The sequence below is a fragment of the Asterias rubens genome, chromosome 22, assembly GCF_902459465.1.
Source record: "Asterias rubens chromosome 22, eAstRub1.3, whole genome shotgun sequence".
NCBI lineage: Eukaryota > Metazoa > Echinodermata > Asteroidea > Forcipulatida > Asteriidae > Asterias > Asterias rubens.
The window spans coordinates 6,723,628-6,846,334 of NC_047083.1; the positions used below are offsets into that span (position 1 = coordinate 6,723,628).

Here is a 122,707-nt window from a genome sequence, read left to right on the forward strand (position 1 = left end):
ATTGATGATTAGGAAAGAAAATCAAAATATTTTGAAAGTGCACACCTATGCCATAACTTTTCATTGATTTGGTCACAATTTTCCCAGATAAAGTTATTTTCAGATCGTCTTCTTTTTGTCAATATCCAAACCCGTTATACTTTCAGTAAATTATCAAAAACCATGGTGGCGATTGGACTTGGGTGAAGAACACTGCATTGGCAGAGTCAACGTTACGCCTGAAGCGTTCTGCTGCAGTAAGTTGAGCCCTTTCAATAGAAACTTTGAAAACATCAAGTATGAGTCATATGATTGACGCATGATCATTAACAAAGCTATGGCAAAACACCTAACTTGCTCCTTAAAGGTTCTGGACACCTTTGGTAATTGTCAAAGACCAGTCTTCTCACTTGGTGTATCTCACCATATGCATAAAATAACAAACCTGTGAAATTTTTAACTCAAGTGGTCGTCGAAGTTGCGAGAGAATAACGGAAGAAAAAACACCCTTGTCTCATAAGCTGGGGTCTCGAATTCAATTCAAATATTTTAGTGGGAAATTACTTCTTTCTCAAAAACTACGTTACTTCAGAGGGAGCCGTTTCTCACAATGTTTATACCATCAACAGCTCTCCATTGTTCGTTACCAAGTAAGTTTTTATGCTAACAATTATTTTGAGTAATTACCACTAGTGTCCAGTGCCTTTAAGCCCGGTTCATACTTCCTGCGCATGCGACTGGAAGCGAATTTTGACGCCACATTGCTGTTTTCGCAGCGAATGGTTCTGAGGGGTTGACCCGGGCTTTATTCGCTGCGAAAATGTCAGACGTCAAAATTCGCATCGCATTCGCAGGAAGTGAGACCCGGGCTTTATACTTTAAGCTTAACTTAAGTAACAGAACAATCTTTCAGTATTATGACCATTGAGGCTAAAAATTATCTGTCTTTTGACGGCGCTCATAACCTAAATACATAAAGCGCATCTCATAGGGAACAGTGACAGAAGTAATACTGCAAGGTATCTTTAAAACAAAGAAAACTCCAACAAATATCTTTGATTTTTCAAAAAAGCTGGTGGAGGCCTAACCGTACGTGCAGGAGTCAACTTGACCCCTACTGAGAATCAGCAATGTGGCTCACCGGCAACTGCGGAACAGTTTGTTAAAGGCGTCATGGTTGGATTTATGTGTGATCCACCAGTAAAAGCCAAGTATGTCAGTTTGGATATCAATGCTAAGGGGAAGCTAGATATCACTGAGGTGACAGTGGAAGAGGAGAACGCTGATAAATGCTTGCCTGAAGGTGAGAACCGTAACATTTCAAACTTGTATAAATACTTTAATGAGTATTTTACAGAAAGGTTAATTTAAAAACATGAAAACATTCTCTAATGTGGATTTAATCTGTAAGCACTAGCCCTACATGTGTACGTAATTATTGTTCACGGGCAAATAATGGAAAGTATCAGTTTGGAAGCTCACATAATTATATCCTCACAAAAATGGATATTCAATCAAAGTGTATCCCCCTTTAACACTGTCAAAGTCGAACAAATAGCATTTGGTTATGTTATAATTGCTGCAGTCAAAATCAAACTGATGTGATGAGTTAATTTAAAGTATTAATTGAAAAACTAAATCAGAATTTATTTTAAGTGTTTATCTTATTTCAGCTCTCACAGCCTGTAAGTTCTACTTATCTTGACCAGTATTTTGACTTTACGTGTTTACTTTATTTCAGGCGTTACATCTGCCTCACCAACTAATGCAGGAGTTACCTTTACCAAGCCAAGTCCCGCACAAGGTGAGAATAAACTATACTTGGCTGGCTTGACCTATTTTGGGGTCAGTATGACCCAGATGCTGTGCAAAACTGATCCAAAATAATCTTTACCACTATCTTGACCTGAAGTGTTATCTTCATTGCAGCCATTACAGATGCCCTGTCAAATACCGCAGGACTTACCGTAACCGAGCCAAGTCCCGCCCAAGGTAAGAATAAACTATACTTAAAAGGATTGACCTATTTCTAGATGAGTATGACCCGGACTATGTTTCAAATTGATCAGACTGAGAACAATTATAATATACCCACCAGTATCTTGACTATTGTTTTTACTTTCAGCTGTTACAGATGCTCTGTCAACTACTGCAGGAGTTACCGTAACCAAGCCAAGTCCCGCATATACTTGGAGGGCCTGACTTAATATTTATTAATCAGTTTGACCCAGACTATGTGTCAAATTGTTTAGAAAACAATATAATATAATATCCACCAGTATCTTGACTACACGCGTTTACTTTATTTTAGCTGGTTCGTCTGCCTCACTATCTACTGCAGGAGTTACCGTAACCGAGCCAAGTTCCACACAAGGTGAGAACAAACTGTACTTTGAAAGCTTGACCTATTTCTTGGTCAATGATCCGGAATTTGTGTCAAACGTACCAATATAATTCACCAGTATCTTGACTACACGCGTTTACTTTATTTCAGCCGTTACATCAGCCCCACCAACTACTGCAGGAGTTACCGTAACCAAGTCAAGTCCCACACAAGGTGAGAACAAACTATACATGGACGGCCTGACCTATTTCTTTATCAGTTAGACCCGGAACCTGTAACCTGTGGCAAAAGGTTCAGAAAACAATATATATCGACCAATATTTTGACTATAAGTTTTTACTTTCAGCCGTTACAGATGCCCCACCAACTACTGCAGGAGTTACCGTAACCGAGCCAGGTCCCACACAAGGTGAGAACAAACTATACATGGACGGCCTGACCTATTTCTTTATCAGTTAGACCCGGAACCTGTAACCTGTGGCAAAAGGTTCAGAAAACAATATATATCGACCAATATTTTGACTATAAGTTTTTACTTTCAGCCGTTACAGATGCCCCACCAACTACTGCAGGAGTTACCGTAACCAAGTCAAGTCCCACACAAGGTGAGAACAAACTACACATGGAGGGCCTGACCTATTTCTTTATCAGTTAGACCCGGAACCTGTAACCTGTGGCAAAAGGTTCAGAAAACAATATATATCGACCAATATTTTGACTATAAGTTTTTACTTTCAGCCGTTACAGATGCCCCACCAACTACTGCAGGAGTTACCGTAACCGAGCCAGGTCCCACACAAGGTGAGAACAAACTATACATGGACGGCCTGACCTATTTCTTTATCAGTTAGACCCGGAACCTGTAACCTGTGGCAAAAGGTTCAGAAAACAATATATATCGACCAATATTTTGACTATAAGTTTTTACTTTCAGCCGTTACAGATGCCCCACCAACTACTGCAGGAGTTACCGTAACCAAGTCAAGTCCCACACAAGGTGAGAACAAACTACACATGGAGGGCCTGACCTATTTCTTTATCAGTTAGACCCGGAACCTGTAACCTGTGGCAAAAGGTTCAGAAAACAATATATATCGACCAATATTTTGACTATAAGTTTTTACTTTCAGCCGTTACAGATGCCCCACCAACTACTGCAGGAGTTACCGTAACCGAGCCAGGTCCCACACAAGGTGAGAACAAACTACACATGGAGGGCCTGACCTATTTCTTTATCAGTTAGACCCGGAACCTGTAACCTGTGGCAAATTGTTTAGAAAACAATATATATCGACCAATATTTTGACTATAAGTTTTTACTTTACTTATAGTCAAGATACTGATATAATTATGTATATCAGTATCTTGACTATAAGTTTTACTCTTTATTTTAGCCGGTACATCTGCCTCACCAACTACTGCAGGAGTCACCATAACCAAGTCAAGTCCCACACAAGGTCAGAATAAACTATTACTTGGAGTGCCTGACCTATTTTGGGGTCAGTATGACCCGGAGGTGGAATCAGTGCGAAACTGACCCCAAAATAATCCTCACCAGTATCTTGACTATAAGTTTTAACCTTATTTTAGGTTTTACCCGGATCCGGAGCCTGACCACTTTTTGGTTCAGTGTGACCAATAATCTGTGTTAAAGTGACCCAGAAATGGCTAAAAATAACGCAGGGTCCGACTTAAAATTCCATCCATTAACCCTCTTCCTGGGACAGCCTAAAGTTTAAAGAGTTTTGGGGCAAATCCCATCAGTAATTTGACAATAAGATTTCGGTTTATTTTTGAAGTGGCAGATGACCCAACTACTGACGAAGCAGCTGTTAAGGCAGAGAAAATACAAACAAAGAGTGAGGATAATCTTGTTACGACAGTGGATACGCCTTTGGCCACCTGTAACATAAAAGTCATCTCGAACTACAATTTACATGATTGTTGTACATTAATTGCACAATAGCTGGACGATGTACACTTCGACCGACATTTTATTTCGAACATTATTTAGTTCCCGGAAATATTATTTCATTCCCTCGAATTACTATTTCGTTCCCCAAAAATATTATTTTGCGCCCCAAAATATTATTTTGTTCCCTCGAAATTTAAATTTGTTCCCTCAAAATATTAGTTAATTTCAGCTAACTCTGCGTGAAAAGATTTTAAAAGTTTCATGATTTTTGTTTTCAGTTGTCGATTACCCCGAGTTCCTGTCAGGATACTACAACCGCATATACAAAGGTAGCTCCATTGGGAACCCCGACCCTCTATCAACTGAAGTAGCTTGGAACCTCAAGAGGTGTGCCGCACATTGCGTCGTACATGATCTGTGCTACATCTTTGACTTTTCACCGAGAACAGGCAGATGTCATCTCTATAAACTGCTCGACAAAGTTATCCCGAAACCTGACAGCGACTTCTTTATCTATGAATTGGCAAAATGTCTCTCTAAGCTATCTATTTGTAAGAACTAACAAGGGAAAAGCTAAAAAAAAATTTTTTTTTCAATCCTTAAAGCTATACAAAAACTAACGAAAATATTTCGTTGTGTGCCTGGTTAATTGGCGTTAAAGGGCGTGGCAATAATAATAATAAGCAACTGTGCTTCAATAAAACAGAATGAACGTCTGATCAGTTTTCTGACATTCGTGGGTCCTTACGGGAAGGTTAAAAACTGCATTGAATTCGGGAACGTGTTTTTTGCGGGGTTAATTCCAGCACAAAATTCTGCCGACAACTTTCTGTCACTGTGACGAAATGTGCATTGAAGAAGCGCATATTCTACAGCCTTACGCCCCTTTTCCGGGCACATGACGGTTTGATTTGAAAGATTGGTAAATTCATGTACAGTAAGACGTTTTTAATCAATTAAGGTTCCTAACTCTTTGTTTTCTCTTGAAAATAGCGATCCAGTGAAACAGTTAAAGGATTTTGTTAATCGTAGTTATCTTAAGTCTGCAGCTGTTACCGTTTACAAAAGCGACAATTTAACCGCTTAGCCCATAATACGTGTTTTTTTTTAGATTAACTATTTTTGACACAATATTATTTTTAGGACAGTAATAAAAGTCTTACTTAAAGTCTCATTGAGACACTTTTAATTGCCAAGTTATAATTTGAATATTTACACTGAAAAGAACAATTATATTTTGATAACCCTTCGTAAAAATTATCATCAGGAAGTTGTTGAAATCAGAAACTTAATCACCCTCATGCTGTGAAACCCCCAAAAGGATCTTTCTATCGTTGTCTTATTGTGCAGTGCACTTCTAAGAAGCCTTAAGCCTGCACTCTAAATAAAAGAAATCTGGGTCAGAATTTACCCGGATCAGGCGTCTCGTAGAGCTTGAGCCATTTCTGAGTCAGTAAGACCCCGAATCTTCGTCAATATTACCAACAAATGGGTCAAACCGACTCGGAATCCAACTTAAAAACCACCCTCTGTGCTAGCCCGACCCGGAAACTGGACAAGCCCTAATTGGACCCGGAATCCGAGTCAATTCTAGACTTGATTCAAGTCCCGTTCTCGTGCGAAAGGTCCCTATATTATATATCCACAGTCAAAATGAAGCTACGTTGGTCCCGAGAATGGACCCGGGCGGCACAGGTTGGGGAGTTTACTGATGTTAGGCGATGGGACTGAAAATAAAAGGACTCTCACGGGATTGGAACTTGAGTCAAGTCTAGGTCAATTATGATTCGTTTTTTTTATAGAATGTGTAATTTGTTGCCACTTTTTTTTCTGATCTGAACATAATGACTACAGTGAGAACTGGTTTTGCATAGCTAGTATTTAAATAGTCATATCAGTCAAACGTATTAGGAGCAGCACTTTTAACACTATAGTTCTGTCACTTTTGAAGTGCCACCATTTGATGTAACTTTTAAACAAATTAATTATTGTTGTGGTACTTTAACGTTGTTTACATTGACAAAGTCATTACAGTGTTTCGCGTTTTCTACGCTGTTCATAAAAAAATACCAACTGCTAGACCTTGTTTAAAAGCAGAAACAAGTTACCACTAGTGCTACTTTCTGCTTAGCATTATAGAGTATTCTTTTCTGAGCAAACAGCTTAACACGAAATTGGGCGCAAATCATATTGCAAGTAGTTTAGTAAAAAAAAAAGTATAGCTTTAAAAGTGTCATTTATAAGATATAATTGCGTTCATCATTAGTATGCAGAAATGCAGTATAAAAAACAGGCGTCTCTTTTTTGGCGCGCTTAAAGTGGGGTCCGAAAACGAACAGTTAAACAAAAAGTAATATTCAATCAAATTTTCGAATGTCAATAGAACATGAAAAAAATGTTTTTGGTGTTGTTTTGCTCGAAAAACCTATGTTAATAAGGTGTATCTATAATTTGTCCTAGGCATGATACATAAAGCCTGTCTTTGACAATAAGCCACTTCGGAGTTCCAGCTGCGCATGTCTGTTACTGCTGACAACGGACTAAGTCTATCTCCCGTGACCTTTTGACAATACCAGTTGTCAAAAGGTCACGGGAGATAGACTCAGTCCGTTGTCAGCAGTAACAGACATGCGCCACTGACATTCCGAAGTGGCTTATTACAAACTAAAAGATGTGTAGACCTAAATGGGATACTTTTGAACGCTAGGTGGCAGCAGACATACCTAGTAAATGTCCATTGTTTACGTAGGCTAGTTCTAAGCATGCGCACATTACCGAAAAATTGACTTTAACTGGTGAGTCTGCTCCCACCAACCGTGCCAAAAGACGCCCATTGAGAGAGGTATCTAGCAAATATTGATATCAAATAAAACCCACAAAAAATAACTCAAGTTATCGTCATTGTAATATTATGTTTGGGTAAACTTTTAACAAAGAAAACCACTTAATAGTTTGGCAAATTCATCTTTACTCATTTGCCCAAACCCTCACCCACCTATGTAGCGCTGCTACTTGCAATGAGGCAATCGTCGCCAGGCACAACATAGGGCCATCTTTCTGTAAAAGTCATCTTTAAAGACTTAAAGGAACGTTACAGAATTTGTAAGAAACAAAAACCGTGAAGATCACAGATTCTCTATTCTCTCGTGACCCAGCCAGATGGCCGATCGATCTCCAACTTCTACAGGTTGGTCAGTTTATGTACATTGGTGGATTACATAAAGTGTTTACACTGCCAGCAACTGTTTTGTTAGCAAAAACCAATTCTGTAATGTTCCTTTAAGTAATAATTTCCTTTTAATTTTTTTTTTAAAGAAATATTTTTTAACACCAAAATGCCTCGGAGGGACGCTTCAAAGTGGTGACGACACTTAACTTATTTGGGCTGTCGACCCAAATTAACTGCTAACAAGGGCAGACTGCCAACTACCCCTCTGGCCGAAACAGGGTTACCCCCTTCACAGTCCGTATAATGATGTAGGCGTGGGTCATCCACTAGGGGCCTAGTCTTGGCCCGAGACTATAGTGTTCGATATTGGCTAATGTACTACGCGCAAGATCAAGCACTCTAGTCTTGGGACAAGACTACTAGGAGCACGGTTCGTAGAGCAGAATGCGTTCCTTACAAACTATCACGTGCCGGCTCTAGTGCACATGACTGTTTCATTGTCGGGATTCGAACCCACACTCTGCTGTTGAAAACACAAGAGCTTGGATTTGATTAATTAGACCTTTCAGCCACGACACGCCACTCTTAAAGACACTGGACACAACCGGTAATTGCCACAGACCAGTCTTCTCACTTGGTGTATCTCAACATATGCATAAAATAACAAACCTGTGAAAATTTGAGCTCAATATTGTCGTCGAAGTTGCGAGATAATAATGAAAGAAAAAATACCCTCGTCACACAAAATTGTGTGCGTTCAGATGCTTGATTTCGAGACCTCAAAATCTAAATCTGAGGTCTCGAAATCAAATTCTTGGAAAATGACCTCTTTCTCGAAAACTACTCCACTTCAGAGGGAGCCGTTTCTCTCAATGTTTTATACTACCAACCTCTCCCCATTTAACTCATTACCAAGTAAGGTTTGGTAATAAATATTTTGAGTGATTACCAAAAGTGTCCACTGCCTTTAAGGCGAGTGTATTTTACAATGAAGACTTTCATTGTGTATGAGAAATTTAGTAAACTGTTGCAAACTCACAACCAACCAAAAGAGTATATATGTGCCGATTTTTTCACCTTCCATGCGCCGAATTGTTCACCTTCGAGAAAGAATCTGCTAGGGTTGAAACGTTGGCCAGTAACTATCTTTTGCAATCAAAATTCATCACAAAAGTGCAGATTATATTCTAATCTTTATAACCAGCTGTGGTAAGGGTTAGTAGTAACAATGCTTTCATCAGCTTATTTTCTCTCTTCTAAAAACAATTCTCTTTACCAGCCGTTCGGGAAGGTTGGGATATGTCACAACATTGTTATCAAAATGTAAAGATAATGTAATAATCAGCCATGAAATTCTGCCATCTGCTACTTTTAATTACCCTGATGAGGCAATGCAATACAATACAAAATATTGTACAATATAAAAAAAAAAAAAAAAAAAAAAAACGAACGTTAAAAGTGCCTTGAAACTTTTAAGGACAGGCAGATCTCATTGTAATTCTTCCCCCTGTGTTATGGCAACGGGGAAGGGTTTCAAGTCAATGGGCAAGATTCGATGAAATAGAGTATGATAAGATAAACTTCAAGGCAGTGGACACTATTGGTAACTACTCAAAATAATTATTAGCACAAAACCTTACTTGGTAACGAGTAATTGGGAGAGGTTGGTAGTTTAAAACATTGTGAGAAACGGCTCCCTCTGAGGTGGAGTAGTTTCCAAGAAAGAAGTAATTTTCCATTAATTTGATTTTGAGACCTCAGATTTAGAATTTGAGGTCTCAAAATCAAGCATCTGAAAGCACACAACTCCGTGTGACAAGGGTGTTTTTTTCTTTCATTATTATCTCGCAACTTTAACGACCTATTCAGCTCAAATTTTGACAGGTTTGTTATTTTATGCATATGTTGAGATACAGCAAGTGAGAAGACTGGTCTTTGACAATTACCAATAGTGGCCAGTGCCTTTAAAGACAATGCACGTTTGGTAATTACTCAAAGTATATATTAGCATAAAACCTATTTGGTAACGAGCAACGGAGAGCTGTTGGTAGTATAAAACATTGTGAGAAACCACTCAACGTAGTTTTTGAGAAAGAGGTAATTTCTCACTAAAATAAAAAAAGACTTCTGGCCTTTCATTCCTATCTGATGATTATGTTCAACAATTGTGTTTTTTTTTATGTCATCATTCTCTTGCAACCTTCAATGACCAATAATGAGTAAACATTTTCACAGGTTTGTTATATTATGCATATGATGGGATACACCAAGTGAGATGGTCTTTGGCAATTACCAAACGTGTTCAGTGCATTTAATAACATTCAGGCAAGGTACATACTATTGATTTGAAAGCGCCATAGAGTTGTAATTCTGACGGACGCAAAAACTTGGCTTTTTATACTTATTATGTTTTTCATAATAAGACTAGGGCCTCCTTAAAAAAACAAGTTTCTGTTATTATAAATACTTTCCAACGATGAAAGGGACTCTCAATACTCACGGGTCCCGTGTCCCGTTTGGCCTGACCATTTTCTGGGTCAGTTTGACCCGGTATGCGTTTCAAAATTACAAAAACAAATGGTTCAAAATGGCATCAAATCAAGGCAAAATCAAGTTTTAAAAGTCACCTTCCAGGATTCAGAATCCAGGTCATTTCTGAACCGGGAGTTTTTAGAGTTTAGTACCAGCCTTGGCAGGAAGAAATAGCGAAAACGTCGGGCGTGTACAACAGACACGACCCGTGTGTGACACACAAATTTCCAGTCCCCCCCCCAACCTGCCCACCCCGAAAAATCGCGAAAGTGCCCTAACAAAAAAAATACAAAATAGAAAGAGGAAAAATGCGTGTTTGATCTACCTCTGACAACAATGCAAATAATACGAGGATATTGGGCCCCCTGCAGCGCCCCCCTTCAATAAAAAAGCATGAGATAATGGTCTCGCCTAGATTCAGAAGTGTTCATGCAATGTTTAAAACCCTGGTTATTTATTATTAAATATCTCCTCATCACAACATTTTGTTATTAAAAACCCAGTTAGATTCCCTTATGGATTATTATTTGATATCTGGAACAAAAAGTCACAAACCCTTGACGGAGTCCCATTTGACCTACTTCCCATACAGACTTTATGTGACGAGTTAGTTAATCATAAGCCATTATCAAACTTAGACAGACAAATTTTCCAATCTTATCTTTTTAATGGGGACAATAAATAAATGAATAGTTGAATAGATGTCAGTTGAACACCGAACATTTCAAGATTAAAATTTGAGCGACAACACTGAATGTTATAATTTATCTTAAACTTGAGAGATACAAAATCCCCCTCTGCATATATATACAACAAGATCTAGCGTGAGGCAAGTCAGTCTGATTCTCGCTTGCTCGACCACTCAAGCATTGTGTCACCTGGTGAGTATTGTCTTTTTCAAATTTGTTACAATCATTATTATACGTTCATAAATACCTCAGACGGTTTCGCTTTTCCTATTGTTGGAGAGCGCGTCACGTTGGGGGTGTTTAAACGGTTGATAATGACCAGCTGGACTCTGTTTATAACCGGTTAGTCTAGGTGCAAGACGTTTCTTGTTACGGGCAATGCGGGCGCTGTCGGTGAGTTGGCCTTCGGCTCGGGCCTTTATCACACGGCAACGACCCTGCCTGTTTTTATAAAGAACTCAACGCTATACCCTTTTATTCACTTATTAAATACACTGGACACTATTGTTAATTTAGTCAAAGACCAGTCTTCTCACTTGATGTATCTCAACTTATACAAAAAAAAAAAACATTGATTGGCACAGAGGAGACCTTCGACCTCAGTACCGAGTCCACCATCTCGACATCCTTCGACTTTGAGATAGACGTTGGAGCTGGTACAACGATTGATGCTTTCGGAATTGGTGTCAGCATGTACGTCAACCTGCACTCCTCATATTCCTCCGGCTTTGAACAGAAGGAGACCAAGACCGTGACAACGACTCGGACCATAATGTGGCCATCGACCTGCCCAGCCGGGATGCAGGTCAAGCACATCATAACTAGCTCATCGGAGGAGGTCAAGATCCCGATCGTGTTCACCTTCGCGCGCGGTGATCTTCGATGGACCGAGAGGAAGATCATGGAGGCTACGATGTCAGACCTTAAGCAGGAGAAGTACGACTGCTGCCTGTGGGCTGAAGCTCACGATCTGTGCGGTACACAGGGCCTCCCATTGTGCAGCCAATAGACCCTCATCATGGTGCGGCCATCTTGTTTTACCTCACATTCAAATCAGTGCTACCAAACCGTAGCTGGAGTGAAAAACAGTATGGTTCTTGTGTGCACAATGAATGTGTTTATTCATTGCGGATACAAGAAACAATACCAAGATGGTGGCAGCTTGATAAGGTCTTTATAAGGTTTGATGCTTAAACATGGACTATAACGGATTATTGATATAGCCAATATTACTATTTTTGTACAAGAAATGTAAAATAAGGACTGATATTTTAGTAGTATTCAATAAAACCTTTTCCTTTATGCAAAAAAAAACACAAATTCGCGCGGCGTACTCCGACCCAGAAAACTCAGTTTCGGCAAAAGCCGGTGACCCACGAACCATTCATACACAGTGTGTGACGTCACACCACGTACCGAAGCTCTGTTTAAGTGTGTCAGGTCGATCGTGTGCGTGCATTTTACATGTACATTGAATGTGGAATAACATCGGACACTATAGGCTGCATTTTTTTGCCACAAAAAACAGCGAAAAAAAAATGTCCGATGGCAGCGGGTCTTGGGAAAACCACAGTATAGATGAGGAAAAGGCATTTCAGGGAGGCACTTCAGAGGAAAGTGAGGGCTCTAGCGATAAGCGGGGATCTCACTGGACGAGAGAGAAGCCGAAGACGTGTTATGAGTACATGTACATGTAGTTAACCAGCCCGGAGACGATGATCGTCAGGCCGAAGACAATGAGCCAAACCCTGATGATCGACGGCTAAAGACAGACTGGTAAGGCCACAAAACGTTTCATGAATTATACTGAATGATGCTTCGTTTGATCAGTTTATTTCTGCTCCCAAAAATAGTTAAAGGCTATCCTTGACTAAATTAAAACATGAACGAACATGATGGACAAGGTTTATTGTTTACCTCCATTCACGTTATAATACATGTACGTGAACAACACATGCACTGACTTAGGCAGTAGAAATGTGAGGGGAGGGGTAATTTTTGTCTTGCGTTTTATACTTTGTTGGCAAAATTCATACATTATCAATTTAAACTGATATTGTAGATTACCTATGTTGTTGTTTTTCTCCACCAAGTAACTGCGTGGTGGTTGACATATGTGCATCTACACAAATATCTCATAGTCATGTACATGTATGTAACTGTTACTTTGGATTATGATTGCCTTCTGGCATGGGTATAGGTTTAAAGCAATTCAGGTACACACATGCAATATTAACACTTCACCATGCAAACCACAAATCTGTTGTTAATAATTTTGTATGAATTCTTTTGTTAATAATTTTGTATGAATTCTTGTGTTAATAATTTTGTATGAATTCTTATTTTGTTTTACAGAAAACACTGCAATGTTGAATATCAGCAAGTGGTGAGCTTAGGACTATCTTGGCCGTTCAACGGCTGCCACTGACATCATGTTTGGTGGCAGCAACACGAAGGACATTTCCAAACCCTAGTGTACAGTACAGTGGAAGGATTTTCGTATCCACCAACGGATTAGGCAGCTTTGCTTTGGTTTATTTGTCTTCAGTCGTAACAATTTTCCAAGTTATAATGATCCGGAGGGAGTGAGAAATAATTTTATAAGCCATAATAATTTACGTATAAATGTACATGTATATTATTTCATTTTGTTTCTTTCAGAGGGGTGGGTGGTTCAAATTGATTAATTTAATTTGAACCACCCACTCCTCTGAAAGACACAAAATGTAAATTACTCTGGCTTATAAAATTAGGTGTGTGGTTCAAATTGCTTAATTTAGCACTTATGTGCAATAAACTTGTCCCCTGTTGTCAACAATACACTATGATTAACATGGTAACAACATTCAACTTGGTTAGCAGAAATATAAAAACAAAACAAAAAAAGAGAAGCCTACATGTACACCTCCATAATAACGACAACACTAAAACTGTATGTATTTGCAAACGACAATAGTTTATTTTTCAGTTTTAATTATCAAAATTGAAAAAAGGTTGCCTAGTGATAGCGAAATCATCTGAACATTCCGTCATCAAAAAAAGTTAACTATACAACCCTGTCAACGCCCCTCCCCCTAAAAAAGAAAACCTAAGCCATGTTATGTACCTAGTTAGCTGTGGTTCTCTTTGTAAATTGTAAATTAAGTTGTACATTAAAAGAATATAATAAAATCATTGTGTACAGACCATGTTATTCTGTTTTTAAACAAAGTTGATTGTACTACCCTGGTTACCCCCCCCCCAAAAAAAAAATATATATAAAAAATAAAATAAAAACCCACATCAATGTGTACAAGCTAGGGCCCAATTTCATGGATCTGCTTACTGTAAACAAAGAATCGACACTTGCGGAAGCAGGAAATTCTGTGCTTACATCAAGCGCATTTCACAGGTTACCAGCGAATTTTGGCTTTTGCGGGTCATAGGTGCATACTTGGTTTATACCAGGCATTCTACGCTTACAAAGCGCAGAAATTTGGCATTTGGACGTAAGCAGAGAACGGTGATCATAAGCGCAGAATTTGGTGGTGAACAGATCCATGAAACTGGGCACAGGTCATTCTTTCTTCAAACAAAGTTGAACCCACTACCTTTGAACCCCCACCCCCCCCCCCCAAAAAAAGCTGCTGCATCCTTTTCCGGCTGGTGAAGGTTGATGTCAATGACACGGGGGTTACACATCAGCTGCGGATGGAGTTGTTTTCATGTCTTGTCACCCTGCTGACAATGAACAAGTCATGCATTCTTTGCGTATCTGTTTAATGAAAAACAAAACCAAATAATCGTTATGTGGGATTTCTTGAAAATTTACAAGGCAGAAATACAATCTCGGAAGGTTTGACGTAACACCACAGACTGACAATCTCTCTTTGAGTTGGCGTAGTTTTGAAAAGAACCTTACAGAAGTTAACGCAAAACCAGAACAAAGGGAGTCCACATGCAACAAAACCAAGGGGGCAGGTTTTCTTTATGTCTGATAGAAAACATGACCTCCAACCACCCCCCTCCCCCAGATCTACACCTAGTGCAAAACTGTTCAGGTACAGATCGGGGTGGGGGTGGGGGGGTTCTTGCGATTCAACACCCCATCCCCTCCCCCCCCCCTCCACCGTGAACAGTTTTCAAAGGGGCAGCTGAAAAACTAAAAATGAAGAAATCATCTGATCCTCTGAAAATTTGCATGCATAGGCCTACTACTTACCTAAAGTGCTATTGAGAATCTTAGGTCTCCATTTCTAGTTCTGGCTAGCATGTCTCCGTCCTGCATTGTCTTCGTCCTGCATTCTCATTGTAGTGTAGAGCTGCGAGTTATTTCTGTACAAAAAAATATAAAAACAAAAAATAAATAAATAAATTAAAAAACTAGTGCTAATAAAAGAACTGGCCTTATTTTACAAATGCAAACATAGTAAACACTCCATGTAATTAACCGTGCCAAGCCAATAAACACAGCTATAGGAAAACTTCACACTAAACTTCTCTGGAATTGGTAATTCCTGAATTAGGAGAGAAAAAAATCTGAATGACCATGGATGGGCAATTATATGGATGGGAGTTTGAACATATTTCTGAGCTGTGCCTTAAAAAAAAAAGCGAACAATTCTTAGGCAGCTTTGGCAAAAACAATGTCCAGCAATCCAGTATAGACCAATATAAATACATGTCGGCGAGGCCAATAAACTGTTAACTGTAACAATCAACTTTTTAAATGGATTAATATAGTGTTCACACATGGTTGAGCATGATCATGCCAGAAAGTGTAAACCAGGGCATAAACATGCCAAAAGCACTTGGGTGGCTACATGGATTCATCACTCAACAGAGTCAATACACTATGTAGCTATTTTATGGTAGTCGGGTCAGATTCATAGCATGCACATCGTGTCATTTGACAACAAGATGATTGTTCCTTGCATGAAAAGGGTAGAGATTGTTTACTATTTTTCTTATTACAAATACATGTGCATGTATTGGGCCTGAATTAATAATGGAGATAGTTTCTCAGTAGTAGATTTTTAAAAATTATTAACAAGTACTTACCAGGCTTTTCTCCCTCTATTTTCTGTAATGCCACTTGATTATTTTGCTGTTCCACGGCCACTTGCGACCAGGGCCATCGTACCGTCGTACTCGTAGCATGCACAAGCAGCACTGGCTGGGGCCTGGTGGTAGAAGATCCCCCTGAATTCTCTCGACGTTTAGAGGTTTAAATTTCGGAATCGATCCAGGCTTCTTACACAAACTTTGAAACTTCTAGTGCATCCACAAACAACCAAATAGTCGGCAGTTGTTATAGCTGATACACTAGAAACAAAAAGCTTCGTAGCACACACGCACGCCTGGCTGTAGTGTGGATGAAAACGCATACACAACACACGGAGTAACATGGCGTAATCTTTGTTTACTCTCGTTGCTTCATGGGTGTGACGTCACCATTTTTTGACCGCGTTCATGACGTCCGCTGGTTTACAAATCCGCTTGGATTTCAGTGTTGGTTTAATAGCCGGGAACCAGTACAGGGCGGGAAATTTCAAAATCGAAGAATCGAGGTCAAATTTTTCGGTCAAATTGTAGCAAAATTATTTGGAGAAAAACATGACCACAACAATGAATTGATAGCTGAACACAACATAAACAAGTTCTGATAGTGATTTTAATGTAGGAGTACCGTTATAGTCCATGTTTAACATGCCATATTTGTTTTCGTTCAGATAATTGTCTTTAATTTTGAGTTGATCAAAAGGAAAAGTTTACTAGAGTGGGAATTGAACCTGCGACCTATGGATTAACATGCTTGCACTCCACCAACTGATGAGCTTTAGGCGGTCTCTCTGTCTTGTGAAAAATATGTTTGTTCGGGGTACCAGTCAGAAGCATAGCTTGAGACTACCTTTTCACCAGGGATCACACCCAAGTTTAAGATACAATGGGAAGCGGGTCACCAAATCGAATATTTCAAGTATCACATAATTAACCACAAATGGTAATAATTTAACGGTTGAACAAAAGAAAAAACAATATCCTTACATAAAAGTGTATCACATCAATAAAAGTGTATCACATCCTTTTTCTGACGAAAGGGAGCTTTTTGAGACTCACACTGGCGTCCTTTCCTATGTTCTCAAAGACGAAACAATTGACAATTACCAGTGAGTGGGACTCCTCCGCTATAGTCTCTCAAACGTCTCACGAAGCAGTTTCCTCTTTTCTGTTAAAGGAATTCATGTTGTCTTGTACCGGTCGAGTTGGTCTTTGAGGCATATGTTTGGAAAGATGTTTTAAAAGTAGAATACAATGATCCACAAATTTGCCTCGAAATGCGTGGTTTTCCTTTTACCTCGTCGACTAACACGGTCGGCCATTTATGTAAAAATTGCCGATCGTGTTAGTTCGCAAGGCAAAAGGAAAACCACACAATATTTCGAGGCAAATTTGTGTGGATCATTGTATTCTACTTTTAAAACATTTTTCAATCCATATGCAATTTATAACAAACGGTTTAAATGCTTTTTTGACCAACTCGTCCGATCCAAGGCAATATGTTCCTTTAACGTTCAGTTTCTGGGGAAATGGTTATCTACAGAGACCTTAATTAATTTGAAGTATTTTGATCACTGTACTTCATTGTACTTCACAAGCCGAACTGAAAACGGAAAATGTGTATTCGAAATCTCACCGACAATGAATGAACAAGAATAAAAAGCAATGTTTCGAAATGCTGAGTCATTTTCCCCAGTGTAATAACATGATTATTAACAACCATCTTGGTTCATTAGCGACCTTTCGATTTTCGGGACGGTAGCACACAGGACGGTAAACAATTCTAAGCGTGTTTTGTGCCTGGGAAGATGAGGCTACAATAACGTGTGCCGTCCCGAAATCGAAAGACGGAGGACGCTATGTTAACGCATGGAGTTCGCATGGAGATGCAATACAAGTACACTTGTATAGAGGGTACTCTAGACATGTTTGGTTGGTTGCGCCCATGTGAGAAAGAAGGTATATGTACAACACGTCCATTAATGCTTAGTGGCCTCATCTTTTCTGGGGAAAAAAATACGCTATAAGAGATTACTTATTGTATATAATAGAGATCAGTGTAAGGGAGCAGGAAAATCGATCGACGTATGCGCCAAACTGAAGTAGTCTCCATCGTGTAGAGATTGGGAACGCTATTTTGGTGAAACAACGTCCGGTCTGTACGACAGTGGAGTGATGTCCTTTGTGGGGGGGGGGGGGGGGCTAATCGTCCTTACTTGCAGCTAGAGCTGAATTGCGATGGACGCTGCTACAACGTGTCCGAGAAGCAGGCATGCAAGGGCGCATTCAGCTGCCAGCCACATCAACCCATTATGACCACAGAGCACAGCCAAGATCGAAAGTGTTTTATTTTTTCCTGAAGGAGAATTTGACTCACAGTCAAGAATTTGACTCACATAAATGGCCGACTGTGTTAGTCGATGAGGTAAAAAGAAAACCAAACAATTTTGAGGCATATTTGTGTACATCATTGTATTCTACTTTTACATCTTTCTAACCATATTAATTTTATAAAAAAATGGTTACAAAGGCTTTTTAAATACCCACTCGGCCGATCCAAGGCAACGTGTTCCTTTAAAATCTTAAGCACTGACATGATTCAAGTTTGAAAAGTGGGCAATTTAAATATAATATATAAAAAATCCTTAGATGCTTACTTCACTCATGAAAAAAAAGGTTACTATAGATTTCTTCATTACTTTACTAGGCAACATGTACATGTTGGTATCAACACGCCAGTCTACTAGCAGACATATCCATCGACACTATGCCGCCCCTTCTTGCTGAGGCGACCACACCCCTCAATGACGGGTTACTGATTTGTAGTTATTCAAGCAGCCGTGCCTACAACATGTCAACCCTTAGCCAGATTCCAGTTATAACTGTTTATCAGCCCCGTTTTTCAAGATGAAACAGTACATCGTCTCTAAAGAGGGTGTGTGGTGAGGACAACATGTAGTTTGTCATACACCTTGGGGACGTCACCAGATGACTTTTAACAAAGTCTTTGGTCATTGATTTGAAGATAGTTGCTGCTGGAAAACTCTCCGAGAGGCAGAAGTCGAAGCCCCTGAAATTGCGGAATCGATCTTGAAGGTATTCTATGTCTCTGTACCCAACATGCTCAACAAGTCCACATGTCTTGAACTGAAACCAAACCTATTGTCAGTCCACTAATAGGAGAGATGTGTAACCTTGATATGAACTAATACCGATGCTGCCCAATCATTGAATTGACACAGGAGGATGTAGAAGCTCCATTGTAGCAGGGGCACAGGTCAGTCTTCCCAAAAGTGCATCCTCTCTTAGCAAGCATGTATGTTGCATATCGCTAACCAGCTCCCTGCTCTCTTCTAGTCCCAAGCCAAAGACGCACCAAAGTACTGTCATATCAAGCCCTCTGCATCATCCTGCCCTCGTTTCTTCGGTCATCTCAGAATACACAATGCTGATGTTTCTCTCTGCCCCAACGTTGCATCCAGGGAGGGGGTTCACCAACCTAAAACCTAGCCAGTTGTCTCACCAACGTCTCACCAACATCAGTTGCTCAAGTCTCACCCTTAGTAGGCCTCACACATCACCATATCACAAACTGGCAGATCGTCAACACCATAAGGACACTCAACTCAGTCAACCCGACATTCTTATCAGTTTTGAGGAAGTCTCTCTCTTCACCAACATACCTACGAGAGAAGCACATCATCGCCAAAAAACACTTAAAGCTGATCCCACAATGACTGACCGTACAAGCCTCACTCTTCAAGAAGTCGCCGATATTCTCATCACCCGCGTTTTGTCATCAAGCTTCCGATTGAGGGACCGGTTGTACGAGCAAACCTTTGGGACCGCTACGAGATCCCTCTAGCCACGGTCCTGGTGAATTTGTTCATGGAAGAACTTGAACTATCGAGAACAAAGATCTTCGCACATCAGACAAGCCTCCCACCAGAATGACCATCACGCAAGCTCCAACGTGATCTTCAGTCAAGCTCAAGTCAAGACTTTCCACAGATTACCCAACTTGATTCATGCAGCACTTCTTACACTCAAGGAAAAGCAAGACACCCAAGACAAGACTGCTTTTTACTGCACTCACTGCCTATATGGGAAAGTATGCACCGGGGAGGCTGGTCACATATTATCTACATATATCTAGAATCAATGAGCATCAATCACATGGCATACATAAGCAGCCATCTATAGCATTCACAAGAAGAAGATCATCTCATCGACTGGAAGTCAAGATTATTGCTTGCAACACAGTTCCAAAAACACTCCATTGTCTTCATAAATGACATTTGCAGCAGCAGCTGACCACTATACTGATACACACCAGCGCAAACGAATCCAGCCAGCAAACAACTCCAGAGCATCAACTAACAACAATCAACAACTTGGATACTTGGATACTTTCTGCCCAAATGTGCTTTACTTTGCTTTACCTGCAATACCACTAGCAGTCTAGCGTTCCCCGAAGATTAGCAGAGTATGCTGTTCCACAGGTCGAGAACACACCGACTCGTTTCGGAGCCAAGCCCTTTTCACACTACTCTATTCCCCGGGGTTTGCCCCCTGGGATTAACGACCGGCCTTTTCACACTCTGGTTGCTTTTTCCTCAGTCTGCCCTAGTCTGTCTACCGCTGCAAATGGGCAAACCTTGGTGAAAAGCCACCCTAGGTTCTCCAGTTGCTCTGGAGCAGGGATAAGCCGTAAAATCCTGACGTATTCTTGAAACATGCAACCGGAACCACATGGAATACAGTGTGAAAGTGATATGGGGTCATATCAGGAGCAAGTCCCGGGGCATCCTGGGGCTGTTTCACACAGGGATAAGATATACAGTGTGAAAGGGCCAAAGGGCTATACACACTGTTGTACCCTAAATTTTACTGTTTACTGTTATTCATTATCAATGCATTGTTTAACGCACAAGCAGGAGAGCCTGTGATGATGCTTTAAGCGAAGGCCTAAAGGTGACAACATTTTCAATTGCTAGTTTCTTTTTGATATCTTTGATTTAGTACTTAGCAACAATGTTTGGATTCCATGAAGGCTTAAGGTGTAAAATACCATTGCTCTCCTGGAATAAACACTTCTTTTCAGTATAAGAATTAATGAGTTCTGTGAAAGTGAAACCTGTGTTCACAGGCAGTCTTCTATGTGTACTCGGATGGTTGCTATGGTAAATATATGTTAATAAGCAACTAAATATTTATTTTTTTGTTTTGTATAACAATTATGACAGCCTTGAAAATTATTTTACCCATTAATTATTCTCTTCTTCAGACCAAGAGGCAATGTGAAAAAGAAGCAACATTCTAACAAACAGTGGATAGACTATTTTTTGTTCTGTTTATCCATTCCCTAGCAAAAAAACGATTGTTTATTTTGTTTTCTGGTTACACTTATAGTATTGTTTTGTCTCCTGATGACACTGACTGTCTTTTAAACATGTCCACTCATAGTTCTGATGTTCTGGAACATGGGATAAAGCTATCTGGGTGCACTAGGGAGGCTTAAAAGCGCCGTCGCTAGGGTAAATGAGTTACCTAGCAACTGTTGCTAAGGAAAATGCATTTTTCAATGGCTCCACCCCTAAAAATAATCAGTATTGGTTGAAGAATACTTGTGCCAAGTTTCATGCTTTTATCACTTTCTGAGCAATTCTTACAGTATTTTGCACCAATCGCCTAGACTATCTGATTGAGTAAATACACGTAACAATCGGCATGTACCAGCATAAGAAACTGCCAGGCAAATGTCTTGCAAGATTTTGAAGTTGGTAATAACTTCTTGTGTATTTCTGAACATCCATCTTATCATTTGAGGATGCAATAACGAGAATAATTTTAATTGCTCTCCCTAATTCTGTCCGTTTTACTCAAAAAGGAAAATATCTTTCATCCTCAATGGCTTTAGTATTATAGTATATTTTTGGTAGGTGAGCACGTGAGTGTGCATTGTAAAGGCTACCAAGCATGAGGTCCAGGGGGCCGCTCAAGGGCCCCAGTTATTATTGGCATAAAATGGATGCTATCTAGCTTTTCTGTAGTCATCTTTTGAGCAGAGCAGATGTTTGAATTAATTGTGTGGGTTTTTTGTCTTCACTTTTCCTCTCTTCTTTCAGAAATCAGAGAAAAAGGCATATCATCAAACTTATCATGAATTTGGTCCGAGACTCACTTAAAAGTACACAAATGCAACTGTATAGCATCTCTCTATCTCTCTCTCTTTAATATAAAATATTTGTACGCAACATAGTCTTTGTGTCTAGTTGCATTTAAAAGCACAAAAAAAAGAGCTAGATATAATAATAATAATAATAATAATAATAATAATAATAATAGTGGCTTCTAGCGCTCAGGTCCGTCATGCAGTGACGCTCATGGCGCTTCAACATTATTACCCCTGGTCACTGGGCCTTAAATCATTCCTTAAACCATCTGATTCTCAACTCCCTGGGTAGTATACAGCCTGTGCCGCCAAATATGTAGCGCATCAAAGCTAATCCGTCACAAGAACCAACTCTGCCCTCACAGGTACCCATTTACCCCTGGGTGGAGAGAAGCAATTATTAATAGTTAAGTGTCTTGTCAGTGTCACAAGTGTCTTAACCAGGATTCGAACCCACACTCTGTTGAACCGAGTCACCACAGCTTGAATTCGGTCCTCTTATCCGCTCAGCCACGACACCCCTATTTGTTCGCACTTCTACACTTAGTGGATAAAAATATTGCACGTAATATTGATACAAAAAATTTGTACTATAAATGACATCGTGTTATTAGACCATTTTATTAAATGTGGTCTACAACCAAATTACACACATTACGCATTAGGTATTACACTTGAATTAACCGCTTTCGTACAATTTAAATTGTGCAGAATAAATCACTTCAAACATAGTCCATTTTTTAAGCTGAAAGACAAATGGGACCAACACATTGTACAGTCTAAATGTACCTGCAGAAGATATCAAAACAGGCAACAGCAGGACAGCGAAAACTTCCATGGGGATCAGAACCTCAAACTTGTATGACAAACTCCCCTCTACTGGACAATGGATCATTTCCAACAAGCATAGTGATTGTAGGATTACATGGGTTGTACCACTGTTTGTAGGAAAGATACCATTTCCTTGACGACCTCGTCTGGGTAGACGTAGTGCACCATATGTGTTCCTTTTTCAAACAGTACTGATCTCTTGGTTGCCCCATCTATTGAGGAAGAAAATAATTTTCACTATAACACAAGTAGTTTGAAATGAAAAAGAAATAACAATAACAATAATGTATTTATATAGCGCATTTTCCATGTACATTCAAGATAGAGAAGTACCAGGTGCAAAGGCTAGTCTTGGTGCAAGGTTGGTTACTGTCCATAAAAAAATTATTTCGCAGTGCGCTGCAAACTCAAACAGTAGAGGGCAGTAGATTACTATTGTAAATCCACTTCTCAGGTAAAAGCAGTTGTAGCATGTAAGTTTTTGGAAGTGTTCCATCGCAAAAAAAAAATCAGTCGTCAGTGACATTACACAATAGGCAAGTCAGCTTTTTGAAATGACGTGAATTGAAAATTTACTAAAACATTTCACAGATTTTCCATCATTATTTTGCATTTAACAACAAATGTGAATAAATGAGAGTCAAACAATATTGGCTTGTTCTTAAACAGCTGTTTAAAACCTTGCAGGGTCATAGGTATGCAATAAAGGACCTGCCTCGTCTCTAGTATCACACATTCATGACCCTGCCTCTTTCAGTCTGTGACATGCTCTGATTCAAAGAGTTGCTAATCATGCTTAAAAATGTGCAATCATCAGCTCCTTCGAAGGAGGTATAAATGACGGTACCCATTAAGCTGAATCAAACCAGATAAACATCATTCTTTATAAAACCATTTCATCAAGGGAAAGCTCCATTAAAGAGTTTCTGAGTGCGGCCACAAAAACTTCGATATTATACATCCTATACACCGAGTGGGTGTGTTAACATTGAATTACTCAGGTTATTAGATTGGATGAATTTTAGCAGTTAATCTGCCTGGGGCAGTCAGAAGCCCTACTGGTTTTTGCATGATCCAATTAAGTCTACCGTTTGGAAAAGAAATTACATGGAGATACAAGGTGCGAGTTGCTAGACAAGAAGGATGTATTTTTGCAAAACACTTTATAGTAAATCATCCCTCTAAAGAAGAGTAACAAGCCCAGGCTGGACTCCAGACACACATCTTATTGCTTGGTCCCTTAAGATTTGATCAGTTCTTGGTTGCTTAAAAAAAAAAAAAATAGGCCTACCTTTGGACTTTTCCATTTTTATGCCTTCTTTATCATAATGGAGGGTGTCATTAAGATTCATCCCTAGCCTCTGAATGGTATCTTCCAAGACAGGTCGCTCGACAAAGTTGTCATTACGACTGTAAATGCAGATTGCCGGTAGGTTAATCTCTGCTAGTCTGGACACATTGGAAATAAACTGTAAATGGAAAAAATACAGATGGAGTTGTCCAATTACAAGAGATTGGAGTTGACGAACAGACCACTGTACTGTTACACTATGCCCCTAGCAGTGATCCAGCAATGGCACAACACAAGTAAAGTAGTTAGAGTAGTGTACAAAAGTCATCCACAAACAAAATTCACAAATTGTTGACTTGTGTGCATCTTGTAAATGGGTTTCAAGTTAATGTTTAAAAGTGATTAGGGGTTGAAGAAAGGAAAATTTACTAGAGTGAGAATTGAAGCATGCTAAAGCCTGGTTCATACTTCCTGCCAATGGGAATGCAAAGCGAATTTGACGTGAATTTGACGTCACAACCCTGTTTTTGCAGCGAATGTTTCGCAAAAGTTGAGCACAGTTCAACTGCTGCGAATAATTGTTCTTTGTCAATCTCAAAATTGGAATAAGCATTATCCTAGTCGGTATCCCTCATTGTTTTACAAAACAGGGAAGATAGAATTAGCTGTTTCACATTAAATACCAACCCAGGTTATAACAGAGCCTTTAAAAATGACTGCTAGGGTCAAAACAGCAGGTCAGTAAAACCAAAAACGAATATTCTTTATCCCCGATGCAAATTTAACATTTTAAATCATTGCAGTACCCACAGCTAAAAAATAATAATAATAATAAAAATAATAATAATAATAATAAGACTTGTAATGCGCACATATCCACCCTGCTGGGTGTTCAAGGCGCAGTAAAACCAAAAACAAAACAAAAACAAAACACAACACAAAGAAAAACAGACACAACAAAATTAGTCATTGAAAACCTGTGACATAAGATAAGTTTTGAGAAGAGACTTGAATTTTGCAGTACAAAGACAAGATCGAAGATTAAGTGGTAGAGAGTTCCAGATGCGTAGGATTGGAACTGCCTCTAGCTACGTGTAATGGGCGATCTCGGTGGTCTAATTGGTATGACACAGCTCTAGAATTCCAAAGGTCGTGGGTTTCGAATCCCACCCCCAAGTAATATGCCTGTGATGTTTTTCACAGTATGTACAGTGCTTACACTCATTGGTGTATATGGGTAAATGAACATTCTTTGTCCTCGATGCAAATTTAACATCTATTAAATAAGAATAACTTCTCTACCTCTTTGAAGTTAAGCTGGGAACCTTCATAGAAAGAGAATACTTCTGAATCTCGTGTCAGCCCTCTAAGACCTGCCGAAGACACAATACCAGATGCCAATCTCCTGATTGCTGGACCAATAAGGGGAATCTGAATGCCAAAGTATAGCACTACACCAAGAAAATAGAAAAGCCAGTAAGGACTGAACAGCCTGAAATGAAACAGACAAGATCTTTATTTAATACACTGGACACCTCAATGGCAATTGTCAAAGACCAGTCTCTGCTCTAGAATTGCAAAGGTCGTGGGTTCAAATCCCACCCGAGTAATATGCCTGTGATTTTTTTCACAGAACTTGGGGTAAGTACTGAGAATACATTAGTAACTCACATCGGTGTATATGGGTGAGAAAACAAAATCATAAGCATAAAATAACAAACCTGTGAAAATTTGGGCTCAATCGGTCATCGAAGTTGCGAGAAAATGATGAAAGAAATGATTGGATGAATTTGTGTGCTTTCAAATGCGAATAAAAGACTTCTAGCTAGAAGTCTTATATTATTTTAGTGAGAAATTACCTCTTTCTCAAAAACTACATTACTTTAGAGGAAGTCGTTTCCCACAATGCTTTATACTATCAACATCTCTACAATGCTTGTAACCAAGTCAGTTTTTAAGTTAATATTTGTTTTGAGTAATTACCAAACGTGTACCTTCCCTTTAAAGGCAGTGAACACTATTGGTAATTACTCAAAATAGTTATCAGCATAAAACTGCACTTGGTAACAAGTAATGGGGAGAGGTTGATAGTATAAAACATTGTGAGAAACAGCTCCCTCTGAAGTGACGTAGTTTTCGAGAAAGAACTAAGTTTCCTCTGAAGTGACGTAGTTTTCGAGAAAGAACTAAGTTTCCACGAATTTGATTTCGAGACCTCAAGTTTAGAATTTGAGGTATCAAAATCAAGCATCTAAAAGCACACAACTTCGTGTGACAAGGGTGTTTTTTTCTATCATTGTTCTCTCGCAACTCCGACAACCAATTGAGCTCAAATTTTTACAGTTTTTTTTTTTGTGCATATGTTGAGATACACCAAGTGAAAAGACTGGATTTTGACAATTACCAATAGTGTCCAGTGTCTTTAACATCTATTATGATTGGTCTTTGCCATAAATTCTGGTCCAATAAAACTGTTGAGCTTCAAGCCCTGAAGTCTTGTGAATTTTCCCCACCAGTTTGAGTCCTGAGGAAGGAAGGTAGCCTTTAAGAAGGTTGAGAAGTTTCCTTACTTGTGAGGCCTCGCACCAGCAGATGATAACAGACATATCGACTTAATACTGCCCTCTTGTTCTGGGTCAGCAGCGAGCTGACAAGTCACATGACCTCCCATGGAATGACCTGCCACCATGGCAATACTGTTTTAAAAAAAAATGAAATATTGAAACAAGTTTAGAAGATATTACAAAGTGCAATGACCCATTCTGAACTAAAGTAATAGTCCCAATTCTTTAAAATTTCATAAAATCAAAGCAAATCAAATTTCTCCAAAAGACGTTCAGGGCATACTAACCGAAACGCCAAGTTGAAACCGACGGTTCTTTTCAAAACCACCCCAACCCATTTAGAGAAAGTCATTACATGGTGTTACCGCAAACCTTTCTATATCGTATTTCCACCATGCGAAGTTTCAAATCCTACCAAATCAAATTTGTCAACACAACAGCCCATTGAAAATTGGTACCAGTATACATGATGAAGAGGCAATGTCACACTTTGATGTGATTCAAAAAATATTAACTATAAAGTGTAACAGCAATAACAAAACCAGAGGAGAGGGATTTACCTTTTGACGCCTAGTTTTGACAGAAGTTCCTTGATGACTACAGCTTTGTGCTCAGTAGTGTGGTTATAGACACCATCCGGGTCCAACTCTGTTAACCCCATACCTACGTGCGGAACATCACAAGCAAAGAAACTGATGAAGTTTAAGTCGAGCACACATTTTCTGAGAACAATGGATTTACTTGGTGAGTCTGCTGCCACCTAAATGTCCCACAAAAGCCTCCCATTGACTCCATACAAACCCAATTCAAAAGATATTGTCAGCAATTGGTCTTGGTTGGAAAAGTTGAAAGTGATGCCAGCACAAGTTGCTTTTTGCGCAAAAGCTGAAATAAAATTGCTGGACAAACCTGACAAAGGAAGAGCTAAAACCGTTCCTTCATGCACACAATGATTAACACACAGTACATAAATATCAAAAATATTAATATCAAAGTCTTGTATAGCACAAGGGAAAAGTTTCCGTATGGCGCCACCACTTTTTCATTCGATATAAAATAATATAGGAACTTATTTACCTGATTGATATATCCCTTTTTGTAAAAATGAGTGAAAAAGTGGTGGCGCCATACGGAAAGATCCCCAGCACAAGTATCTACCAAACATGTCCAACACTGTTGAGAATTCTGTGTTATTACAATAAATTGAATCTGCACAATGGTCTAAACACCTGGGCCCAACTTCATGGCTCTGCTTACCGTAAGCACATAATCGGTGCTTACGGAAGCAGGGAATTCTGTGCTTACGCCAAGCGGAATTCACAGGTTAGCGCACTCCACGTTCTTCGCTTACAAGGCTAGCGCAAAACTTTGGCACTTGTATGTAAGCGAAAAACGTGATCATAAGCGCAGAATTCAGCAGTCAGCAGAGCCATGAAATTGGGCCCTGCTCCTTACACTACCATAGGCAATGTTTCAAATTCTCATAATGTAGCTGTGTGGGCGTCAACGCATAAGCCACAGAGTGCCCCGGTGGGACTCGAACCAGGGGCCCGAAGGTTGAAGGCGAGGAAAGACTACACCAACCCAACTGCCAAATTAGTTTGGAATTGACTCCCAAAATGGTGGACATGGTAGGTGCACATTGTGCGGAAAAGGGTTCCTCCTTATATGCAAGGGGGTCAATCAGTCAATAGCCAGAGGGATTTTGTTCTGTAAGGATTAAGCCTGGTTCATACTTCCTGCGAATGGCAATGAGATACGAATTTTGACATCGCAAATTCGCAACGAATAATTCGCAACAGTTGACTTCTGTTCAACTCTTGTGAAACATTTGTTGCGAAAACAGTCGTGTGTGTCTGTCAAAATTTGTATCACATTCGCATTCACAGGAAGTATGAACCAAGCTTTAGGCGTTGTCAATAACAATGTCATACCTGGCAAGTTTGGTAAAATGACCCTGTATCCGTGTGATGTAAGACCATGTACGAGATGCCTGTAGGATTTATGAGTGGCTGGTGCACCATGTATACATAGGATAACCGGCCCACTCTTGTCACCTTCGTCTGCGTAAACTACCTGTTCAGAATAAAAACATGTACCCATTTACCCCTGGGTGGAGAGAAGCAAAAGTGTTTTGCTCAGTATTGAGAATTGAAGAATTCTAATCCTTATGCAAATAAGTGAGCCCTTTGAAATTAAAACAGTACAATATTTGTAGGCTTTTTTCAATTCAATTCAATTTCAATTCTGGTCCAGTTAACCTTTTCTGCTAATAAAAGGCCTAAGTCTTATGGATTTTTCCCCAAAAAGTCAAGCCCCATTTCATAGCTGTACTTAGCCTTTTGTCAAGGCCTTCGTGGCTTGGACAGCTCTGAGAGCCGCGGTCCCAAGCGACCCGAAAGGGAGACCACACAAGCGAGTGGCGAAGCAACAAGGGCTTTTTCCAACTTGTTTGCGGTTTCTTTCATGTATATGTTTCTTTAAATCTTGACTTTTGGTACGGGGGTCAGCAGGTCAGCATACATTTTAATGCAAGTTTCATACACTACGAATAATTCATCAACAAAACCGCGAAACAAGTTGGAAAAGGCCCTCTAGGCTTCGCCACTCGCGTGTGTGGTCTCCCGTTCAAGTCGCTTGGGACTGCGGCTCTATGAAGCTGTCCAAGCCACGAGGGCCTTGGCAAAAGGCTAAGCTGTACCTTAAATCTAGTTCCCAGTGCTTGTACTTCCTCATTGTGGATTGTAAAGTTGTAGGCAGGCTTGTTGGTGCTGCCATCTCTTTTATTCGCACTGTTTGAATCACCCATGTCCCTCACAATCTGCAACCGAAAATAAACACAAAGGGGTGTTACAACTTTTTTTTTACAAGGCGGTGCGTCGCGCTGTCCGTACATTGCCCGCCGTTCACTAACAATATGGCGCGCATGCATCGCAGCACTGCCTTGTAACACCCCTTTCACAGAATGGTTTAGTCCAACAACAAAATAAACAGTAACAGTTGCAAAACGATGCGACAAGTTCAAAATATAAACCTGGGAATTCGCTCCGGGATCTGGTAAGTTTTTGTTCTTTTTCTTCAGAAATATTTTCTCAATGGAGTTTTGCGTGTTCATTAGCGATGAGCATTAAGTTCGTGCCCTGTACTGTAGAATTTGTGTCATGATTTTTGAAAATGGGGCCAATCTGGTGACTGTCTGACTCTGTGAAAATTATGGACAAGTTTCCGTATGGCGCCACCACTTTTTCATTCGATATGAAATAATATAGTATCTAATTTACCTCAATGAGATATCCCTTTTTGTCAAAATGAGTGAAAAGGTGGTGGCGTAATTTTTCTGAGCAAATGCTTACCTTATACAGTTTGTGAACGATGTAAAACGAACGGAAAGAAATATTAACTTGTTCTCTTTCTCTTAAATAGTCTTACTCTATAATCGTCGACTTTTTGACGTTTTCAACTCGCCTTGAAAATGTGTGCTTACTGGGCGAGCGCCCTCAAGTGTTGATCTAAAACTAATTACACTCATTACTAAATTCACTGAGTTCAAAGAGCCACGGACGCGGTTGTTCAGCCTATAATAAGTGGGGCAGCCGCACGGGTTAATGTGAAAATACTGTTTACGCAAGATGTTCATGTTTAAAGTCGTGTTTACTTATTATCGGACGTTTATGGCAGTAAATTTGCAGAAATGTAAAGTTAAATCACATATTCAATAATACAATATTGTAAATTCTGCGAAGGCACTGTGGCCGACCTTTGCAGACGACATGACGTCACACCCACTCTGATTTTGGCGCTAAACTTTTGTGACTCGCGCGCCCTCTACATTTCCCTCATAACTTTTTTATCTTTTTCTTCTTTTTTCTACACATTGTTAACACACAACACAACAACGCATAATCTTTTTTCAGAAGCAATTTTGTTGTTTCGTCCAGTTATGGTTTCAAAGTAACGGCGTATTTACCGGATATTCCTCTACGTTCACCATTTTGTACGGCATCGTTTCTTTCAGCTGAATTTCTGATTTTCTGGAGAGAATTTGTCACAACAAAGTCTTTTTTTTCGAGTTTCACGGCCTGCTCGTTTATTTCGCTTTCGCAAAGCAGGGTAAAGCAATTATGACTGCAACGGCACAGCGGGTCAGGGAAAAGCAAAAGACTGGCGAGGTAAGTTGAGCTAACTTTTATCATTCACCACCATCCATAGGCATGTGTTGACGATTAGAAAATATAGTAAGCCCATCTTACACTTACACTTACAGGCTACATTTTTGTTTGAAAAAAGATGCAGTCCAGACTCCAAAGCAGAAGGCTTGTTTTATTTTTATTTTTTTAGTCAGTTTTTAATCAATGACTAGGCCTAGCTAGGCGCCTATAGTATTATTATAGACCTTTCTTTTGCAACGTCACAGCCCGAGTTTTTGCCAACCCAGATTGGAAAACTATGGAAAGCCGTAAGTGCAAATTAAGAAAACATCGCTATTTTTTGTACAATGTAACCAAATTTGTTGATTTTGTTAAAAACAAAACAAATAATTATGAGAGGTATTTTATTTTATTGAAAGTTTGCAGAAAATGCTGAATTTGGTTAAAACATCTGTTTTTAAGATTTAGTGTTTTACTAATAATATTAGGCCAACCATGCCAACCAAGGCGGTTTGTTTATCAACAAAAGAAAGGTCTATAGTTTATAAAGCCTAGCAAGGGGCTTTAGGGCCTACCTAGAAATGCTAGACGTGCATGACATGCTATTGCTACACTAGTCGTGACATGTTGTAAATTGTTTTAAAATTAATCAAGGCCCTCTACCATCATGACCATGTCCACTCTACAACTAGGCCTATACCTAACTTGATTCAAATGTTTAGTTTACTTTATGGAGGTGGGTTTTTTTTTGGTTAGGCCTATCAATTCATGTTGACTGTTGTCCAGACTATATTATTTTATCTTCCAGTATGCACTAATCCACCAATCAGAAGATCGAACTACGCCTACGGGGGATAAAAACATTACTACGAGTACGACCTCTGATTTATATCCTACTTCCTCTGTTTTTATTACACTGTGCGTATCGTAGCGTCATACGTTATCGACCCTCATATGTTTTCGGTCCCAAACTTTGATTCCCGTTTACCACGAGATTGTGCAAGCTGCACCGGCGACAGAAGCTATGCAGTTTACTCATAGTCTGTATTTTCATCAGATCAGACTCAATCATGCTGCGAAAAAAGTTTCCTGTCGTTGGTTATGCTCAAACATTTATAAAATGATTGATTTTTGGTACTAATCACTAGTACATTATTATGCCAACATTCAAATGAGTCAAAGAAACATCATCCAACCTCAAATGTTCAAAACAAAATTACTATCTGCTAGATTGAGTTTCATTCTGCTTTAGTCACTAGATGGATCATGTGAGGTCCTATTTGGGATTCTATGGTGTGCCAATATGGGGAAAATATTAAAATATTTTAAGTGAAAATTACCCAAATTTTTTTTGTTGGATTTACTGAATACTGTAATAAATTCCGATATAAGCGTAATAAATATTAAGTCTACATTAAAGAGAAAAATATCATAGATTGGTTTCTTAACTCCTGAAACCAAACATTACTGGTCTGAAATGGTGGAAAATGGATTGTTATGAAGTGTGTGTGTTTCAAGGGGGGGGGGGGGGGGGGGGTGTTTTACTTTCATGCCTTACGATATCTCTGGATTCTAAATATAGTAGCCAAAATGCCTTTGGACAAAAATGTAATTAAATTTGTTAAGTAGTAATTGAATAATTTTTTTGATTTATTTTGCACGCCATATATCCTCTGCTTACCAGTTTTCATGCTATTATGCCTTTTTCTTTGAATTGGAAAAAAAATAATGATGCCATATATCAACCGATGCCCTAATTATCTTCATTTGTTAATATTAAGTATGCAAACATGTATTAAAACTTGATGAACATTGAAATGTTCAAACCACACACCGATCTTCGATGACTTCAACTGGCCCCATTTGTTTCGAGTTTTTCCAGTTTTCACGGCAAACGAGAAAGTATGGTTTCCCGGTGAAGCCATACATGGAAGAAACATCTGCAGTGACTACAAGTGTTCTTTGAGACTCTGTGTATGACTGTATAGCCAGCAGTTGCCTTCATTTTATTCAAAATATTTTTTTATAATAAATTTTTTAAATTACCATGGAAACTTGCAAAAAATAATATAAAAAGTGTGAATAATTACTGGCTTCGAAATCTAATTTTTATTTATTTTTTTTATATTTTTTTTCTTAATATTTATAATAAAGCGTATAAATAAACAGTGATAATTGAATCAACAAGCTGATGTTTAAATTTTAATATTAATAATAGTATTGATAATGAGGGTTACAAAATAAAAATCTCCAAAAATATTAGAAAATGATATAAGGCACATGGCTTCTTTAAGCCTCGGTATTTTTTTTCCAGAATGCTCAGCAAAATATTCAGTCACATGATTTGATCATCGTGAATTGTGAATTGAAATAGTGTTTGATGAAACATTTTCGGTGGGCAAATATTTTCATATGGCCTCAACATTATGACATATTTTTGTACCTTGTAGAAATGCCTAAAATACCAAACTTTTTGCATTTACGAGAGCAAATAACCAGTGGAGCCTTACATGTTCCTAAGTTTTGGTCAAGGGAGAGGAGACTCTTTGCTTGGCAAATAAAACCACACAATATCTATCTACGGACTGTTTACATCGCGCACAGAGAGGTAAAAGATTTGCCACGATTTTAGGGACACCTTGAAAACAGGACCTCCTACGATACTAGCTTCTGAATATTCAATAAAATACCAACCAATGAAAGGTGTGAAAACATGTGACGTTGCTCCAATGTCGTGCATGCACAAGCACTGTTAATGGCGGACTGTCTCTCGCAATGTAAAACCAAAACTTGAAAAATTTCAACACACCATGAAGTGTAAGTGTTAATGTTAAAAAATTGGATAGATGATTTGAAGAAAAAAAAATTAGTTTTTGATTGTGAACAATTTTCCTGTTATCCTACTGAAAACACATGACACTAGGATATTGTGAAATATAATTTTGTCACGCTCCGTATACGGACAGTGCAAAAATTACATTCTCAACTTTGTCCGCGTGAAATAACACTCTGCAATTTTAAATTTTGCATGTTGCAAGTGAGACTGGAAGATCTGGCCGAGTTGGATATGGGCGCAGACGCGCTGTATTTTTTTTGTATTTCATGAGTGCGCGTGTGATAACTTATAATACGGAGATCCCAGCTAGTAGTATTAACCAGTTAACGAGTACCGTTTATTACTGGTTTACCATGTTTATGTTTACATTTATTTACATTTACGTTGGTTTACTCACGTCAGCAGGATCCATAAGTTTGGACGAAAAGCTAAGGCCAACTTTTAAGTTTTAGTAAGTTCCAGTAGCAAGTAGGCCTAGGTGGAACTAGAACTTAGAAGTCAAAAAGCAATTAGCTGGTGGCTGACAATTCACTTCACTGGGAAACAAAATGCATGACATATGCCAGATTGCGGGCTCTGTTCACAAATGGCTCAAAAGATTAATAATAATAATAAGATGAACCATTTTTATAGAGCGCATATCACAATCACGAAAAGTCCCTCTGCGCTAAGAGATGAAAACACAAGAGAAGCAAGGGTTAATAGATTGGCTCAAGATGGGCCATGATTGGCTCACGAGCCAAGACTGGCTCAATTGACTGAGCTTGACCATGTTGATGACTGAGCCAGTCTTGGCTCAATGTGAGCATGGTTAGCCAATCATCGTAGCCCATCTTGTTGGGCCAATCTTGTGAGCCATTTTGTGAACAGGGAGTCGGCATTTTGTTATCAAATTGTTTTTTACTGTGTGAGCCAGTTTTTTTCCAGTGTTGTTCATGATAAGCCCTATATGCTATTGTCTGATTGTATTTGTAATTTTCAATTTCTAGGTAGCGGCCTTAGCATGGTTGCTTTAAGAGAAGACTGAATTTATCATATGTATCTTTTTTAATTCTACCAGCCCACCAAGAACAAGATGCATTATAATTTCATGTCCTTTTTTTATTTTGTGCATTTATAATTTTAGTGGTCGTCTATCTTCCCAACGGAGCAGCTTTCTGAGACACAGTCTGCGTTGTTTGTCAAGAAGCTTTTAGCTGTTGCAGTATCTAATGTCATGTACTTGAGAACCATCTTTCCTGAGCATGCTTTTGGGGACAGATGCTTAGAAGGTGAGCTAATATTATAATTACTATAAATTACTTCATCAGGCACTTGATTTGTCAGGTTTTTTCAATCAATGGTCTCCCAGCACCATAAGATTTTCTTCAAAGAGGCAAACTTGCAAGGATAAGTCCAACTTTTTCATACGTTTTGCCCCAAATTTGAAACAAATCACAAGGGTTAAGTCCACTCTACACTGGACAGCAGGCTCAAGGCCAGGGCCCAATTTCTTCGAGCCGCACAAATTTGCCTTAGCTAAAAAAATCCTTGCTTAGTAAAATGAGATTACCACTCAATTGTTATTCTTACATAGTAAACAGCAGCTAAATATCAGTCACAATTGCAATGTATGGCATGGAATTTTGGCCTGTTTTGTGTGTAAAACAAGCAAGCTGTTTTCGTGCTGAGCAAATTTTGTGCTTAAGCAGCTCTATGAAATTGGGCCCTGTTTTGTTTCGGTGCCAGGCTAGTAAACTTTTGACAGACGAGACTGGCAGTGGAAGTCTTGTGCTTTCCATTGTCATCTTTTGTGCTGTATGTTTATTATGCCCTTTTTTGCCCTTTTTCCTGGATTTTCTGGGACTTTTTCAGATATGCCTTTTGTCAACAGCTATATTTTAAACTTTTGTGCTCTCCTGAACATCCCACTGTCGTTAACTTAAATTTTTAAATTTGTTTTTGATGTGTTTACGTACATGTGAATGTTTTACCAAACAAATATTATTAATAATATCATTTGAAGAATAATACCTCACTGTGTATTAGTGTAACAATGTTTATACTATCAAAAGCTCTCCATTGCTCATAGGCCTGCCAAGTAAGTTTTTATGCAAACAATTATTTTGAGTAACTATCAAAATTGATTTTAAGAAAGTTGCTCCACTCATTGCAGACTTGCATCTTAAGATTCTTAAAGATGACAGTGCTTGCCCAGGTGCCTGTCAGGTGATCAAGTGGGTCAAAGGATGCTTTGATGCGCTGGACAAAAAATATGTAAGTGATAAACATAACTTCATTAGTTAAGCACAGGTTTAACATTTTACAGGCATGCAACTCTTCCGCGGTTTTTTTTTAGCCCAATATATGCCTGGCATTTACTGTGTACAACTACAATCATGTAAAATAAGTCTAGTACATGCTAAAAATGCACCTAAGAGCATAATAAACCTCAACATTTTCTAGGGTACCATTGTGGGTATCATGTCCCGTGGCGTTTCGGCTGCCTCGCTCCGCACTTGCGTTGTGCCTTTGAAAATTGTCCTCTTTTTTTTTCAACGAGCAGTTGCATGCCTGATTTTAACAGAGAGTATACTCTTTGTACGGTGGGCTGTGCAGGGCAGGAGTGGCAGGAAATTCTGTTCCCCCATATGGCAAACTGTGTGCCCTCTTTTGAATCATCCTTCTCCAGCCCATGTTAGCTTCCCATATGGGGGACCGAATCTCCGGCAGACAGAATTCCTTGGGACACAGGCCTGCCCTGCAGCCGATTTCACGAACACTAGGATTGATCCTAACTCGAGTTAGGACGAGTAACCCGTCCTAACTTAGGATGGGTTCAACGTGTCCTACGTATTTGGATACGGAACTGACCCAGTCTTAAGTCCTAAGATTAATCCTAAGTTAGGAAGAGTTAGTTTGCCAGCACCCTCAGCAAAATACTGTGCTGCCCAGCACAAATTTCCCCAAGATTGCACAACTTTGGCACTGATGACCACATATCTAAACATGATACATATTTTAATGATTTTAAAGTTTTTGTGATGTATTTTGTAAGTTTTAAGTATTTTTGTTTAATGAATCCAACCGTATGTGGTTGCAAATAAATGTACATTACCTTTTACCTGGTGAACCTTTGTACCAATTGGTGAACTAAAGTGGATTTGGAGCACACCACTAAAATTGGTCTAGCTATAATAATAATATCGAAGTCTTATATAGCGCACGTATCTACCAAACAAGGTACTCAAGGCGCTGAGTATATACAAACTTTCTGAAAGATAGGTTATTGCAGTGATGAATTCTGAGACCCAATTATTTAGCACCTTATAAGGGCTTACAAGGTGCTACGGCGCATTAAGCAGCCACAACCAGGAACACCGGGGCGAACCCCTTCTCTTTTCGATAAGTGCACTGGGTTCTTTTACATGCGTTACACAACACATGGGACCAACGGCTTTACGTCCCATTCGAAGGACGAAGCAATGGTTAAGTGTCTTGCTCAAGGACACAGTGTCACGGCTGGGGATTCGAACCCACACTCTGCTGATCAGAAACACAAGAGTTTGAATTCGGTGCTCTTAACCGCTCGGCCACGCCACAACCTATACTGCTCTTCATTGTTCATAGGAAACATTTGGAAAAGGTTCAAGGCCAAGCATTAGTCAGCCAAGACAAATTCTTAACCTGTGCTAAGAAAAATTTGTATGAAACCAGGTACACCATTCTCCTTCATAGTGGCCCAGTGGTCAAACGCCAACTAAGATGTATAAGGACCAGTCCCCCCCCCCCAAAAAAAAAAAAAAAAATGGCTAGTTCATTGCTTCCAGGAGAAACCTTCATCAACTAAATGCACTGATTAATTATAAATGATGTCAAATTTTAGTCCCATCAATATAAACCACACTGAAGGATAATCCTAACATTTGATTTGCGGAAGAATCTAACGGCCTAGTGACAAACTAACGTCCGCTGGCTAGTGCAGTCACTGAATTAAGGACAAATTCTGTATAACTTTGCCTGTTAACGATACATGCATAGGGCTTTAAGCAAATTTGTGTAAAGTGCAACTATCATAAGCTGCATGGAATTTGGGTATGGCCATGTTTGATACTAGCTTTAAAAAAACTTATCGAATTTTCTAACTGAGTAAGAGTTCAATGTCAGACGTGCCATGTTCCTAAAAATATTTGAAATAACATATAATTTATTACATTTTCACTCTCCTTTATATAGCTTCGAACCTTGACGATTGGGGTAAGTAATGCTAATTCATTAGCCGTATTTTCTTCAAGCATGTAAAGGACAAGTTAGTTAACTACGAATAACAACAAGATACTATCTTGAAGATAGTATCTTCAAAGGTTTCTTTGAAAACAGATCAATATCTCAAGCTAAAATATTGTTCGCTTGTAAATGTTAGCCTTTTTAACTACTGTCGTGTACAAGCCTGTATGCTTCGTTTTTGAATGGGCAAGGGCACCAAGGCATTTTCTCTTTGGCAAAGGGCACCCTATGAGGAAATTGTAAATTTCTTCTGGAGCATTTCAAGGGCACCAAGGCAAATGGCCAGGGGCAACGTTGCCTTCGTGAAGTATCAGGCCTGCGCGTAGTTTTTTTAATTGAATTGAAAGTCTACTTGTGCTTTAAAAGCTGTATGATATATAGAGTGTAAAATTTACTAAGCTCTCTACCCGTGACAATAATACTTCAAGGAGGCAACAGAAAGCATTGCCAATTATGACCCCTGGACATTGCCTTGGTGCCCCTAATTGCAATGCTCCAGTCACGCTGACTTTTTCCCTTCTATTAAAGACACTGGACACTATTGGTAATTGTAAAAGACAAGTCTTCTCACTTGGTGTATCTCAACATATGCATAAAATAACAAACCTGTGAAATTTTGAGCTCAATTGGTCATCGAAGTTGCGAGATAGTAATGAAAGAAAAAACACCCTTGTCCCACGAAGTTGTGTGCTTTCAGATGCCTGATTTCGAGACCTCAAATTCTAAACTTGAGGTCTCGAAATCAAATTCATGGAAAACTACTTCTTTCTCGAAAACTTTGTCACTTTAAAGGGAGCCGTTTCTCACAATGTTTTATACTATCAACCACTCCTCGTTACCATGTCAGGTTTTATGCTTATAATTATTTTGAGCAATTACCAATAGTGTCCACTGTCTTTAAGGTTCACTTACTGAGAAAAAAAATTCCTGTAAAGCTTACTGAAAAGTTTCATGCCTGGTAACCAACCATACTTTGGTCTTTACTATTAAAAACCTGTTTAACACATTTCCATTCTTTGTTTTTATAACAGATTTATGTGGATCCAAATGAGCCTGATGTAAGTTTTAGAAAAGATTCAGTTTTTCTCTCACAACCATTTTGAAATAAACATACATTATTTTGTAGAGAATTTCTCTACTTGCCAAATATTTTTTGGTTGAAAAAAGAAAAGTTTACTTGAGTGGGACTAAATAAACGAGCCAGCTCTCTATGATTAAACGAGGTGTATTTAGCCTTGAATGTTGATGCCCTCCCCATTTTATCAATATCTTTTTTTCAACCCCAAACTATTAAAAAATACATAGATGTTTCAGTTTGCCTTGTAGTTTATTACTTGATTTGCCAATATGAAATAATATGCCAAATAATTTCATTACATACAAGTTAACATAGTGTGGCTTGGTGCTTTCTTTGCTTTGTGTGACACATTTTACAATAAGGGATGTTTATTTTGTATTCATAAATACCTCAGACAGTTTCGCTATTCCTATTGGTGGAGAGTGCGTCACGTGGGTGGGTATAAACCTTTGTTTATGACCAGTAAAAAGTGTTGAAACATGGGCGTGACACGCGAGCTTGCACCTGTTCTTATAAGACAGTTTCTTCATTCCTATTGGTCGAGAGCAACGGCTGAAACAGTTGTGCCACTTCATGCGATACACGCGACGCGCACAGCATGCCCTTATAAGGAGTTGTTTACCCGAGGGCGGCGGAGGGCTTTACCATTTCATAGCAGGAGGGGTGTTGTGTTGAAAGAAATCATTGAACAATTTTTTGCATTTATTTACCTTTTGACCAAAAAGTGTTGATGTTTTTGACCGAAAAGGTATTTATGAATGGGAATCAAAGTGTGTTGAATCACCTCTTCACCACACATTGATTCCCTTATTGTAATTCAATATTATGGATATTAAACTTCACTATGATTTGACATTATTTTATTTCAGAAAATCATTGAGTCTTACACATTTAAATTTTCCTATGAGGGCTGTGGAATCACCATATACAGGTAGGTCAGGAAATTCAGTGTAAAACATACTACAAGAGAAGGCAGGCTTGAGGTTTTTTTTTTGGGGGGGGGATGAATCCATAAGACACAAGAGCAATTGTATCTCAGATCTTTTACTGGACCAGTTTTTCAAAAGACCAGAATCACATTGAAAAAAGGACCATAACCAAAAGAGAAAGACAATTTGAACAGGTGAACAGCTTTTTAAAATAATCTAAATTAAAGGAACTGGACACTATTGGTAATTGTCAAAGACCAGTCTTCTCACTTGGTGTATCTCAACATACATTGTACTCAACCAGTTTGCTTCGGGATTAAGAATCCTTTTCCCTTTAGTTTTTTGCACTCAATAATAATAAATTACAAAAATCTGCAGCAACTGTTTTGTTAGCAAAAACGAATTCTCAAAAACTGTAAGTTTAAAGGCAGTGGACACTATTGGTAATTGTCAAAGACTAGCCTTCACAGTTGGTGTATCTCAATATATGCATAAAATAACAAAACCTGTTAAAATTTTAGCTCAATTGGTCGTCGAAGTTGCGAGATAATAATGAAAGGAAAAAACCCTTGTCATACGAAGTTGTGTGCTTTCAGATGGTTGATTTCGAGACCTCAAATTCTAAATCTGAGGTCTCAAAATCAAATTCGGAGAAAATTACTTCTTTCTCAAAAACTGCGTTACTTCAGACGGAGCCGTTTCTCAAAATGTTTTACACTATCAACAGCTCTCCATCGCTTGTTACCAAGTAAGATTTTATGCTAATAATTATTTTGAGTAATGACCAATAGTGTCCACTGCCTTTTAAGAGAAGATGTCTTGTGGAGACATGTAAGTGAACTTTGATACAAAAATACTTAATTGAAAAATTTACTGCTGGACTTAGATTTACTGGCCCGGTGCTAAAATTACTGGCCTACGGTCCAGTGTTAACTTCAAGCCCGCGCCTCCCCCCCACCACCACTACGAACAAAATCTAATTGTAAAGTCTGGTGGTGGTTTTTTGTGTGTGTTTTTTAAACCAGGCAGTGTTCTAGGCTATTTTATTAGGAGTAATACACGGTGGATGAGGATACTGTTTTGAGCCAGCAGAATACTTTACAATACTTGTGCAGTCTTCTTTTCAGAGTAATTTACTTTTGTTTGATCAAATCTCTCATGCACAACGTACACTTTGTTTTCTAGAAATGACAAGAAGCTTGCCTCAGCAACTACTGAAGCGGAGACTAAGAAGGCAACCACTCGTCTTCTCCGTACCATTGTGGTCCTGACACAGAGTCTGAAATCACTGCCTGATGATGTCATTCTAACCATGAAGCTACTGTATTACGATGATGGTAATTTCATTTCTCCCTCTCACATGCCTGGACTTTCATCTTTATGGGTGCTGCGTTTGATTAGCTTCCCTGTGTCGACCCCGCAGTGCTCACTCAGGTGAGCCCCTGACAAAAGCTAAATCGAACGATCACTCACCCTCTCGTGGTGACATCATGCACCTTGGGCTAACCCCATGTGACCCACTCCACAAGCAGCCCTGGCACTTTGGGCTGACCTGGGTGAGCCCCTGGAATGATGCTCAAGCTATGTACCGGGGGCAGACCGGGTCGACCCAGGGAAGCTATAATCAAACGCACCCTTAGAGGCCATCTTCATTTTGCGATTAGAAAATCTTAATATCTATGAGAATTTGTTTATACATGTAAGTAGCTCCAAGGCCAAAACGAGGGGCAGCAGAGGTCATGGTCTCCAAATAGTTCCAGACCTTCTGTCACGTCTGTAGACAGTATTGATACAGGCCTGGAATAACATGAAGGCCATCCTCTTGTGTCATTGCTATATGACCTTGGTGCCCCTTCAAAAAATTCCCATAGATTTAAAGACCTTCCAATGGAAGTGTCCTTTGCAAAATGGAAACGGCCTTGCTGCCTCAAAATGGAATTCAAGACCTTAGATTTTAAACAAAATTATGTTCACAAGTTGTCTATGAGGCTGGTAAAGTTTTGTTTCTAATCTGTTGAGAATGAATACTTGCTCGTGAAACAAATAAGATAAATCTGCTCTTAATGTTTGTTCAATTGAAAACAGTTCCCAGGGAAAAGACTGTTCCCTGGGAGTATTATCACGGTGTGAAAAGGTAAACCGAATTCTTTCAGGAAAGGGACACGGAACATAACTACCTCTTCTCATCTAGAGGGCATCCTATTCATCAAATGATGTCAAGTGCAGAAGGTCTATTCACTACTCGGTATCAGCATTCAGTGCACAAAACATTTTGAGCCTAAACCTTTTGCTATACCCGATATCTTGACAAAATCATTATTATTATTTTTTTTTAATGTAGGTCACCCAACATCAACCCAAATCAACGGCCATTATAGGGGCACATTGCCACCTTCTCCTGGGGCTCAAACCAACTGTTACCCCCCCCCCCTTACAGTCTGCAAGGATGTAAGAATGGATATCACCCAATAACAAAGACTATGACATTTGAAGGCTACTGCAGATGAATAAGTGTAGTATAAACAACTAATTTAGACTTCTTTTTTTTTCTTTTCTTTTTTCAGTGACTCCAGCTGATTATGAACCTCCTGGTTTCCAAGCGTCAGAGTCTGATGCTTTTTATTTTGAAGAGGAGCCCATGAATGTCAAGATTGGAGATGTGTCAACTGTAAGTACTTACACTAGTGTGTTTCACTGAAAGTACTTAGTACTTACACTAGTGTGTTTTATGTAAAGCATTTGGGTAGGCATTTTAATTAAGAACATTGGAAGAGCATTATTTCTTGTAATCCATAATCAATAAGAACAGGGATTGTTCCTGAATCTTCAGAAAGTTCCCTGAAAACAAACAAATCATTCAAATATATTCTGATGAACAAAATATCAAAGCCTCCCTGATTATGGCAACTTTTCCCTTTAATGTTATTTTAAATATTACCCTAATTGTTGAACAAACACGCCCTGATTACACAATGCAAATGTTGGCAGCTCTGTAATAGGTCCTAACTACATTTCCGTGTAAATAACAAACAGTAGATTAAAGACACTGGACACTAGTGGTAATTGTCTCAAAGACCAGTCTTCTCACTTGGTGTATCTCAACATATGCATAAAATAACAAACCTGTGAAAATTTGAGCTCAATCAGTCGTCAAAGTTGCTAGATAATAATGAAATAAAAAAAATATATTGTCACACGAAGTTATGTGCGTTTAGATGGTTGATTTCGAGACCTCAAATTCTAAATCTGAGGTCTCGAAATCAAAATCGTGGAAAATTACTTCTTTCTCGAAAACTATGGCACTTCAGACGGAGCCGTATCTCACAATGTTTTATACCATCAACCTCTCCCCATTACTCGTCACCAAGTAAGGTTTTATGCTAATAATTATTTTTTACCAATTACCAATAGTGTCCACTGCCTTTAAGTGCACAAATTGGTTTTTACCTTTACGCCAAACCTTTTAAATATCAAAAGCTGTTGAAATGACACGCGGGGAATTTTTTGAGCTGATCAGTTGATTTCCTTATTTTAAGTTTCTTATTAGCTGTGCAGTTGAAATTGAAAACACAGTACAAAGTCGCAGCACCTGGGATTACCCTAGCCCGGCATGCCATAACTATCAAGAGTGCTCCGGACTTGTGTTCAAGACATCGCCAATAAAATTTGTGTGTTCACATTCTGAATATGAAAAAGAGTCTGCTTCTCATCTGGCAATTACTCAAAATTATTACAAATTTATCCCATTATTTGAAATTGTTTTAAAAAGTTACTGTGATATGGAATTTTATGTGCGAGTTCTCATCGGTTCTAAATGAAGCTACATTTCACATTACTGTTGCATCTTACTTTACAAATAAATGTTATTTTTTTCTGATTTATGTCCATGGCTGCTCATCAACACTACTACAGTCATTCCACACGTGAGTAACTTATTATTTTTCTCATATCTTGACAATGACCAACTGGAGCTGTTTATAACCGGCTGGCTTCCGCATGTGAGGCGCGCAAGCTAACGTACGCCAATATTATCACACGGAACGCAATTCATAGCTATTAGTAACGGAGCGTAATTTAAGTGCGCGCACGCATTCACACAACCCACGGGCATCAAACAGATTCTTCACAAAGTTTGTGAAAAAAATATTTCAAACCTCAAATTTTCAATTGTTTTTTTTTTTTTTTTTTTTTTAACAACAGGTCATTCATGAATGGGAATAAAAGAGTAGTGACTCGTTCTTAAACGTCTGTTTAAAACCTTGCAGGGTCATTGCCGTGCGATAAAGACCCTCCCCTTCGGCTCGGCCTTTATCACACGGCAATGACCCTGCCGGTTTTAAACGGCCGTTAAGAACTCGTCGCTACCCTTTTATTCCCTTATTTAAGAAGTCACTGCATTTTCTTTCTTGTGAAGTGTCAAGCTCCGCATCAAGACTGATCGCAAACAGTTTGAACTGAAAGACAATGAAAAAGACGAAGAAGATGACATTGCTATGGAAACTGACAAGCAGGATGTGGTCAGTAACAATGCATTGGATGAGGAGGGTGACGAGGAAGACTGTAATAAGTCAGAGGTAAGAAAATCAGATTCTCAAAATGTAATATTCTTAAAGGTTTTGGGTACTTTTACGACTCAAAACGCAAAAGTCCAAAATAATGGTGGTACAAAGCTCCCCTTAAAATATTACTTGCTGAAGTTCTGTAGTTTTTGAGAAACAGGTTTTAAAAACTTCACGAAAAGTTTGTTAACATGTGCAAGAGATTTATGTGAATCTCTTGACATTGCCCTGTGATTTTCACTTTTTTTTCTCTCAAAATCTTGGTGACAACTATGAAGATGAAACTTCTTCAGGTAAATTATATTAATATAGACCACAAGGGAAACTGACTGGGTAAATTTGAAATGATTTTTGGGGTTGAACAAAGAATTGACTAGAGTAAAATTCAAGCCAACACCGGCACGTTTCCTTAGGTCGTTGGTTCGAATCCCACTCTAGTCAATTCTTTGTTCAACCCCAAAAATCGTAAATTATATTACAACTATCTTTCTTCACAGCGAGTAGGGATCCATGTCATGGTCAAAAGCTTGATCTACAAAAGAGATCAAAACCCTTTAAAGGCACTGAACATGTCTGGTAGTTACTCAAAATATAGCTTAGCATAAAAACTTACTTGGTAACAAGCAACAGAGAGCTATTGATAGTATAAAACACGGTGAGAAACGACTCCCTTTGAAGTATAGCTAAGTTTTTGAGAAAGAGGTAATTTCTCACTAAAATACTTGAATAGATTGCAGCTCTAGAAGCACACACATTCTGCAACAAGGGTGTTTTTTCTTTTTTTATACATACGATGGGATACACCAAGTGAGAATACAAGTCTTTGACAATTACCAAACGTGTCAGGGCCTTAATAAAACCTAAAAAGTCTGTTTCTTTTTTAGTCGGCACCCATTTAGGTCAGCCCTTTTATTCAAAACAATGTCTCCAATTTGTTTTAATATCATATACCATGTATATTTATGTTGAAACTCAAAACTGGATGGGGTTAAGTAAATTAGTCTATTCCATTTAAACACTTAATACTTCTAAACTGTCTTAAGCAAAATGCCCTACAGACCACTAAAGAAAATCCACCTGTCCAAGAAAAAGATGCAAGTTCTGGGAGAAGACAGCAGCAAGGGGAGTCGGAGGATTGCAGTGATGTTCCAATGAACAGTCCACATCGTCCTGGTAAGAATTATTATTTATTCATTTGGAAATAAAGGTTGCACTGCTCAAATTTCAGGTTTATTTGTTCCACAGTAAAACATAACAAATGTAAATTAAAAAATGGAGACAGTTATTACTGTGTCAGTTTGCCTTGTGGTTTGAAATTTGAAATTATAGAGATGAGAATAAAGTGAATGTGATAGAGCAACGGGATCTATTACAAAGAAGCAAAGCTTGCTGTATTATAATAAAACCTAGGTTTAAACAATCGCTGCTTATACACAGTCCACACTGTGGAGTTTGCTCTGTCACTTCATCTTTGCTTAACTGCCCAATGTGATCGTTCACTATTTCAAAAATGAAAAGTACAAACAATGAGATCTGAGTTGTAATTTATTTTTGTGAAAATATTTTGGGAGATTTGAACCAGGATCTCTGAACAATTTCACTTGATAAGGCTCTACCAAGTTAGCTATTAACACAATTGGTGGTAAAGCGCTGACATGTTAATCTGTAGGTATCGGTACTTGATTCAAATCCTGATCTAGTAAATTTGTCTTTGTTCAATACCGAGTTATTAAAATTTACCAAGCAGTAATAAACTTCATATTTCGTGCATCTCCAAGCTAATTCCCATCATTATTGGTAATATTGTCAAAGACCAGTCTTCTCACTTGGTGTATCTCAACACATGCTTTAAATAACAAACCTGTGAAAATTTGACCTCAATCGGTCATCGAAGTTGTACATAATAATGAAAGAAAAAACACCCTTGTCACACGAAGTTGTGTGTTTTTGCATCTGAGGTCTCAAAATCAAATTCGCAAAAAATTACTTCTTTCTCGAAAACTATGTTACTTCAGAGGGAGCCGTTTCTCACAATGTTTTATACTTTCAACCTCTCCCCATTACTCACTACCAAGTAAGGTGTTATGCTAAAAATTATTTTTAGTAATTACCAATAGTGTCCACTGCCTTTAAGCAGCATGTTACATCGGGGTTCAGCTTTCTCCAGAAGACGATCAGAAGATATATCGGAACGTCAAGTTAAAACCAACGGTTCTTTTCAGAACCAGCCAACTCATTTAGAGATTATCATTACATGGTGTTACCGCAAACCTTACTATATCGTTTTCCACCATGCAAAGTTTCAAATCCTGCTTAACTTGATATTTGTTGAAATGTTGTTCTAATAGCAAAAGAGGATGGGGCGTCGACCCCTGCTTCATCCATCAACATGCCACTCATGAATGAAGAGATAGAGGAAAATACTGTAAGATGCCCTTGTGAATGTAATGAGGTAAGATCAAACACAACAACCAAGGACCCCATAATTTTAAACAAATAAATAAAATAAAAAGTTGGGCTGTATGATCACTACTGTTGCAATGAGCAGGCATAAAAATATTCTTATTTTAGTTTAAAACAATAAAAATAAAAACCTGTACACAAACAATACCTATTACAAAAACAGTTTTGAACAATTAAATATTTATGTTTTTGAAAGAGAGAAGCACTGTCAAAAGCTCACCATACTATGGTTACCATACTAAAAGCAAAACAAAAAGTTAATTGCAAATAGTTAATTCCTGCTTTGGATAAACTTTATGCTGCACGTGTTCAGAAGAAATCTAGATCTATTATTTCAGATGAATTTCACCCTGCGAATAGTTTGTTTGAATTAATGAGATCAGGTAAGCGATATAGAGCGATCAGAGCTGACTCCAACCGTACTCGCAATAGTTTTTATCCCAGTGCAATAAGGTTACTTAACGATTAATTCTTTTTAATTTGTTTTGGGGGTTTGCAATTTTGTTCTGTTATTGTCTCTCTCGTCATATTGTGCGCATACTGTTTATTTGTTCGTTATTGTATGCCTATGTGGTTTTAGGGTTTTCTGTATTTTTGTAATTTTGGTATTTGTTGATATTTTTAGACTCGCAAGCCGAAGTGAATTTCACTGTATATGTATTTATATGTGTGACAATAAACAATTGAATTGAATTGAATTGAATTGCCTAACATTTTGAATAGTCTTTCCCGGAGGCTAAATGATGACAACAACACACATTAACACATTACACACAAACGCATTCAATTGGACAGGAATGAAAAGAGAAGGAGGCACAAAGCTTACAGAAAGCAAGAAATGAACCGGAATTTACCAAAAGGCGTTATTTCTCTATTCAGGATGATGGCTTAATGATTTGCTGTGAGGAGTGCAGGATGTGGCAACATGCTGTGTGCTTTGCTATCATATCTGAGGACAATGCCCCAAAGAAGCACATTTGTGACCAGTGCAGCAAGGTATTTGTAAAACTCGTAAACTCATTTATAGTTTGGTGGAAATTTTCACGCTCTTTGGTCATTCTTGATGCAGCAATGGTTTGTTTTTAATAGTGATTAGAGTGTGCTTAACTCTTTGGTGCCTGTTTTTTTTTACATTTTATTTGTTTATTATTAAATTAAAATTACCTGCCTCTTTCCTATCTGCTATAGGCTCTAGCCAATAATACTTGCCAAGATATAGCTGTAGCGCAAATAAAAGGTGTACCATTCTATTTAGCCCCATTACTCAACCAATATTACATGTGTTGAACTTCCCTCTAGCAGGGCACTGCATTTTTCTCTGGGAAGGGCACTCTGAGGAAAATTAACATTTGTGTTGGAGCTTTTAAAAGGGCACAACAGCAAAACCACAGGGCACCACAGGAATTGCAATGGGTACCATGGGTTGACTCAAGGCCGCACATTGCATACATGGAAATAATGACCACACGCATTGTGCAGGACTTGGAAGTACACGCAGGCCACAGAGGCCTTTCCTTCCGTTAGCTTTTGGTCTTGGTGCCCCTGCAAAAGTTTCCCAGTGACTTTAAGATTTTCAAAGGGAATTGCCCTTTGCAAAATAGAAATGGCCTTGCCCTTTCATCATTTCTCCTTTAAATCGATAACACCTTGTAGCACCATGTAAACCCTTACAAGGTGCTATATAATTGGGTCTCAGAATCCATCACTGCAATAACCTATCTTTCTGAAATTTTGTACATACTCAGCGCCTTGTTGAGTACCTTGTTGGTAGATACGTGCGCTATATATAAGACTTCGATATTATTGTGTGGAATCTCTCCTAGATTGTACCTCACTCAGTCAAGGCCACAGACCCCTACCTGATGACCCTAACGCCTGTCATGCTGCAAGCAACCTGTCTCTGGCGCCGCACTTTGCTCGCTGCACTAGAGGTAACCCGCATACAGATCCCAGTGTTTTCCCGTCGTCTTGGGGTTGAGATAACCGTTGCTCATGGACTCATCAATCGTCTTGAGAAGGAAGGATATTGCCATAGTGCTAACAAAGGGAAGAGGTTAGTAGAGATAATTCCTTTGGCATAGCCTTGCATTTGAGGCCATCTTGTCCTCGGACTAAAGCTGCCTTGGTGCCAAAAGTGTGTTTAGGGCGGTATACTCAGTACTTTTCTGAGTTTTGTGAAGAAAAATCTCAGCCGATTACTCGGGTGGGATTCAAACCCACGACCTTTGCAATAGAGGAATGAATAAATGATCCTTTTTTAAAAAACTTTAAAAATGCACTTTCCTTAAAAATGCAGACTTGGCAAAGTTGTGAATAGGGAGAAACTTCAGTCCGAAGGTCTCAAGAAATACTTTGAGAAGAAGACCAAAGGAGAAGAAACTTCATCCAAGAAAGCCGAGCAACGAAAACTCAATCAGAGCGCCTTGAGAGAGGAAAAGTCAGACAAGCAAAAGCTAAAACCGTCTCAGGTAAAGCCAAACATAATAACATTGTGGCTAGATTTCAGTCCTATAATTAGGAATAAAAATCCAGAGCCTAACTTTTGATCGGCACTTACGCCATGGAAGATATGTGGTTTTTACTAATGTCTTCATTGAATGTATGATAAGCTGACGAAAAGCTCCTAGAATACAGTTTTCAATGACAGTATTTGCTGAGCTGCTTTTTTTTTAAATTGCTAGTATTGTTATTCTTTCTATTCAATCACAGGACTTTTAGTTGTACATTACTATTAGACATTCATTCATTCAGTTGATGCGGAGCATCAGATGATGGCCCTCAAAACAGTTACCTGCTAATCTCAGCCTTCTTGCCCTAGTCTTGGTGCTAACTCTCGGTAGTCCACCGTAGAGCTCCAGGCATATTAGACATAAATTTTGTTTAGCTGGATGGTCTCCTTAAAGGCACTGTAATTGTCAAAGACACAGTGTTGGTGTATCCCATCATAACAATAAAATAACAAGCCTGTGAAAATTTGGGCTCAATGGTCATCGAAGCTGCGAGAAAATGATGAAAGAAAAAACACCCTTGTTCGTCGAATTTGTGTGCTTTCAGATAGGAATAAAAGACTTCAAGCTAGAAGTCTATTAATATTTTAGTGAGAAATTACCTCTTTTCTCAAAAACTACGTTACTTCAGAGGGAGTTGTTTCCCACAATGTTTTATACTATCAACAGCTCTTCAATGCTCACTACCAAGTCAGTTTTTAAGTTAATATTTGTTTTAGTAATTACCAAACGTGTACCTTCCCTTCAAAGGGAGTCTTTTGAAAAGGGTGGCATCATACTTACTAGTTAAATTTCCATTGTTTCATAGTTCTGAGCTTGCGCACATTTTCGAGAACAATGGATTCACCTGGTTTGCTGCCACCTATCATTCACCAAAAGTCTACCATGTACCCAGCTGGAATCACTGACGCTAGTCCATTCATAGTCTTTCCAGTACTACTGCTTTCAATAAATTTTGATATTTTTGTTCAAGAGATTATAAGGTACAATTTCCCTAAATCATTACTTTTAATGCCCTCATTTGTTAGATTGACAAGCTAGCCGAGCAGACTGCTGATTTGAACGTCTCTGGACGCAAGCTCCGATCAAAGCAACCTCCTTCCAAGGAATCCTCTTCTTCGTCTCTGAAACCATCTAAGCCGAGTGAACCAATCAAAGAAGGAAAGAAAACACAGAAGAGAGCAGTGTCTATAAACGATGATGTAAGAATATACTAAAGACTCATTAATACAGAAATACCTGACTGTTTTATATACTAAAGACTCATTAATACAGAAATACCTGACTGTTTTATATACTAAAGACTCATTAATACAGAAATACCTGACTGTTTTATATACTAAAGACTCATTAATACAGAAATACCTGACTGTTTTATATACTAAAGACTCATTAATACAGAAATACCTGACTGTTTTATATACTAAAGACTCATTAATACAGAAATACCTGACTGTTTTATATACTAAAGACTCATTAATACAGAAATACCTGACTGTTTTATATCACTTTACATTGGAACATCATCTTGAGTTTGGCTTCTTTGTTGTATATTCTGTAGGTATGTATGTATGTATGTAAGAATACTAACAGAGCTTTTCAAAGTTTGTTTGACACTTTAGCAGACATTGTTGTTTCTCATCAGGAGTGTTCAGGATTTTAAGATTTTCTCAACGCCTCCGTGGGCTTTCAGATTTTGTTGAAAGAAGGGAAGCACACCAAATGGAGGAATAAATAAATGTGTCCATTTTGTATATTGTGGCCAAAGCAGGGCCCTGGGTCTACCCCGCGGTGCTCACTCGGGTGAGCCACTGACAAGAGCTAATCGAACGATCACTCACCCTCTCATGGTGACGGCATGCACCTCGGGCCAGCACCCAAGTGACCCACTCCACAAGCAGGGCACTGGGGGCTGACCCGGGTGAGCCCCTGGACTGACGTCAAAGCTATTCGAACACACCGGGGGCAGACCGAGGTCGACCCAGGGAAGCTAAATGAACACACCCTATATAAGCACAAAAAGTATCTAAGCGCAACATGCAGACTTGGATGTACAAACAACTCTTATGAATTTACCCTATTAATTAAAAATTCATTAATTAATTGAATTCACAGTGTTGAATTTATATTTTTGTCAGTGTTATTACTGTGGCAATTGACATAAACAATAGGAATTCAGGGTCTTTAACAAAAGTATTTTGTGTGCAATTTCACGATTCATGTGCAATAAAGTTTGAGTCAGTATTAAAGCCATTGGACCCTTTCGGTAAACAGTATTGTACAAGGCCCACACTTCGTGTATCACAACTTCTATATCAAATAACAAACCTGTGAAAATTTGGGCTTAATCGGTCATCGGAGTTGGGAGAAAATAACGGGAAAACCCACCCTTGTATCCGCGCGTTTCGCCGTGTCATGACATGTGTTTAAAATAAATCCGTAATTCTTGTTACCGAGAATTGATATTGTTTTACTGTTTTCTCAAAAAGTAAAGCATTTCATGGAATAATATTTCAAGAGAAGTCTTTCATCACGACCTTCTGTAAACCCTGTAAGTTATTTGTAAATCTGTGATTTTTTTTTTTTCTGTACCGAAAGGGTCCAATGGCTTTAAACGACTAGAAACTTGTTTTGTTTTTTACTTTCATTACTCTGTTGTTTGTTTTTTATTTATAAAATATTGCTACTTTCCTCACACTATTTGACCTCACTTTTTCTCCCACAGAGTTATGAGTTTGAGTTAGCAAGCAGCCAAGACCCAGAGTATCATCAGCAAGCTGTGCGTAGCAGCAAAAGACACAAGTCTAGCATCGTTACAAGAACTGTGTTGGTTTGAGTGCAGCAGGTAAACAAACAACAAGGGTTATTTTGATTTTATTTTTATTTTATTAAACTTAACACTGGCATAAAAATATAAATAAACAAGACGATACATAAAGAAACAATGAATCAAAATAGCTTTAAAATACCAAGCCAGTGAGTGGCGAGGAGGAACAGGTGACCGGAACCTCTACAAAGCCGTCCTGCCACAAAGAATGTTCCCTGAAACCCACCCAACAGTTAAAAACCACCCATCCCACTGTAATAGCAGCTGTCTGTAGAATAAAGCTTTTTGAAAACCATTTCACTTTGACACAATGTGGTTATGGGAAAAAATACCAGTTTTTATATACTTTTGGTAATTGTCAGAGACCAGTATCCACACTTGGTGTATCCCAACATTTGCATTAAACAACAAACCTGTAAAGAAGTTGCAAGAAAATAATGGAAGAAGAGATATAGTTGCATAGAATTGTTTGCTTTGTCATAATTAGGGGTGAAAATTACCTCTTTCTTTAAAACTTCATTACTTCATCAACAGCTCTACAGTATACCAAGTAATTTTTATGGACATTGATTTTTTTTAAATTACCAAAGGTATGCTCTCCCTTTAAAGACTCTGGACACTGTTGGTAATTGTCAAAGACTAGTCTTCACAGTTGGTGCATCTGAACATATGCATAAAATAACAAACCTGTGAAAATTTGAGCTCAATTGGTCTTTGAAGTTGTGAGATATTAATGAAAGAAAAAAACACCCTCGTCGCACAAAGTTGTGTGCTTTCAGATGTTTGATTTCGAGACCTCAAATTCTAAATCGGAGGTCTCTAAATCAAATTTGTGGAAAATTGCTTCTTTTTCAAAAACTACGTCACTTCAGAGGGAGCTGTTTCTCACAATGTTTTATACTATCAACCTCTCCCCATTACTCATAATCAAGAAAGGTTTTATGATAATAATTATTTTGAGTAATTACCTATAGTGTCCACTGCCTTTAAGTCAAATAAGTAAAAGTATGAGAATGTATTAACCAACCAATAACACACTCAAAATCAGAGTGCAGCTTGAAAGAAGTTGAGACAACTCAACTGTTCTCTGTAACAAAAGTTATTTCATGAAGTAAATATGTTTTAAGAAGTAACAAGCAACACATTATGTTATAAAGTTTACAGAATTGTTTTTTCAATTGTCATGGTTGCACTTGCTTGCCATTCCGTTTAATTATGTGAAACTATTTCTTGTATCAAAATGTGTTTACTAAAAGCATTTCGGTTATATACTTGTTTTTTAAGAGTTGTTATCAGTTGGTTTAAAGATATCAAAGTAAGTTTGGCAGTTATAAAGAGTCTTGTTGATAGAATTCACTAAATAAAATATTAACAGGGGCCAATTTCATAGGGCTGCTTAAGCAACAAATTTGCTTAAGCACGAAAACAGCTCGCTTATTGTCACATGTTACTAGCAAAAATATTCATGCCATATACATTGCTTGTGACTGGTATTTAGCTGTTGTTAACTTATTAGCATAACAATTGAGTGGAATCTTGGCCGATAATCTGATTTTACTAAGCAAGGATAATTTTGCTTAAGCAAGATTTTGTGCTTAAGCAGCTCTATGAAATTAGACCCATGTAGTAAGTTACATTTGACTAACTGCGTTTTGAGTACAGCTCAATACTTGCCATTATGTTGAATTATTTATGAGTATAATTTTCTGCTGTACATATGTTTTGATCGAGTTAAGATTTACTATTATACATTGTATTTATTAGGAAACTTCCAAAGAATTATTTATTGTTGTTGTCAGGGAAACTAGAGAATTTAATTATTTAAATTAACTAATTGATAAAATAGTATAATATATTATATGTTATGTAAAACTATTGTTATTCTGTGCAGTTCTCTGTTTGAAGTGCATGGGTTTGTGCCTGAGAAATTTGCATTGTTCATAAAAACTTATGTTATCATTTAATTCTGGACATGTTTTGATGGGATTTTCTAAGCAGTTTTGATCTTAGGTCCGTTTATTGTGTTTTCTGTCACAAATTAATTGGCATTTGTTTTCTATAAGCAAAACAAAAAAATCACATAGAAAAGTTTTGTGTGAATTTATTTCAAAGACGGAATTGATTTGCAATGCTGGTAAGCACACATGGTTGTTGGTAAGCACACATGGTTGTTGGTAAGCACACATGGTTATTTTCAGTCAAGAAGCTATTAGTCAACACCCAGCCGTGGTAGTAGGGACGTGTATTCACGAGACCAACCTAGGCTAGTCAAAACCTAAAACGCTGTTTGATTTTTAAACAATTGTTTTATTTGTTTGCAAGTACAGTTCAATAGAAGGTGAACCCATACTTATAACAGGCGTGATGTTCTTCCTTAAGTCTTCTTTTTCTTTTTTGTTGCAATTTTTTGCAAATTTTTTTGCATCTGAAACTATTCTGATATTACTTTTAATAAATTTGATTGGGTCACATCAATTGTTGTCTAATTTTTTAAGATTGTTCTTTTCATATAGTATCTCACTCAAAGGTGTTTCAAGTAACAAGAAGTACAGGGAGTCTTACTGATAATACAACAGTTATTAAAATTTATGTTAAAATGGTTTGGTAAATTACTTTAATGTCGGGTATAAGGCAGTGGGCCAACTATTATCTTCGTTGAAATTATATATTCTTGTTAATGAATGTATTTATGAATCATATTGTTTTATATTTGTGAGGCAATCTTAATGTACCACCTTTAATTAAAATGTTGTCAAAGAAAAAAAAACCACAGTGTTCTTGCTTTTAATTCACGTATACAGATTGTATCGGTAAACTATGGTTTGAGCAGCATAAACAATCCACCCCTTCCACTTATACAGATTGTATCGGTAAACTATGGTTTGAGCAGCATAAACAATCCACCCCTTCCACTTATACAGATTGTATCGGTAAACTATGGTTTGAGCAGCATAAACAATCCACCCCTTCCACTTATACAGATTGTATCGGTAAACTATGGTTTGAGCAGCATAAACAATCCACCCCTTCCACTTATACAGATTGTATCGGTAAACTATGGTTTGAGCAGCATAAACAATCCACCCCTTCCACTTATACAGATTGTATCGGTAAACTATGGTTTGAGCAGCATAAACAATCCACCCCTTCCACTTATACAGATTGTATCGGTAAACTATGGTTTGAGCAGCATAAACAATCCACCCCTTCCACTTATACAGATTGTATCGGTAAACTATGGTTTGAGCAGCATAAACAATCCACCCCTTCCACTTATACAGATTGTATCGGTAAACTATGGTTTGAGCAGCATAAACAATCCACCCCTTCCACTTATACAGATTGTATCGGTAAACTATGGTTTGAGCAGCATAAACAATCCACCCCTTCCACTTATACAGATTGTATCGGTAAACTATGGTTTGAGCAGCATAAACAATCCACCCCTTCCACTTATACAGATTGTATCGGTAAACTATGGTTTGAGCAGCATAAACAATCCACCCCTTCCACTTTTCGGCTGAGTTTGAGCAACGAGCGATTAACAATTATACCCCCCCCCCAATTACTTAAAACAAATATTAACTTAAAAACTGACTTGGTATAACCATGGAGGATAACGAACATTGGAGAGCTGTTGATAGTATAAAACACTGTGGGAAACGGCTCCCTCTGAAGTATCATAGATTTTGAGAAAGAGTTAATTTCTCACTGAAATAATAAAAGACTTCTAGCTATAGAAGTCTTGTATTCCTATTTATAAGCACACAAATTCGTCCAACGAGGGTGTTCTTTGTCTCATTGTTTTCTCGCAACTTCGATGGCTCAGATTTTAACAGGCTTGTTATTTTATGCTTATGTTGCATGGGGTACACCAAGTGAGAAGACTGGTCTTTGACAATTACCAATAGTGTACCTTCCCTTTATCACTTGAAAACAACCTCAAGAAGAGTTGCTACATTGTAATATTACCCCCAGAAGAGAAAACGAAAACCTGTTCATTCTTTCGGTGTATTTTTATGCACGGTTTCTCTTGTGGGTAAAATTTTAACTAATTAGTGATTTTTGCTGGAATTTTGAGCGAATGTTTTCAGACCGAACTCGCACGCCACCGAAGCACCGATCATTGTTAGTCCCGTTTCTATAGTAACATAATCGATTGAATACTTATTTTAAACAAACGCACGACGCGAGTAAAAAAAATTGTATTATCAACGCAAGTCGATATCGACGAAATTAATACTCGGCGAACGATTAATTATGACAGCCTTCATGTTGATTTTCTAAATCCGTAATAACAACCATCCAAAGCCATAATTTGCAATCGGCCTTCGTGTAACGTCCCAATGTTAAAGGCAGGGGACACTATTGGTAATTGTCAAAGACTAGCCTTCACAGTTGGTGTTTCTCAACATATGGATAAAATAAGTAACCTGTGAAAATTTGAGCTCAATCGGTCAACGAAGTTGCGAGATAATTATGAAAGAAGGAGCCGTTTCTCACAATGTTTTATACCATCAACCTCTCCCCATTACTCGTCACCAAGAAAGGTTTTATGCTAATAATTATTTTGAGTAATTACCAATAGTGTCCACTGCCTTTAAAGGGAAAGTTGACAACAACAAAATTATGTGAGCAAAAATTACCCGCATTCTCTATAGTTTTCAGTAAACACATCATATACCGTCCTAAGAAAATACAGAGATAAGCTGTTTTGCCATAAAAACGTAATGCAAATGTATATAACATCTCCATCTTTCAGCATCAACTCAAGACACACCTGTTCACACTTGCTTTCCCTAACACTTGAGAATTCCCTCCTTTCCATCTTGACCGGCGCCTTTGAATGGTTTTATACCAGATTTAGTGCGCCTTATAAACGCTGTGTTATTATTGTGTGTTATTATTAATATGTATTTATCACATCCTTTCATAACATGTCTTTGAAACTTTGAAATCGAAATAAGCTCAGTGAATCCAGAGATGTGAGTCTTCTGACGCTATAGTTCCTCAACCTCGACTTTAAAGTCACCTGGAAGTGGTATTCTGTCAAAATAAAGCTTTTGTCACTAAAATATGTGTTTTGATGAGTGGAATATGAATGAACAATATTATCTAAGGTTAAACAAAATTAGTTTCCATGTTATTAACGAATTTGAAAATTCTTCGACTTCCCCTCTATCTGAAAAAATGTTGGGAACATGGCGTCATGTTTTGGAAAAGAACTTTCCTCTTCATGTCAAAATGTGTAGTGTATTCCGGATTCTCGAAGCACGACGGCTCGAAGTGTTTGCCGCACAGCGCTGGTAAAGACGTCGGACCGGACCACTCTGCAAACTGACCCCATCTTTAGTTGTTTTGCTGCATCCAGCAGCAATAATATACTTACTCGATATTGCCGGAAAAATGCAATAAAAATACTTTTTCGAAACGTAAAAAAACTCACGACTAGGACTTGAATGTACTTGCATGTACGTGTGTTCGATCGAGGCAAAGTCTACCTCAATTGACATCACAAAAGGGGTAGGCGGAGTCACCCCACACAATTTTTTTTTAACATATCGTTAATAACAGTTACTCAAAAAGTTATTTTATTGTCAGAAACATAATACTCTTCGTTTGAAGAAAAAAAACCTTACATTTCCAGGTGACTTTAAACGGAAATATCCGTCTGGAGGATTGAAGGCTACATGAACTATAAAGGGCAAGTGTACAACATTGATAAGAGTGAAAATAGTTGTTTGTGAATGTTCACAGATTTTGCACATAACTATATCATGGTATGCCTATTCCATTCATTCATTTTAAATTCGGATCGGACATAGTTAAGTATAAGAAAGCCCCATATTATCCGGATTAAGACAAAACTTGGAGAGAGAAAAAACTGCCATAGAATCTGTGTCAGACCCAACGATGATCATGGTGGAAAAATTCGCTTTAAGTTTTTGCTTGGAATTCAATTTTAGAAATGAGTAAAACAATTAGTTTTGGTCTCGCGTATACGTCAAAAATTTATAAAACCGGATGTTTGAAAATAGTGAAAACATAATTGGGTTATCGCTGCTTTTAACTCAAAGACTGGTGACTGGTGACATGTGCTAACAATTTCAGGTATGCCTTCTTTTTTTGGGTCGCATAAAGTGTGAATACCAATGTTGTTATTTTGATTTTTAAATCAAAAGCCGTTCAGATTAAAACTCTTCGCATTTTTGCCTTGTATTTACAAACTGTAAAACCTGTACCTCTCTTTTGAATTAAAGGAACACGTTGCCTTGGATCGGACGAGTTGGTCTATAAAAAGCGTTTGAAACCGTTGTTATGAAATGCATATGGTTAGAAAGATGTTTTAAAAGCAGAATATAATGATCCACACAAATATCACGCAAAGTTGCAGTTTTCCTTTTACGTCGCAAACTAACACGGTCGGCCATTTATGGGAGTCAAAGATTTGACTCCCATAAATGGCCGACCGTGTTTATGGGAGTCAAAAATTTGACTCCCATAAATGGCCGACCGTGTTAGTCGACGAGGTAAAAAGAAAACCACGCAATTTCGAGGCATATTTGTGTAGATCATTGTTTTCTACTTTTACAACATCTTTCTATCCATATGCATTTTATAACAATCAGTTACAGAACGCTTTTCAAAGACCAACTCGACCGATCCAAGGCAACGTGTTCCTTTAATAAGGGGGCGTGTCGAGTGATTATATTTCCTTCTCTCTAAATGTAAAAGAGTGAAAAACACCACTCTTTACGATTCGAGCTGTCCTTCATATGGCTGTTCAAAAAGAGTGGTGGTTATTTCACTCTTTTTGAGTGGTTTCACTCCGGGACAGAATGAAAAATCACTCAAAAAATGCAAACTTCAATCTAAAAGAGTGGTAGACCACTCGAAAAAGAGTTGTCCTTCATATGGCTCTTTAAAAGAGTGCTTTTTCACTATTTTACACTAAGAGGGTTGAAATCGATTATCTGCTGGACCATGAGGATGTGGGTGAAGTAGTCGAAGATGATGTGAGCTCAAAATGCAGGGTGCCGTTTTGGCGGCTGTAACCAATAAGTGTTTAACCAATGGCCAAGTCAACCGAAACAGTTATCATGGTTACGACCGCGAAAACGCACCCCATTATTATCTCTGGTGTATTTCAGGAGCCTCGATCGAAGTGTGACGTCAGATGTTCAGGCAACAGTTGTAGGCTACTTACTTTACAACACGCGGTGCGTATATCGATATCGGGCTTTATTATAGGCTGAATGAAACTCAACTCACATTCTGCGTTTTCCAAGCCATAGAAAAGACAGTGTGAGCAAGAAAAGAATTTCTTCGTTTTTTAGAGCCGAGTATCGGGTTATAGTTGTGAAACTGGAGACACTAAAACCAGCATACCTGATGTGTGACCTGCCTGCTACACAACCATTCTAAAAATCTAGGCTTACGTGAACTTCAATGTTAGTGACATTTTGCTTGTTTTGAACATAAACAGGGATTTGAAACTGTGCATGGTGGAAGCAACATAGTCCAGCATTCTCCTGAAGACGATCAGAGCATTTAACGAAACGTTGGGTCGTTAACCATCAGGTCTTTTCAGAACCAACACTACTATACGCAAAAGAGATTAACACGGTGTCACCGCAATTAGTTGAACAGAAACATTGTTCTTTTATCAAGCAAGAACAGATTGCCTGAAAAAAGTTTCGACAACTTGCATAAAATGGCAGCTCGCTCTGGTTCCATGCATCCACGAAATACTGTTTTCATTTGCGCTCTTTCGGTTTTCCTTGGCATTGATGCAATGTGTCCACCGCCAGAAACTAACTGGATCGAATTTGGTTCATCTTGTTACAACTTCGCCGTGAGCGTTCAAAATTGGGCGGAGGCAAAAGCTTTCTGCCAAGATCGTGGGGCGCAACTGTTGGTGATCGAATCGCCGGAAGAAAATGATTTCATCACTGAAGAAATGGCAAAGCAATCCAAGTACAGAGTTTGGATTGGCTGTCGATATGACGACACTGGTGATAGATGGCTCTGTTATTCTGATGATGTCAAGGAAATGACCTACAGTGTTTGGGCACAGGGAGCAGATCCACGTGCAACCAATATGTGCACCGTTAGATATACCGGCGAGGAATGGTATGGTATAAAGTGCGATGTTGACGCCAAAAGCCTATTCACAGTGTGCGAGTCCACAGGCATTGCTGGTGGTGTTCCTCTCACAGCTCCCCGCTCCATGACCTGCCTCGTAATGGGTGATAATGGCCGCCCTACCACTAACTAGACATTATTTTGGACAACACAAAACAGGACCTGGATGCTAAGCTGCCGGACACTGGCGTCGATTTCACAAAGAACATATAGGACTAGGAGATATTGGGGTCCTAAGTTAGGACGAGTAACTCGTCCTCTAACTCGAGAGAAGACTAGTCTTAACTCTCTTGTGAAATCCACTCCTGGCTCAGTATTGGAGTGGAGTAATAAACTGGAGTAGTGAAATGGAGTAGGCCTAAGGAACGAAATCTGAAGAAATGCTGCATTTTTATCAAAAGGAAAAACTGAAACATTTTCTTTACTCCGCTTCGTGCAGCCTGGTACTAGTAGTTTCCCGAGTTCAGAATATCATAGTTCAAAGTTCGTTCGAAGTGCTCATTTGGGTATTCATCTCCATTAACATTCTGGGTCCAGCTCCGGATTATCCAGTTCACTCGTTCATAAAAACCCGTCATCCACTGACTCCCAACTCCACTCTATAGTGACGCAAATGTTTCGCCTCTCCTACTTCATCATCCCAGGACCACATTAGTTCTGTTAGTGTTGGCTGAAAGTCCCACGTGATTTCTCATGTCAGGGGCGTCTAATAATTCACTCTCGGAAATTAATGGTCGGGTGGATAAGGGCCATCTATAATAATTGAAAATGAACCAAAACTGTACAAGAACAAGGTCGCCAGAAGTCTGCTCCCGAACCTCCGATTATCTACTCCACGGCAGTAAAATAAAGCAAGACAGTTCCCTAAAAACAACTCTACCTGGCAAGTAGATACACACATGGTGTTACCGCAAACCAAATATACAAGGTCGCCAAAGTTAAGGGATGTTATCGGTACGCTTTCAAATAAAACAATGACAAATTATCAAAATTGCAACTCTCTGCTTTTGGATCAACAATTCCTTTAGACTAAAAAATGCTTTTACAAAGTGCTTTATATCTAATGAAACACACTACTACAATCCAATGCGTTTCCTCCGTAAACATAGTTAAAAGTAACTTACAATTTGTCGAGCTCAGTTCTCATCCGTGCCTCACCAGATCTAAACGTATGTGCTGTAGCATCCCAAGCAGAACTCTAAAAGCATAGGCCCAACTTCCCACACATCGCCCCACTCACTTCAGAACCATGGTACTCTGCACATCAACTCACTTTCTCCCCTTCATATACACAACTACCACTATCTACACTCAAGCATACCAGTGAAATTCTCCAGACATTCCTGAGGGCCAACGCCCCAAGGAAACAAACGATCGACCCTAACAAAAAGAACTGTCTTGCGTTATTATAACTACCGCCGAGTAGATTTTTCGGATTTTCGTGAAACTTCTAAGTTCTTTTGGCCTAATCCGAAAAATCTACTCCGCGGTAGTATAATATAAAGCCTGACAGTTCTCCAAAGAACATGCAAAATCTACCTGGCAAGAAAAAACACCCATTTGGAGTTAGCGCACACCAAATATAAATTGATACCTCACCATGCAATGCCTCAAATCTCGTAGTGTGATAAAACTCTCATAGACAACTACGTTTAAAGAAACACGTTGCCTTGGATCGGACGAGTTGGTCTATGAAAAGCGTTTGAAACAGTTTGTTGTAAAATACATATGGTTAGAAAGATGTTTTGAAAGTAGAATATAATGATCCACACAAATATCACTCAACATTGTACGGTTTTCATTTTACGTCGCGAACTAACACGGTCGGCCATTTATGGGAGTCAAATGTTATAAATGGCCGACCGTGTTTGTCGACGAGGTAAAACGAAAACCACGCAACTTCGAGGCATATTGTGTAGATCATTGTGTTCTACTTTTACAACATCTTTCTAACCATATGCATTTTATAACAAACTGTTTCAAACGCTTTTTTACAGAAAGCTTTTCAAAGACCAACTCGACCGATCCAGGGCAACGTGTTCATTTAACTTTAGTATTCGAAGAAGCAGAACCGAGCACACGTACATCTCAACACAGTAAGAACCAACATCATGGTCCCGGAAGTTTGAAGCGCTAAACTTGCATGCACCAAAACAACATTGGCAAGAACTGGAAAATACTGGTAATTAATATTCAAACATTATTTAATTGGCGCATTTGAAGTATATCTACATCTCAACTTTATATTTACACCAAAATAAACAAAAAATGTATACACTAAACTTACAAGTCTTAGAAATTACGGCACAAACATAAAAAAACCAAATCTATTAAAAATATATATATTATTACTTGAGAAACAATAATGGCATACAGTGGTAACAAGTTTTTTAAGTATAAGCCCTTTCGTTTGCGGTACCCCTTTTTGTCAACAACTTTGTTTGGGGTGCCAGTCAGAAGCCATTCAACCTTAAACTGCCATAGCTAGGGATTACACCCAAGTGTACGATACAACCCGGAAATGGCAGCAGAGGTATCACCTTAAAGGCACTGTACACGTTTGGTAATTGTCAAAGACCAGTGTTCTCACTTGGTGTATCCCATCGTTAGCATAAAATTACAAGCCTGTGAAAATTTGGGCTCAATTGGTCATCGAAGTTGCGAGAAAATGATGAAAGAAAAAACACCCTTGTTGGACGAATTTGTATGTTGTCAGATAGGAATAAAAGACTTCTAGCTAGAAGTCTTTTATTATTTTAGAGAGAAATTACCTCTTTCTCAAAAACTACAATACTTATGAGGGAGTCGTTTCCCACAATGTTTATACTATCAACAGCTCTCCAATGCTCGTTACTAAGTCAGTTTTTAAGTTAATACTTGTTTTGAGTAATCTCCAAACATATACCTTTAAGGGGATGCAGATTTGTGTTTGAAGAAATATCAAGATTTTAACCTGAAAGGGAAACTGAATTGGTAAAAGGAAAAGGAAAAAAAGTTGTTATTTATTGGCTACCTAGAGACTTGAAGACAAAAGAATAAAACGGTCTTCACAGCAGAACAGTGGCATGTTTCAACAAGGAATGTTTGTGGGAAGATAAAAAGATGGGGACAACGGAAAGACAAGAAAGAAGTTTCCACAGGAATTTAAAAACTGGAATGTGTATTTAATATTAATATTATCTAGTTCTTATAAAGCGCGTTTTCAATAGCATATCAATGCACTTTATATTAGTGCCCTGGTCATTGGGCCAATAACATTCCTGTAATTTTGAAGAATGGTTATTACAAGCGCAGCATTCAGCGGTAAGCAGTGCCATGTAGTGTTTTTGTAGTTTTGTAGCTATAATAACTACTGCAATTTCTGTAGATCAGTATGTCATCGTTCTTTTAAGAACACCATAATCAAATAGAGAGATTTTGTTCATGAACATGGTGCATACCTGTCAAAATTTTCAAACCTCAAAGATAGGACCACTAATTTTATGAGACCACCACGGACAGTGTCGCACAGAGTCATGCGAGTAAAGCTTGGTTCATACTTCCCATACAAATGTTGTCATCACAGCGCTGTTTTCGCTGTGAATAATTCGCCGCAAGAGTTGAGCACAATTCAACTGATGCGAATTATTTGTTACGAATTTGTGGCGCCAAAATTTGTATCGTATTTGCATTCGCAGAAAGTATGCACCGGGCTTAAAGCTAATAACATGAACATTGTTGATATTTAAAACAATGTACACAAATAACTGTGTCCAGTAACAAATCTCTACTGTCGCAAGACAGAACTTTTTTATTTTGTTCATTGCTGTCTTTTGTCTGAAATAGTAATTTTCGTGCGGCCTTCAATCTCAAAATTGGCATGTATGCATGGTGTCACCACAAACCTAACTTGCTTTATTTCAAATTCTACTTTTACTTTAAAAAAAACCCTACTGTTTTACAAGGTTTATTTCTTCAAATATTTAAACAATATATTGCCACAAGCCAATGCATTAAATTCAATATTTACATTCAGCCTTTTTTTTAATAAAATGGACACAAAGCAGAGTACTACGATCAAATATGTGTCCAAGGGGGCCATTCAGAATACTCAATGTTAAACAGAATTATTTGTTTTCAAATTTGTGTGGATTGGTCTTAAAAAATTGAAAATCAGTTTTCATTTTAAAAATGGAAGATTATCATTGCCAAACGAAAAAGAACAACTACTAAGCTTGCCAAGATCGCCAATTTAATATCTGATTAAACTACAAAGTTGTTTGGTTTGTTTAAGCCAGAAAAAGCAATTGAAAACTACTGATGTTCGAGAAATTTGACTTAAAATATCTGGTTCATTCATTTGAGGCATTACTTTTATTAGTTAAATAGTTACAAATTGACACTGGGGTGGGTGGGTCAAAACAATTTCAAGAGCAAACCATTATTTTTTTTGAATTTACTTTTCTGAATGGCCCTTAAACTCAGGAATACATCTCAGAAAGTCAGAGTCCTGGTTCAAAACAGATGCTTAAAGAGAAATAGTCTGTTCCCCGCCCATGAAGTCAGGGTGTATGTCCAAGACGGACAAAGCATAATACACTCAATGGTCTGGTTTCTGAATAATCTCTTTCCATTACCATCATGAAGTCAAGGTGTATGTCCAAGACGGACACAGCATAATACACTCAATAGTCTGGTTTCTGAATCATCTCTTTCCATTACCACCATGAAGTCAGGGTGTATGTCCAAGATGGCCACAGCATATTACCCTCAATGGTCTGGTTTCTGAATGGGGTGTATGTCCAAGATGAACACAGCATAATACACTCAATGGTCTGGTTTCTCTGATTCTGTTGCGTGGGCAGTTAGCGCCAATGCGGGGGGACCAAAAGGATCAACCTAATGAGAAGGGAGAAAGAAAAAATGCATTTTTACAATATGCAGACTCTCTACCAACTTGGCCCTGGCGGCCTTACACTTTCGTATTGTACTACAGTGACGCCCTGGATATCAGGGTCTATTTCTGGGGCGGAAAATTTTCAAAGTTTCATAACTCAAATCTTACCTGCAAGAAGCCACTAATTTCAACAGATTCACATTCCATGGCAGCACATATTTTTTTGCGGTGGGTTTTGGTCGTCATATATTCTTCACAAATCCATCATTTTCGTGAATTAATGCAGCTCCCAACGTTAAAAAAATTCCCGTTTTGATCGTATTCTTTCAGTCTGTCGTGCATACGCAAGATGCACAACGCGCATATGTTGCGTTGCATTTGCGTGTTAACGCTGTGCAGTCAAGATACGGTGACCAAGAATTCATGCGCCTTGCATCTTGTGTCTTGCACGCGAATGTATACGCGTACGCACGGCAGCAGACAACACTGTGAAAAAACGATCAGAACAGGAATTTTTTAACGTTGGGAGCTGCATTATTTCACGAAAATGAAGGATTTGGGAGGAATATATGACGACCAAAACCCACTGCAGAAAAATGTATGCTGCCATGGAATGTGAATCTGTTGAAATAAGTGGCTTCCTGCAGGTAAGATTTGAGTTATGAAGCTTTGAAAATTTTCCGCCACAGGAACGGGCCTTAATAGTTAGGACTCTGTATCTGTGTACAGCACAGAGGAAGAGTCCTATATAGGGTGCTCTAACAACTGAGCTATCTATTCCTTTGTTGGTGGTCTCCTCTTTCGTCTATATCTTTGTTTGAGGTGCCAGTCAGAAGCCATACCACTGTTGACTGCAATGTAGCCAGAGATCACACCCAAGTTTACGATACAACTTGGGAAGCGGCAGCCAGGGAATCACCATAAGGGGATGCACTTATGGTTTTGTCGCTTACCGTGACTGCTGGGTGTTTGTTTGACGTCACTGTGATCTCAGTCGCTTGGGGTCCGTCCTTCTTCCTCGCTCGAGACCAGTTTGCCTTGACTTCAACTTGGGAGCGACTCCCTGTGAATGACACAAATTAATAAATTCAGTCATGCAAAAATCTACCATGGTTTACTTTTTCATTCCAGAAACATTTATTTCGACATGAATAAGCACTTTAGAAAACAAAACAATTGTTACAGGAAAATTACAAAGTGCAGGCATCCCACAAGAAACTGAAGCTTATAAATGGAATGTTTCACCGATGGAACTAGTTTGTCCGCTTCAAACACAGAGGGGGGGGGGGCAATATCGACTGTCCACTCGAGATACACCATGCTGTTTTTGTCAGCTAACCAAAGAGAGACCACTTGTCTGAGTCTGAGGAGAAACTGTGGATAAGGCGCCTCCAGACTACTCAACTCCATGGTCTGAGATTTTCCAATTTGTTCTTCAGAACATGAAAAGATTGGTTTATATTCGGAGAACCATCTGCAGAATCTGGAGAGGGTGAATGGACCAGTGAGACTTTGTCTCTTAATCATGAATACGTATGAGGAGTAGTGAAAGGAACTGGTAATAAAACATCCTTTTCATCTGGCAACTAACACCTGTTATCTCAATATGATTCCTTTTCCAAACGTGTATGGGGAATAGTGATACAAACTGCTAATAAAACATCCTTTTCATCTGGCAAATTACACCTGTACCCTCAATGTGATTCCTTTTCTGATCAGATTAACTGCTCATCTTTTAACTGCTCAACCTTACCCCAACTCCCCCCCCCCCCACCACTAAGCAATGTGTGATGTTGCAATAAGAGTCACTTGGTGAACAGGATGTATACGTTCCATGTTTTTATGGCCAAACTAGAAAATACTTGAACCAGACATGCAACTTTCTAATTGCAAAAAAGGAGGAAATGGCCGATCAAACTTTAGTACAGTGTTTTTCAGTTTTCTAGGGCACTGTTTTGAAAAGGAAAAGAGGAAATCAGCTGATCAGCTAAAAAGTTGAATGCCTGTTGAATAGCTTTCCCGTAATAAGGGGGGGGGGGTAAAGTGACAGAGTTTAAAAACAACTACGTGTAGTTCAGCTTGGGCGATACTATGATGTTATCGAATATCGCGATACTAATTTGGAAGCGATTTTGATATCGGATCGATTTGGTTTTAATCGAAATATCGATATATCGCGATATCGATTAAGTATCGCAATATCGTGATGTATTTCCTAGCTGAGCATCTTGCACCCCATAGGTTTGGAGTAAACCCAGAAAAATAGGTCATTAGAACACCTCTCTTATGCTATGACTGTCTCTTCTACAACTTTCACTGGGAGTTTGAAGACTGATGATGTCAAAATTTAATTAACCGCGATTATATCGAATATCGCGATTTATTGTCGGCAAAATATCGTGAATAAAATAAATCGATATCGCCCAAGCTTACATGTAGGTGTAGTTCTAACCTTTTGATCCCTTATAATGATCTCCGTACGACACACACACCAGCTGATCTCGTTTGATCTCCTCGAACGTTGTCAGTTTTCGTCCGTCCGGGGTGAAGAGTTGCCCGGCCGTTTTGCGAAGGTCTAATCTGTTTGTACCATCCTGCAGGATCTCTGGTATGGATGAACCCCATACGTAGGTCCACTTATCTGGTGGATCTCCATTCTTGTAGGCCTTCACACGTTTCTGAAAAAAATGATCACGATAACATTCATTTGTTTCCTTTGTATTGTATTGTATTAACTTTATTAAAAGGCAGTGGACACTATTGGTAATTACTCAAAGTATTTATTAGCACAAAACCTTTCTTGGTAGAGAGTAATGGGGAGAGGTTGATAGTATAAAACATTGTGAGAAATGTAATTTTCCATGAATTTGATTTCGAGACCTCAGATTTAGAATTTGAGGTCTCGAAATCAAGCATCTGAAAGCACGCAACTACGTGTGACAAGGGTGGTCGTTTTTCTTTCATTATTATCTTGCAACTTCGCTGAGTGATTGAGCTCAAATTTCAACAGGTTTGTTATTTTATGCATATGTTGAGAAACACCAACTGTGAAGACTATAGTCTTTGACAATTGCCAATAGTGTCCAGTGTCTTAAAAGAAAGAATGCGGGGGACTTCTCAGTTCTGAAAAGAACTGTCCTGCTTTTTAACCAATACCTGGGCGGAAGGTAGAAAATCAGCCGGGACCACTACCTCAACTTTTACCTTCCGTCGATTTATTTTTGCAATAGCCTTCAGTATTTATTTCTGTATCAACTAAATTTTGCTTTTGTCATTACCTCACATCTCTATCAACTTTTACTTCTCTTTTGTTTTCATCTCAAAGCGCATAGAGACTTCTCTGTGATTGTGATATCGCTCTACAAAAATGGTTCATTATTTTTATTATTATTAGTTAAAAAGCAGGACAGTTCTTTTCAGAACAGAGAAGTCTCCTGAGATCTCCTGAAAATCTACTCCGCGGTAGTAGAATATTCTCTAAAGAACAAACTCTACCTTAGTAAATACACACATGGTGTTACTGCAAACCAAATATACATTGATACCTCACCATGCAACGCCTCAAGTCCTATATCAATTACCATGTTAGGCTGGCTGTAGAGTTTCTTACTGCCATCCACTACAGACTTAGTGCTGTGATTGGACTGCTGCTTCTGCTGACCTTTGACCTCTTGGAGGTGATTCTCAAGCTGGTGGACGGTCAAGGATTTCCGAACTTCCCCGATGCTGGGTTGGGTCCAGCCACCCTCTACCATGACCGGCGCCTCTGGGCTGAAGGTGCTGATGTATTGGGGGCCTTCCATTCCATGGGTCCTTCGCCCTAAATAAACAATAAAAAGCAGACCTTGAACTTAAAGGGTCTGGGAACCTTTTGTAAAACAAAACACAATGTCGTCAGATTTACATTAAAGGCAGTGGACACTATTGGTAATCACTCAAAATAATTATTGGCATAAAACCTTTCTTGGTGACGAGTAATGGGGAGAGGCTGATGGTATAAAACATTGTGAGAAACGGCTCCCTCTGAAGTGCCATAGTTTCGAGAAAGAAGTAATTTTCCACGAATTTGATTTTGAGACCTCGGATTTAGAACTTGAGGTCTCGAAATCTAAACGCACACAACTTCGTGCAACAAGGGTGTTTTCTTCTTTCATTATTATCTCACAACTTTGATGACCGACTGAACTCAAATTTTCACAGGTTTGTTATTTTATGCAACTGTGAAGGCTAGTCTTTGACAATTACCAATAGTGTCCACTGCCTTTAAACTTACAGTTTTTGAGAATTTGTTTTTGCTAACAAAACAGTTGCTGCAGATTTTTGTAATTTATAATTATTGAGTGCAAAAAACTAAAGGGAAAAGGATTCTTAATCCCTAAGCAAACTGGTTGAGCAAATCTAAAGTGATCTGAAAGTGTTGCTGTGTCATGGCCGAGTGGATAAGAACACAAAACTCAAACTTTTGTGTTTCTGATCAGCAGAGTGTGGGTTCCAGTCCCGGTCGTGACGCTTGTGTCCTTAAAGGGAAGGTACACGTTTGGTAATTGTCAAAGACCAGTATTCTCACTTAGTGTATCCAAACATGCATAAAATAACAAACCTGTGAAAATTTGGACTCAATTGGTTATCGAATTTGCGAGAAATAATGAGAGAAAAAAAACCCTTGTTGGACGAATTTGTGTGCTTTCAGATAGGAATAAAAGACTTCTGGCTAGAAGTCTTTCATTATTTTAGTGAGAAATTACCTCTTTCTCAAAATCTATGCTACTTCAGAGGGAGCTGTTTTTCACAATGTTTTATACTATCAACAGCTCTCCAATGCTCATTACCAAGTCAGTTTTTAAGTTAATATTTGTTTTGAGTAATTACCAAACGTGCACCTTCCCTTTAAGCAGGACACTTAACCATAATTGCTGTATTCTTTGGATGGGACGCTTAGCCTTGCTTCGCGTCAGCGCCCTGTACTGGATATCCACCATATGGAGTTTGCACAGTAGCTATCAGATACAGAACCCGTAGGTCCCGTGTGTTGTATAATGCACATGAAAAAAAAGTGCACTTATCGTAAAGAGAAGGGGGTTTGCCCTAGTGATCCTAGTTTGATTGGCTTTATATTGCCCACAGCACCTTGTAAACCATTACATGGTGCTAGGTAAAGAAATAGATTTCAGAACCCAGTGCACTTATCAAAAAGAGAAGGGGGTTTGCCCCGGTGTTCCTGGTTCGATTGGCTGCATTTTGCCGCGTCACACCCTGTAAACCATTACTTGGTGCTAGGTAAAGGAATGGGTCTTATGCTCCACATACCTTGTTATGTTGTACAACGCGGTTTAGTCTGTTTTTATTTAGTCTATCACATTGTATGTTATGAAATGATATGATTTGTTGTATGAATGGAAATAAATAAAACAAACAAACAAACAAGGACAAAATACTGAGCGCTCTGATACGCCCCTTGGGGGTGTGAAAAAGCACTTTATAAGAAGAACCTACTATTATTATTTATACCTTGCATTTGTCTTAAGATGTGCTTTTCTTTCTCAAGTTCAAGAACGACTCCTGCTCTCTCCTCTCTCTGCTGCAGCAAAAGTTTCCGTCTGTAATCAACATCTGAAAAAGATTGTAAAAGGTTATGGATTGGTAAATACAAAATTGAATGACCATAACAATTTACTTGGTGAGAAGCAGTGCAGTGTTGATCTGAATAAATAAAAACTTGGGTATTTTTAAATTGAGGAGTTTTATTTTATTTCAATTCATTGATTCTTGTTGTGAAGCCAAGGACTCTCAGAAAAGCAAACTTAATGACTGTACTCGCCAAGACACCAAATGGAGAAAAGACGAGGAAGAAAGTTTCAGTTTTAGATGTGGAAGGAAAAACTCCAGAGAATTATTCCAGGGTAAAACCTACGCAGTTAGGTAGGGACTGAAACCGCAATCCACATAGTGCCCCGGTGAGATTCGAACCGGGGTCCCAGAGGTGGGAGGCAAGAAAAGATACCCACTACGCTAACCTGGGGCCTTTCTCAAACCTCAACTTGGGCTTCAGCTCAGGGTCCGTCTGCTGATTCACGCTGCTCAAAAATGTACAGGCTAAAGGCCGAGCCTCGTTTCCACTGGCATACGCAGCGTGCAGAGCCCAAGTCGGAGACGGAACCCAAGCCGAGGTTTGAGAAAGCCCCTCTGACTACCCAAAGAAGTGAGTAAGTGTTGTGGCCGAGCAGTTAAGAGCACCGAATTCAAACTCTGGTGTTTCTAATCAGCAGAATGTTGTGTTTTTAAGCAAGACACTTAACCATTGCTTCGTCCTTCGGATGGGACGTAAAGCCATTGGTCCCATGTGTTGTGTAACGCATGTAAAAGAACTCTGTGCACTTATCGAAAAGAGAAGGGGTACCCCCCGGTGTTCCTGGCTGTGGCTGCTGTATGCACCGTAGCACCTTGTAAACCCTTATAAGGTGCTAAGTAATTGGGTCTCAGAATTCATCACTGCAATAACCTTTCTGAAAGTTTATATATACTCAGCGCCTTGAGTACCTTGTTTGGTAGATACGTGCGCTATATAAGACTCCGATATTATTACCCTGTTCTGTTGCCCTAACACATAGAAAATAAAAACTACTTACGTTCTGGTCGTGCAAACTGCTCTCCACATGACACCCATACCTCGACTGGGATTCGAAGCACTGATGACGTCTTCAAGTCCAAGCTCTCCTTTCGCTTCTCCCCATTTTTTTCCTTCTTTTCTCCATCTACCACAAAAACAAGGATGCATATTGACAAGGTTTGGTTCTGGTAATGGTGTGTCTTTGGGCAAGACAAACCCAAATTACTATCATACAGGGCCCAAACTTGATGGCTCTGCTCACTGTATTGTAAGCTAAGAATCAGCACTTATGGTAGCAGGAAAGTCGCGCTTACAGGAAGCACGTTTCACAGGTAAGCAGGGAAGTTTTGCTTGTGCACCTGCATACTCCACGATACTAGGCTTTCTACGCTTACAAAGCTAGTGCAGAAATTCAGCGCTTGCACTGTAAGCGGAGAATGCTGATCGTAAGCGTAGAATTCGGTGGTATGCAGAGCCATGAAAATGAGCACAGATGAGGAACGTTCAGCCGTGGGTCCTACAAGTTGTGTGAATGCATATAAAAGGAGCAGTGACACTTTAATATCGTGACAGAGGAAGGGCTTGCCCATGTGTTTCTTTCAGGTAATACTGTATGTTACAGCACTAGGAGTGTCACTGGGTGATTAATATGCGCGGTAGGGTGTCGCGGCCGAGCGGATAATAGCACCGAACTCAAGCTCTGGTGACTCTGTTCAGCAGAGTGTGGGTTCGGGAGTCGTGACACTTGTGTGTCCTTGAGCAAGACACTTAACTACATGCTTCTCTCCACCCAGTGGTAAATGGGTACCTGTGAGGGCAGAGATGGTTTTTGTGATTGATTTAGCCGAGTAGCACGAGGCTGTATACTCAGTGAGCTGAGATGGTTTAAGGAATTAATTAAGGCACAGTAACCTGAGGTAATAATGTTAGAAGTGCTTTGATACACCCTTTAGCTATTTAAACACTGGCTATTATTATTATTATTTAAAAAAAGGAGCCACTATTACTCAGCACTCCCTCGTCAACTTACCTTGCTGATCATTTATATCCATACCAGAGAGCCATACTCATCACTACTCATCACTACTCGTCACTACTCATCACTACTCAGCACTCCCTCGTCAACTTACCTTGCTGATCACTTATATCCATACCAGAGAGCCATACTCATCACTACTCATCACTACTCATCACTACGCATCACTACTCGTCACTACTCATCACTACTCAGCACTCCCTCGTCAACTTACCTTGCTGATCACTTATATCCATACCAGAGAGCCATTCTCATCACTACTCATCACTACTCATCACTACTCAGCACTCCCTCGTCAACTTACCTTGCTGATCACTTATATCCATACCAGAGAGCCATTCTCATCACTACTCATCACTACTCATCACTACTTGTCACTACGCATCACTACTCGTCACTACTCAGCACTACTCAGCACTCCCTCGTCAACTTACCTTGCTGATCATTTATATCCATACCAGAGAGCCCATAGCATGCAAGGTTCCAGTGAATCAGATCAGACACTGTTAGAATCAATGTTCCATCCTGGGTGTAGATCCGTCTCCCTGCTGTCGACAGCTGAAGGTGATACGTACACTGATCTAAAAACTGAAATCCAAAAAGCATGAGTCAATTACAAGGCTGAACATCATCAAACATTACACCAAGCTTATCAACTGAAATCATGGTAGCTAATGCAAACATTGGGTCTGTAAGACCAGAGCCCAATTTCATGGCTATGCTTACCGTCGAATTCCGCGCTTACGATCACGATTCCCCACTTACGTGCAAGCACCGAATTTCTGCGCTACCCTTGAAGCGTAGAATGCCTAGTAACAGTGAGTACGCAAACGCAGAAGCAAAAATTTGTCGCTAACCTGTGAATTACTCTTGCCGTAAGCACAGAATTCCATGCTTCCATAAACGCTGATTTTGTGCTTACGGTAAGCAGGGTAATTGGGTAATTTGGTAACCTGGGTAATTCAGGGCTCTTCATGCTTACCGTAAGCAAAGAATCGGCACTTGCAGGAAATTCCGCACTTACCATCAAGCGTATTTCATGGGTTAGCAAGGAATTTTGGCTTGTGCGCGTGCGTACTCCATGTTACTAGGCATTCTTCGCTTCCACAGCTAGCACAGAAATTTGGCGTTTGCCCTGCAAGCGGAGAGGAGAATGGTGATCGTAAGCAAATAATTCGGTGGTACATATAAGCAGAGCCATGAAATCGGGCCCAGCATGCTTATCATATGAAATCATTGCAACCAATGAAATCATTGGGCCTGTAAGACCAGTGCACGATTAAAGACTGGGGACCAGACTAAGTTACACCTTACCCCTCTAACAGTGGATCCAACCATCAGGACACCTTCCGTAGTTCTCCCGTCCCCATTCCGATGAGCCAGGATCCGGACAGTCTGGACATGTTGGTAAGCGGATATCTCCCTGGCAATAATCCGAGCACTGGACATCTGCCTAAGACGCTTCAGCTCTTTGTCATATTGACTTAGGCTATTTGAAGCTTCGAATGTGGACAGGTCAACCTGGAAAATGTTGCAGGGGGACGAAAGTTTTAAGATATGCTTCAAAGAATGTTGTTTGATTTGAAATGTTTTTTTAAAAACAAAGACCATCGCAGCCAAAGGCTGAATTGCAGTCAAACTACAAAGCAATAACAAATATATAAAAAATTGTAGCTTTTTATATACATTTTAGCACTCATATCCGTCACTCAGTGGCGCTCATGACGCTTCAACATTAACTTCTTTCCTGCGTCCAAACGGCTTTACATCCTATCCGAAACATAAAGCAATACTTTTTTCTTTTTTTTTCTTTTTTTTTTATGCAAGTCGCCTGACTTACAAGGCCTAAAGGCCACTTCAAGGTGTGGGCTACAATTATTTATGTCCAGAGGCCGTTGCCACCTACTCCTAGGGCTGAAACAGGGTTACCCCTTTCACAGTCCACACGAATGTAGACTTGGGTATCTTCAATTCGAAGCCTAGCCGGTAGAGCAGAAAGCACTACCTCCCAAATTTTATGTAGCAAGTGTCACGACCGGGATCCGAACCCACACCCTGCTGATCAAACACCAGTGCTTGAATCCAGTGCTCTTAAGCACTCGGCCATGACACTGCCACTGCCAACTGGTTGTGTCTTGCCTACAGGCACTGCATGTATACACTATTTGGTAATTACTCAAAATAATTGTTAGCATAAAAACTATTTGATAACGAGTAATGGAGAGCTGTTGATAGTATAAAACATTGTGAGAAACGGCCTCCTCTAAAGTAACGTAGTTTTTGAGAAAGAAGTATTTTCTAATTCTACCAACCGAGGAACCTAGCCCTATGTTGGGGTCCCGTCAGTCAGTTTCCCTTGTGGGTTATTATTTGATACTTCTAAAATGAGTGGTTTAGATTATCAAATTCAAGTTTGGATGGTCGAGTTATCAAATTCAAGTTTGGATGGTCGAGTCATCAGAGTGTGGCACTCTGATGACTCGACCATCCAAACACTGAATTTGATAATCTAAACCACTCATTTTAGAAGTATCAAATAATAACCCACAAGGGAAACTGACTGACGGGACCCCAACATAGGGCTAGGTTCCTCGGTTGCTTTATTATAATTGCTTCTCTTCACCCCTGTGGATAAATGGGTAGAGGTTGATATAGTGTTTGAATAAGCCGTCTGAGCACCATGGAAGCTCGGGGTTGTATACTCCCCAGGGAGCTGAGAAAGATTATAGGAATGCTATTGGCTCAATGACCAGGGCACTAATGTAAAGCGCATTGATATGATTATTGTGCTAAGCACTAGTTATTATAATTATTATTAAGTAGGATTTAAAACTTTGCACGGTGTACGTATAACTAAGAGAGGTTTGTGGTAACACCATTATATCTCTTTTTGAGTAGTGTTGGTTCTTTAGGAGGCATTAACCACCAGGTCTATTTAGAACCAACACTACTCACAAAGAGATATTCACGTTGTGCTACAGCAAACCTCTCTTAATTTTTATTGTTGATTATTAAAAGGTGTTACCTTTCCACTCAAGCACTGGAAACAGCCGATCATTTTAACCCCTCGCTGGGGTGCCAGTCCAACGGCGCAGATAAACTCTGTGTTTTTCTCCAGTTTGCGTAGTCTGGTATTTGCCCTCATGGATCGAGCGCAGGCCGCACAAACCATAACAGGCTCAGATGACTTGACACCCATCACAACAAAACCCTGAAAAATAAAAGAAATAAAATTAACAATCTCTACATTCTGAACACAATCTCGCATATACATATGGGGTGTCATGGCCGAGCAGATAAGATAGAGCACCGAAACTCAAGCTCTGGTGTTTCTTAGCAGAGTGTGGGTTCAAGTGCCGGTCGTGACACTTGCGTCCCCGTGAGGGCAGAGATGGTTCTTGTGATTGGTTCAGCTGAGTAGAACATTATTTGTTGCACAAGGTTGTATACTCCCCAGTGAGCTGAGATGGTTTAAGGAATGAATTAAATGGTCAAGTGACTAGGGGTAATAATGTAGGAAGCGCTCTTGAGACACCCACATTATTATTACAATGTACTATTATCATTTTGAACTATCGATGCGCCTTATTCAATATTGGTTGAGTTCATAGTGATGATCACTGCGTAAAATCTTACATTTATAATTCCTTTATTTTAAATGGTGTGTGAAGCTTTGCATGGTGTGGAGAATAACAGAAACTATAAATATTAATATGAATAGTAAACTTGCGGTTACAACGATGGGTAAAATATCTTTTGAAGGAGTGGTGGCTCTGAAAAGAGCCAGTTTGGTCTCGACGTTTCGAACAGTATTCTCTGCTCGTCTTCACGAGACCAATGCTGTACACAGTACTAATAGCATGCACATAACAATCAAGTCGTCATTGTGTGTTACTGTGTAATACGCTGTTAGATTTTGCGAACAGGGGGCGTACATCATCACAGAATAGATGGACTGCACATGACGTCATTGACCACCATCGTTGATGCATGCAGGGCTATCGCTGGCTGAGAGTTGTGCGCAGCGCGTACATGCGTGCACTTTTCCTTTGTTTATCATCAAATATGGCGGTCGATCCATCTATTAAACTCACTCAGTGAAATGTGGTTTTTCTAGTTTACTCGACATCACCTTGCAAAAAGGAATAGTCCAGATCTTACCTCCTGATACATTCTGCGACAATTCGCGCACATGCATTCAATATTTGTCTAATACCGGGTGTCTCAATAAAACTATACACTTTTGAAATGGCTGCTCAATAAACAATATATGATTCTGGGGTAAAAGGTTCATATGTATGAATAGCTTATGGACCCAACTTTCATACGACACCAAAAAGTCCAAAAATAATTTATGCTTAGGTGAGCCCTGTTCACTTTTGTAAAAGGTATGAAAATTAGGCTGCGCAGGAATTAGCATTCCAGTCTGTGAGAGGCAACAAAATTTGGAGCTCACAAAATTCAATCCAAGATGTCGGCTACTTATTGCTCAGTGAGCAGTGCTCACCCAAGCATAAATTATTTTCAGACTTTTCGATGTCATATGAAAGTTGAGACCATTAGCTATCCATACATCTAAACCTTTTCCCCCAGAATCATATATTTTGTTTTCGGCAGCTATTTCAAAAGTGTATAGTTTTTTTGAGACACACAGTACAGAATATCTGTACTTACCGCCTGATCCACTGGTGTTTCTCCACATACAGCAAATGTACAAACATTGGCCTTGTTTGCTGCTGTTACCTCTGAAACACACACAAACAAAGCAAGGTACTTCAAACCAAAACATTTATTTTCCGAAACAAGGCAATTTATCTCTAGATAAGTTGCAATAGACACCAACTTTACGGGCAAATTGCATTTTGGCTTGCAGGCGTGTCAAGAGCTGAGTTTATTAATGTAACCATGCTGTTTATCAGGCAACGAGTTTTGTAAAAATATGTGCTCGCGCTGCACACCGTTCTTGCGCAAAACGCATGACTGTGTGTTCCAAATTGCCGTAAAGATGGCCGATTTACGCCACCTGGGAACTATCTAAAGTACCCCCTCGTCTTGCTGGCCTGATGTAGAAGACAGGTCTTCTTTTTCTTTGTGTTGGTAACACCTCTTCTCTTATTGGACTGTCGTGGCTGGGCAGATAAAGCACCAGACTCAAGCTCTGGTGTTTCTGATCAGCACAGCGTGGGTTCGAGTCCCGGTCATGACACTGATGTCCTTATGCAAGACACTTATTCATTAATGCTGCGTCCTTCAGATGGAATGTTAAGCTGTTGGTTCTACATGTATGTGTTGTTTAATGAATGTAAAAGAACCCAGAGCAATATAATTAAGGAGTGAAGGGCTTGGCCCCAGTGTTCCTGGTTTGATTGGCAGCATATTGCGCCACAGTACCTTGTAACCAGTACACGGTGCTATGTAAAGGTCTCTTACCTCAAAAACATAGCCCCACAAACCTTGCAGAAAAATACTGAATGCTGAAGCGCCTTGAGTGTCACTGAGTGACGGATCCAAGCCCTACGTATGAACCCACTATTATTATTAATATTAACATCAACCAACCTTTGTCTCTGACGTCGGCTGAGAAAGCATCCATAAAACCAGTCTCCTTCTCAAAGGACCATTTCTGATTTGCCGTTCCGTATTTCTCTATCCGTTGGTGCTGCAGCGAGACAGGCTGGTTGTAGAAACTGCTGCAGGTGGTGCCATCATCGTCTGACTTGAGGCCGGGCATCTGGACACCAAGGACGAGTTCGGGATTGGCCTTGGAGCGAATAAACCTGGGGTGGATGGGAGATGAGGAAAGTTCGTTCTAAAACAAACACCTTTTGTAGTATTGTGTGGCTGAGTGGTTAAGAGCTCCGGACTCAAGCTCTGGAGTTTCTGATCGGGGCCAAATTTCATGGCTCTGCTTACCGATGAATTCTGCGCTTATTATCACCATTCACCATTCAAGCTCCAAATTTCTGCACTAGCTGTGTAAGCGTAGAATGACTACATTGAGTACACACGCGCACAAGCCAAAATTCCCTTCTAACCCATAAAGTATGCTTGTTGTAGGCGCGGAAATCCCTGCTTTTTTAAGTGCTGATTCTTTGCTTATGCTAAGCAGAGCCTTGAAGTTGGGCCCAGAAGAGTGTGGGATTGAATCCTGGTCGTTGCACTTGTGTTCTTGAGCCAAGACACTTTGCTTTGTTCTTTGAATTGGACATTAAAGACACTAGACACTATTGGTAATTGTCAAAGACCAGTCTTCTCACTCGGTTTATCTCAACATATGCATAAAATAACAAATTTGTGAAAATATGAGCTCAATCGGTCTTCGAAGTTGCGAGATAATTATGAAAGAAAAAACACTCTTGTCACATGAAGTTGTGTGCTTACAGATGCTTGATTTCGAGACCTCAAATTCAAAATCTGAGGTCTCAAAATCAGATTCGTGGAAAATTACTTCTTTCTCGAAAACTACGTCACTTCAGAGGGAGCTGTTTCGCACAATGTGTTATACTATCAACCTCTCCCCATTACTCGTCACCAAGTAAGGTTTTATGATAATAATTTTTTTGAGTAATTACTAATAGTGTCCACTGCCTTTAAAGCCATTACCGTAATTTTCGGATTATAAACCGCGGTTTATATGTTGATTTTGACATTTTTTTGAACTCCTGCGGTTTATTCTCCGGGCGGCTTGTAAGCCGACGTATAAATATTTAAGAGAAAAACGGCATTTTTAAAAAGAAAGATCGTTTGTAAAATATTCTAAATAATGTTTTTTTTTTCTTAAACGAGAACAAAAACCTGCCTGTGTGATGACAAAAACCTGTTGAAAATCCCACCACAATTGTATTCCATGTTTCCTTTGTAAAACGTTTAACAGCCACCCTCAGCTAGCTAGCTCCCCCCGCTCAGCGCAACTCGGGATAGACTAGACTGGTGCCCGTCTATTTATCCTAGCGATCTCTACATGCTGGCTTCAGACATTCAAGCTATACTCGTGTCTCGGCGAAATAGACTCGTCCCCTGTCTATTTTTCCCACGATCTTTATATACTGACGTCAGACATCCGCTACACTCGTGCCAGCCAGCGGTTTCTTCAGCTCAACCACGCACACCGCAACAGCAGAATGGTGAATGGACGTACGCAAAGAGCTATGCCGCTCCGGGGGATCAAACAAAACGTTTCCAAACTGCCTTGATTGTTGAGTCCAGAAACATTGGGAATTTTATTTCCAGGCGGCGCAAATGCGAGGGCGTAGCGCAACCCGTCAGCGAACATCGCTCAGTACGGTGCAGCCAACATCTGTTGTGCAATCTCGAGATTGAGCAGCGCAATTAACAGATTGCTAGCTTTACGAACTCGCATGTGTGTACATGTGCTTAATGTGCACGCTGCATGATACATTACTGCATACACACACGCTACGTCCGTCCGCCCGTCCGTCGTTGCAATAATCTGTTGTGTGGATCCTCGTTGTGGGACTACAATAAAAGGGAGGGAGAAACACCGGCCAACCCCCCAAAAAAAAACCAAAAAGAATGCTATCCTATAATAGATCATTTCAATTACGATCAATAGTGTAAACTTTAATACATTTCCACTTTAATTACGATGCAACTCCACATTGCGGCCAACTATACAAGACTGAGTGATGTGCCGCCCGCCTGTCACTGCACATCGCCACACGGGGACCGCAAACAAGCACGGCCCCTATGTGTTCACGCATGCGGTGATTGGCCGTTTGATGATTGGCCGTTGTTGATTGGCCGGTGATAGTTCCATTCATAAAATCTTGGCTAGACTTCGGACGGATCGAGTAGAGCGGCTGCCCATTGTACAACGGGGAGCTTGAACGTCTGACCCACGCTTTGAGGCTCGGGGCCAAGTCTAATCAAACGTGAACAACTTTTGTCAACAGAGGGCGATGCGATGCAGGGCAAAGTTCAACTATTTCTCGGTGTGCGTTGTAGACCGATCTTTGATTCACGGAGATTGTTGCCAAAGAAGTTCACAAAACATATGGTCAACACAACCGATCATCAAATCGCAAATTCTTGAAAAGGGTTGTTGATGGAAACAAAATATAACTCAGGACTGATAGTGTGAGATAAAAAATCACCCGTAACGCGGCAGGTTTGCGTACTTCACTTCCGTGTTTTGAGGTTAGTTTTTTCATGTCTTTTTTTTTATTTTGATCGCGGTTTATACGCCGCGCGGCATATACGCCGACATCTAAATATTTTTTGTATATTTTGAGGAAGTGCGGTTTATACGCCGCGCGGTTTATAATCCGAAAATTACGGTATACACTTTCCGTACAGAAAAAAAGAAAAAAGTTCACAGATTTACAAATAATTTACAGGGTTTATAGAAGGTAATATTGAAAGACTTCTCTTGAAATATTGTTCCATGAAATGCTTTCCTTTTTGAGAAAACAGTAAAACAATATCAACTCTCGATAGCGAAATTTACGGATTTATTTTAAACACATGTCATGACACGGCGAAACATGCGGAAACAAGAGTGGGTTTTCCCACTATTTTCTCCCGACTCCGATGACCGATTGAGCCTAAATTTTCACAGGTTTGTTATTTTATATATAAGTTGTGATACACGAAGTGTGGGACTTGGACAATACTGTTTACCAAAAGTGTATAATGGCTTTAAGCCAAAGGTCCTACGTACTAGGTTTGGTAGGGCATATAAAAAGACCAAGACCTCAAATTCTAAATCTGAGGTCTCAAAATCAAATTCATGGAAAATTACTTCTTTCTCGAAAACTACGTCACTTTAGAGGGAGCTGTTTCGCACAATGTGTTATACTATCAACCTCTCCCCATTACTCGTCACCAAGTAAGGTTTTATGATAATAACTATTTTGAGTAATTACCAATAGTGTCCACTGCCTTTAAGCCAAAGGTCCTATGTAATAGGATTGGTAGTGCATATAAAAAGACCATGAACACTATTGAACAGTTGGGGTTAACCTGGAGGTTGGTGGTTCAAGTTACGCACCCGTCAATTTTTCTTTGTTCAAACCCCAAATATATTTTAATAGCCAAAGCTTTGTGAATACCAAGCTTTGTGGTTGCATGTACCCGCTTGTTTAAAGCAACCGCACAACATCGATGAGCAGTATTGTCCAAAGGCCCTAACTTCGTATATCACAACTAATATATAAAATAACAAACCTGAGAAAATTAAGGCTCAATCGGCCATCAGAGTCGGGAGAAAATAACGGGAAAACCCACCCTTGTTTTTGACATTTCGCCGTGTCATGACATATGTTTAAAATAAGTCTGTTATTCTCGATATGTCGAGAATTGATAATTGTTTTAATGTTTTCTCAAAAAGTAAAGCATTTCATGGAATAATATTTCAATGGAAGTCTTTCACCATTACCTTCTGTAAGCCCTGTAAGTTATTTGTAAATCTGTGAACTTTTATTTGTTATTATGTTCAGAAAGTGTCCAATGGCTTTAAGGTCCATTGTTTACAGAACTTCCCTGATACAAGAGATGAGTTTCTAAGCTCCAGACTTACCCCTGAGTGTCGGCATCCCATCTCATCGTTGGATCTTCAGGATTCTTCTTACACAATACCACCCTAGAGAGTTCAATCTCTGGCTGCTCCAAGCCAACAACGAGGTACGGCGCCGACTTGACGGCCAAGAAACCATCTTCAAATACAAAGCGTTGATGGGCTAGGTGGTTGCTTCGTGGACTTTTAGGCTGCTTGGGCCTAAAGGGGGAAACAATTTGAAAAATTCAACATTTGGAAATCATGATTCAGCCCTTGAATTTCGTTCTTGAAGGGGCACAGCAAGTTTCTTCACAAATTTGTGTGTTTTTCTTTCCTTGTTCTCTTGAAACTTAGATGACAAATTGAGTCAAAGTTTTCACAGATTTGTTATTTTATGCATATAATGGGATACACAAAGTTGAGGGTCACCTGGTCAAATTTTTTTATGGGAGATTGCCCAATATCACAAGGCTGGAAGCCCACTTCACTTCAAAGTGAGGTCTACACTTAACTGATTTAGCCTGTCAACCCAAATCAACTGTCACCAGGGGAACGTTGCCACCTACTCCTGGGGCTGACACAGGGTTACCCACTTCACAGTCCGTAAAGATGTAGGCATGGGTATCATCTACTAAGAGCGTGGCTGTTATAAAGTAGAATGTAGTACCTTCGCAAACTTTTACAAAGCATTTATGGTTAAGCGCTTTGCCCAAGGATTCAAGTGCCATGACCAGGGCCCAATTTCATCAAGCTGGCAACCCGTAACACATTTTGGTGACTACTGTAGCAGATGAATGTTTGTAAGCATAAATGATTTCACCATGATTTCTCAAACAAGCAGAAAATTTCTAGGCGCGCATGACATTCACCATGGATTAGCTTGGTTACGAAACTCGTGTGCTTACCGAGGGTTAGCCAGCATTTACCCTTGCTTACGGTACAGCTTTATGAAATAGAAATTTTGCTAAGGGACGATCTGTAAGCACAAAACGGCTGCTTACATGCTTAATGAAATGGGAGACTTTTGAGATGCTTGGTGGCAGCAGACATACCAGGTAAAATCAATTGTTCTCAGTCATGTGCGCACGCTCAGAAATACGTAAACAATTGAAATTTACCTAGGGCCTTTCTCAAAGCTCAGCTTGGGCTCCGGCTCAGGCTCTGCGTGCTGTGTATGCAGCTTGTCTTTAACCTGCATTTCAGAGCAGCGCGTATTGCACGGATATCAGCACTCGGAGCCTGAGCCGGAGCCCAAGCTGTGGTTTGAGAAAGGCCCCTGGTAAGTCTGCTGCCACCTAGCGTCCCCAAAGTCTCCCATTGGGGCCAGGTATTAATTGAACGCACACTCTGCTGCTGACCCCAGTGCTTGGGTCTGGAAACTAGAATGCTTGGCCATGACACACCACAAAAAGGTCAAAACAATAAAATAAAAACAAAATTGTGATAAAACTGACTTTAATTTCTCAATGTCAACTTACCTGAACTTCTTGTAGAGATCTTGGTTTGTGAAAGCGGGTTCTTCCTTTGGTGACCCCTGATTGACCTCTATGACCTCATCCAGACCCACATTCAGGACACGCTCCCACGGCCATTTCAGACCCTCTGCTCGCTGCTCGGACACCATGTGGGCGCGCTCATGCGCACTGTAGTGGGATAAGCCCAATTAAAATATGTTTATTACAGGGTTTGTAAAGATACAAACACCCTCATTTACATGAACACTAGTTCTACTTCATATTAGAACAGTTGTAATTTCATATATTTACATCTAAAATGAAGTCTTATTCGAGAAAACTGTATTTGAAAACCTAAAAAAAAACACACAACAGCTGAATTTGATTGATTCAACAAAAACTGATGCTGTTTACATGCTGAAAATTGGGCACTTTTTTTTAACCATTTTACCAGACTCACACAATAGAGTCATACCAAACTTCCACGGGATTGTTGCTTCATGTATATGGCTGATCACACACAATATTAACGCTTTCTGCTTTCTGCTCTACCAATCATGTACAATACAAATAAACAATAAATAATAGTAAACTTGCAGATACCACCCCGTAATAATTCTCCTTTGATGAAGTGTTGGCTCTGATAAGAGCATGTACATGTATTATATCTTTAAAATGATGGTACACGTTTGGTAATTACTCAAAACTGACTTGGTAACAAGCATTTGAGAGCTGTTGATAGTTAAAAACATTGTGGGAAACGACTCCCTCTGAAGTAACGTAGTTTTTGAAAAATTGGTAATTTCTCACTAAAATATTAAAAGAATTTTGATCTAGGATGGAAATTGACGTACCTCAGATTAGCATAAGGATCTCCCTCAGTCTCATTTTCCTCGTCTTCTGGTTCAGGGGTCGGACCCCTTATGATGTGCTGTCTCTCTTCGGGTGTGACTGCGATTGGGTTCACCACTAGAGGGCTCCCTGCAGCTAGCTGGCCGTCAACATCCAGGACAATGTCTATAGAAAACACAAACAATTGTTTATAAGGTCTGATATTTTTAAGGCAAAATTGCAGAATTAAACAAGCAGTCACTAGAGGTTGAGCACCCAAAAATGGTTTATAAAACGTCAATGCCTTTTTTCTGCCCCACCGGTTTAATCCAGATTTAAGCTACCAAAATTCAATCTCTGATCTTGATTGTTAAATATTTTAGCTCGGTCAAAAGTGTTGTATCGTGACACCATTAGGTTTTAATCATAACAACAAAAACTGTATTTATAAAGCACCAAATGGCCAAAAGATACAAGGACTGAAGAAAAAAGGAAAACAAGACAGAACAAAGACGCTGATGACTATTTCATAATCGGGAGCGACAATGGAAAAGGCCCTGTCACCTGCAAATTTATGTGTTTTGTGTACTAGGAGGGATCTATTGTCTGATTTGCAAAGGGAATCCAAGATAGTTCTAACTGACATGAGAAACTGGCAGTTTCAGATACAGGGTCTTTATGAAAAATACAAATTTTGTTCACTCTTCCGACAAATTTGTAAGAAATCTAAGCCACACAAAATCTGAGGTACACTTACTCATGGGATTTCGTAATGCACAAAACTCTTTCATGGCGTTGACGTCTGCCGCCAGTGTCGCAAGAATCATACGTCGTTGTTGCTCCTGGCTGGATAGGTTGGGGTCACTCCACGCCTCGCCACAGGAGACGAAGGCAAGCTGATCTCGCTGTAGGTTGTCCAGATTGTGGTGTTCCTTACCGTCTTGGTCGTAGAGACGACGGGCCGCGAATGGAAGATTGAGAAGGGCTGTGCATCGATCCAAAAACTGAGACGGAGGAAATGTAAACATACATTTCAACCAAAATGTGAATTATGTTATGTCGGTTACATTTGTTTTTGGCCATTTCATGCACCATATTATAACAATAAAGTAACCATACACATTAATTTGTTACTTGTTTCTTGCAAATGGCAACACCAAAAGACAATTGCACCCTTGAGTCCTGTTTCCCACTTAAAACTCTGTGGCCGTGCAGTCTTTGTTTTTCATTTTAAACTATATTTCTCATTTAAACCGAGCGGAGCGTAAAAGAGTTAACTGTTCACCAATTCACTGTATTTTTGACCACATGAAGGCGCTCCAAAAAATAGTGTTATCACTTCCTGAGGTTTTATTCATTCATACCCAAAACAGTTATGATACAGACTGGAACACATTACCACTACAGATATCATAGCCATCACGGATAATAATACTTTTAAAGGAGCCGCTATTACCCAACTCAAAACCAACTAAAAATTACGTCAGACAGAAGTGACAGAATACCACAGATAAAACTGTGTGGACGAATCGCATATACCCCAGAAGTGATACAAATATATGATTGATTGGTTGATTCTTGGGGTGTCCTGGCCTAGCGAATAAGAGCACCGAAATCAAGCTCTGGTGCTTCTGATCAGCAGAGTGTGGGTTCGAATCCCAGTCGTGACACTTGTGTCCCTGAGCAAGACACTGAACTAAAATTCCTTCTCTCCACCCTGGGGTGAATGGGAACCTGTGAGGGCAGAGATGGTTCTTGTAATTGATTTAGCTTAGCAGCCCATATTTGTTGCACAAGCTGTATACTCCCCAGGGAGCTCAGATGGTGTAAGGAATGAATTCAATGGCCGAGGGACCAGCTGTCGATTTCATCAAACTCTTCCTTGGATTAATCTTAAGACTTAGGACGAGTTAAGCTCCATATCCATAGATGTAGGACGCATTGAATCCATCCCAAGTTAGGATAAGTTACTCGTCCTAACTCGAAATAGGATTAATCCTGTTGTTTTGTGAAATCGGCTGCAGGGGTACTAGTGTTGGGTGCGCCTTGAGATGCCCTTTTGGTATAAAAAGCGCTATCACATAAAACAATTATTAGTATTATTATTATTCATACCAGCTGGAATTCGAGAGCTTTGAGGTCATCTTTCTTGGCTTGCTTCCTCTTAGTCATCTCCTCTTCCTGTCTGTCCAGATTCTTGTCTCTAGAGAGACTCCGACGATGCGGCCGCTTTCCATTCATAGCTGTCTTATTCAAATCCCTCATCATCTGTCATCAAATCATAATAATTAGTAATAATAATAAACTATACTTTCATTTTATATTATGTCATATCATTTATTCTTGTTGTGACAAGGAAGAAGGTTTCAGTTTTAGAAACTTACACATAAATGTCCTAAAGTGCTTTACACAAGAAATCAGCAATGTTTTGAGTAAAGTGTTTCATTTGGAGTAGTTTTGATGAAGTTTTGATGAAGACTGGCAAATTGATACCCAAACCTACATTCGTATGGACTGTGAAAGGGGTAACCCTGTTTCAGCCCTAGGAGTAGGTGGCAACAGCCTCTGGAAAAAAATAATTGTAGCCCACACCTTGAAGTGGCCTTCAGGCCTTGTGTGTCAGGCGACTTGCATAAAAAATAATAAAAAATAATTAAAAATATGCCGGTGAGGAATGTGTGAATGAGCGATGGCCATATAATTTAGTTACGAATGATGTATGGATTGAGTTGAAAAGTAGAGCTGGAACAGAGGGTATGACCAATGTATGAATGAGTTCTTGGAGGTACTGGGGTGCAGATTGGATGAGTGCTTTGTATATAATATTTGACATTTATACCAAGCTAAATACTATGTTGCGAAAGCGCTGCAGTATTTATCTTGCATGTAAGCTCGGGCGATACCACGATATTATCAAATATCGCGATACTAATTTGGAAACGATTTTGATATCGGATCGATTTGGTTTTAATCGATATATCGCGATGTATCGCGATATATCGCGATATATTGCGATATCAATTAAGTATCGCAATATCGCGATGTATTTCCTAGCTGAGACATCTTGCACCCCATAGGTTTGGAGTAAAACCAGAAGAATAGGTCATTAGAACACCTCTCTTATGCTATGACTGTCTCTTCTACAACTTTCACTGGGAGTTTGAAGACTGATGATGTCAAATTTAATTAATCGCGATTATATCGAATATCGCGATACATTGTCGACGATATATCGTGATTAAAATAAAGCGATATCGCCCAAGCTTACTTGCATGGTATTCGTAGCTAGGTATTGATGTGTGAGACTAACCCCCTTTACACAGCACCATGTAATGATTTACAAGGTAATGAAGCGATATATGCAAACAATCAAACCAGGAACGGGGCGAACCCCTTCTCTTTCTGGATTCTTTTATGGGCACTACAAAACACACAGGACCAACAGCTTTACGTCCCATTCGAAGAATGAAGCATCATGGTAAGTATCTCGATTAAGGACACGGGCGTCACGACTGGGTCTCGTACCCACACTCTGCTGATCAGTATCACCAGAGTCCGATCTTTTTAAATGCTCGGCCACGACACACCGTGTCAGTGCGACCACCCACAGACCGCTAGACCGCTCGGCCCCAATAATCACTGGTGAGTTAGGCCACAATTCTTGCCGGTATTTCAAACTTACATTGGTAAGGTCCGGGCCGATGACATGGGCCATTCGCTGAACATCCTTCTCACCATTCTTCAAGACTCTCAATCTCAGTGGAACTGCTATATAAATAAGAACCAAAGAAAAAAGTTAAGTCTAGAGGTCTCCCAAGGGATTACACTTGAAATGTCTTGTACAAAACACTGCCGTATGACACAGTTAAAATGGTTGCTCAGTCTTACCTGTGGAAAAACTTAAAGCAAAACATTCATTATTTGTTTTATATAACATCCAAGTAAATATTTGTCGTTTTAAAAGAAACTGGACACTATTGGTAATTGTCAAAGACCAGTATTCTCACTTAGTGTGTCTCAACATATGCATAAAATAACAAACCTATGAAAATTTGAGCTCAATTGGTAGTCGAAGTTGCGAGATAATAATGGAAGAAAAAACACCCTTGGCACACAAAGTTGTGTGCTTTCAGATGCTTGATTTTGGGACCTCAAAATCTAATTCTGTGTTCTCGAAATCAAATTTGTGGAAAATTACTTCTGTCTCGAAAACTACTTTACTTCAGAGGGAGCTGTCTCTCACAATGTTTTATACTATCAACAGCTCTCCATTGCTTGTTACCAAGTTAGTTTTTATGCTAACAGTTATTTTGAGTGACTACCAATAGTGTACAATGCCTTTAATGGAGGTGAACCACTCCAGCTTGTTTGGAGTTAACAGTGACTACATGTAAGTGCGTTCTGTACTGCTGCGTATTTTTAGACATGCGGGTGCCGTAATGTAGCATGTGCCGTGCAGTAACTGTACTGCTGCATTATCAAAGACATGCAGTTATGTGGTACGCTCCATGCAATAGCCAAATCGGATGGCACGAAAACTGGGGGTGATTGACAGAGCGTGTGCTGGTGCGTTTATCTGTTAACATGTGACTACCAATCCTCCAATCAAAAGACAAGGATTTGCTTGTGTTTTATATAATATCTTATCCCAGATGCAATAATAACATTTACATGTATTGACAAAAATAAACAGTTATTGAAAGAATAAAGACCTACTTCTCATGGACGGCACTCTCTGGTCTCCCCCATCGTTCAAGTCTACCTCGGTACTAGCCTTCCTCGTCATTTTCTTGATGGGTGGGGCATAAGGGATAAGATACCCCTCCATCGGCCAATCACAGTCCTCGTTCCATTCCCCTTTGGCGTTTACCGGCCAGGAATAGGCCAGTTTGTTCCACAGTGGGTTCTGGGCCTTGGTGTGTTTCCATTGGCCGAGATTCTCTAATTTCTCTTGCTTCAGCGCCCACCTGTGAGGAAAGAAGATAATGGACTACATGAACTGTCTGGTCAATGGACCCTTCCCATGAATTGTGACCCGCTCTGTGAAAATGAGTCATATGCTGAAAATTTAAAAAAAATAGTTATATGCATGGCTGGAAAGAACACACCAGCATTTATTTGGTATGTGTCTAAGCTTTGGGGTGTATCGCGTTGCTGAGTTACTCCCATTTGAAATTAGCCAGTATATCATTTTTTGTTAAAAACGAATAACAGAGTAAAGTGATGTTTTAAGCTACCATTTGGCACAAAAGGATACAAATTAGACTAAAGTATGATCACAAAACTGTTGCATTCATAGCTTTATTGCCTAAAAAAAAGTGATCTAAAGGTTTACCATGCAAATATAAACCTTAAAAAGTAAGAGTTAAAAAAAATTGTTTAAAAGTTTGTTTGATATTTTCCACATTAAACTGTCCATTGCTCAATAATGCATTGGGCGACATCTGACTCATTTTCACAGAGTGGGTCACAAATATGCGAATTACATTCACGCATGCGTACAGCCCTTTTGGTTGGCAAACTCCATAGAGATGTGCACTAAGCATACGCACAATTGCGTCTGCGTCACGCAACCAATAGCCGTGTACAAAACAGCGCGATGTTCCCTCATTTTGCCAACCAAACTGTTAGTGGGCACGCGCTATGTGCAATTTACATATTTCATGGGAAGGGTCTACTCAACGAATCGCTGTGTTCATCCAAATAAATGAGTCAATATATAAATTCAAATCAATAAATCAATCAAAATCAGTTTAACCAATGAATCCATCCACAATAATGAACATATGTATCCATACAATAATAATAACATCGAAGTCTTATATAGCGCACGTATCTACCAAACAAGGTACAGGGGTTGCCCTTAACTTTGTTTTCAACTGGCCAGCAGGACCAGCTGGCTTGATTTTTCACTGGTCCGCCAGGTTTTTGACTGGTCCGTAAATTGTTTATGTTATTTTTTTTTTTTAACTAATAGTATACTGTTGTATGATACCAACTGCTCGATTTCCGATCGTCGCTATTTCAAAATTCAACATGAATTGCAACGTCAACTTAACTGCACTGGAAGCCATACTTTATTGTGTTCGTAAACGGGCTCATTAATTTGAGAGTATTTTTTCTTTAAAAATGTAATAACAATAATGTTATTAAAATTAATTCAAAAACAGGTCAAATTATTTGTCAGAGCAAAATTTAAAATGATCTTTATTTAGGTAGTTTTTTTTAGTCCACGGTTTATTGTAAGCACTCGACATAAAAGTATTCCTAAGTAAGAAGAACTTTTTTATGAAGAAAACAAAATAGTGTTTTTACTATTAAAAAAAAAAAACCAAAAAACACTTTAAAACCGACTGTTAAAATATCATTAACTTTTTATGTACTGCCTTCAAATCTACTGTGTGGGAGGGTTACAAAGTTATTTTATCATGTATAAACATTGCCTATTATTGTAGTTTTAATAAGTATTCATAAACATAATACATCGTACCGAAGTTCCCAAAATCTTCCCACTTTCGTCCAGAAAAACCCCCAACAAAAAGTAGACATCAAAAAAGTTGCAACATCCATGAAGAAGCATACGAGTTTGACAGTATTTTTTTCAATTATGTGTATGGAATGGGCGTCTGTTTTGTGAACAAAATTTTTATTTAAAAAACGTTTTTAAAAGCAGCAAAAACAACTGCGCCTTTGTTTAACACATGATTGCATTCTAGAACCCAAGTCTTTCTTGAAATCAACCCGCAAAAAAACCCAAACAACCGCACATTATATGTGACCAATAAAACCATGGATTGGAACAATAAACTAGATCGCCCACCAATCGCCCGCAAAAAAAACAAGCCCCAAATAACAACAAAATTACCCAAAATCAGGACGGAAGAACTTTACTAAACACAATTAAATACTCCTTTTTGCTCATCCAGAGTATCCTAACTTGGTAATTTTTGTTGAATGAAGCCTCACCGCTACTCGTTTTTCGTAAACACGCTAGACTCTTATTCCCACACGGAAATCTGCTCCGTTGACGACCATGCTGCTGACAGAATGTGTTTTGCTTTGTGGTCTTCTGTCAAGGCGATTGAAGCTAGTTTTGTAAGCTATCGCGTACTTTCACCAATAGAGGGCGTCTTTTCCCACGCTTTCGAATATTCTGAAACGCCCTCTAGCGTTAAGTATTTCTTACACATTCTGCCACACGTGAACTAATACGAAGACTACAAGCCTTTACGTTGCATGATGGGATTTTGCGCTGTGTATGCGTGATCGTCGGAAGTTTGCCAGCGTTCAGTGGCACGTCGAGTGATTTTTATTACGTTTTATTCAAACCTTGAGTGAATGTTTTTACGTTTTATTCCAGCCTGAAAATAGTTTTAAAAATAGTCATAGTTCTGTAGTACCGCTGCCGATATTTTTTACTGGTCAGCCAGACCAGTTGGCAAGGTGTTTCAGCTGGTCCGCCGCGATTTCTACTGGCATTTGGCCAACGGACCTGCGTTAAGGTCGAACGCTCAGGTACATGTACAAACTTTCAGAAAGATTGGTCATTGCAGTGATGAACTCTAAGCAGTACAAAGCAACTAAAAGTGTTGTGTGTAAAAACTTTCTGAACAGGGGGAAAATGTAATGCTTTACAACCATTATACACTTTCGGTAAACAGTATTGTCCAAGTCCCACACTTCATGTATCACAACTTATATATAAAATAACAAACCTGTGAAAATTTAGGATCTATCGGTCATCGGAGTCGGGAGGATATAACGAGAAAACCCACTCTTGTTTCCGCACGTTTCGCCGTGTCATGACATGTGTTTAAAATAAATCTGTTATTCTCGCTATCGAGAATTGATATTGTTTTAATGTTTTCTCAAAAAATAAAGCATTTCATGGAATAATATTTCAAGATAAGTCTTTCACCATTGCCTTCTGTAAACCCTGTAAATTATTTGTAAATCTGTGATTTTTTTGATTTTTTTTTGTGTACCGAAAGTGTTTAATGGCTTTAAATTGATCATCACTAGATCGTTTTGTTATTTGTTTAGGTGTGAGGTAAATATGTTTTAAACGGCTGCAAATGTGGAATTGCGTGGTTCTTGGAATCACAAAAACCTGAGATACGATGTATTTGCATTGACAGAACGAATATAGCAATCTGAGTCAATGAGTCACGTTATCTCTTTGTAGCTGAAAAAAGGTATTTATATCTGTACAAATCAATGAACCATTCCTTGCAATGTGTCAAATCAAATCAACAAATTGAAATTAATCCATCATCAACATTCATTCAATCAGTGAAACATGATGAATCAACCTAAACCATTCAGAAAAGTGAATCAATCAAGACGAAATCAATCAACAAATCTATTCAAATTAATGAAATGAATTAAATTGATCAAGTGCAGGGTACCAACCTTTGTGCTTTGGCCCATGGATGTCTAGCCGGTAATCTTGGGATGACGGCGACCGAGTAAACCTGACCCGGGAACGGATCTTTCTCCGTCTTGGCCGCATCAGTCTTTTCCTCCTTTGCTTCCTCCTGACGATCATCGTCGTACGAATCAAAATCTGGCTCGTAAGAGTCTGGTGAGGTCTCTTTGGGCTGCTCGGTTGTTGCCGTCTGCTCTTGCCCCAATCCCATCATCATATCCATGGCAACCGTATTGTCATCTTGCACCTTGTTCTCGATGTAGGTCAGTACGAGCCCTGGTTCCGCCTGATGGAGACATGGTACAAGAATGATTTATTATCAAGTTTTGATAAAAAATAACGACAAGGGAAACGGTAGCCATGTGTGATGTCATTGCGGGGGGTCAAAGACATAGTAAGCTCCATTAAGTATTTTCTGAGTTTCTCCACAGAAATATACACACTTGTCACCAGTGGGTGTGTTAACATTGAATTACTTGTGTCCTAAACTTAATGAATGAGCAGTTAATCTGCCTGGGGCAGTCAGCAGCCCGACTGGTTTGTACATTATCCAATTAAGTCCACTGTTTGGAAGCAATTGCATGGAGATAACAGGTGTTAGTTGTCAGATGAAAATGAGGTTGTTATTCTAGTCTGTTTCTTTAAAGGGTCTGGGTACTTTTTACACAATGTCCACAGATTTACATTAAACTTAAACAGTTTAAAGATAATGATAGTAGAAAGATTCCCTTAAAACCTCACTTGTTGAGGTGCTGTAGTTTTTGAGAAATGAGTAAAACAATGTCACGTAAAGCATTTCATGCAATAATATTTCAAGAGAAGTCTTTCACCATTACCTTCTGTAAACCCTGTAAGTTATTTGTAAATCTGTGAACTTTTAATTTTTTTTCTGTACTGAAAGTTTCCAACGGCTTTAATGGATCTTTCTCGTAATGTATACCCTTGTGAGAAATTTCACATTCAGGCATGAAATTTGGGCCTCGGAATACAGTAAATGGATATCAATTCCTCTGCACGGTGCCGTTGGGTACCGTGGTATACTTTCACCTTGGAGGCCATTTGCCCCCTCGGATCTACAAAACACCACAGAACCCGTCATATTTGCCCCCTCGGGTCTACAAAACACCACAGAACCCGTCACAGCTTGCAACAATTGTCTAATTATAAAATTAAATCCAATTTGGTGAATATAAGTAAACTACTTACTGAAGAAGAAATAAAACCATCGTCACTGAATTCCCATTGCTGAAAGGGGTTCCCAGGCTGTCTGTTTAAAAATAAAAAATAAAAATAATGAATACAAACAAATTAATTAATACGTTGTATTTATGAATACCTGGGACAGTTTATCTATTCTGATTGGTCGACAGCTGAGATCAAGTGACCAGGGGTGGATTTCACAAAGAGTGAATAAGTTTTTAATAATTCATAAAGTGTCCTAGGACTCGTCCTAATTTGGGGAAGATTGCAAAATTAAATACGCTGTATTCACAGCGGTACCAGTGTTTTTTTTCCCTGTGGAACTGAGTCAGGATTTGTTGAAAGTAGGTATAAATAGATTCTTGTAAACCTGAATAATCGGTCATTCCATTCTCGATAAGAAGTTGCTGCTACTCAAAAGATATATGTCACCAATGGCTTGATGTTTTTCAGACAATACCCTACCAAACAGACATTGTGCAAATTGTCTGGGATTAAAGGATTATGGCAGAGACCAATTGTCCACCACAACCAGTACCAATGTGAATACCATGTGTTTAATTATACAATTTTCCCAAAGGACTATCTTTGTGAAATCAAACTAGGGACCAATTTTCCCCAATTTCATAGAGCTGCTTAATCAACAACGAGATCTTACCTTTTCTCCATTCCCACTGCTAGACCTTCCGCTGTTGTTTCATCGTCAGCGAACAGTTTGTGTACTTTCCATTTCTCTACGACAGCCAGAGCCAGCTGGGGCATCGTTCGGCAATAAATCTGACCGCGCTGTTATGAAGAAAAAAAGAACTCTACGTACAAATTTCTCTAAAATATTTGCGTCTTTCCAAGAAGCCAATTCATGTGGGATTTTATTATTAACTGGTACAATGACATGCTTGAAAACAAGTTAGCACTTAAATTTAAATTCCTCAGACTATCGAGACAGTTGCTGTCACGTGATTCGGGGCAAGCTTTTGCGTAGGTACTGTGAGGAGACGATGGACACCCGTACACAATTCTGAATGGATGTGTATGGCTCAATGGTACCAGGGTTTGCTCATCTGGAGGTTGCTATGCAAAGACTTGCCCTGAACCATTTGACATAGCAACTGTCTCTATAGTCCGAGGAATTCAAGTGTAAGTGGTACACTGTGACTATAAGCAAGTCATTGTACCAGACATTATTCAAATCCAAAACTGTAAATAGCTTATGAAACAGACATGCATCGGGGATAAAGAATATTAATTTTGTTTTTTCATCCATACACAGATGTGTGTTAGTACTGTATACTCAGTACTTTCCAGAGTCCTGTGAAAAAATATCACAGGCATATTTACTCGGGTGGGATTTGAACCCACGTCCCTTGCAATTCTAGAGCAGTGTCTTACCAACTAGACTACCGAGATTGACGGTATCTAGATGCCTATGTTTTGGCAGTGGGTATCGCAACGATATAATAGATGTTAAATTTGCATCGGGATAAAGAATATTTATTTTGGTTTTTACCAATACACCTATGTGTGTTAACACTGTATACACATACAGTGCTAACACACATTGGAGTATTAGCACACATTGGAGTATGGGTTAAAAACCCAATTCATAAATACCCCAGACAGTTTCTCTACTCCTATTGGTGGAGAGCGCGTCACGTGGGTGTGCATAAACCTTTTGTTAATGCACACTGGAGCTCTGTTTATGCACACTGAGCTGGCTTCCCCGTGTCGGGCGCGCAAGATAATCACGCGGACCGCACAAATTATAGCTATCAGCGCTTAATCTAAGCCCGCGCGCGTACACACAACCCACGCGCCTCAAACAGATTCTTCACAAAGTTTTGGGAAAAAAAATTTTGAACCTCGAATTTTCAATTGTTAAAAGGTCTATAACTGTATTTGTTTTCGTTTTTTTTTTACAAAAGGGCATTTATAAATGGGAATAAAAGAGTAGTGACTCGTTCTTCAACGTCCGTTTAAAATCTTGCAGGGTCAGTGCCGTGCGATAAAGACACGGTCGCAAACCCTGCCAGCTTTAAACGTACATTAAAGAACTCGTCGCTACCCTTTTATTCCCTTAATCAATAATCTATTTAAATCATTGTGGCAATCGCTGCAAACAAATGTAGGATTGGAACTGTCTCTAGCCACTGGACTAGCCCAGTGATCTGAGTGGTAAGACATCTGCTTTAGCACAGCAAAGGTAGGTTTTTTTTTTCACAGAACTCGAGAAAGTAATAATAATATTAATAATATTGAGTTTTTATATAGCGCTTTTTCACTCCCTACGGGTGTCTCAAAGCGCTTCAAGATATTACCCATGGTCACTGGGCCATAATTCACTCCTTAAACCATCTCAGCTCCCTGGGGAGTAGTGAGTATGCAGTGCTTAACCAATCTTCATGATGACGTCTACAGACGCACATTTTGTTTTGGCGGATTTTTTTTTAAACCACAGAACAACTTTGTATTTTCCTTCATTTTTTGGCAAACAAGTAGACAGCTGATATTTAAATCCACCCGGACTTTCCATATTTAGCATGTAGAGGCCGGCACCTACCGTGATACACTTTAAAACAAAAGCCCATGGAAGCATTGTTTTTTAAACTTTTCCACTAAATTTGCCAAACGAATGAAACCAGAAGTTATCAGTGTGGTTTTCTGATACTCACCTTATTGATGACCCATGTCTGGGACCTAGGAGGCCAGACGTCTCTACTCCCTTGCTTTTTCTTAGGCTGAAGAGCCAGCTCAGAGTAAAGCACCATACCGGGATTGTCCTATGGGTGTAATATTGAATTAGCTGAAATTCCTTGGGAAAATTTTATAGTACCGCTTAACTGTAAGCACATTTTTCTTGGTTACTATCTGGCACTGTATTTCACAGGTTAGCAAAAAATTAGGCGCCTAGCTTTGGCAAAACAATGGATTTGCATTGTTACGTCTTTTAATTGGATACAGTAAGCACTGGAAGGTTAGCATGCATTTTCGTTTGCTTATGGTAAGCAGCGCTATCAACTGGAAACTTGTACAGTAAGCACAAATTTGGCCGTTAAGCAGCTCTACTAAGCCGGTAAGCACACTCATTATCAGCTGAGAATTGTACAAAATAAAATACAGGGGAAAATGTTGTCTTTTTTGTACCCTCCCAGTCACAGTCCAAAAAATTTTCTTTTGGATCCAAAAGGACCCATTAGTGTAGACAGACCCAGTTTTAACAATTGTATGGCTTCTGACTGGAAGCCCTGAACAAAGATAGTGACAAAGTAGGGAGACTGCCAACATTAGGGCTAGATAGCTCAGGGCCCAATTTCATAAAGCTGCTTAGCATGAAAATTCTTCCTTGATAAAAACAGGATTACCAACCAAATTTCCATTTGTTGCATATTGCTTGTTACTGGTATTCAGCTGTTGTTTGCTTATCCTGAAAATCACGTGGAAATTTGGTTGGTAATCCTGTTTTTATCAAGGAAGAAATTTCATGCTAAGCAAATTTTTGTGCTTAGCAGCTCTATGAAATTGGGCCCAGATGGCAGAGCGTCGGCACATTAACATGATTAAACCGGAGTTTGTTGCTAAAAAATATATTTAGTGCACATATCATCATACATGTAGCTGGATCAAGACTATCCCTGTTTATCAAGCATACTTAGATTATTCCTCAAACTTTCTCAGCTTCCTGGGGAGCATGCAACCCCAAGCTGCTCATATCAGTGCTGAGAGGTTAATCAGTGCTGAGAGGTTAATCCAACATAACAGATGGATTGCACATGACGTCATTGACCAACATCTTTGATGAAACATGCACGCGTGAAAGGCTATCATTGGCTGAGAGTTGTGCGCAGCGCGTACACGCATGCACTTTTCCATTGTTTATCATCAAATATGGTGGTCTTGATGCTAGGGCCCTTTTCGAAAGAAACCACTGGATTTGGCTTTGGATTCGGCTCTGGCTAGCTTGGCTTCGCGGTTGTTTTGACAATTGCGCGTGCCCAGGGTTACAGACGAGAGAACGGAAGCCGAATCCAAAGTTGAAGCTTTGATTTCGAAAAGTGTCTATGTGCAATCCATATATACCCCCTCAGCCCTCACAGGTTCCTATTTATACAACTGGTTGAAGGGAAGCAATTAGGGTTGTTTTGACATTTGCGCGTGCCCAGGGTTACCGACGCGAGAACGGAACTTCAAGTCCAATCCAAAGTTGAAGCCTTGATTTCGAAAAGTGTCTATGTGCAATCCATCTATACCCCCTCAGCCCTCGCAGGTTCCTATTTATACAACTGGTTGAAGGGAAGCAATTATGGTTGTTTTGACAATTGCGCGTGCCCAGGGTTACAGCACGCGAACGGAGCCTCAAGCCGAATCCAAAGTCGAAGCCTTAGTTTCGAAAAGTGTCTATGTGCAATCCATCTATACCCCCTCAGCCCTATTAGGTTCCTATTTATACACCTGGTTGAAGGGAAGCAATTATAGTGGTCCTCACCTTGTGTTGCAGGAAGTGTCCAGTGATGTCCAGTTCATGTTTATCCACAGCAAGTTGTTTGTTGTCCAGTACGTCTTTGTTAAGGTCATATGTCACTTCTTCGTAGTCGTAGAGGATCGGGAATCCGATTGTTGCCTCCCAGTTGCTTGGTCTGGGAGATGTTGAAAGGAAGAACAAATAATTAAAGGCACTGGACACTATTGGCAACGCCAAAGTGCATGATACGGAATGGACAGAGAGTAGGAGGGTCGACTGTATACTGTGTATCTACCCATTCACCAAGTGACATCACACTGCAGGCTGGCACAGGGTGCGTTCGTTTAGCTTCCCTGGGTCGACCCCGGTGTGTGGCGTGTTTTTTTTTCCAGGACGAACGTGGGTAATTATCTGCACAGGGGAAGCTAATCGAACGCACCAACAGTTTATCTATTATTCAAATAATAATGGATAATATTAAAAGGGCAAACAGTAGGAGGGTTAAACTTCTTACTTTTCCTCTCCCTTTGGTATATCCTCAGATGTGAGTGGCTCTCTCACTGCTACGTTCCTCTCTTGAAACAGAGCCATTCCCTGGACCTTGTCTAGCGTCAGTTGAAGGCAGAAAACTGTCAAGACCAACAAAAAAAACATTTATGTGAGAGAAATGTTCTAAGAATATCAGACCTTATACGAATTTAAATTGAATGTTGCCTTCAGATTAGGCACTTTAGGCTCCTAACGGGAATCACCTATTAAAAGAAGACCCGAATTTGTCTATAAAAAAACCTTTGGCAAACTCGGGTGGGCACTCACCAGTTTGGGAACAAGCAGTTTTCAAAACGATCTTTCTTATCTGATCAAAAGTTTGTTAGGTGTAAAAATGTGATTAAGGGTGTGACTGCCTATAAGTTTACTGATACAAATATCTACAAGCTTCACATGTTCTTGTTTTTAATGTGAAGTATAGGGAGACAGTGTTAAATGAAAGTAACTTTGTGTTGATTCACATTGGACTTAATTTGGGTAAACTAACCGAGCCAGTGGGTAACTTACCCATTTTAAGTCCAATGCGAACAGCCCAGGAAGTTTTTCTCCCAGGTAACTTACCCGACCCAAATGGGTAGTTTAACCATGGAGGAAGAAATACCGAGCCAAAGGTGCCCAGGAAGATTGACCAGGTCAGTTTAACCAGCAACCCATTAATATTGGTGGCATCCAACATGCACTATTAGGAGACTCCAAACACTAAATCATTACATCATAAAGTACCATAATGTTTATCATTTTTTTAAGCTTACTGATTGAGTGGACATAAACTGAACTCATTAGGCTGATTGAGTGGAAATAAACTGAACTCATTCTGCTTAAAGGCAGTGGACACTATTGGTAATTACTCAAAATAATTATTAGCATAAAACCTTTCTTGGTGACGAGTAATGGGGAGAGGTTGATGGTATAAAACATTGTGAGAAACGGCTCCCTCTGAAGTGCCATAGTTTTCGAGAAAGAAGTAATTTTCCTTGAATTTGATTTCAAGACCTTAGATTTAGAATTTGAGGTCTCAAAATCAACCATCTAAAGGCACACATATTCGTGTGACAAAGGTGTTTTTTTCTTTCATTATTATCTCGCAAGTTCGATGATGGATTGAGCTAAACTTTTCACAGGCTTGTTATTTAAAGCATATGTTGAGATACACCAACTGTGCAGACTAGTCTTTGACAATTACCAATAGTGTCCACTGTCTTTAATTTTAGAACCAAATTGTTGACTCCACAAGAGCAATACTAACCATTTGGATCAATGAAGGGTTCCCCGAATGAAGACCAGACCTCTTGGTCATTCTTCAGGGCCAGGACGTCCGTCAGTTCCTTGCCCTCTCGGTCGAATATCTTTGTGACAACTTTACTAAGGGCTGTCGTTGTCTTCTTCATTGGGGCGCAGCGAGTGATTACATCAAGTAACTTTAATAACAGAAACAAATTAGTCATTTTCAGAAGAAAGTTCGTCATTGAATTTTGTTCGATCACAGCGAACCCAAATGAAAAAATTAACTTTTTTTAGGCGGTTACCAAATATGCAAAACATTTGACCCACAGACTTTCCTTGTCATCAGGGCCCAATTTCAAAGAGCTGCTAAAGCACAAAAATTTGCTTAGCATGAAATGTTTGCCTTGATAAAAACCAGCCAAATTTCAACGTGATTTTCTGGATAAACAAACAACAGCTGAATACCAGTAACAAGCAATATGCAACAAATAGAGAAATTTGGTTGGTACTCCTGTTTTAACTAAGGAAACAATTTCATGCTAAGCAAAATGTTGTGCTTAGCGGCTCTATGACATTTGGCCCTGTCCTTGTCCAGCTTGTACTGCACAATACACTAAAGGTGATACCCTTTGTAAGACCCATACAAAGAGGAACCAATGTAACTGGAATACAATCTCAATATCTCCCTTTTACTGGAACAGTCCCCCAATTCAAGTCCCTTTGTCTGACCACTGTGTGACGTCCAACATTTCCTGAGGTGCGACATGAATGGGTTTATCTCGGTCTAGAACCACAATGCGTTATGGCTAGGCAGATGGGGCATTTGCAGAGATGCCAACATTGAATTTTAAAAAAGAGTAGCATCTCCCAAATGTCAAGGGCGAGCGCAGCTTGGGCTCCCTAAACCGATCTTTCTATTACTCTCTACAATGCTAATTAGCTCATTTTCAGGCATTGTTGTGAAATAACAATTACCTCTGTATGCACAAACAGAACAGCTACAAATGTTTATAATGGCCAGTGAAAAAACAATTTAAAAAAAACCTGATTTGATCCCTCATCTTCTGACTATGTTTCAAAAATAAATGTAACATAAAAAAGGGTGGCCTTACTTAAATGTTTTTTCAGAAACGCAACAACAAGCTATTGGGAGAGAGAGAAAAAAAAAAAAAAAAAAACGTGTCCGGATTTTGTACAAAAAATACTTGTCCGTATTTTGGGCATTGTCTGGACATCAGCGCTACAATTACTGGTAGGAAAACATGGTAACTGTCTAGCTTAGACCTCACAGGCCACCCACTTGAAGGTATTTTTGTTCAGAAGGTCTCCTTTTTTTGTCGCCATTATTTCGTACTTTTTTTGCCAAGCTTCGATGAAGTACATGTACAGCCAGCGTGGGCACAATAATAGTGGATACATGAGGAATGAGGTTTCTGTGACACGTTAGCTCACACACAACCTCATTCCCCACGCACGTGTGCACTATTCCCCATCGTGTGATAGAGATCAATGGGTACGATCTTGCAGAAATGCACTAGCGTAAAAAATGCACACTCAGCCGGCCAGCCAGCGGGGGAGGGCACGCAACAATCATTACGTCGAGACACGTACATTGTTCGAGTGAATTCGCCGCTATTATTCAACACTGCGTTCTAAAATTAAAAGTTGTTTTTTTTCTGTTACAATTGTTTTGATATTTTTCTTAATTTTTATTTCCACTTAATAGTTCATTAGTTGTTTGCATGTATTGTACGATTTAATAAAATTATATTGGGCGGCTTGTTTAGCGTGTTTTATTGAGTATTATCGTAGCGTCGTAGTCACGGCTCGAAATCGTATTTGCTACGCCCAAATCGTGTATGTTGGTATCTCTGCATTTGCTACCGCGTTTTATGTCATCACGCACAACGACCACACGCATGGCCTTTATCTTAGTGTAGGTTCAACAGCACCCTCTCTTGATATTTTGATATTCGCAATAACCTTACATGTATGTCTCTTACTACTTTTGATAAATGTCTAATTTAGGCGTTTGGCATCACGGGTATTTACATAAGAAACTTACCCTTTGCAGGAGCAGCACCTGACTATTTCCGATGCCTTTGGATGCTTCTCTGAGATTGAAGAACACTGTCTCAGCAGCTTCATCTTGTCCATTCTCATAGACCTTACCAGAAAGAAACCGATTACGCAACATTACGTACACCTAACCAGACCAAAAAACATATGCAACACTTGGGGCATTCTCATCTAGAAATTTTGCATAGCAAGAAATTTAGACTGCACTTATTTTTTTGCTCACCGAATGCCAATATTGGGTAGCACCACTTATTTGTTGAGTAGATATCGATACAATTTGTCTAGCATTTTGCTCTGCCTTACACCCAACCAGATAAAAACTTATGCAACACTGTCATACAGTATACCTAACCAGACAAAAAGGATATCCAACTATGGGTGCGTTCGTTTAGCTTCCCTGGGTCGACCCTGGTCTGCCCCGGTACGTTTGAATAGCTTGGACGAGTGAGCACTGCGGGGTCGACCCAGCGAAGCTTATCGAACGCACTCATTGTAACAAAATCAACTATGTAGGGTTATCAGAATGTCAGGTCATGCTGTCAGGTTAGTAGTGGTTTCTTCCTCGCCCTACACTTCTAGGACCTCGGTTTAAATCCCAACGGGGGCATTATGTGGATTGGGTTTTCAGTCCCTACCTCACTGGCTGGGTTTACCATGACATAAATCTTTAGGGTTTTTCTCCAATATCTAAAACTGAAACTTCATTCTTTGTCTCCTTGTCTAGGTTTTTGGCTAGACGAGTGATAAGGTTCCCTTTTCTTAGAGTCATTGGCTTCATAATCAAAATTGGCTTCATCACCAGAAATGAAAAACAAGGAGCAATTAAAATAGCTTTATGCCGCGTACTGCATATCTTTAGAACCCCTTGCCTGGTGCATGTTTCCCTCCATCCTACAATCTAAACTGTTTTAGGAGGAATTTCAAATCCTACCTTCAGCTCCCCAAATTATTTTCATTTTAAATGCCTTTTTCTTGTAGCCCCTTAACAAGAGTGGCGTTCGCCTTGTTTCGAGCGAACTTACATACAAACCATTTTCTTTAAACAAACGTCATAACACATGTAACATTTGTTATCCCTCTTCAAGCATGGTTCACACTTCATACATAGCAAACTCACCTTAAGTCTGATGCCTTGTTGCCCAACAAGCCTGTGCGAGGAGTCAAACTCCTTAATGTGTGTCATGGTGTAGTTTGCACCAGCACCCTGCAGGAACGAGAAACCAGAAACTCTCAAGACTTTGAAATCCAAGTGGAACCAGAGAGTACATGTATAAGGTATCCCAAATCTCTCACAGAAAGAATAGATTAAATTAAATATGACGTATATTCCAAACTCTTTTTGGAAAATAATTAAATATGAGAACATCATATCATAGAAAGGTAACCAAATTCAAATACAAAATTGATATAGTGTTGAATCATTACAGCCTTGCGACCATGGACAGTGCACCATATCGATACCTCTCACCACTAACCCATGGTAGGGATATGTTGCAAAACAGTGCTGATTGGCTACCAAGGGTGAACATTTTGCGTGCACTCTTGTAAACTTTCAAGCGCTTGTAGGCGAGTGCCCAATTTCATAGAAGTGCTTAACACAAAAATTTGCTAAGCATGAAAATTCTACCCTGATTAAAACAGGGTTACCAACCAAATTTCTATTTTTTGCATACTACTTGTTACTGTATTCAGCTCTTGCTTGCTAATATCCTGAAAATCACGTGAAAATTTGGTTGGTAATCCTGTTTTTATCGAGGAAGAAATGTCATGCTAAACAATTTTCTGTGCTTAGCAGCTTTATGAAAATTATGCTAATGAATACCGTAATTTGGGTCTAAAATTACAGAACCCAATTTCAAGGAGCTGTTTAAGCACAACAAGTTGCTAAGCATAGTAAAAATATGCTAACTAGAGTAAGGTTACCAGCCAAACTACCGTGTCACATGTACAATTTGTGACTGGTATCCTGCTCATTTTTGCTTAGCAGACATTTGTTAAGCAATATTTCCTGCCTAAGCAGCTCTTTGAAAATGGACCAAGGTTTGGAAATATTTCCTTGTTGTGGTCAAAAGTTAAAGGAACACTTGCCTTGGATCGGGAGAGTTGGTCTTTGAAAAGCAATGAAACCGTTTGTTATGAATTGCAAATCGTTAGATAGATAATTTACAAGTAGAATATAATGATCCTCACAAGTATCACTCGAAATTGCACGATTTTCCTTTTACGCCACGAACGGTTGGCCATTTTTTTGAGTCAAAATTTTGACTGCATTTTTTGACTCCACAAAATGGCCGACCATGTTTCTTCGCAACATAAAAGGCAAACCGTGCAATTTCGATTGATACTTGTGTGGATCATTATATTCTACTTTTAAAATATCTTTCTAACCATATGCATTTCGTAACAAACGGTTTCAAACGCTTTTCGAAGACCAACTCGTCCGATCCAAGGCAACGTGTTCCTTTAAACCCTTATTGTGTATAACTGTACCTCTTCCTCCATTGCTGAATCCTGAATTTCATCCAAGATATCTTGAAGCTTTCTCTTAGCCTCGCTGAACTCTTCAATTCCTTCCTCAGTCTGTTTTTAAAAGAGACAAAAATATTATAATAACAACCCAAAAGAATTTTATTTGTGTTTTCCCTAAGGGGTCTTGTCAAATTTATCCAGAATGCGTAGATGGATAACAGTTCGCTGATGTCAAATATTTGTTGGATTTCCGTTGGACTGTATTTCTATGGTATTTCTATGGGAGACATAGTTTTACTTGCTGAAAGGCACACAATTCTCTGATGCACTAAAAGACAAACCCTATACCAATGCATCTGGCTCAGCACTCTGTGGTTTGAATAAGGGAATCAATGTGTGGTGAAGAGGTTTTCAACTAGTGGTTTAATCCCAATGAGGCCTGGGTCTTGATAATTTTACAAAGACGAAGTCGAGGTAAATTATCAAGCACCAGACCTCGGCAGGTTTAAACCACTAGTTGAAAACCGATTCAACACACATTGATTTCCATTCATAAATACCTTTTCGTCAAAAACATCAACACTTTTGGTCAAAAAGTAAAATAAATGCAAAAATTATAATTGTTCAATGATTTCTTTCAACACAACACCCCTCCAGCTATGAAATGGTAAAGCCCTCCGCCGCCTTAGGGTAAACAACTCCTTATAAGGGAATGCTGTGCGCATCGCCTGTATCGCGTGATGTGGCACAACTGTTTCAGCCGTTGCTCTCGACCAATAGGAATGAAGAAACTGTTCTCTAAGAACAGATGCAAGCTCCCGTGTCACGCCCATGTTTCAACACTTTTTACTGGTCATAAACAAAGGTTTATACACACCCACGTGACGCACTCTCCACCAATAGGAATAGCGAAACTGTCTGAGGTATTTATGAATGGCTGATAAAATGTAGTATAAACGAACTTGCGGTGATCTGGAAGGTTTGGGCAAATCCCTTGGATGGAATTCAAACCCACAACCTTTGCAATCTAGAGCAGAAGTCTTACCACTAGATCAGCAAGCTTGCAAAGTAGCTAGAGCCAGTTTGAAGCATAAATGAAAAGTGAAATTGCAGGCCTGTTCAGCGGCATTTTTGTACACTTTCTGTTTTGGCACAGAGCATGTAGTAGACCCATCCATTAGGCTCCGCCCACGACACACGTGTGAGCAAGAACATGGGAGCCTCTCCAATGCCTTTCTGCACAACTCTGCCATGCGCACCAAGCATATGCGCGCGTATGTCAGACTTTATTTGTCAGACCTTCGTTGCATTGTGATTGGTCAATACGCAATGGGGGGGAGCTTAATGGATCGGTCTATTGAACTGACCTCTTGAAGTTCTTTCTGTAGTTCTTGCTCAGTCTTTGAGAGTATCTCAATGACTGTGATTTGTTGTGCCTGACCGGCCAAGCCATACTGGAGCTGTTTCTTGTAAGAGTGGGCTGCATGGAGTTTCTGTTTGCAAAATTTTATGGTGGTGTCCAAGAAGGCTAGGAAAAAGAAATAATTACAATGGTAAGAACAATACACTCAACACTTTTAGAATCTGATTTCAAAAAGAGCTAAAATTGATCTTAACTGCAAATCAGTTGTAGTTGCTAAATAAAGTGTGATGTCACAATACAAATCACTATGGTAATACATCATAAATGGTAATATTTCATAAAGCTTCTGAAAGGATTTGGGTACTTTTTGTAAACACAAAACACACATCCACACATTTAGATTTAATTTACACAAATTGAAGATAATGATGGGAGAAAGCTTCCCTTTAAATATTACTTGCTGAGGTGTTGTAGTTTTGGGAAACCAAAAATAATTTTCGTCTCAGTGAGTCAAAAAATTTGTTTACACTGGATTCACCCGACTCTCTTGAAAACATTGCTCTGTGATTTTCAACTTTTTTACTCAAAAATTTAAAGGCTAACAAAGCTGAAACTTCTACAGGTAAAATGTATTACATACATCTTCATTCACAGTGAGTAAGGACATAAAGGCAAAGTATACCATTGGTGTTTGAAACCGTTTGGAATACAACTAACATGTAAAAATTGCTGTTTAAAGCCATTGGACACTTTCGGAACAGAATTTTGTTTTAAGTTCACAGTTTAACAAATAACTTACAGGGTTTACAGAAGGTAATGGTGAAAGACTTCACTTGCACGAAATGCTTTACTTTTTGAGAAAACTATAAAACAATTTCACTTCTCGATATCGAGAATTACGGATTTATTTTAAACACATGAATAAACACGGAAACAAGGGTGGGTTTTTTTCCGTTTTTTTCTCCGATGACCAATTGAGCCTAAATTTTCACAGCTTTGTTATTTTACATATAAGTTGTGATACACGAAGTGTGGGCCTTGGACAATACCGAAAGTGTCCAATGGCTTTAAGTGGTGGATGCGTTTTTCAGGTCGTTTTTTAGAGATTGTTGGAGTTACATGTACATGTATGTGTGCGTTCGCGAATGATACGGCCAGAGATGTGCTAAACGATGGTAGATCCAACATCCTTGAGAAAATCCTTTAAAATCCTTAACAAAATCCACTGTACTGAGCTGAAACTTTTACAAGTGACTTTTGTTTGTATCTGTCTGTATAATTTTGACTATAACGCTGTAAATAATTTTTTTAAACGGTCAATAACCACACCTGTAAGCACAAAAATTAGCTTACCACAACAAAATATGCTAACCAGAATAAGGTTACCTGCCAAAATAACATTTCAAATTACCTTTTACTCCTTTGGGACTAAATCGTTCTCCTTTGGAGATCCACACAGGGCCATAGAGTGGGGTCGTACTAGTCTGGAGACAGCGATCCAACAGAGGAACTGGACAAAAATAACAAAATTTAATAGTAATACCAATAATAATAGTAACAATAATAATATATTAATAATAATAACATATCTACCAAACAAGGTACTGAATACAGTGCTCTTAACCGCCCGTTTACCACATTTATCTTCAAGTACGCGCTAATCCTCCAATCAGATTGGCAGAATGGAGTGGTGATAAAAACCTATATTGCACGGCTAATATCACTACCATGCGTCTTGTGTGTTCTATGTCACGCGCCAAGTTTGCTTGAAGATAAGTACGTTATCACACGCGCCCTCGTGGAAATACGGAAAACGTCGCGCGTCTGCGTCCCATATCCAACTCGGCCTTCATATAGCGCTTCTGCGTCCCATATCCAACGAGGCCGAAGGGACGCAGACGCGCTATATTTTGGCCTCGTTGGATATGGGACGCAGAAGCGCTATATTTTTCCGTATTCCACTCGCGCTTGTGTGATAACTTACATTATCACACATAAACAACTAACTATGACTGATCATAGTTCATCAACATACATCTTGCCGAAGCTCATCAGGGCTCAAAATTGACACCGAGGCCTGAGGCTAGTGATTGTAGCAACGGGGAAGTCATAATAGGACATACCCGGTGGCCTTGTGTTTTTCAAATAAATTAGATATGTCATGTGTAATATCTTTGTGGGTAAATTATCTTCCAATTCTCTTTCAAGAGTTTCCAAGTACACTTACACATAAACACAATTGAGATATATCTTCTCCGAGTGCTTGTTCAACTAAACACAATTGAGATATATCTTCTCCGAGTGCTTGTTCAACTAAACACAATTGATATATCTTCTCCGAGTGCTTGTTCAACTAAACACAATTGAGATATATCTTCTCCGAGTGCTTGTTCAACTAAACACACTTGAGATATATCTTCTCCGAGTGCTTGTTCAACTAAACACAATTGAGATATATCTTCTCCGAGTGCTTGTTCAACTAAACACAATTGAGATATATCTTCTCCGAGTGCTTGTTCAACTAAACACACTTGAGATATATCTTCTCCGAGTGCTTGTTCAACTAAACACAATTGAGATATATCTTCTCCGAGTGCTTGTTCAACTAAACACAATTGAGATATATCTTCTCCGAGTGCTTGTTCAACTAAACACAATTGAGATATATCTTCTCCGAGTGCTTGTTCAACTAAACACAATTGATATATCTTCTCCGAGTGCTTGTTCAACTTAACACAATTGAGATATATCTTCTCCAAGTGCTTGTTCAACTAAACACAATTGAGATATATCTTCTCCGAGTGCTTGTTCAACTAAACACAATTGATATATCTTCTCCGAGTGCTTGTTCAACTTAACACAATTGAGATATATCTTCTCCAAGTGCTTGTTCAACTAAACACAATTGAGATATATCTTCTCCGAGTGCTTGTTCAAATAAACACAATTGAGATATATCTTCTCCGAGTGCTTGTTCAACTAAACACAATTGAGATATATCTTCTCCGAGTGCTTGTTCAACTAAACACAATTGATATATCTTCTCCGAGTGCTTGTTCAACTTAACACAATTGAGATATATCTTCTCCAAGTGCTTGTTCAACTAAACACAATTGAGATATATCTTCTCCGAGTGCTTGTTCAACTAAACACAATTGAGATATATCTTCTCCGAGTGCTTGTTCAAATAAACACAATTGAGATATATCTTCTCCGAGTGCTTGTTCAACTAAACACAATTGAGATATATCTTCTCCGTGTGCTTGTTCAACTAAACACAATTGAGATATATCTTCTCCAAGTGCTTGTTCAACTAAACACAATTGAGATATATCTTCTCCGAGTGCTTGTTCAATTAAACACAATTGAGATATATCTTCTCCGAGTGCTTGTTCAACTCATTACTTACACATAAACACAATTGAGATATATCTTCTCCGTGTGCTTGTTCAACTAAACACAATTGAGATATATCTTCTCCGTGTGCTTGTTCAACTAAACACAATTGAGATATATCTTCTCCGAGTGCTTGTTCAAATAAACACAATTGAGATATATCTTCTCCGAGTGCTTGTTCAACTAAACACAATTGAGATATATCTTCTCCGTGTGCTTGTTCAACTAAACACAATTGAGATATATCTTCTCCAAGTGCTTGTTCAACTAAACACAATTGAGATATATCTTCTCCGAGTGCTTGTTCAACTAAACACAATTGAGATATATCTTCTCCGAGTGCTTGTTCAACTCATTTTGGTTCTGGATTGAGATATATCTTCTCCAAGTGCTTGTTCAACTAAACACAATTGAGATATATCTTCTCCGAGTGCTTGTTCAACTAAACACAATTGAGATATATCTTCTCCGAGTGCTTGTTCAACTAAACACAATTGAGATATATCTTCTCCGTGTGCTTGTTCAACTAAACACAATTGAGATATATCTTCTCCGAGTGCTTGTTCAACTAAACACAATTGAGATATATCTTCTCCGAGTGCTTGTTCAACTAAACACAATTGAGATATATCTTCTCCGTGTGCTTGTTCAACTAAACACAATTGAGATATATCTTCTCCGAGTGCTTGTTCAAATAAACACAATTGAGATATATCTTCTCCGAGTGCTTGTTCAACTAAACACAATTGAGATATATCTTCTCCGTGTGCTTGTTCAACTAAACACAATTGAGATATATCTTCTCCAAGTGCTTGTTCAACTAAACACAATTGAGATATATCTTCTCCGAGTGCTTGTTCAACTAAACACAATTGAGATATATCTTCTCCGAGTGCTTGTTCAACTCATTTTGGTTCTGGATTGAGATATATCTTCTCCAAGTGCTTGTTCAACTAAACACAATTGAGATATATCTTCTCCGAGTGCTTGTTCAACTAAACACAATTGAGATATATCTTCTCCGAGTGCTTGTTCAACTAAACACAATTGAGATATATCTTCTCCGTGTGCTTGTTCAACTAAACACAATTGAGATATATCTTCTCCGAGTGCTTGTTCAACTAAACACAATTGAGATATATCTTCTCCGAGTGCTTGTTCAACTAAACACAATTGAGATATATCTTCTCCGTGTGCTTGTTCAACTAAACACAATTGAGATATATCTTCTCCAAGTGCTTGTTCAACTAAACACAATTGAGATATATCTTCTCCGAGTGCTTGTTCAACTAAACACAATTGAGATATATCTTCTCCGAGTGCTTGTTCAACTCATTTTGGTTCTGGATTGAGATATATCTTCTCCAAGTGCTTGTTCAACTAAACACAATTGAGATATATCTTCTCCGAGTGCTTGTTCAACTAAACACAATTGAGATATATCTTCTCCGAGTGCTTGTTCAACTAAACACAATTGAGATATATCTTCTCCGTGTGCTTGTTCAACTAAACACAATTGAGATATATCTTCTCCGAGTGCTTGTTCAACTAAACACAATTGAGATATATCTTCTCCGAGTGCTTGTTCAACTAAACACAACTGAGATATATCTTCTCCGTGTGCTTGTTCAACTAAACACAATTGAGATATATCTTCTCCAAGTGCTTGTTCAACTAAACACAATTGAGATATATCTTCTCCAAGTGCTTGTTCAACTAAACACAATTGAGATATATCTTCTCCGAGTGCTTGTTCAACTCATTTTGGTTCTGGATTGAGATATATCTTCTCCGAGTGCTTGTTCAACTCATTTTGGTTCTGGATTGAGATATATCTTCTCCGAGTTCTTGTTCAACTCATTTTGGTTCTGGTGTTGTAGGATAACTTCTGGTCCAGTAAAAAACATTGAGCTTCAAGACACATGCCTTAAAATCAGATTTATCTACCTTTTAAAAAAAGTGTATTAAAATTGGCCTGACGTTTCAACCTTACGATTGTATTCCTGGTCAAACCAGCCCCTTTTTCTCTGTGCTATCTGCCTTTCTCTCTCTGTTTATGTATGCCCTCTCGACTGCTTACGTTACCTTTATATACCTGTTCATGTGTGTTGTCAGGAGACTTCTCAGTTCTGACAAGAACTGTCTCGCGTTGTATCTACTACCTGGGTGGAAGGTAGAAAATCGGCTGGGACTACAACTTTGGCTTATTAGTGGATCGTTAATAACTGCACTATCGCAGTTCTTTTGGTCCCAACATTTCGACGAGCTTGCTCCAGTCATCGTCAGGCTAACTTTGTTATATTTTATTTACCTTCATTAATGTCTGTGATTTCAGCTCCAGTCCAGGAGAAGATCATCCGAGACGGTGAAGTCAAACCAAGCCTTACAGTACAGTCATCTAGAAACTAAAAATAAATCACATAGTTAGTCTCTAACACCTCTGCATTGAGCAAGTTCGGGTGGGTAGATAGAGTTGATTTGACTTAACCAGAGCTGTGTAATGGGAGAGTTTTGACATAGAGGGACCAGTTCTCTTCGGTCACGTGGTTGCTGGGTTCCATTTTTTGTACCACTGCAGCAGCACAACCAAGTGGGCACTCAGTATTTGCCATTGTGGTAAATTACATAATTTTGCTTCTTTCCTCTGTTTGGCTTGTTAATTATTGTGAGTTTACTGGCCCCACACTAAAATCACTGGCCTCGGGCAGAGGTTTAGTTTAACTTTTGAACCCTCGAGCCAATTTCATAGCCATCAAAGATTCTAATTTACATTACTATGGGTAGGGTTTTAAAGTGTCCCAGGATGTCTCCCCTTAAAAAAAAAAACGTTAATCATACCCGGCCAAAATTCTCAGCCGAGGCTGTAGTTTCAACCATCTCCGTGCCGTCACCATTTCTGAATATCATAACTCGCCTCATCTTTGTCTCCAACATTTTCCTGTTTAAATGAAAATTAAATATTCTCATTTGTGTTGCGCAAATTTTACATAAATGTGTTCAAGTACACATTGCAATAACTTTACTGAGAGAGGACGAGAGAGGACGCGATCCAGACACGACGGCCCAGCCCCTCTTGGTCTTTCATGACAGTGACTTCAGTGTTTCGTTACACTGGCTCCCGGTTCAAAAGCGCATCAACTTCAAAATTCTTCTTCTTGTGTATTAGTCTCTCCAGGGCACAGCACCAACATACATCCAGAGCCTGTTACATCTTCATGCACCACCTAGGCAGCTCAGTTCATCTGACACCAAACATATAAACATTCCACGTACACGCCACTCATGGGGAGCCCGCTCCTTCTCGCACTCTGGCCCATCACTATGGAACGAACTCCCCCCAAATCTCTGACAAGTCACTTCTTATACCAGCTTCAAAACCTATTTGAAAACTTAAATTTGTGCTTAAAGGAACACGTTGCCTTGGTTCGGTAGAGTTGGTCTTTGAAAAGCGTTTGTGACTGTTTGTTATAAAATGCATACAATGGTTAGAAAGATGTTTTAAAAGTACAATGATCCACACAAATTTGCCTCGAAATTGCATGGTTTTCCTTTTACTTTGCAACTTAACCAGTCGGCCATTTATAGGAGGCATTTATGTTAGTCGACGAGGTAAAATGTAAACCACGCAATTTTGAGTGATACTTGTTTGGATCATTATATTATACTTTTAAAAAACCTTTCTAATCATATGCATTTTATAACAAACGGTTACAAAGGCTTTTCAAAGACCAACTCGTCAGATCCAAGGCAACATGTTCCTTTAAATCTTGGAAATTGTAGGCCCACTTGCATCTCTCCTGCGCCATGAGTGTCTTTTAAATGGCCACTATTATTATTATTTGACAAAGCATTGAAAAATTTCAGCCGGTCTCAGATAAGTCTGCGGAAAGTAATGCAATACAAACAATAATATCCTATAATACTTAGCACATCTGCAGCACTGGCGTTACGGCATTGTTCTTATTACTTAGGTTAAAATCAACGAATATCCAATCATTTTCACTCTTGGGAACATATATTTACGATACAATGTACATGCATCATCATCATAATGCCTCTCATGGGTGTAATATTCTCTAAATATTCATTCTCGTCGTAGAGCTTGTTGCATCAAATCGCCTACAACTAACAAATGCAGCGCCATCTTTAAAAAACAAAACTGAGACCGATTATAGCCAGCTCAGAGCAGGCTTAAGATTTAAGACTGGCTATAATTATAGACCGCACTATTGCAATCTGTGCAATCTGTCTATAATTAAAGACTGTCTAAGCGCGTCTCAAGTTAGTCGGCTATAGCGCATAGACAGTTTAAGACCGCTTGATGCCATTCGCCCCAGTTCTGTTCATGAGACATTCATGCTAAAAGAGCAATGTTCGTTTACCTCATTCTCTTTGAGAGAGCAGATTTAGTTTTCTTTTTGGCCTCCGTTGGTAGAACCACACCATTCATCGTCCAAGCTGCATACAACTTCTTATGAGCATCCCCTAAAAAAAAACCAGACAAATTTCCTTTGAGGATTATTCTACAAATAATCAAGGGTATGACAAGACTACAGCTTTATAACGAATAGCCTTTGTGCTGAGGCTTGAGTGTTTTTTAGTGTGTTCGTGGCCAACTAAAGTCACCATTGGGGCTATAGCAGGGTATAGACGATGTGACCTCTGACATCACTCAAAAACCACAACATGATAACATACCACCGGGAAAAACCTTTGTGTTTTGGCAGCCAGCTAGAAAGTGTTTGCAGTCTTTTTGCCCGGCGAAACATGACGTATACAGTGTTTTGTCAACAGAGGGCAGTTTGAATGTAAACACAGGTCACATCGTCTAAAGTGCAGTCAACGGATTGAACAAATTGTCACTGACCACCATCTTTGATGACAAACAATGGAAAAGTGCACACATGTAAGACAATCACAAGGTTATAGGTCTGAACACCCCAGGCTAACTGCTTCTTTCACAATTACTAAAATAGGGATGGTCGTCTAGTGGCTGCTATATGCGCCGTAGCACCTTGTAAACCCGTATAAAGTGCTAAATAATTGGGTCTCATCACTGTAATAGCCTATCTTTCTGAAAGTATGTATATACTCAGAGCTTTGAGTACCTTGTTTGGTAGATACGTGCGCTAGATAAGACTTTGATGTTATTTGATTGGCACTCAGGGGATACCTTCTACAATGACCTGCGACCCTTTCATCCTCCCATAGTAATCTTTGTTTGCTTGTGAACTCATGTGAACTCATGAGACCCTAAGTTTTCTTTACCTTTCACATTAGAGAAGGGATCTTTGTACGGCTCCCCGCATGAGATGAACACTTCTGAATCTTTTGGAATCTCTTCGGAGAATTTCACCTCGGTTCCGTCGATCAGGAAGATACGTCTTGCTGCAAACTGTAGTCCAAGCTTCAGCGTGCAGGCCTCAAGAAACTAACATGGAAAGTGATATGTAACCAGATGCATATTTACAAAACAAAATTTTGAAACAAGCATTTGAAGGAACAAGTTGCTTTGGATTGGTCGAGTTGGTCTTTGAAAAGCGTTCTGTAACCGTTTGTTAGAAAGATATTGTAAAAGTAGAATACAACGATCTACACAAATATGCATCGAAATTGCGTGGTTTTCTTTTTACCTCGTCGACTAACACAGTCGGCCATTTATAGGAGTCAAAATATGGGAGTCAAAATTTTGACTCCCATAAATGGCCGACCGTGATAGTTCGCAACGTAAAAGGAAAACCGTGTAATTTTGAGTGAAACTTGTGTGTATCATTATATTCTACTTTTAAAACATCTTTCTAACCATATGCATTTCATAACAAACGGTTTAAAACGCTTTTAATAGACCATCTCGTCTGATCTATTCAAACATTTTTGGGTTCGCCTGCGATTTTGTTACAATTCCAGAAAAAGAAGTAAGAAACAAAAATCTTATCCTTATTTCTGCCCTTGAAAATGTTTTTTTTTTTCACCAACAACCATTTTTATAGGTTCTTGATTTGAAATTCGGTTGCTTAAAAAAAATTAATTGGCAATTAATGTTTGTGATTTTAACGATCCGTCGGCGATGCACATTTATATTTGGCGAGAGCGATGTGTTTTTGAGAAAGAGGTTGTTATTCAGCAACTGGAACAAGGTTGAGATTAGACCCCAACATAGAAATAGAACCCAATGAAGAAAGCACGTCGTCCGGTTGTACAGTGTGTTCGCTGGTTCCCAATATATCTTTCGCTGGTTGTGAGGCAATCACAGGTACCAGTTTCCCATGGCCTGCCGCGATCTCTGTTTCGTGCCGCGCCGCTCATTGGTTCGTGTACAAACCTGCACATACACAGTAAACATGTGCATTGTTTTTTTCAGTAGACTTGCAAAAGTCTCCACAAGTGTTATCTTTGCTGCAGCAGCAAGCGCATTTTTACACGCAAACATTTTTGAACCATACCACTATAAACGAAGCGAGGAATGAGACAAGTTTATGCATCTTGCGCTGCTGCTGCACGCGCGATGGCAGGAAGACCACAAGCCGTAAATTGGGCCAGTGCTGGACGGCAATTTATTGTTTAGGTGCCGTTTTTTCATGAACACCGTTTGGATCAGCGATAATAACAATTACAAAGGTAAACTTACATTGTGTCTGATTAGAGAATAGAGATTCTTAAAATAAAACAGGTAAAAGAGGGAGAGTCAAAATGGACAAAAAGGTCGGATTTCTAAAATTCAAAAGTCGGAATTCCGACAAAGGTCGGAAGAATCTCATCCCTGCGTAAAGCAAAGAACTGGCACTTACGGAAGTAGAGAATTCTGTGTTTACGTCAAGCGTATTTCACACGTTAGCAGGGAGTTCTGCTTCTGCATAAAATCGCAGAAAATCGGCGCTTGCACAGTAAGCAAAGAATGGTCACTAAGGTGCAGAATTCAGCGGTCAGCAGAGCAATGAAACTGGACCCTGACTAGTATTATAGCCTGAACATCTGACATCGCACTTGCTGTTGATCCTACACACACAATCCCCTTTGATCTTGCATCATTTTACATGGCCTTCATGAGATTCGCAGTTAAATCTGACGTACATCTGTAATACATGCGGATATCCTTGCAGATAAGGACAGGGGACCAGTCTATGAAAGTAAGAAGAAACTATAAATAAATAGTAAACTTGCGGGTACAACCATGTGTAAATCTCTTTTGAAGGAGTGGTGGCTCTGAAAAGAGCCGGTTTGGTCTTGACGTTTCGAACAGTATACTCTGCTCGTCTTCAGGAGAAACGAGCAGAGAAACGAGCAGAGTATTTGTTCGAAACGTCAAGACCAAACAGGCTCTTCTCAGAGCCAACACTCACTCATAAGAGATGTACCCGCAAGTTTACTATTTACTTATAGTTTCTCCTTATTTCTCCACACCATGCAAAGCTTCAAACAATTCTTCTATGACTAGTAGTTCAATATAAATATAGGAACTTACTGTTTTCATTGAGTGAGCTGTGACTCTTGTAGCATCACTCTGTCCTCCATTCTTGTAGACAGTGGCCCTTATGACCTGTGGTTGGACTTTATACAGTGCTTTGGCTCCTCGTTTAGATCTAATAGAGGTGGTGGTAGAAGTAATGGACTTGGCACTCCACGGCCTGTTGAACAATCATACAAATTATTAAAACCCTCCGGTCAGTAGCCAGTGGGTAGCGCCGGGCAGGCCTACCCAGAACTAACAAATTTTGCCGAGCACTCTGAAACATGATATTGTGTTGAACCGTTTGCCTTTGGTAGACTAAATTGAATTTAGAGCCTACCACTGATATTGGTCTAGCTACAACACTGCCTCCTACTTTTCATAAATGAAATGAGTATGATCAGTCTCCTGACGATTACTGGAGCAAGTTAGTCCTAACGTTCAGACCAAGAACTCACTCAAATATTAAAATATTATAAACCACAAGGGAAAATGACTGGGTAAATTTTAAATGGTTTGGGGTTGAACTAAGAAAATTGACTAGAGTGGGACTCGAACTAACGACATCCGGATGTACGTGCCAATGCTCTACCAACTGAGCTATCTAGCCCTATGGTGGTAGAGCGCCGCCACGTTAATCCGGAGGTCATTGGTTCGAGTCCAACTCAAGTCATTTTTCTTTGTTCAACCCCAGTTTCCCTTTTGGTTCATAATATTTGTTCATTTTTTTAATGTAAAGGGCGCAATATCAATCTTAAATTAGTATTATTATTATCACCATCTAGACATATTTTTTTATTTTTTATACTTAACCTACCGTTTGGTCTTGTACACAGGCGCGCTCATTGGTCGTAACTTGGCCTTCCTCTGACTCTTCTCTTCTTCTCCCGCCTCCTGCTCGTCCCCTGGGGCTGTACCTTGATCCACCATGAACTTTACATCAATCCTCTTGCGTTCCCGTGCTGAGCTACGGCCTGCCGGGACCGCCGAGATGGGTCGTCGTGTCTTAGGGAGGGATTGAGTCACACTGGTGACCATGTGGTCACTTTGAGCAAGCCTCTGCATGTATGGGGAGGCATGCTTAGTGGGCCTGTTAAGCCTGCATAATCAAACAAAGATTTGTTAACGTTAAAATAGGGACAACAAATTAAGAGGAAACTTTCTGTGACAAACTTCCTTAAAGGGAGTGGACACTATTGGTAATGACTCAAAATACTTATTAGCATAAAACCTTACTTGGTAACGAGCAATGGAGAGCTGTTGATGGTATAAAACATCGTGAGAAACAGCTCCCTCTGAAGTAATGTAGTTTTCGAGAAAAAAAGTAATTTTACACGAATTTGATTTCGAGACCTCAGATTTAAAATTTGAGGTCTCGAAATCAAGCATCTGAAAGCACACAAATTCGTGTGACAAGGGTGTTTTTTTCTTTCATTATTATCTCGCAACTTCAACGACCGATTGAGCTCAAATATTCACAGGTTTGTTATTTAGTGCATATGTTGAAATACACGAACTGTGAAGGCTAGTCTTTGAGAATTACCAATAGTGTCAAGTGTCTTTGAGGTATTACCTAGGTTTCCTCCTTATTCACAAAAATCTAACACCATTCCCTATCTCAACAATCAAACTGTTGGTTTCTGATTATGGTGTTATTTGAAAATCACTGCAATCGTGTTCCACCATGATCAACGCTGAGCTAGTGTTAAGGGCGAGCCCTGTTTAACTATTCCCACTTTACCTTTTCCGTGAGCCAGTTGATTCTGCCTTCTTGAGTCCTTCAAGGTATTGTGCGACCAGTAAGTCCTCATAGCTGATTGCGTCACTGGAGGAACGGTTATATTTCATGCGTTCTGGATGGTGTGGGTGGGGGGCCGAGAAGGATTCTGATAGCCTGGGGTCACCATGAGCACCTGTAGGTGCCATCTTAATCTTCTTGTCAACACCAACTGTGAACAAAAAACAACAAAGAAACTAATGAAATTGTTATAAGTCAAGTAATAAACAACACAATTGGTTGTTTGTTCATTTGTTTGTTTGTTTGTTTGTTTGCTTGTTGGGGTGTTTGTTGTGGTGTCTGTTGGCGGGGGGGGGGGGGTATGTTTGTCGGGCTGCTGTTCCTTGGGGTTTGTTTGTATGTTGGGGTGTTTGTTTTTGTTTGTTTGTTAGGGTTTTTTTTTTCTCTTTGTTTTTGCTTGTTTGTTTGTTTGTTTGGATGTTCGTTTGGTTGTTTGTTTGTTGTGTTTTTTTGGTTGGTCTCAGTTGGGTTTGTCAGTTAAGTGTGCTTGTTAAATATTTATTGTTTTTGTTTTTTCTAATTTTAGTTCTCATAACGTCTCTTTTGACTTTGCTCTTAATTTTTCAATTTTTCTTGTTTATAAATTTTCTCCTCTGCTTTTTAAAATGTTTATATAATAATGTAAATCTGTATTTTAATTCAGTCTCTGGACTGCGACAAGCAGATGTTTTTACAATAAACCAGTAATAATAATAATAATTAAAATGTTGAGTTGATCACATATCAAGTTGTCTGACATGGTGACAGTACCGTCCTTCCTACTGACCACATGATCATCATGTCGTATGATGATTAAGACTTTATACAGAAGACTGAGTACAGGGGTGCGTTCCACTCGCGCAAACAATTTCAGTTCGCCAACAATTTCAAGTGGAACGAGTTGTTCGATGCCACCGTTGGCGAACGTTGGTAACTTTAGGCGAACATACTTCGGAGGTGTTGGCGAGTGGTTTTTAAAATGGCGGACAAGCATACGGTATTATTTCTTTGTCACAAACATAATTACATTGTATTTTCGGTGGATGATAATGCAGATTTGGAATAGCAAAGTTAATTAGTTGATGTAATGATGTCAAAAAGAGGACTATTGCAGCAAAAACAAAGTTTTAAAAAAACTATGTATGGTGTGCGCCATCTTCATTTCAGGGCGCCGCCATATTGACATTGCGTATACGCACCAATCGTTCAAAAGATAAAAAACGTTTGCGCAAACAGTTGCGAGTCGTTTGCGCGAGTGGAACGCACCCCAGGCTTTCATTTCGAATGCAATTGTTTTGGAGGGTTTTCAATTTGCCAGGATCTTCAAAACTTGTCACACTATCAATCATGGCAAGTCGATCAAGCATGAAAACTAATCCGTTTATTTGTTTGTTGGTTTTTATTTGACGATATGATATCCACAGAAAGTACAGCCGACAGATGGACAAAAATTAAACAACTCTTTTTATTTTTAAGGGCCTAAATAGGCCCCTAACAGTACGGGTGCATGACTTTTTACCAAACATTCTTACCAGTCCTTCAATAGTCGGATTTTTTACTATATGATCGGAAGTTATTGTCCTCCAGGGAGTCTAGCTCTAGTCTAGTACTACTTCTAGAAACTATAAGGCTCCCCTGTGAGTATAGTTTCTAGAAGTAGTCTAGTACGTAGTGGTCATAGGACTCATGGTGGTAAAATCTGACAATGCTGAGAAAATAATTATTTGGCAAGCTCTTCGGCAAAAGTGATCCAGCAGTTTCGCGCAGTGTGAATAGCGTCATTGTGTTCAGGCGTGAAAAGGCGCACTAGACCGATCATAGTTTACAACAATAATAAATATTACAACAACAAAAACAAGAAAAAAGTTGAATCTTGGATAATCTTCAATCATTTGAAGGCTGCACTTTCTTTACAAGAAAGAAAAAGAAGAAAAATCTGTAGTTGCGATATCGCAACTAAAAAATCTGAAGAGTGGAGACAATTTTAAAAACAAAATCAAAAATACCCTCAAGAACTTAAGAAGAAAAAAATACTTATCGGAGAAAGATGGAATACACCAATCACCAATTACCAAAGAAAACCAGGTGGAAATTACGTAGAAAAATTTGACAAATGATCTGCGAGAAGTAAGATCGTACATGAATCATGTTTGATTGATTGATTGAAAAAATGAAATAATAAAAAAAATTAAAAATGTGTGTAGAGCTTCAATAAAACCTGTATTTTGGTCCACTGTTTGCAACAAACGTACTATTAAAGATCCTGAATCAAACAATGTCTTCTTACCTTAACCTTGAGTTAATTTATCGTTAAATATTCATCTTACAGAAAGCTGAAGTTCACTGTGAAGTTTGTGATTGATTTTTCACTGTCGAGCTCACCGCCATATTTACGGAATGTCGCCTAGGAGATGACGTCATGTAATCATGAACTACTTGTGGGGATACTAAACTCACGCATAGAATTATTGACGTGTAGTTCGAGTAAATTATTTACTGTCAGAAGAGGGCGCTCATCTTGAACCCCGTGCCCCTGTACTGTTTGCGTTTTATTTTCATAGGACGAACGTGGGCAATTTACATAATAATGGGCGTAGTTAACTGAAAATGACAACAATAGCAAAGTAATGGGTGATCCAGGTGCGGGTCCAGTTGATTTAGAAGATTAATATGGATCTGAAAAGTATATAATGCCTATTTCTCTGTTTTAGGCACACACAGAGTATTGATGTCTCACCCCTCATCAACAAAACGCAAAAAGCACAGAGCTCCCTCAACTGGAATTTTGACCTGGGTAGGTATGGCGCGTAGAGCGCCGATCCTAAAGTCGTTGGGAAGTTCAAGTCACGATCCAGTAAAAGCATAGAGCTTATAGCACTATCAGTAAAAGTGACCCGAAATAGTTTACAATCTGTAAGCTTTTGCAGCCACAAAACAACCACCCGATCCCGTCTATATAAAGTCTTAATTGTTTTGTAGTCAATGAAGCATTAATTTATTCAAAATGTTCCGAATCATACGAAGATATTATTGTGGTGGCAGTAGTTTTTTTCCCCGGCGACAACCCGCCAGTGCGCCATACCGCCTGAGTCTGTCCGTCACGGTTCCTTCCCCTTCCTCATGAAAAATGTTCATCTCGTCAGAGACTTGCTCCCTAGTTTTTCTAGCTCAGTGTGGATCGCTCCCTTGCTGGCGCTGGTCCTGCCTGCGGGCTTCCTGCGTTACGCTTGACACTTGGGGGAAAAACCGCTTGTCTGGCAACGTTTGTACATATTTCCCCATTGACTGAAGATCAAAAGGTGATTTTCAATTTTCAAGAATAGTAAAAGACAAAAAGAATAGACACAATATTATGCAGAACATTGTAAATGGTAAAATCTAAATTTTGGGTAACGGTGGGCGGCCTCTTTATTTGGCCCACCAATCAAACCAGCTGAGCACTGAGTGCTGTATGTCCACATTGTGGGCTTAGCAGTGGACAACTCAAAATAATTATTAGCATAAAACCTTACTTGGTAACGAGTAATTGGGGAGAGGTTGATAGTATAAAACATTGTGAGAAACGGCTCCCTCTGAAGTGACATAGTTTTCGAGAAAAGTCATTTTCCACGAATTTGATTTCGAGACCCGAAGATTTATAATTTTGACGTTCAATCATCTGACAAGGGTGTTTTTTCTTTCATCTCGCAAGTCCGACGACCAATCGAGCCC

The 122,707-nt window shown here is 39.2% G+C and overlaps 4 protein-coding genes and 1 long non-coding RNA gene across 7 annotated transcripts in view; 2 read left to right on the forward strand and 3 right to left on the reverse strand.

Annotated features, from left to right (window-relative positions):
* LOC117305430 (mucin-2-like) overlaps positions 1-5,429 on the forward strand; it is a 27,885-nt gene extending 22,456 nt beyond the window's left edge. Inside the window, exons 6-17 of the mRNA XM_033790300.1 lie at positions 1,052-1,282; positions 1,721-1,783; positions 1,909-1,971; positions 2,291-2,353; positions 2,474-2,536; positions 2,670-2,732; positions 2,866-2,928; positions 3,062-3,124; positions 3,258-3,320; positions 3,454-3,516; positions 3,718-3,780; positions 4,517-5,429. Of these exons, the coding sequence (XP_033646191.1) occupies positions 1,052-1,282; positions 1,721-1,783; positions 1,909-1,971; positions 2,291-2,353; positions 2,474-2,536; positions 2,670-2,732; positions 2,866-2,928; positions 3,062-3,124; positions 3,258-3,320; positions 3,454-3,516; positions 3,718-3,780; positions 4,517-4,800 (1,145 nt within the window). The 3' untranslated portion in view covers positions 4,801-5,429. The remainder of the gene's footprint in view (positions 1-1,051; positions 1,283-1,720; positions 1,784-1,908; positions 1,972-2,290; positions 2,354-2,473; positions 2,537-2,669; positions 2,733-2,865; positions 2,929-3,061; positions 3,125-3,257; positions 3,321-3,453; positions 3,517-3,717; positions 3,781-4,516) is intronic.
* An 8,935-nt stretch (positions 5,430-14,364) lies between these two features.
* On the reverse strand, positions 14,365-16,916 carry LOC117305185. The gene is made up of 3 exons (XR_004520650.1): positions 15,669-16,916; positions 14,830-14,942; positions 14,365-14,382 (listed from the first exon to the last, which is right to left on the reverse strand). It is a non-coding gene; the product is annotated as an uncharacterized LOC117305185 (long non-coding RNA).
* Positions 16,917-22,186: 5,270 nt separating this feature from the next.
* On the reverse strand, positions 22,187-30,000 carry LOC117305227 (2-hydroxy-6-oxononadienedioate/2-hydroxy-6-oxononatrienedioate hydrolase 2-like). Its single transcript, XM_033790047.1, has 8 exons — positions 29,883-30,000; positions 29,231-29,350; positions 28,464-28,605; positions 27,090-27,192; positions 26,536-26,661; positions 25,268-25,457; positions 23,966-24,143; positions 22,187-22,886 (listed from the first exon to the last, which is right to left on the reverse strand). The coding sequence occupies exons 2-8, from the start codon at positions 29,336-29,338 to the stop codon at positions 22,765-22,767; spliced, it is 969 nt and encodes a 322-aa protein (XP_033645938.1). The 5' UTR covers positions 29,339-29,350; positions 29,883-30,000; the 3' UTR covers positions 22,187-22,764.
* Positions 30,001-30,388: 388 nt separating this feature from the next.
* LOC117304951 (HORMA domain-containing protein 1-like) lies at positions 30,389-52,229 on the forward strand. Of its 3 annotated transcripts, none has more exons than XM_033789597.1 (17): positions 30,389-30,698; positions 34,640-34,784; positions 35,669-35,769; positions 37,729-37,749; positions 38,811-38,837; positions 39,727-39,788; positions 40,972-41,123; positions 42,351-42,454; positions 43,699-43,709; positions 44,201-44,360; positions 45,389-45,518; positions 46,694-46,797; positions 47,688-47,804; positions 48,632-48,861; positions 49,105-49,276; positions 50,344-50,517; positions 52,041-52,229. In XM_033789597.1, exons 1-17 carry the CDS (start codon positions 30,651-30,653, stop codon positions 52,149-52,151), a joined length of 1,869 nt encoding a protein of 622 aa, XP_033645488.1. In that variant the 5' UTR covers positions 30,389-30,650; the 3' UTR covers positions 52,152-52,229. The 3 variants fall into 3 exon arrangements, with proteins under 3 accessions (XP_033645488.1, XP_033645489.1, XP_033645490.1); XM_033789598.1 differs by having other exon boundaries at positions 45,404-45,518; XM_033789599.1 differs by lacking the exon at positions 30,389-30,698 and adding an exon at positions 31,379-31,413.
* A 10,874-nt stretch (positions 52,230-63,103) lies between these two features.
* Positions 63,104-121,375, reverse strand: LOC117304953 (doublecortin domain-containing protein 1-like). Its single transcript, XM_033789610.1, has 38 exons — positions 121,284-121,375; positions 118,961-119,168; positions 118,037-118,318; positions 117,235-117,397; positions 115,041-115,203; positions 114,155-114,257; positions 112,611-112,710; positions 112,084-112,177; positions 107,788-107,886; positions 106,381-106,541; positions 105,035-105,124; positions 103,662-103,748; positions 102,531-102,632; positions 100,488-100,659; positions 99,207-99,321; positions 98,717-98,867; positions 96,906-97,013; positions 94,895-95,022; positions 94,243-94,303; positions 93,021-93,322; positions 89,325-89,575; positions 88,291-88,376; positions 86,724-86,876; positions 85,366-85,612; positions 84,632-84,794; positions 83,802-83,966; positions 82,345-82,542; positions 78,366-78,583; positions 77,481-77,551; positions 75,832-76,017; positions 74,121-74,327; positions 73,241-73,394; positions 71,790-71,915; positions 70,672-70,773; positions 68,745-68,983; positions 67,616-67,841; positions 66,117-66,226; positions 63,104-65,165 (listed from the first exon to the last, which is right to left on the reverse strand). Exons 2-38 carry the CDS (start codon positions 119,143-119,145, stop codon positions 65,094-65,096), a joined length of 5,640 nt encoding a protein of 1,879 aa, XP_033645501.1. The 5' UTR covers positions 119,146-119,168; positions 121,284-121,375; the 3' UTR covers positions 63,104-65,093.
* Between the last annotated feature and the right edge of the window lie 1,332 nt (positions 121,376-122,707).

Bases quoted from the DNA above. Each gene is read 5' to 3' on its own strand.
- LOC117304951 (XM_033789597.1), top strand. From the start codon at position 30,651: ATGACTGCAACGGCACAGCGGGTCAGGGAAAAGCAAAAGACTGGCGAG. The intron at 34,785-35,668 runs GTGAGCTAATAT...CACTCATTGCAG, and splicing joins TGGGGACAGATGCTTAGAAG to ACTTGCATCTTAAGATTCTT. The intron at 46,798-47,687 runs GTAAGATCAAAC...TTCTCTATTCAG, and splicing joins GCCCTTGTGAATGTAATGAG to GATGATGGCTTAATGATTTG.
- LOC117304953 (XM_033789610.1), bottom strand. From the start codon at position 119,145: ATGGCACCTACAGGTGCTCATGGTGACCCCAGGCTATCAGAATCCTTC. The intron at 112,711-114,154 runs GTAAACGAACAT...TCATTTAAACAG, and splicing joins GCTCTCTCAAAGAGAATGAG to GAAAATGTTGGAGACAAAGA. The intron at 83,967-84,631 runs GTACGTCAATTT...ATCCCACTACAG, and splicing joins GATCCTTATGCTAATCTGAG to TGCGCATGAGCGCGCCCACA.
- LOC117305227 (XM_033790047.1), bottom strand. From the start codon at position 29,338: ATGGGTGATTCAAACAGTGCGAATAAAAGAGATGGCAGCACCAACAAG. The intron at 26,662-27,089 runs GTAAATCCCTCT...TTTTTAAAACAG, and splicing joins TCAAAACTAGGCGTCAAAAG to TATTGCCATGGTGGCAGGTC. The intron at 24,144-25,267 runs GTAGAGAAGTTA...TTCCATTTACAG, and splicing joins CCCAGCTTAACTTCAAAGAG to TTTATTTCCAATGTGTCCAG.